The 101,487-nt window shown below is 42.6% G+C and overlaps 2 protein-coding genes across 3 annotated transcripts in view; one reads left to right on the top strand and one right to left on the bottom strand.

The window, feature by feature from the left end:
• Positions 1-5,316: 5,316 nt before the first annotated feature.
• On the bottom strand, positions 5,317-73,566 carry LOC117397874 (tetraspanin-15). Of its 2 annotated transcripts, none has more exons than XM_059013705.1 (8): positions 73,165-73,566; positions 47,270-47,455; positions 42,709-42,783; positions 38,158-38,253; positions 33,574-33,690; positions 19,893-19,943; positions 18,553-18,669; positions 5,317-8,402 (listed from the first exon to the last, which is right to left on the bottom strand). In XM_059013705.1, exons 1-8 carry the CDS (start codon positions 73,249-73,251, stop codon positions 8,070-8,072), a joined length of 1,062 nt encoding a protein of 353 aa, XP_058869688.1. In that variant the 5' UTR covers positions 73,252-73,566; the 3' UTR covers positions 5,317-8,069. The 2 variants fall into 2 exon arrangements, with proteins under 2 accessions (XP_058869688.1, XP_058869689.1); XM_059013706.1 differs by lacking the exon at positions 5,317-8,402 and adding an exon at positions 17,813-17,981 and having other exon boundaries at positions 73,165-73,565.
• A 23,430-nt stretch (positions 73,567-96,996) lies between these two features.
• Positions 96,997-101,487, top strand: part of LOC131720994 (substance-P receptor-like) — a 15,639-nt gene continuing 11,148 nt past the window's right edge. The window contains exon 1 of the mRNA XM_059013704.1: positions 96,997-98,072. Coding sequence (XP_058869687.1) covers positions 97,663-98,072 — 410 coding nt within the window. The 5' untranslated portion in view covers positions 96,997-97,662. The remainder of the gene's footprint in view (positions 98,073-101,487) is intronic.

Genomic DNA, 101,487 nt, shown 5'->3' with positions numbered 1-101,487 from the left:
CCACCAGCTCAGAGCAGGGGGAGGCTGTTCAGAGAGTATAAGAGCCTCCCTTTTCTTTTCTCTTCTCATATAGCAATAAACACAATCAAACAGATACATAAATATTACATCCCTCCCATTCTAGCAGGTCGAAAGATCCACAGACAGCTAGAGTCTCTCTGGCTGTGATAGACAATCCTTAAAACAAACAGCTCTGGACCAAAGTTTAGCATCACCTAGAATTTTAGGATTGAGACATTTAAAAATAAATAAATATGAACATAATTTAGATTTGTTTTATTTAACATCCTGTAATCAAAAGAAACTAAGCTACCAGAAACCTTAGTAGTACAGCAGTATTTCATGCTAGATTTTTTCAATTTTTGTCAGTTTTTCATTAAGTATGTGGGAAACTACAAAGCGGTATGTAATTCAATATGTTAACGTAACGTTATTCAGCAGGTTTCATTCGACTTTATGAAGCAAAATGTGTTCATTCTATAGGGTGATGCAAACCCTCTGGATTTCAGTACATGGCCTGTCTGTTTACTGCGGTCAGTCGCACTAGTGTATTGATATTGCAGTTTAGCCCAAATCTGGTCCTAAAACATGTGAGTCGAGCTGACCTACATTTATATAAAAAATAACAATTGGAGATGTATTAACATACTGTAAAATAATAAACAGGTGCGCTGAAACATACTGCTTGCTGTAGTTCGTAAGCGAGCTATTAAGTCTAATGCCTGCAAAAAAGTTTACTAAATGATTCTAAACATTCATTCACGTAGATTGCTGTCGTGTTGCGTAATTCCTAAAACAATCCGAGTGACTGTCACTTAGTTCTGCCCCCCGGGATTGTTAAACACACACGGGAATGCGCAAAACGGCGAACACAACGCATTATTTATTTTTAGGAATTTAGAAAAGTATTAAGATGACGCTTGCCCTGTTTCCTGCATTGTTTATTAAATTTCCATTACATGCATCCGTGCCGCGGATCAATACACTTTCCAGCCTCTCTCTCTCTCACCCTCGTTACTTCCCCGGGCGAGGAATTTGCGCGTCTCCAATTCTGTCCTCTCATACTGTGAGCCAGCCGAGCCGAAGTAGGGTGACACCAGGTTTCTTGCTGTCAAAAGGATTGACGTTTTGTAAGTTACAAAATCTCTCTCGCATTTACCAGTGCTTTTACTGTGGTTTAACATAGCGTTTAGTTTTCCTTGAGGGAAATCTCATAAGAAAATATATAGCTCTGACCAAAGGTTTTGCATCACCTAGAACTGAGACATAATTAAAAAAAAAAAAAACACTGTATGAAGATAATTAAGATCTTTGCATCAGTTTTGCATCATCCTATAGAACTGACTAATTTTGCTTCATAAAGTCGAATGAAACCTGCTATATATAGGAGGCTGTGTGGTCCAGTGGTTAAAGAAACTGGCTTGTAATCAGGAGGTCCCCGGTTCAAATCCCACCTCAGCCACTGACTCATTGTGTGACCCTGAGCAAGTCACTTCACCTCCTTGTGCTCCGTCTTTCGGGTGAGACGTAGTTGTAAGTGACTCTGCAGGTGATGCATAGTTCACACACCCTAGTCTCTGAAAGTCGCCTTGGATAAAGGCGTCTGCTAAATAAACAAATAATAATAATAATAATATAGCAGGGGTCTCCACCCTGGTCCCGGAGAGCTACTGTGGCTGCTGGTTTTCGTTTCAACCAATCTCTCAGTTACTTAACTGAACCAATTATCAGCTGGATAGGGACTCTCCAGGACCAGGTTTTGCGTCATGAAAGTGGAATGAAACCTGCTGAAAACAGTTACGTTAACATATTGAATTACACACCACGTTGTAGTTTTCCCCACATATACCTGACATAAATTGAAAACATCTGACATGAAATACTACTGTACTACTATTATGGCTTCCGGTATATACTTTAGAGACATCATTTTGTAGTTTGTTTGATTACATGATGTCAAATAAAACATCTAAATTAAGTTCATAATTATTATTATTATTTTTTTTTTAAATAACGACTCAATCATAAAATTGCCGGTGACTCAAAACTTTTGGCCCTAGCTGTATGCATGCCCCGGACAATAAATTAGAAACACCTGCCAGAACATTGTCATTGGGGTGCAGGGTAGGGTCGCCACCTGTCCCTGTTTTCCCTGGATTGTCCCGGTTTTGAGGAAGGCGTCCCGGGAATTTAATATGCCTACCGGGACACTAAACACCAGGACCATAAACAGAGGACAAGTTAGAAACATCAGGGTGCAATATTACTGTAAGAGACGCGCAATATTAATCTGTTGTTAAGACTATAGTATTAAACTGGTAAAGAATTAGAAATTCTTGACAGTATTCAGTACATTATCTCTTGGGTTTTTTTTTTTTTTTTAAAACACCCCACGCATCGTCAAGCGAATTCCTACGTGAAGAATTCTATTAAATTTATTAAGTTCGGATTTGGTCCAGTATTTCTCATATTGGAACCAGGAATGGATCAAACTGTTATGCACTAGGAGTCTAATGTCCATCCCTGGCCATAGGGGTGCCATATATAATAAAAAGTCACTGTGGCTGAAACAGAAAATGATATGCAAAAGTTTAAAGTCTCTTTTATAAATCCTCTATTCATCCAATAGGAAACACTGCTACTATTAATATCCTATTGCTTGTATTCTCCATCGCTCTTCATTTCTGACAAACAGAGACCACAGCATGTATTGCAATAGATATCGTATTGTGACAACCTGCACATCATGATAGGTATCGTGATCCAAACCGCATTGCGACATCTCTAGTAGCTAGCTAGCACGAGAGATTTCTCATTTAATTATTTATCAAAATGTAACAGGTTTGTTTCATCTTTACGATGCAGAGATGGGAATAAGACTCCCGTTCCACAGCAGTTTGATCCGTTCCTGGTTTCGCTAGGAGTTTAAATCAGACACACCTGGGCTTGTTACCGATACACACTGGGGCTAACCAAGCTCTTAATAAAACCTGGAATGGGTGAAACTGCTTTGCAATAGGAGTCTTATTTCCATCCCTGTGGTCTCTGTGAAGCACTCAAACATATTCTCCAAATACTGCCGTCCTTTAAAACACAGGATTAACAAAACTCAATTTCTTGTTTCATATACACAGGGATAAAGTAACGAGACTAACATGCGCTGCCTGGCGTGTGTGTTTTTATTGGTACCTGACCTTAGGTTTAGGGGTTCGGTGTTGGAAGAGGGTTATTCATGGTTTTATTAACAATAATATGATAACCAATCAGAGTGCAGTGTCCTGACAGGCGCATTTGGTGGTACCTTTGTAAGGACAGCTTTTTTGTTTCAATGGTGAACTTCCTTGGTTAAAACTCGAACGGCACGTTTTCAAATATTTGTCAAATGGTGACACCTAGCGGCCGGTGGAGATATTAGTTCAACTCAATTCAATTAAGTTTATTTATAACAACGCATTTTCTACCACAATATCTCAAAGCGCTTTATCGGTGAAAACAAAAGTGCGCCGTATCAAGAAGTGAACATTACAAAATCACAGTAAATAATAATAATAATAATAATAATAATAATAATAATAATAATAATAATAATAATAAATTGAAGCAAACAAGAAATTAATTAAGAACGATAGAAACATACAGTTAAAAGCCAAGAAATAAGTTAATTGTTGTTAATTCTCTAGTGCTATGCATTGCACCGGGACATAGAGGCAGAATGGTATATTGTGTGACAGATTAAATTTATATGAGCATGTACATAGCGTATTTTGTTTTTGATGAAATGGTCCAAACATTAGCTGCCTCGCATTTTCTCCTTGATTTAAAGTGTTATTATTGTAGAATTGAGGACTGAGGGCTGAAATGATGTCTGAGGCGAGACCAAAGCAAACGTGTTGCGTTTCTGTAAATCGTAACACCGGCCAGCCAGTAAAACTAGCGCCTGCAATTTTCAAAGCGCCCACTAGATGTCGCCAAAGGGCCACAAAAAACCCACACAGTAAAACAGCACGATTGCAACAGGAGCATCTCTCACTGTCATGGGAGTAGCCTGTGGGTTAAACTGACAGTGAAGTCCTTGTCATATAAAACTATACCGGCGACACTTACGTGCTCCTAAACGTTGCCACTGGTCGTCATGTCCCATCTCCTGCTACAGTGTTACAAACAAAAAACCAAAAAAGTTTTAAAATACATGACACATGTAGCACACAATTGTGTGCAAACTGGCTGCCCCTCACGTAACAGATTCATCTGTTTTCCCCTGCAGTATAAAAAAGCTGCATCTCCCCGTTACACAGCAGTTTCAGTCACAATGAGCAAGACAGCAAGCAGACATGACAGTGTGCCGGTTGGGGCAGAACAGATTTTGCGTCTATTGACAGTGATATGGCAGGTGTATATATATAATATAGGTACCTCCAGGCTGCCTATGGATTTGCAGTAGCAATTCTTCTTTGTTTGTGATGGGGGGGATTCAAACAAACTGCTTTTTTAGGCAGGCTACCCTGAGTGATGGGTTTATTGTCGATTGCAGAATCGGCAGGGGAGACACGGGGTGTTACACAGCCGCTCCAGACGTGCTGTGATTGAAACACGTCAATGATCATACAGCTGTAATCCACAGTGTTGATTTGAAACACGCCAGCCTCGCGCTCTCATTGCCAGCTGGAACGATTTGGAAGAGCAGTCTTTATATATCTCAAGGGTCCTATCCTGGTTAAACAAGTACACTGAATCGATATGTCTAGTGATTGACGGAGTGGATCTACATTCTTCATGAATGTGTTTTAAGATTTTAAATTCCATGGCATATTTGGGAATAGACTGTTTATATACACAAATTAAACCAAACAAAAACCGAACAGAAGCCTAGCTCACACTGGAGCGCTAGCTAACACACACAGGAACCTTACTGCGTACAGGACAACGAAGCTGTTTACCTGTCAGAGCAATACCACCAGCAAACCCTGCGGTCCAGCGCTGCAAGACACACGACAGCACCCCCACACACCTGGGCACGACTCGCCCTGAACTCCGGACTGATATCTGATATTTTGAACATATTTAAAATGAAAAAAGCAGCCCATTTTGTAGCAAATTCTACCATGCACAACACACACTTTTGCCTTACCATACAGGTCAGCATACTACATACTGTGTATATATATAGCTGAAGTAGCCGACGTTGCCCGGGAAAATTCAATATTTCATGCATGACACATTGGGGAACGGTAGCCTTGTGGTTTCACCTCCCTTATAAAAGTTTCCCCAAAATAAAAGCACAGCACAGTGTAATAAAGCACAGAGAGGTACAGCAAAGCATATTAAAAAACACACCTTTATAAAAAGTTCCTGATGGTAAAAGCACAGCAAAGTGTAATAAAGCACAGTGAAAGCATGGGAAACTATGGTAAATGCATTGTATAACCATGTGGAAAGCATTGTAAAAGTCCACAAATATCCTGGCAAACTTTTCTAAGGGCTGGCTGCAACAGTAAAATAATACCCAACAACAAAACAAAGAGACGCAAAGCCCGATTTCAGTTCAGTTTATTTTTTGTGTGAAATGCAATGAGGGTTTTGAGCAGTGAATGCAGGGAGCCTGCAATACCACACAAGACACCCTGCGGCACAGCACAGCTTTTCAAGTACCGGGAGGGCCTGAGGTCTGCTTTCCGAACATCAAACCCTATTTAATTCACACAAACAGCCTCTTTCAGAAACACACAAGTTAAAACTGTGCAGACCAGAGTGTGGATTCAACAGCTAGTGGAAGCGGTGTGGATTTAGAGCAAAACTAAGGGCTGCATTTTCAAAGACACTTACTCCAAAACAACTTGAGATGCACAAACCGATCATTCCATGATTCGGATCCAGCTCTCCTCAGGGCAGGGTCGCTGGTGTCGATCGGGGCGGATTCCCCGTTCAGAGTGAATTAAGAAACAGCTGCTTGGGTTTGAGATGATCGCTGCTTTTCTTAAGACACTGTGGAGAACAGCGATCCACACAAACCCAAGCAGCTGTTTCTTAATTCACTCTGAACGGGTAAATCAGTCCGATCAACACCAGAGACCCTCACCTGCGGAGAGCTTGAATAATCAGTTCGTGCAGCAGTAAAAAAAAAAAAAAAAAACGCTCCCAATAAAATTAGCAAACCACAAATAAACAACACATTTCATTTAGGGGCTTGTGAGTGGTGCATGGTTTTTTAGTGTTTTTGGGGGGTCGATTTGGGGTGCATAGCTTTGACAATGTTCTTGGCCCAAGCCAAGTAGACATACAGTACACCTTCGCTACAACACCCTTCATTATAACGAACCTTCGGCTATAACGAACCTGGACCCTGGACCAAATAAAAAAAACGAAAAAAGAGAATATAAACACACGCTGTCAACATCCCAGTCCATACGCACTAGATGCCACCTCCGCAGTGAAGTCAACTCTTTTGTCTTCGTAAAAAGCGAGCTGTGAAGCTGAAACGAAAATCATTTTATGTTGCAACAAAGCTGGAAACTATACTGGTCGTTTTGAAAAAAAAAAAAAGAGTAACGCAGGCATATCTCTGTCGTGAATACAGGTTGTTAAAAGACACTCTGTTTTTTTGGCTTGTTCGTCAACCATGCGGCAAAGCAAAATTGATTAGAGAAAAAAAAAATAAAAAAATAAAAACTTTTCATGTCGAGTTGATTAGGAATAAAAGCTCAGTTTGGGATTCCTGTGGAATGAGATTTGGTGCTTTCTGAAACGATTCGTGTCAGACTGATTTTGAATAAACGTTCATCTTCAATTCAGGATTTTTGTGCTGCGTTTTAATTCTTTAGCGAATAGGATAAAGCAAAGGCAGAATACTGCATGCATGAAACAAACAGGTACATGCAATTCTACTTGTATTCACAATCTCATTAACTTACTCCAACAGTTTATCGTTCATTCTGATTGTCCTTTCGCTATAACGAACCCCTCGATATAAACTAACAAAAGGCTTGGACCCTGACCGGTTCGTTACAGCGAGGGTGTACTGTACTTACCAGGAGCAGGTCCTTAGGATTTTGTACCTTAGAATTGAAATAGTTTTGGAAGCAGTATTTCGTTTTGCCCAGTACAGTATTTTACCATTCAAAAATAAGACAAAAAACCTATATTTACACATTTCAAAACCATATTTGAAATTATTCACCTATAAAAATATAAATAACATTATCATTTACAGGTCAGGTAAAAATAAAAAACACAGATTCAAATTAGTGCTGCTAATCATTAAAATGATTACATCAATCGTTTTCTTCTAGTCCTAGCATACAAAAAATATTAACAATACAGTATTATTTTGAAATTAAATATCTTATTTTAACAACATAAACAAATGCATACATAGTGGCTGCAACATCGAAACAAATTCTCCAAAAAGATCCATTCTTACCCCCCTCCCAACCCCAAAAGTACAAACACATGTATTAAAAAAAACATCACTAGAACGTTTGGTTTCACAAACCCTGATTAGCACTAATCTCTTACCTGAAGTTACTGGATCTGCTAAACCAATCGCAACGGAGCAAATCGGAAATTCTAGAATGTTGGTCAATTTAAATGAAAGGTCGCTTTTCAGTCCCTCGTTCGTGAACCCAACCCTAGACAAACAACAAACCTGAATAGCAAGATCCGCTCTGCTAAAAATCTCTCATTCGCACTAATCAGTCCCTTTTTGACAATAAATTAAAAAAAAAATGTCCAAGTATTAAGATACTCACAGTATTTCTGAAGTTGAGGGAACACGAAGCCAATGGCTTGGAACTTGTCTTTCACGAGACTAGGTTTCAGGCCACTGCACGGCACACCAGGCAGGGAGACTTGGGGTTTGATACAGCAACCTCAAACTAGGTCTCCCGGTCTCCTGGTTAGGAACACTAACCCTAATCCTAACCCTGAAAAAGTGGTTTCATGTTCCCTCAGCTTAAGGCTTAAATGTACCTGAACCTGCACTGAAGACTCGAAGCAAGCTTACAGGAACCTCGAGTCCAAGAAACAGCCACTCCCTTACAGCAGTAGAGGCACAGCACTGAGCCCTGGGCTCGCTACACCCTGAAGTCCACTTCATCCAGTCCGAGGTTTTGCTTTGACCCGGTTCTGGAGAGGTCCGGTGAGGTTCGGGGGCCCGGCACGATTTCGATCAGAGGCTCGTCCGGGTTTTCAGGTTCCGGAGACCAGAGATCAAGTTCGGATTCTGGGACGGGCAAGTACCCTCCGTCCCGCGGCAGGCAGAGGCACCACCCTGCCCCAGACAGGTCGAGCTCACTGTACTGGAACCCAGCCTGCCGCAGGGCTTTGAAATCCACCTGGTCTGTCCTGTACAGACTCAGTTCCTTCAGCTTGGTCCAGAACAGACAGGTCAAGATGATACCGAAGAGCTGTGAGGAGAGAGAGGGATCAGTAACTCCACAACACTGCTTTCACACTCGAGCAAAATGAAGCCCGGAGTCAAATCTGATATTCAAATCTGCCACTAGTCAATGCAGCTTTGCTCATTATTATTATTATTATTTATTTGGCATATGCCTTTATCCAAGGTGAGTTACAGGTGTTCCAGGGCAGCACAGGGTTACAATGCAAAATTCATATTTAAATACAGTGTAGTTTACAGTAAGTGCAAATAATAATACTACTAGAATACAATATGAACTAGGATGCAGCCAGTTAGGATCACAGCAAGTTATATCTACAGTGACATGTTAGCAGTGCAATAGTGCAAGGATAGTGCATCAGCTGAGGATCCAGTAACGCGGTGCTGAGGTCAGGCGAGTCCAGAGCAGAGCAGGAGGGGCGGATCAAGAGATCTACAAGCGCAGTCTAATCCCGCAGTTGATGTGGGTTAGTTTTTCTTCAGTGCAGACACACTAAAGCTGGCCTCTGCAGTGCAGTGCAATGCATTGATGTGCAGGAGTGTAAAGTAGACATGTGCATGACACACATGTGCAATGAAAACAAAAACAAAAAAAATATCTAATGCTGTTAAAATCACTAAACTAAAATATGAACCTTCCTGAGTTTTTTCCTCTTTTTTTTTTCTTACATACAGAAATCAACTAAAATAGACTAACATGCATTGTTGGATGTTTGCGATTTCTCTGGGCCAAAAACAGAGGCGATATTTAGATCTGTTTAGATCAAATTGAAAAAAAAGATGACTTTGCCCTAGAGGCAATTACCTGATCTGGGGGCAAACACAGCAACAAGAAGTGGGAGTTCATTCTCAATGGAATAATCAGTATGCCTTCGCCTTTGTGTTTTATTTGGAAACAATTAATGAGGCAAAGTCCTTCAAGATTTCTATCTAATTCTCAAGGACATTTTTCAGCCAGGCAGCAGTGTGGCCGCCCGTGTCACTGTAGCAATCCTGCATGCTGTTCACACAGCACTACAGAGTCCTTCAGAGACGCATTCAAACAATTACAACAGCAATCAGCTAGCAAGGAACTACTCGCAACTCCTTCCTTCCTTCTTTCCTTTTTTCAAATACATTTAGAGTGTCCAATTAAAGATTAGAGAACTGTGGATTAATTAGATCGCTTGTGTTCCTCTCTGAATATCAAATCGCTTTGAAAACCGACACGGTATTCATTACATGGTTTTATAACACTTCTTACAATCCGAGAGATTGATTTCAGCAGTTCAAGTGCATCTGCGCGTCTAGTAGCTGTCGAAACTTTGATTGCAATACTTGAGATCTCTCATATTTATAGTATCAGTGATGTTTCGGCAATGATGTTGTGAATTTCAGCTGAATTAGAAAATGCTTTAGGAGGGAAAAACCACTCAAAAGTGGCGAGTGTCGAAAAAACGATTCTTCCCCAGGTATCGCTTAACCCTAAAGGTGGATCTACACTGGAAGCAAGCGATGTTAGTGTCTACAAAAGCAAATATTTTAGCAGAAACTGTCCTTATCCCTCTCGCTGTTCTCCCACCCAATCCCACACAAGGCCAATTCACAACACCACTCGCACAGCTCAGACTACAGAACAAGCAAGCTAAGCCAATACACACCAAAGAGAGAGCGAAGTGGCCACGCACCCAGGAGAGAGGTCCTGCTGACAGAGGGAAGAGATCAAACACACGCAATCACGCCTGCAGTAATACAACACAATACACCCCCGGCGTTCACAAAACTATTTACAGAATTCCCCTTCTCGCCCATCCTCTCCCACAGTCCATACTGCATCAAAACTGTTGCAGGTGGAGTTTATCCTGGGATGGGTTGGGGCAGGCACTGGGACTGACCCTGGGGCTGTGCCTGGAAACAGGACTGAAGCTGATCCTGGGTGTGGTTTTGTGAGTGGGTTGGGAAACTGACTTTGCTTCCGATTGGTCCATTTCACTCTAGGTCACTCGCGACTGGCGGGGAAAACAGAACAGAATTCTATTCCTGCGGAGTTGCTCGCTTCACCCAGACTGGCCGCTCGCAGCTGGTGTAGACGCATCCATACATTCCAGTCACTTCTCAATTATTCGCTTGCATCGCTCGCTTCCAGTGTCAATCCACCTTTACTTAAAGTGTAGAGGGAAAATGCACTGGTAATCATATGAAAGAAAATACGTTGGTAACCAGAGGTGACTTTGCCATGAGTAGAGTTGCTAATGCAATTCCGCTTGGCCTTTGTCTTAGAATGATTGGAGTGCTAAAGCATGTGTAAGAATGTATTTGAAAGGAGGCCTATGGTAAAGAATGAACCACAGTAGCCTTGTAACAGAGAGTAGTTAGTGGTTGGTTTCACCTGCATGGAGTAACCGCTGAATAACTAATTTCTATTATAATTAGTAAGATAACAGAAACACACTGTAGTCACGTACGCTCTGAACTGATAGAGTATACATAGCTGGTATAGAGGCGACACAGACAGAGAAGCTCCCAATGCCTCCAGATCATCAGTAATAGCTGGTATAGAGGCGACACACACAGAGAAGCTCCCAATGCCTCCAGATCATCAGTAATAGCTGGTATAAAGGCGACACACACAGAGATGCTCCCAATGCCTCCAGATCATCAGTAATAGCTGGTATAAAGGCGACACAGACAGAGAAGCTCCCAATGCCTCCAGATCATCAGTAATAGCTGGTATAGAGGCGACACACACAGAGAAGCTCCCAATGCCTCCAGATCATCAGTAATAGCTGGTATAGAGGCAACACAGACAGAGAAGCTCCCAATGCCTCCAGATCATCAGGACCATCTGTGTATCAGTCTGAGGCTGTCTCTCCAGTTCATGCTAGCGGCACGTATTGTATCTAATCCATAGCGTTCCATGTAGAATGTAATGTGGGCATTTGGAACTAATAAATGGCAAGCATTGTTAAGATTTGAAACAGGGTTTGGTCTCATCCTTATAGCATCACTAAGTAGTTAATTCCAGGTTTACCATCATTTTTAAGGCTTACAAAAGGCATGCTAATTAGTTAAAATGTATTTCTTACCTAATTGCTTCAATTAACATTATTACTGGAGTTTCCTGCTTGTGGATCTTGTGCATTCTACCAATTGCTTACAAATTAATTGATTAAATGCTGGGAAGTAATTATTAACATTAAAAATGTCTGAATAGTTTTATTTACACTAGAACGGAAGGTGGGTCATTAAAATCTGCACGAAAGGACCGGAGATAATGCATCATTTAATTAGGACCGTTTGCTATTTGTGAAATTTCACAGATGGGAGCGTTGCTCAGGGTACAATCCCATTAAACCATTAGCACAAACCATAGCTTCGACATCTAAAACGCAACTAAAATAGCAACAGAACAAAACCAAAAAAAGTTTGTGACGAAATAAAACGCATCCAAAATGAACTTGTCAGGCTGTTACTGAGTTGCTAACACCAGGACACAAAAGAAAGAAATGTGGGTTATTACTCATCATCAATCTGAATGCTGTCAAAAATCGAGGAGATCAAGGGACTCGTTTCAAAAAGCAGTTCTAGGTAGCAGTCTGCTAAATTCAATTCACTTACATAAAAAAAGTAAATTTATTTTCCCCTTGCATTGATGTGCTTCGAATTTCAATTACTAAAATACTGTGTGCGTGCTTGTGTGTGTGTATGTGTGTGTGTATGTATGTGTGTGCGTGTGCGTGTGTGTGCGTGTGTATATGTGTGTGTATGTGTCAGTGTGCGTGTGCATGTGTGTGCATGTGCCTGCGTGTGTGTGTGTGCGTGCGTGTCAGAGTGTGTGTGTGTGTGTGTATGTGTGCGTGCAAGCATGCGTGTGTGTATGTGTGCGTGCGAGCGTGCGTGTGTGTGTGCGCATGTGTGCAAAGGTTCTTTCACTCAAGCTCAGCATCTGCTCTTCAGTTCTAGCTGGCTGTAAAACAGGCTAGATCAGTCAAAAGGTCTTTATAGAAGCAAGAGATAGCGCCATCTAGTGATCAGCCACTTTGGAAACAAGTTTCCTTTAGTTTGCTGGCAATACACCAGCTGTGCACTAGATGGCGCTCATCAATATAAAGGACACTGTGGATTATCTAGTCTAGAGAAGTGTGCACACTTATTAGAACACCCCATTGCTTCGAAGTCTATTGGACTTGACAAAAGTAAGTCTGTGGATACAACAAAGAAAAAGGGAATCAAATTACACCAGAGACTTGAGAAAGTATACAGACACAAAGCCAAAAACATGCCAGGCTGATGCCAAATGGTGGCCAGACTAAATATTAGCAATAAAAACATTTTTAGACATCGCTGAGTTTTTTTATTGTTTTGAATAAGTTTCATGAGTTTGCAAAAAATAATAACTAATTTCTGTAGTAAATGATTGCATTTTTTTTTTGTGTGTGCAAAGCTCAAATGACAAATCTTGAGGTTCAATACACTTCCACTCTACTGAGTATTGCACGAGTCTATGGCAGGTGACTAAAACCAGAGAGCAGCTACTGGACTCAAAGACAAAGCAACTTAACACAGGACCAAAAAGCAATACGATCATTGCAAACGCAGCGAAAAGGCAAAGGAACAGTGGGAAAAAAAAAAATGAACATGTCATTTGGAGCTGCTTGCTTTTTAACTAAACGGCAGCACTGCAAAGAGAGCGTCATCTTTTTGAATGACTTCTCCATTTGGCAAATGACACAAGCGCCCCGCCCCACCCCCCCTGGGTGGAAAACGAGAGGTGATTCATGAAAAACACATGAACAAAAACTGACTTCTGCAGACGTCAATGGCCTGGCTGTGATGGGGCTTTTAGGAGGTATAATTCCCCTGCTAAACTCATTAAGAGTGCAGCACGTCTATTCAAAGAACGTATTCATTTCTAAAAAAATGAGCCCTGTTTATATCAAAGAAATAGTAACAACCAATACAAGGAGCTTGTCAGAGACATCCATCTCCGGCCAAGAAGTCAAAATTAGTAACATAGACAAGTACATAGCAATGACTTCCATCCAGCTGGATGCACATGTGTACTGAGCCAAGTGTAACCGCTGCATTTTTCTTTATTTGAAAATGTATTTTGATGCTGCAGTTATTTGATTATGTTTAAAATGTTCAGTTATAAAGACGTATGGACAGATGACAAAGATTAAGCTTGCGTGAATATCTGGAGCAAGTTTCATTTCTATGTTAAAACTTACAGACGGAGAGACAGACAGACCAACTCCACATGCCCTTCTGGTTCTGTTGACAGATAAAGCACATCCTGACCAAGTTTAATAATATACAGACGAAAAACACTTTACTGTACCCAAACCTACTCCACAATGCATTTACTGCACTTTTACCACAGCATGTGACGCGGTAGACGCTGTAAGAGACTGCAGTACAGCCACCCCCCTCCCAGTTGCAGCGTGATCTCAATAGTTAATGGCTTTGTTTCGAAGTTAGTATCGCCCCCTGCCAGTCTTTGGCACTGCAATGAGAACTGACTTCCAGATGACAGTAACTCTCTGTGTGGAGAATGCCATGCTGCTGAGACAGCCGCCCCTAATCAGGTAATCTTGCTGCGATTGAGTGCCCAGGCTGGCACCACTTGCACTGCGGACCTGTCTACAGAGCTAACGAGGACCCATGGGGCGCGCGGCAGGGAGCAGGAGAGTAGGGGGGCAGCTCCTTATGCAACAGGCAGTGGCATGTGATGCACTGCCGTTACGGACTCTGCCCCCTGTTGGTGAGATGAAAGCTCAAACGCAGACGAGCCCGGCTCTTTTGCACAGCGGTTAAGATGCTCACTTGCAGTGCGTCGGGTCGCCGGGTCGCACCCAGCCTCGGAGATTATTATTATTTTATTATTTATTTCTTAGCAGACGCCCTTATCCAGGGCGACTTACAATTGTTAGAAGATATCACATTATTTTTACATACAATTACCCATTTATACAGTTGGTTTTTTACTGGAGCAATCTAGGTAAAGTACCTTGCTCAAGGGTACAGCAGCAGTGTCCCCCCCTGGGATTGAACCCACGACCCTCCGGTCAAGAGTGCTTCTAAATCTTTCTGTTCTTCACCTGCCTGTCAGTAGAGACCCAGAGTCTGTGTGCGGACACCGGGGGCTATTTTAATGATCTAAGCAGTGGCGGGTCTAAATAATGCCGCTCTTTAACTCTCTGTTAATCCTGCTGGTGCCCCGGGAGTAATTGAGGAGACCTCCCAATACCCCGCTATAATGACACTGAAGGCCCTCAAACACTCAATTCTGTGCTGCAAATAAACGTCAGCCATGCCACGTGTGCAGCAGCAGCAGCAGCAGCAAATGGCTCTTTTATAGGACTCTGCAGGGCAGTGAAGCAGCTACTTAGACAGGGAGTTTCTATTGCAGAGACTGCTGTGCTTAATGGCGTGTGAAAAAACAATATTAATAGTGATAAAAAATAAAAGAAACAGAGACTATGTAATAAACCATGCAGCGAACCAATATTCAGCTTCCATAGGGAGAGACAAAAAAACAGGGAGCTATCAGGTGTGAAAGAAAGAAAGAAAGAAAAACTAACCCTTATAAATGTTTCCTGTAGTAAAAGCACAGCAAAGTGTAATAAAGCACAGTGAAAGCTTGTTAAGCATAGGGAAGCATTGTAAAGAATAGCGAGGTGTGGCAGGAGTGTTGAGTAGTGGTTAGGGCTCTGGACTCTTGACCGGAGGGTCGTGGGTTCAATCCCAGGTGGGGGGGACACTGCTGCTGTACCCTTGAGCAAGGTACTTTACCTAGATTGCTCCAGTAAAAAAACAACTGTATAAATGGGTAACTATGTAAAATAATGTGTAAAAAATAATGTAATTGTATGTAAAAATAATGTGATATCTTGTAACAATTGTAAGTCGCCCTGGGTTAGGGCATCTGCTAAGAAATAAATAATAATAAAATAATAATAATAAACTTGGCAAACCAGGGTAAACCATGTGAAAAGCACAGGGGCAAAACTGCAAAATGAACGCGTTAAACTTTTACAAGGGACACTGCCCACCCCCTGTAGAAGTTTCGGATTGCACTTGGCTATTAAAAAAAAAAAAAAAAAAATCAATTTTGTATAAATATATTGACCTTTTCAGGTTGTGTGCGATTGTTCTGCGATTGCCAGGACCCTCGGTACGGTGTGTGCGTGCACCACGTTTTTTAAAATTCGAATTTGATTCAATTTTTCTTTAAAACTCTTTTTATTATTTTATTGATACAAATGCATTTTTTTATTTTTTTTTTTAATTGTGGTTTTCAGCATGCATCTTTTATTAGACTGTGTTTGATTGAATGGTCTACAATTGTTGGCCGTTTTGTGTGTGTGTGTGATGCTGCTTGGGATCCCAAATGGCTTGCACTGTGATTTTCTCTGCTTTGTATTGTACAGCGCTTTGAGATTGCATGAAAGGCGCTATATAATTAACATTTGATTTGATTTTTTAAAAGTATGGCAGACTGCAGAAGACAGATGGCAAGGAGTTCTATCTGAGTGTGAAAGGGATTGTGGGACACCATCTGCAGCGTTTGATCCAGTGAATTGCCGCCCCCGCTCCTCTCACACTGTGAATGAGAATCAGCTGCCCCACAGTAACAAGGCTATCTACTGAAGAACAGGTGGCTCTTCAATGCAAGTCAATGTCTCCAAACACCAACACACTGATGAGTGGACAGCCAAGGCTGATGAGACTCAGGGAAGCGTGAGGGAAGTGGGGGAGGACGGAGGGGGAGCGGGTTGAAGTCAGGGAAGACAGGAGAAGTGGGGAAGGACTGGGGGGGGGGGGGGAGTGCTGTGCGGTGTGATGACCATTTTAAGATGGTATATTTCTCAAGAGAAACAGCAGAGACCATTAAAATAAAGGATTGCTGTGGCTCCCGAGTGGCGCATCCAGTAAAGGCCTGTAGCCCTGTCTAGCTAACCAAGGCACGCTCTCCTCCAGGACTCACTGGCAATTAGGAGAGTCTGTAACTCAGGGAGGGAGATAAGACTCAATCAGGCAGAGCAGCAAGAGAGCAGCCCTGATCAGAATCGTAACGATCAAAACGGTAATGGAAGCTTATTAAAAACCAATTGTTTTGTACAGGCAGCTCATTGTATAGTGTAGTTGTAGCGAGAATTGGAAAGCATGCTGAACATATTAAATGAGGGGTATACAAGACATCCAGCTATGTAAAGCCATTTAAAAAGTTACATAAAGTTTGGACTTCTGTGTATTTCTTTAAATAGCTACTTCAAAAAATGTTAAAAGCGCCTTTTATACTAGTTTTAACAGCTGTATAATAAAAACACATTACACAGCAGCACGATGATAACTGGGGTATATTTTTTGGAAGGTTATCGTGCCGTCAGAATTTACCATCCCTAATCGGATTTACGATCCTTCTCCACAGCAACTCCCTGCAGGAGACAAAGAACTGAATGTCACACGGACGTCCTCCGATCCCCAAGCCAACCGCCACTTTACACCCAGCTCTGCAGGAGGATGAAGGCCAGCCCTGCAGGTGTCCCCTTTGAGCTCACCCGGCACCTGGCCAGCAGGGGTCACTGTATTGTGGAAAGGTGAATCAGCCCCTGTCGGCTTTACCTCCCCAACCTGCATGATCGCCAGAGCCAACGCTTCTTGTGGAATGCCCAGCAAAGACCGACAGCTTTGCACAGCCAGGACTCGAGACTGCGCCCCCTGACTGCATCACATTTTACATTTTAAAAAGTCGGCACAGTGCGAAACGGAAAATTATACAAAGTGCATCTAAACAAGAATAAATGAATGAATGCACGATAATATTTCATATCCATAACCGCCAGCAGAGCAGCATGGTAATTAGCTCTGGCAGCCTGCGAGATTGAGCGTGGCTACTGGCCAGGGATAACACAAGCTTGGCACAGGCTGATTAAACCTGGCCAGCTGTCTGCGTAATAATACAGGAGATGTAAAAATGAGTCCCGTGTGGAGTTACAGTCTCAGGGCACTTACTGAGGCTGTTTTATTGGTGTGCAAAGTGAATGATAGCGTTGAAAGTCCACAAAAGTTCTCCAGACAACTGGCTGCTCAGTGCTGAACAATGAGGAAGTAGAACAGCCAGCCTCCACAGCGCTGTTGTCTTTCTTACCAATTTTTTAGCTTGTAACGCCCCTCAATAGTAATGCAAATTAAACTTTAGCGCAAAGACCTTGAAAAAGCTGTTTACTGCGAATCATCAGCACCATGTTTATTTTCAGAAAGCAACGCAATAAAGTTCCCAAACCAGAAATAAACAAGTCAGACGTTGAATTATGAGGCTTGCAAGTCCATATTTTTTATTTTATTCACTTTAGAGCCATTCCTGCTGAGATAAATGTGGCAAATTGCTGAATCAGGCCCTGTGGGTCTTATATTGTTAGCGCAGTGATCTTAAATTGCAGCTCTTTCAGTATCTCGTGCAAGTGAACTAGATTGTGTGGGTGTGATGTACTGTCATGTTTATGAAACTCGGTTCAGCGGGCGTCCTCTGATCCCACGACCAAGCCAGCTTCCTCTTCTACCCCCAGGGACTCGAGAGCGGACGCCAGCGAGCTACCGGCTTCTGGAGGACAAAGGCCAGCCCACTTACAGATATTCTGTAAAACTGAACTAGACAGCATACTAGTAATTGACTTTTAGAAGTATGTATCAGCAGGCACTAAAGAAATCCATTCATTAACGAAAAGCTGTCCTTCTCTCGCCTTTACGACAGAACACTGACCAATAGCAATTAACTCCCTGCACTGATGCCTCGGTACGGCAGCAAAAATGCCAGTCTCCCAAAATGTTAATGCAGCAGGGTGGAGTAGTGGTAGAGGATCGTGGGTTCAATCCCAGGTGGGGGACACTGCTGCTGTACCCTTGAGCAAGGTACTTTACCTAGATTGCTCCAGTAAAAAACCAACTGTATAAATGGGTAATTTTATGTAAAAATAATGTGATATCTTAACAATTGTAAGTCGTCCTGAACACGTTAATGAATGGATTTATTTAGTGCCTGTCGATAAATACTTCTTAAAAGCAAGCACGAGTGTCAGGACACCCCTGTGTACCAATGATACATCGCTGCCATTTCTCATTCTACAAGTATTCTGTAGCACACTGTGTATATAGGTCCCGGTAAGTGTATTTACCTGCGGCAGGAACAGGGCACAGCACAGTCCGATGGTGGCGCCGATGTTATCCCCGAACCACAGGTACACCGCGTGGATGCAGCCACGCACGTAGATGACATCACCAAGCTCCAGACGCTGGGGACGGAGGGAGGCAGGGGGTGGGAAGATATCAACCAATCAGTGTAGAGCACATCTTCAGAGCTACACCATTATATACAGTAGAGCAGGGCTGCCCAGCGAGTGGCTCTTGTGCCCTAGAAGGGTCGCTGAGCTCTACAATATGGCTCCTTTGAAGTTAAAAGGTTTTTAATGGGTTTTAAAAATGGGTTTTCAAGGCCAGGTCAGTAGTCATAGGTAGAAGCAAGTAGAGTCAAAATGCAGCATATTTCATCTTTTTTTTTTTTAATGAGCAGCTTTGGCCACCCCTGGACTACATGACCCCCCCCTGCTAATCCGTATGGCTCTTTTAACCATCTCTGTGGTATAACGTGATACTTGTAAACGTAGGCATCACGCAATGAACACAATCTCCTTACAACCCCCACCCTTGTGATATATAGCAGGCTGTGTGGTCCAGTGGTTAAAGAAAGGGGCTTGTAACCAGGAGGTCCCCGGTTCAAATCCCACCTCAGCCACTGACTCATTGTGTGACCCTGAGCAAGTCACTTAACCTCCTTGTGCTCCGTCTTTCGGGTGAGACGTAGTTGTAAGTGACACTGCAGCTGATGCATAGTTCGCACACTCTAGTCTATGTAAGTCGCCTTGGATAAAGGTGTCTGCTAAATAAACAAATAATAATAATAATAATAATAATAATAATAATAATAATAATAATGTTACTTGCAGTTAGGGGGTATTTGCACATTTCAACTTACATGTACTGAATGTTCAGTCCTTCTCTGTTAAATGGGATTGCTTTTTTATTTTTTATTTTTTTTTTACATTGAAAAGTAACCCTCAACAGGTTATAAATAGCATTACTGGTTAAGCCCAAATGATTCATGGACCTGCAATGAAACTGCCATAGAGTTCAATCTGATTGATTGTTATTACAATTCATATCGTTGTTAGATTTGATTGAGTATGGACTGTTTAGGTCTCTCTCTGTATCACTGCTGCTCTATTGAGATGTACCTGTGCCTGCCCTGCCTGCGGGCACAAAGTGAATAAACTAAAAACTAAATAATGCATAGAGACTTCCTTCATTCGGGTCGCAGAATACAATAACAAATAAATACATCAGAAATCAAATTCACAGCCTAGGCGACAGCATTGACTGTCCAGCGTGCAGGAGGAAATATAACAAAGGGTTAACCCCGCCTCCCCCTTCCTGTTTCAAACCCAGCGTGTGAGCTCACCTCTTTATCAAGGGTCTTGTATCCGCACAGTGTGTTCACCACTCCCTCCACCTGCACAGACAGACAAACAGAGAGACCGACAGAGTTCAGATTTAGACAGGCATTAGCCAGGATTCCTGTGGGTCTACCTTACCATTCTGCGCTATCCCTTATAAAAGTTTACCACAGTTATTATTATTATTATTATTAGGAGGCAGTGTGGTTCAGTGGTTAAAGAAAAGGGCTTGTAACCAGAAGGTCCCCAGTTCAAATCCCGGCTCAGCCACTGACTCATTGTGTGACCCTGAGCAAGTCAATTAACCTCCTTGTGCTCCGTCTTTCGGGTGAGACGTAGTTGTAAGTGACTCTGCAGCTGATGCATAGTTCACACACCCGAGTCTCTGTAAGTCGCCTTGGATAAAGGCGTCTGCTAAATAAACAAATAATAAACCACAGTATTTTTGCACGGTAGTTTTGCAGTTTTTCCCCCATGCTTTTCCCTCGTTTTTTACTATGCATTTACCACAGTTTACCATATTTAATAATATGCTTTACCATACCTCTCTATGCTAGAGATCTGCTTTAATAGACTCTGCTGTGCTTTTACTATGGGCAACTGTCATAAGGGTTAGGCTCCCATGGTTTGTTTATGAATATGCTTTAACATATCTTTCTGGGTTTTACAATGCTTACCTATGCTTTACCATGTTTCCACTTCACTTCCACTACGCTTTTTCTATGGCGATAAACCTCAGCAGAAATCCACTGGTCAGGTGTGCTGGACCCCTCACTCACTCTGCACTGCACAGAGAGCTGTGAGGGGAGAGCTCTCCTGGTGGCTGCCTGCCTGCCTGACTGCAGCCAGCCCATTAAACCGATAGATATACCATGGGAAATTATTACAGCGTCAGAACAATAACCCAAAAAAAAATTTTGCATGTCAAACACGTCACTGAACAACAGCCCTTGGAAAATAGCAGGTAGACGGACAGATAGATCGATAGACAGACAGACAGACAGACAGACAGACAGACATAGATAGATAGATATGCATGCAGATAGACAGACAGACAGGTAGACAGTGAAACTTATAGACAGATCGATAGACAGACAGACATAGACAGATATGCAGGCAGACAGACAGACAGACAGGTAGACAGAGACTTAGACAGATAGATAGAGACAGACAGACAGACAGACAGACAGACAGACATAGATAGATATGCAGGCAGATAGAGAGAGACATAGACAGATAGATAGATAGATAGATAGATAGATAGATAGATAGATAGATAGATAGATAGAGACAGACAGACAGAGAGACTTATAGAGAGATAGATATATATAGAGACAGACAGACAGACAGACATAGATAGATATGCAGGCAAATAGACAGACAGACAGGTAGACAGACAGACTTAAAGACAGATAGATAGATAGAGATAGACAGATAGATAGATAGATAGATAGATAGATAGATAGACAGACATGCATAGATAGATACGCAGGCAGATAGCTAGGCAGACAGACAGGTAGACAGACAGACTCAATATGCCAGGCATCTGCCGTGCAGAACAACAGAAAGTTGGCTGGTACAGGATTATACTCTGCACTAGAGCAGGGCACAGCATTGATTGTGTTATTAGAGCTAAGAGATATTGAACTATGCAAGCCAGGAATAATACAATGCTTCAATCTGACAGCATTTGTCTGGCAAGCAATCATCCTCCTGCACAATGCCTGTCATACTCCCCGTCTCCTTTTGATTTCTGCAGGATGAATCTCTCCAACGGAAGAGGTCTTTTCAACCACATCAGGCACGCAGCCCGAAATGTCAGCTGAAGTTAAAAAGTTTACCCCCCCCCCCCCACCCCCCACCAACCTGCCATTGCTGTAGTTCAAGACAACTAATCAAAGAAATGACCGATCAATGGAACAACTTCCAAGAGCCAATCAGATCCCCTCCCCCGGACACCCCGAGCTGCGCCTGCAACGATCAATCAGGATGAAGGAATCCCGCAGGACGGAGTCAACCAACGCTTCAACAAATATTCATATTGCTTCTTTACTGGCGTCAGCAGTCTGAACACCAGGCCCCCATGCCCTTGTGAAGATCGTTGCTTGTTCAATATATGTCAGTATAAGAAAAGGGTTAGGGTTAGGTTTTCGTTAGGTTTAGGGTTAGGGTTAGGGTTAGAGTTAGGTTTTCATTAGGGTTGGGGTAGGGCTCTTTGTGTACCCTTACTGTTTTGCACAGGCCAGCACACTGATCTCCAAACAACGTTATGGTACATTTTATAGGAAGGGAGGAGGGTTTGGTATAGGCTAAGGGCCTCCCCTTGGCTTGAGCCCCTTTGTGAGGTACTGTGTCCGGTGACCTGGGGTTTGGGTTAGGGGAGATCGCTCTACGTGGCTTGTCCATTTAAGGGGTACTGTGTCCGACGACTAGGGGGTGGGGTTAGGATTGGGAGAAGTCACTTCACTTGACTCTTAGAACCTTTGTGGGGTTTAATGTCTAATGATTTAGGGTAAGGGGTAGTCATACTACTTGGCTTGCCTTTTTGGGGTACGGTGTCCGGTGACGTGGGGTGGGGTAGGGGCAGGCAAACCGAGGGACCGCATTGTTTTGTGTTGAGTAATTAAAACATTTTATTCCGTTTACTTAATACCTAACAACTTCAAATTTCTTAAAGGCCATTCGTTTCAGCATTGTACATTTAGGGGTGCATGTACATTTAGGGGTGCATACATTAGCACCTTCAGCTTTATACACATGGAAATTCAGGTCAGAAAAGCTTGTGTTACACTTGCAACAGCTAAAGCATCCATCATTTTTATGTGATTAACAGCTGCTTTCCACCGAGTTCCATCTAGAATGGACTTTTATGATTTTATTTTTTTTCGGTTTTGTTTTTTGCTGGAGGCTGCTGGCTGCTAAGTGAGTCTATTCTGCATCGCTGCATCAAGGGGCGACGTTCTGACAGTAAAAATATTTCTGATTTTGAAAAGTATCTGACGAATGATTCAAAACTGTCAAAAACGTGGACATTTTGTCTCAAAAGACGCTGCGCCCATCTGGGGAACAGACTGCAGATTTTAACTCAGAATAAAACACAATACAACTAAATAAATGCAAAGTACTGCAATTGCATCTAAGCCCACATGAAAAAAAAAGTCAGAAATATGCAATGATACCTCAGAAAGTCATAATTAAGCAATGTGACTTTTCCCAACTATTTTCCTAACTATTCATTCCCTGTACATCTTTTAAACTGCTGGCTGCTGTTTTTATTTCAAGTGCTGAAAACTTCCCGTTTTGAAATCCCCACACTGGAAACCAGAGAATCGTTCATCGGAGACCAAGAAAATAAAAACTGAGCAAAGAAAACTGCCTTCGACAGAAATCCCAGAAAGTCGCGGGATCCATATATTATAAAAAAACAAACAAAAAAAACCCAAATGGGACTGAAATTAATGACTTTAGGTTATGAGCGCATCTCAGAGTTCTGGGGAATTCATCATAAACCATTTAAGCTTTGCTCTCGTGGTTTACGGTGTCACCAGAACCCCTCGATGCAATTATAACCTTATAATTCACTGCAGCCCATCTGTCATTCTTTATTAACTCTTACCAACTGTACTGCATGCAGAATTAGCCTAAGTATACTCCTATACTTACACATTGAGAAAGACTTCTTCACAGAAGTTTCTGTTGGTATTATCTCCTGTATATTTGCAGTCATGTTTACAGTGATGGTTTATAGACTGTGCTTTAGAGCTGGTGAGGGGCAGGCTGACCGTGTGCACAAGGCAAGCTGACACAGCGAAGATCCAGTTTAGCTTTAACACAGAGGCTCTGAGACACCAGCAATTACCCCTGTGGAGCGCTGTACTGTACAGGCTCAGCGAGTTTCCATTAGCGCTCATTTTCACCCTGCCAAGGTGTTGCTGGGTAGCGTCGGCAAAGAGATGAGAAAGCAGAATGCTGCCGTGTACGCGTTCCAGCACTGCTCCATCACAAAAACCTCAACTAACACCCGTGAGCACCCTTTTTATACATCTGTGATTTTGCAGGAAGGAATTTAAACCCCTCCCTGCCAACCAATTTTCCACACACACACACACACACACCCGTGCAACGGCAAGGCTTTCAACCTGCCACGCAAGCACAATAAAGCACAATAAAACAACACTGCCGGGACACTTTATTAGGAAAGGACTACTGCTAGCTCTGATCTACTCTGCACTGCACTCGCCTGACCTCAGCACCACGTTACTGGATCCTCAGCTGATGCGCTATCCTTGCACTATTGCACTGCTAACATGTCACTGTAGATATAACTTGCTGTGATCCTAACTGGCTGCATCCTAGTTCATATTGTATTCTAGTAGTATTATTATTATTTGCATTTACTGTAAACTACACTGTATTTAAATATGAAGCTTGCATTGTAACCCTGTGCTGCCCTGGAACACCTGTGAGTCGCCTTGGATAAAGGCGTCTGCCAAATAAATAAATAAATAAATAAATAAATAAATAAATAAATAAATAAATAATAATCACAGCTTTTACAGGATGAGGTACTGACTCCACAAGGTGCTGGAAGGTGTCTCGAGGGATCCATTCGGTCATTAATATCTCAGTATTACATCTTTTCCTTCTGTCCGTTGCTAACTGTGTGCAGCTAATTTCCCGTTGCTGATGCAGTCTGCTGGCTCTTGCAGCAGCCTAACCGACACGCCTGTCCTTGCTGCTGTGCGCTCACTCTGCCCCCACTACCATGCCTCCTCTTCCGAATGAGAAGCTTGCCTTTCCCCAGGGAAAGGCAAGCTGGGACACTGTAACACAACATGACCGACCTAGCTTTTATCTCTCATGCAGAACAATGCTACATCCAGGTCAGGTAGACAGGCAGGCCCGCTGGGGGGACGGGGGGGGGGGGGACAACTAAGTTGTTTTTTTTGGGGGGGGACGATTTTTTTTATGGAAAAGGTCACCCAAGTGGAATAATTTGACCTGCAATATGACCCCGCCCTAGAAATGCACGTCACATACTGTGAGAAAAGAGGATCCCACGAAGGGGGTTGCTAAGGGGGGGGGATATTACTGGTACGAATTTGTAACAAATACACAACCTTGGACATTTTTCAGAAAATTATAGTTTATGATTGGTCATAGATTTTTTATTTTTATCTCAATCTGGGATCTGAATTTGGGCTGGGGGGGGGGGGGGGTAATTGATCTAAACAGGTGAGCATGGACCCCTAATCCCACCCCCTTGGTGCTGGCCCAGATCCTAATAAAGTGACCAGGTCAACACATTTATAAGAAACTAAAACAGATGTATTTCGATTGAAATAAAAAAAAAAGCCTGAAGCCTGGCTTGGACAGCTGCTGTCAGCCTGCGTTTCATTATGAAAGCGCTGCGTGGATTACAGGTGTTTTCTGTGAAGTGCTCTTCACTAGAAAGGCAGGAGAGAGCAATCCTTGCACAGGAGGGAGTCTGAGATCAATACCAAATCGAGAGTGAGATCTCTCTGTGTCGCCGGCTAGGAGCCCTTCTCAAACTCAGACACTGCTTATACTGCTGGAAACCTTTGTTCAAAAAGATAGCCTTTTTGATCTGGCTGCTTTGAATGAAAGAAAGAAAGAAAGATATTTTTCATTATATATATATATATATATTATATATATATATATATATATATATATATACACTGTATATATACACACACACATAGTATATATACTGTATATACACTGTATATATATATAAAGAAAAAGGTAATGTAGGTGCACAAAAATGTGAATAGTTGATAAATAAAAAAAATAAAAAATCAATGATATCGGTTTGGCATTTCGGACTAAAAGTCCTTCTGCGGCGGGATGGAAAAGAGAGAGAGAGCGCTTTGAAACAGGGATGAACAATCTGTTGTAACCAAAATATTCTTTGATGCCACGATTCATAAAATTCTAAATTGGAAACCAGCATTTGAATTGCATTCAGTTGATGGACATACTGTCGCAGTAGCCCTGAACTTTGAAAAGAAATCAATTTATGTACATTTTAAACTTTGCTTGTGTTTTAATTCTTAACAATTTTATGTAATAAAGCAGTTAAACTAATCTTCATTTATATTATACACAGTATTTCATACTGCTTTGTAGTTTTCCCATATACTTAATGAAAAACTGACAAATGTAGAAATGTGACACTGTCTCAATCCTAAAATTCTAGGTGTTGCAAAACTTTTGGCCAAAGCAGGCAGGGAAATTACAGACATTATTAACATTAGGTAGCTAGATTACGTTTACAATTAGGCAAGCTTAAAATTCAAAAGGTAGAGCGCAGCACACAGCCACGCTAAAGAATCTACAAGTCCAGTTAACATATTTATTGACTGGTGAAATACAATCCAGAGCTGCTGCAGTTATGTCACCGTTTTGTCACAAAAAATTCTTGAGTTACAAGGTCTTGCAGTGTATATATATATATATATATATATATATATATATATATATATATATATACTTGTGACAAGATGACAGAGGTTTGAGACTCAGAGACAGTATAAAGTTCAAAAATAAAGTTTTTAATATACAAAAATTCCAAATAAATCGGCACGAGGGCCAAACAAAAAGGTTTTTAAGGCACAAAATAAACACAAAACGAAACTTACAAAATAAGGTTTCCAGGCTGGGCGTTGCCTTCACTGGATTCAAAAAACCAGAAAACACAGCACACACAGAAAAACCACTTGCTTCCTCTTTCAAGAACTCTCTCCCTTAAATGTGAGGCTGAGGCCTCCTTTTATGCCAGGTGGCTGGGTCCTTAATTGGATGATTAATGGGTTGATTGCTCCCACCTGACGCAATCAATCTGGGCAGGGAGGAGAATTTAACCCCTTCCCTGCTAGTATTTCTAAGGGCAGAGCTCTGCTCTGCCACAATACTGTATATATATATATATATATATATATATATATATATATATATATATATATATATATATAATATTGAGCTCAAAGAGCCAGCTGCCCAACGTTTCGATATGTTGCACATATCTTTCTCAAGGGAGCCTGTGTTTGAATCAAAGTGTTGGAGGTATTTATAGGTTTTTGACGGCATGACAACGACTTGTTATTGATTATATTCAAATCCATGATTTATTGAGTTCTTCTTATTTCTGTCTAATTCAGCTTGTGGATGACTTTGATAATAATGCACACACACAGAGTATTCAGTACATCAAACACTTTAAACTGTGAAGTACCGAAGCTGTGAGATTCGACTCACAGATGAGAACACTCAAGGACTGGAGTGCTGCAGGAGCGCAACAAGAAGCCGGTTCCAGCAAAGCTCTTAGAGATCAAGCGCTAATGCACTCTCCAGTGAAGAGCTCGCCGCTGATCCTCACGCCAACAGAGAGCGAGATGAAAGAGAGGTCGAAGAAACGCTCTGCCCAGAACAAAAAGCAACACCAGTCACAGCACCCTGTCACTGTCTGAAGAGCCTGCGCACTTTGACTTGGAGATTCTGCATTAGCACGGTTCCTGTAGCAGCAGGAACCTCTTTAATCTGTAGCTACTTTGGCTAAGATATTATTATAATTATTATAATTATTATTATTATTATTATTAATTAGTCATTTAGCAGATAAGAAGAACATAAGAAAGTTTACAAACGAGAGGAGGCCATTCAACCCATCTTGCTCGTTTGGTTGTTAGTAGCTTATTAATCCCAGAATCTCATCAAGCAGCTTCTTGCGTTTATCCAGAGACTAGGGGGTGAACTGTGCATCAACAACTGCTGCACAGTCATTTACAATAGGACCTTGGTTTTACGCCTCATCCGAAGGATTGAAAACTGTGGATGTGGCGAACGTTGTTTGTGCTCACTAAACATCTTGCTGTCTGTGTTGAGAGATCGTATTGCATGCAATAGATTTTAACAAGCAAGCTGGCTCACGAGTTTTAACATGTTTTAGTCCTGCTTGAATGACCTGTCGATTTTTTTCTTTTTTTGGCCGTTGGTTTTATAATGTTGTTTCTCGCTGGGACCCCCTTGAAAAACGAGGTGTCTAGGTCACGTTCCCTTCAGACCGTGTCTATGGTAACGTCTGAGCCTTGACAACTACGATTGCAAGTATTTATTTAAAAAGTGTTTTTTGTATAAACCTCCCGATTTAAAAATGTCAGTCTATGATCGCTTTATAATGCATTTTCATTTTATATTTGCATTTCCTTTTATATGTTGCATTTCATTTCATTTCGTATTGGCGAAAAAACACCTGTCCCTAACTGTAGCAGGGCGATTGTATTTAGTGTGTATTTAGTGTGGGTATCATTTTATGGGGAAATGGGTTTATTGTGTGTCGTTTTGGAGTTGATTTGTTTAATTACATTATTGTTTACAGACGGGCGCTCGATTGAGACTTGCTGCCTGCTAGGCTTGGTTGAGGGGAAGGGCAGCAATCAGCAGGTGGGCGGGTCTTGACTGAGTGTCCGTCATTTCAAAAGCATCCGTGGGAGATGGTTCGAGGCGACTGCAACGCCATGCCAGCGTATACTCGGAACGACAGCTACGCAACCCTGAGACTGCAAGCGGTGCTTGTGAAGGCAATGCCCAGCCAAGGCCGTATGAAGCAGCACGAGTCGTTGTCTGAATACCGGCTCATGAGTAGGTTAGTTAGGGGATAGTGATCCCATGTGATGTATAGCGAGGGTTACGTAATGTAGCCGGTTCCTGGAGCGGGACGCCTCGTTTTAAGGCTAGCGCTCGCCCTCTGGGGCACCTTTTATTTGTAGTTTTTGTACTGTGTTTTATTTTGCCTTTTGTACAGCTTGCTGTATGTGTCCTCTGTGCGTTAGCATGGCTGGTAACGTCACATGATCAACTTTCTTTTCTGTGCCGGCGTTTCAACTCCACCCCCAATGTCTCTCTGTGTTGCTTAAACAGCGGCTATCCACGCACGTGACGTAAGACCCGGTTACACTAACCTTAACCCAATCTCTTAGCTATGAGGCGCAGTATGGCAACATTTTACTGTACATTGTGTCTCTAATTGTTGTGTATTTACAGGGCAGTTACTTAGTAAATACAGGTATACTTACACATAACTGCAATGCACTTAAATGTGAAAATCTATTTGCATGATATAACCCTCACCCTAACCCTTAACTCTAACCCCAATCATTTTCTGATACAATTGTGTACTTACATATATCATGCAAAAGTATTTACACATTCAGTACTTTGTAACTATGCATAATAACACTGTAATGATGTGTAAGCATGCATGTATTTGGAGCAGCAGTGTGGAGTAGTGGTTAGGGCTCTGGACTCTTGACCGGAGGGTCGTGGGTTCAATCCCCAGTGGGGGACACTGCTGCTGTACCCCTGAGCAAGGTACTTTACCTAGATTGCTCCAGTAAAAACCCAACTGTATAAATGGGTAATTGTATGTAAAAATAATGTGATATCTTGTAACAATTGTAAGTCGCCCTGGATAAGGGCGTCTGCTAAGAAATAAATAATAATAATAAAATAATAATAATGTATTTACTAAGTAACTGCTCTGTAAATACACAGCAATTAGAGACGATGAAAAGTGTTACCAAAGTACTCCTCATAGCTATACACAAAAGTCTGGAATTGTATTTACATTATGGAGCTGCTGTCTAAGTTGTAGTACCAAGTTTTTTTTATTGCTATTTAGTCCTTCTTTAAAGAGATGCGGTAAGGAATAGGGCGACACAATTCAAAACGTCTGTAACCTGAAAACGTAATTGATCATCTAAAAGAGAACCCGCTTATCCCAGTCCTCTAGATCGTACTTGCATATCACATACAGAACAGCACGTCCCTGCCAAAAGAGAAGATGAGAAATCGAGAGAGCTCAGGAGTAACAAGCTGACACGAGGTTAATGACATTTTGATTGTCCACCAAAAAAGCAACACTCAACTACGACCGCGGCCGCCGTTCTGAGACACTCGAGATCGGAGAGGATGCAAGAGAGCAGGACAAGTGAAGCAACACCACAATCTCCCTTCCTCTTTAGAATAGCTTAGCTGTGGTAATGTCGACCAGGCTTTCCATTTCCCAGAGAACATGTGCTATTAGGAGGCACACAAAAAAAATAGAAGCAATTTCAAAACAGGGGAAAAGAACATCAGAACAAAAAGTTTGTTCTCTAACTTGTTGAGTTCAGAAGTTTCAAGGTCAATGAAGATGAGAAAATGAGAATTTAGAACATTTGAGAAAAGATTTCAAGATGTTTATACTGCCCTGGACTGGAGGGAGCATCCCTTTCTCTTAGGGGGTTGAGGGAGGGAGAGAGAAGTTCAGTCTCCATGCCTCAAGCCTGCCCTGGACTGGAGGAAGCACCCTTTCTCTTAAGGGGTGAGGGAGGGAGCAGTTCAGTCTCCATGCCTCAAGCCTTCCTTGGACTGGAGGGAGCACCCCTTTCTCTTAGGGGATGAGGGAGGGAGCAGTTCAGTCTCCATGCCTCAAGCCTGCCTTGGACTGGAGGGAGCACCCCTTTCTCTTAGGGGGTTGAGGGAGGGAGCAGTTCAGTCTCCATGCCTCAAGCCTGCCTTGGACTGGAGGGAGCACCTTCTCTCTTGGTGAGGGAGGGAGCAGATCTGTCTCCATGCTTTAAGCCTGCCTTGGACTGAAGGGAGTACCCTTTCTCTTAGGGGGACAGAGAGCAAGAGATCGAGCAAGCGAGAGCGAGAGAGAGAGCAGTTCAGTCTCCATGCCTCAAGCCTGCCCTGGAGCAAAAATGATGAGCAAAGGCATGAGGCTAATACCGATGTGTCTAATCAAATACCATCCTTGTACAAGAAATGAACAGACCACACTGGCACCCAACAACCTCCTCTCACATGCGGTTAGCATCAACTAGAGGCAATGTACGCTGGGCTAGGAGGAGCTGAAGTCGATGCACACGCTACTGGAAGCAGGGTTTGTCTTAAATCATGTCCATAAGGAAACAGACTCCACAGGCAGAGGAACCACTAAGCTTAATGCTGCGCTGTCAGAAATCCCATTTCCTCATTTATTCCTCATGAAAACAAAAGAGCAGAGCCAATTAGAGACAGGGTACTGCATTGCACAAAAATACAATAAAACCTCTACATCAAAATAGGGGTTCCTCAGCGTCACGTGGAGTGCAGGGTGAGCCATCCTGAGACAGGACAGAGGGCAGGAGACACTGAAATGCACAGAGAGGGGTGAGGGGTTATGGGACGGGTAGCTAGCCATGTTGTTGATGCTGAATCACTGGGATACTGTAAAAACCTGAAGTTTTGGGATCAACCAGCTATAACAAGCGAGGCGACCCCCGGTGCGGGCATTTCATATGAACCCTTTCAGTCCTGAATTATTTTTGTGAAGCTGAAGAATAAACCACTGGATTGAGCATACATTGTTTTTGTTTAAATATGGTTATACACAAACTCAGACTGGGAGCTAGGAGTCCCGCGAGGTTTCAACGTGATTTCCGACAACGTGTGTTAATATACGCCGATAAGATAAAGGGATTCAGTTCTGAAAGGGTTAACCTAACCCTAACACCACCCCACCCCCCCCACCCCCGAAAAAAAAAAAATTCTAAATCAAAATAAATATGTGGTACTCCAGTCTGTGCCTGGACCTGAAAAAGGGTGCTGATTCATTCTTAACACATGCATGCAATCTTTTGATTATATTTCGAAAATCTAATTTCCTTTGCGTTCGGCAAGCGCACCCATCGCAGTGCAAATTCAAAGATGCACTACCGATAAGACTAGATCAGAAGTACTGCCAAAGCAATTACAAAATACTACTAATAAAATATATATATATATATCATCATACCAAATCAATACAGAAAATACATCTATATAAAAAGATACAAAAATAATACAATATTATTTGAAAATACATGTAAGATGTAAGGAGTTTCTGTAAGTGCAATGTTTTTTTTTTTCCCTCTCTCACACTTATCTCTGAGAGACACAATGCTCCCATCCTAATTCTGTGAAACACCTGTCCCAGGAATAATATCTCCTTGCCAGCACTCCCAGCTGAATAATCATGGCTTTCATAGGAGGCTGTGTGGTCCAGTGGTTAAAGAAAAGGGCTTGTAACCAGGAGGTCCCCGGTTCAAATCCCACCTCAGCCACTGACTCATTGTGTGACCCTGAGCAAGTCACTTCACCTCCTTGTGCTCCGTCTTTCGGGTGAGACGTAGTTGTAAGTGACTCTGCAGCTGATGCATAGTTCACACACCCTAGTCTCTGTAAGTCGCCTTGGATAAAGGCGTCTGCTAAATAAACACATAATAATAATGAGATTTGGTTGTCACATTACCATGGCTTAAAAACAATATTCTTTCAACCTCATCGCTGTTTTGCCGTTGGTCCTTTTAAATTCAGGAGACAGTCCTTCGAATTCAGAAACACGGCCACTGAGTTTGCAGCAGTCACCCCCCCACCCCCCCCAACCAAACGACATAATGACTTAATGACATAATGACATAATTGACTTCCAGGAATTGAAATCGAACAAAATAAAGCGTGGAGTGGTTCCAAAAAGGAAACACGATGACTACCAGTAAAAACTCGACTTGAAAAAAAGACACGGACGACAATTACCCAAATAAAAAGACAGAATTGCAGGAAATGAGGAAAATAAATGAATATCGAACCGTAATCTTTATCCAGGACACACAGCAAAAACAGCCCTAACGCTCCCTTTCACACACCGCCCGGCCACTTTATTAGGACCTGTGCCCAATATCGGATAGAGCCACTTTTTGCCCCAATCACAGCCTTGACACAACGTGGCACAGACTCCACAAGGTGTCGGAAGGTGTCTCCTTGGATCTGAATCCATTCAGTCATTATTATTTCATTCAGTTGGTGGGCATAGGATTGTGCTGAGGGTCGTTCAAGTTCATCCCGCACATGCTCAGTTGGACGATGCCCGAAGTCTCTGCCATGCTCCTCAAACCACCCGCACACAACTCTGTGTGCGGTGGAGGGGCGGGTTACTGTCTTGAAAAGGTCAGGGTAGCATTGCAAAGGCATTATAATCGATGTGTAGATAAAACAATTATCAAGTAAAAAGGGGAGCAGTGTGGAGTAGTGGTTAGGGCTCTGGACTCTTGACCGGAGGGTCGTGGGTTCAGTCCCTGGTGGGGACACTGCTGCTGTACCCTTGAGCAAGGTACTTTACCTAGATTGCTCCAGTAAAAATCCAACTGTATAAATGGGTAATTGTACGTAAAAATAATGTGATATCTTGTAACAATTGTAAGTCGTCCTGGATAAGGGCGTCAGCTAAGAAATAAATAATAATAATAATAATAATAATAATAATAATAATGTCAGCAAAGCCATTACGGGGTAAGAAACTGAATTTGAAAGAACTGATTACACCTGGGGTTCCTGAACTTTATTACCTGGGGCACCTGTTCATTAGGCACTGCGGCACACTATTAGCATTTCTTAAGAAAAAGAACACTTTAAAAACAACATTTAACCTGTAACACTAAATCAAGTTAATCTAAATGGTCTTCATTAGCATTTTATTGTAGCTTTTCATTATTATATGCATATAAAAATACATAGAATGTCGTTGCTCCCGCAGCCTACTCAGGACTGGTCGCGGGACACAGTTTGGGAACCTCTGGGTTAAAGTGCTTTTCGTGTTACCTTTCTCCTGGGGCAGCAGGTGTAGGGGACTCCACAGGCCCGCGGGCCCGTCCCGTTGCAGGAGTGGTACTGATTCACCGCCCAATCGCGGTACTCATCCCCTCCACAGCACGAGAACTGAAACCGGGGACAAGGAAACCAGCAAGCAGGTTAGTTAGGAGCAGTGGATCCCTTATAACACCATTTGAAAAAATATAATTTACCCATAGACCCTCTGACTGCACCCTTATAAAGGCTTCCCCCATAGTAAAAGCATAGCAAAGTGTAATAGAGTACAGTGCAAGCATAGGTAAGCATGGTAAAGCACAGAGAGTTATGGCATATAAGGGATATAAAAACTATATGAACACAATTTTGATCTTTTGTTTAACCTAATTGTTAGCATTTTTAATTGTTGAAATTAATGTTTTAATTGTTGCTTGGTTTGTAAAGCGCTTTGGGATGGCTGGCCATGAAAGGCGCTATATCATGTAATCAAAGAAACTACAAATTGCATTAGTCTACCAGAAGCCATAATAGTAGTACAGTATTTCATGTTAGATTTCAAAATGTCACATTTTTCAATTTTTGTCATTTTTTGTTAAGCATATTGCAAACTACAAAGCGATGTGTAATTCAGTATGTTAGCGTAACATCATTCAGCAGGTTTCATTCATCTTCATGAAGCTGAATTAGTTAATTCTATAGGGGGACGCAAAACCTTTGGCCAGAGCTGTATATAGCATGTTATACATCATTGACATTTTTGTAGTAATGTGTACTATAATGTACAAAACAGTAGTATTGTAATATATTATACAGTGCATTCAAGTGTAATATTGTGTAGCAAAGAATAGTATTTTAACTAGCCTGAAGAAAAAGAGAGACAGAAGGGAACATTAACAGCATGAGATGAATCGGCCGTACTTTTGATATAAATCTGAAAAGGGCTCCTCTAGATAAAGATCACTCTTTTAAATCTGTCACCCAGGGCTGCCAAGATCAATTTCTAATGAGGCGATGCAAAGATGAAGTCCGCAGTATAATATTATCATTAGTATATGATCCATTCCAGGTTTTACTATGAGTTTAATAAAGACACACCCAAGCTTGTTACCTACACACTGTGGCTAATCAAGCTCGTAGTAAAACCTGGAATGGGTGAAACTGCTCTGCATCAGGAGGCTTATTCCCATCCCTGTGGCACACAAGCTCACTCATTTTTCCGGATGCCTTATCATCGAATCCAGTAAAGAAAAACATTTAGAAGCTAATACCAAAATCCAAATCTTTTACCAGTAGTTGAGCAGGGAATCAAATCCAATGAACTTTCGGGTCTCAAGAGGATAGCCTCTGCTGGGAGAGTTGGAGACCCTGGGGGAGCTGGGCAATACACACTGCATCTCTGCATCTCTGCAAAGCAGTGATGTCATGCCAAGGTCTGCTCATGGATTTTTCTAGCTGGCATTGCCACAGGTTAACGGACTGAGATTATACGGGGATCGTCTCTGGCTTTTCTCTAAAGGTTAACAAAACAGATGCAGTAGCTCCCACCAGGCAACGGGAGTCTTATTTCCATCCCTGTGATACAAAGTGAACTAGAATAACGTTAACTCTGGTATTTCACCCCTATACCCAGCTGCCCTCAGAGCAGGGGAATACAGAACCGCTGATTAGGAAGCAGGGCAGTGTTTTATTTATTGATTCAAATTCCAAAACCCAACAGCGAATCTCTAAACGCGATGAATGCATTCTAGGATGATCAGATTATTAGATATACAGATTAATGCACAAGAACAGATTGATTTTTAATCTCTTAACTACTGATGTTAGACCCAGGGGGAAAAGCTTTCATCTCGTTTACATCGACGCATCCGAAGAATTGAGGCTTAAAATATCACTGGTCTTCAGCCGTGTGAGCATTTAATATACTGTGCTTTCAATAGGGATCAACTGTGTGTGTGTGTGTGTGTGTGTGTGTGTGTGTGTGTGTCAGTGTCTGCGTGTGTCAGTGTCTGCGTGTGTGTGTGTCAGTGTCTGTGTTTGTATCACAGTGTGTGTCTGTGTGTCACGGTGTGTGTGTGTGTCAGTGTCTGTGTGTGTGTCACAGTGTGTGTGTGTGTGGTTATTGCCTGTACACAGCTTACGACAAAAAAAAAAAATATTAATTGCATAAAATAAACCACTTTTGGTATAAATTAAATTCGCTCTACGGAATGTATAGTTTTGGTATCTATCATGATGAGCTGCCTCGCATTCGCTTCACATCAACGCAAAATCTTCCACTGCCCATCTGAAAAACAAAACAAAACACACACACACACACACACACAGCTAAAGTGATGTTTGTGAGCCTTTTAATCTATGGGACACATAGGGGCTATGAAAGAAAGAAAGAAAGAAAGAAAGAAAGAAAGAAAGAAAGAAAGACCAAATTAGTTTTTGTTCCAACCCTGTTCTAAATTGTTTAACTGAGCCAAGTAAACCTCCACACAGACCCTGAAGTCGTTCATTATCTCATTGTACCTGCTGTGGTTTCTTTCTGCCCCTTCTCAAGTTAACCAGCTCAAAGCTCAGGTGGCATGGCTGGCTAGTGACTCTGTATACATACGATCGACACACGCTGCTGACCTGCCAGTGTGGTAGGTCCTGTAAAAACCAAGGAGTTCGGTTTCAATTAGGATAAGGAGGGGTGGCATGATTAAAGTCTTTAAAATCTTAAAAATCTTAATAAAAGGAGCTGCCAAAGTTACCCTGACACTAACCAGGACCAAGGGACACAGTTAAGTGGAGATAGACTTAGGACAGAGAGAAGGGGACACTTCTTGACACAGAGAGAGGCATCCTGTTGTTGCGGCTGAATCGCTGAGATATTTTTAAGACCCAGCTTGACAAAGTTTTGAGATCAATCAGCTGCTAGGAACAGGACGAGCGCTTATGGGCTGAATGATGTCCTCTCGTTGGTGAATTTTCTTGTGTTTTTTTATTCTTTATATTATAACTGTACAGTATGTTTGCAGGAATATTTGTAAAAAGTAAGGGCTGTTTTAAGGAACGTTGTAAGGATCAAAGTTACTATTACAATGTACCATGCTGTTGTACAGTAAACCTACAGCTATGGCCAAAGGCATTGCATCCCTATAGAAAGAACTCATTTTGCTTCATAAAGTCGAAACCTGCTGAGTAATGTTACGCTAACATATTGAATTACACACCGTTTTGTGGTTGTCCATATACTTAATGAAAAACTGACACAAATTGAAAAAAAATTGAAATCTAATGCAAAATACTGTATTGTTACTATTATGGCTTCAGGTAGACTTTTGAGATATAATTTCTTCGGATTACATGATGTTAAATAAAAAATCAAATTATGTTCATCTTTTTTTTTTTTTTAAATAAGTCTCAATCCTAAAGGTGATGCAAAACGTTTGACAAGTCTTGAATTTGCACTCGTAGCACTGAAAAGAAACTTAGTAACACGTGTTTTTTGGTTTTACCAAAGGGGCATTGCTGCAACACCTTGGTCCCACCATTGAGACCAAGTGTTTATTTGTTTTATGATACTTTCCTCTGAAAGTCTATTTATTGAAATACAGTAGAGGATACATTTAATCTCTCTGATCTATCAGAAATTGAAAAACGGCTACATTTCTTTTAAAAATAGCACTCAAAGGAATTAGAAAAGCCGGATGATTTAATGCCCGGCAGAGGGCATTTCCAAAAATACCGAGACTAGGGCTGACTCATACAATAATAGATCATCTCCTGTCACTCTTTGTGAGCGATGACTATTGTGTTAAACCCCAACTTCTCCCTCCAAGAAACTGCCTGGTGGGAGCTACTGTATCTGTTTTGTTAACCTTTAGAGAAAAGCCAGAGACGATCCCATTATAATCTCAGTCCGTTAACCTGTGGCAATGCCAGCTAGAAAAATCCATGAGCAGACCTTGGCATGACATCATTGCTTTGCAGAGATGCAGTGTATTACCCAGCTCCCCCGGGGTCTCCAACTCTCCCAGCAGAGGCTATCCTCTTGAGACCCGAAAGTTCATTGGATTTGATTCACTGCTCAACTATTGGTAAATGATTTGGGTTTTGGCATTTGCTTCTAAATGTTTTTCTTTACTGGATTCGATGATAAGGCGTCTGGAAAAACGAGTGAGCTTGTGTGCCACAGGGATGGGAATAAGCCTCCTGATGCAGAGCAGTTTCACCCATTCCAGGTTTTACTACAAGCTTGATTAGCCCCAATGTGTAGGTAACAAGCTTGGGTGTGTCTTTAAGCTCCTAGTAAAACCAGGATAACCAGCGTTATTATTGCAGGGATTGAAATAAGACTCCTATTGCATAGCAGTTTCACCCCTTCCAGGTTTTACTATGAGCTTGATTTGAGACAGTGTCTAGGTAACAAGCTCAGTGTGTTATTAGACTCATGATAAAACCAGGAATGGATCAAACTGCGATGCAATGGGAGTCTTATTCCCATCCCTGTGCCACTATCCATTCTATTGAGGGTACCACGATGTAAGGTAGTCATTTCTTAGGAAGTGGACAGAGTAGTCAGGTCCTTCGACAAGGGAGTCGGAAAGTTTAGTCACCAACCTTTTCCTGTACAAAGTCCAAGATGTTCTTGAAGTCCAGGTCGTCGTAGTAATGCTTAATCCCTTCGCGAATACTGCTCTGAAACACGGAGCTAGTCTGAAAAGAGAACATTTACTGTGTTCAACTTTCAATAGAGATCAACCTGCATTTAATTAATATACTGAGCTAAACCTTTGCTTGTGCTCCATTGTTATGTCTGTAAAAACTGTTTTTTTCAAATATATATAAATATTTTTATAGTCTGGACTTTCATTTGAGCTTGTCGTGGCTGCTTCACAGATGAAACGCGACCCCTCGCTCTTTGAAATTCAAACAAGGCAGAAAAAAAAAAACCTCTCTCACCAAAACACAGCAAGACAGGGGCAAAGCAATTCACTTCCGATACTGTTCAAATAAAAAAACACCATCGACACTGTATGACTACAGTTTCATATCCTGGTTTTTGTGAGGTTTTCTTTTTTGTAGAGTTCTGTACCAGATCATTACTTACCAGGTTTTATTTTTTAATTTTTAATTTTTTTTAAAACCACGGGAGCTGCTTCTGAAAAGACTCCTAGCAGCTGGTTTTCTGAAGGAGGTGGTTTTAGAAACAACCACTAGAGGCACGCATTATGGCAATAATAAAGAAAATGGCTTCGGTTGCTCCTAGGAGTGTGCTGGTACAATTGTAAAGGTGAGGGAAGGACAGCTTTTCTTGTTTTGAAACCAACACATTAATGAATGGGTTTATTTAACACCTGCCGACTTCTTAAAAGGCGATTACCAGCCTGTGCTTGATTATTATTATTATTTGTTTATTTAGCAGACACCTTTATCCAAGGAGACTTACAGAGACTAGGGTGTGTGAACTATGCATCAGCTGCAGAGTCACTTACAACTACGTCTCACCCGAAAGACGGAGCACAAGGAGGTTAAGTGACTTGCTCAGGGTCACACAATGAGTCAGTGGCTGAGGTGGGATTTGAACCGGGACTGGGGACCTCCTGGTTACAAGCCCTTTTCTTTAACCACTGGACCACACAGCCTCCTATAGCCTCGACGCTAAAATAATTTCCACTCTCTTTTTCAGAGTGTGGTGTCCTATGAGACTTCAGATGTGATGCTCAGTTCACCCCCTCACCTCTGTAAGTCGCTTTGGATAAAAGCGTCTGCTAAAATGACTAAAAAATAAAATGGAGATGGAAGACAATGCTGCAAACAAGCTGGTCTGAAGTGCCATGGGAAGCAGGGACTGCTCGAATGAGATTCCAGACAGCAATCCAGAGATGTGAAGAGCCTGCTAAACACAGGCACAACAAAGCCACCCCACTCGGAAGCTGGGAGCATTTCTGCTTTAGTCTGGACGTTAGGGAGTTACCTAAAAATAAAAATCGGTAAAAACAGCGGTTTTTTAGGAGCTCTGATCACAAAAACTTTCAAGGGATCGTTTTTGTTTTAAGGGATCGTTTTTGAAGGGTGAAACAGCGGGTTGGAAAAAAATCGAGAATAAGCTTCTAACCCTCTCTTGAAAAAAAAACAGTAGAAAGAAGAGTTTGCGTGAATTGAAAACTTGATTCAGGTAAAATCAACAAAAAGGACCTTAAAAAGTTTTGTCCAGACTTGTCAAGTAGAATCTGTGCTGTCTTGGCTGCCCATGCATCATTATATCCTATCCACACTACCTACATTCTTCACCATCAATGCTTTATTACACTTTGCTCTGCTTCTGCTATGGTAAACTTTTAAAAGGGCTGTGATGCGATGCAAGAGCCCATTGACAGCGCTATGGCAGGTGGCTCATTTCTAATGCCGTATCCCTAGCCATGCAGGTCCAGACATAGCGCCTGCAAACTGCATACTGATACATACAAATCACACGAGCGGAAAAGCCAGAGGCACAGCTGGGCTTCATATTTCCTGTATCTCAGTCCACAGACCACAATGAGCAAAGCAGCCTAAAGCCGCAGCACAGTCCAACCCCTTATGGAAGTTTACTGCACTAAATCTGCACAGTAATGTTATTGCTTTCTCATGATTATACTACATGTCTTGCCGATGCTTTCACTATGCTTTATTACATATCGACATGCTTTTACTAGGGTCATCTTTAAACAGGGACAGAACCCAACCTGTCTGGTGTCATACAGGTGGGACCTCCAAGTGACTAGTACAGTATTAGATTAAGAAGTGTGTAGACTAGTGCTCATTATTATTAAGGTGCTGGTAATGACAGCGCTGGAGAGCTGAGAGTGGAGTGTGTAGACTAGGGCTCATTATTATTAAGGTGCTGGTAATGACAGCGCTGGAGAGCTGAGAGTGGAGTGTGTAGACTAGCGCTCATTATTATTAAGGTGCTGGTAATGACAGCGCTGGAGAGCTGAGAGTGGAGTGTGTAGACTAGCGCTCATTATTATTAAGGTGCTGGTAATGACAGCGCTGGAGAGCTGAGAGTGGAGTGTGTAGACTAGCGCTCATTATTATTAAGGTGCTGGTAATGACAGCGCTGGAGAGCTGAGAGTGGAGTGTGTAGACTAGCGCTCATTATTATTAAGGTGCAGGGTAATGACAGTGCTGGAAAGTTTAATATGGATAACAGGCTCTAGCGCGCATTACGAGGGGAACTCAACAAACAGGTCAGGCGCTTTTAACCATCGCAGTCATAATGTCAAGTCTGGTGCTTAATGCTTTTGGAGTTACTCTGCTAACGACATGTGGGAGATGAAGTGCTGAAGGCAGCCAGGCTTGTTATTGAAACCGGCACAGGACTCTTAACCCTTGCTTGTCACCCCACTTAGCATCAATTACCTGCTTACATTTTCCAAGTGCATTACACATGCAGATATTTTAGACGTTGGGGCTCTTCAACTAATAGCCACAGACCCCAGCAGTCCAGAATTAGTACTGTCTGGGATCTTGAAACAAGTCTTTTACGGGAATTTCTAGTTCAGAAATAGGAACAGCTGGTTTCACAGACTGAAAGCAATCCAAGACTAGTGCTCGGGCAATGCAGGGATGGGAATAAAACTCCTATTCCAGATCAGTTTCACCCATTCCAGGTTTTATTATGTGCTTGATTAGCCCCAGTGCATGGGCAACAAGCTCATGTGTGTTTTATTAAACTCACAGTAAAACCCGAAATGGATCAAACTAGTATACTCTGTATGTACTTGATAACACTGCACAGTGTTCTCTGTATGTACTTGATAACACTGCGCAGTGTTCTCTGTATGTACTTGATAACATTTGCAGTGTTCTCTGTATGTACTTGATAACACTGCGCAGTGTTCTCTGTATGTACTTGATAACATTTGCAGTGTTCTCTGTATGTACTTGATAACACTGCGCAGTGTTCTCTGTATGTACTTGATAACACTGCGCAGTGTTCTCTGTATGTACTTGATAACATTTGCAGTGTTCTCTGTATGTACTTGATAACACTGCGCAGTGTTCTCTGTATGTACTTGATAACACTGCGCAGTGTTCTCTGTATGTGCTTGATAACACTGCGCAGTGTTCTCTGTATGTGCTTGATAACACTGCGCAGTGTTCTCTGTATGTGCTTGATAACACTGCGCAGTGTTCTCTGTATGTACTTGATAACACTGCGCAGTGTTCTCTGTATGTGCTTGATAACACTGCGCAGTGTTCTCTGTATGTACTTGATAACACTGCGCAGTGTTCTCTGTATGTACTTGATAACACTGCGCAGTGTTCTCTGTATGTACTTGATAACACTGCGCAGTGTTTTCTGTATGTACTTGATAACACTGCGCAGTGTTCTCTGTATGTACTTGATAACACTGCGCAGTGTTCTCTGTATGTACTTGATAACACTGCGCAGTGTTCTCTGTATGTACTTGTATGTCAGAACGCTTCAGTCGGTACAGCTACTTAACTTTCTAATCGCATGCTTTTATTTTTGCGATATTAAGTGGGGTGGAAATCAGTTATCAGTCTGATAAACGTGATAATTACGCAAGTGATATTATTATTATAAATAACCATCATCATCATCATCATCATCTTGTACTGATTGACTCCCATAATATTCCAGTATTTCAATGTGTTGATAATAAGCAGAGGGTGACATTGAGAAAGTTTGACTGTATCTTTTAACATGTGTATTATATATTTCCATCCCTGCAACGATTGTCAGACAAAACAATAAAACCTGGCAGAACTCCTAAAACCCAAGCAGTTTATTGATATTTTTTATACATTCTTCCTCTATTTTACTCCCTGTTTTTTCTACCAAATCAAAGGTCAAGCCCATGGCCTCCATTCACTGACCTAATAAGCAGCTGACATTACCGGGGGGACTGAACCCTGGAGGCGAGGTCCAGCCTGGGAAGTCTCCATCTAGACCTCCTGACCAGTAGGGGTCGCTATCCAGAAACATGATAACAAACTATCCCAGCCACCGGTCTTCTCGAACCCTGCTGGAGCGTAAAACCCTACGCAATGCGAGTTCCCAGCCCCCAGCAGACGTGATATGAACCAGGCCTGCAAACAGCAGTGCAAGGGGAGCCAGCCATCCAAGGCAGACACTTTTTATACTTCCTGTCGACTTACGTTGTTCTCAAAGAGCAGAGCGATGATCACAGCGATGGTCTGCAACGCCAGCAACACACTCAGGACACAGAAAAACTGCAAAGAAATAAACAGTAACGAGGCATCAACTCAATACAACAACAATTAATAATAATAATAATAATAATAATAATAATATTAAAAGGACAACAAATTACCCTTACCCCAAACCCTCAAGGTTCATCCAGAATCTGCCAAGTGTTTAATCTGTAGTATTCTGTATTTAATCATATCCTGATGTAACTATCACTGTCACTGTTATCTGCTGTATTATTGAATTGTATTTTGTCACACTTGTACTTGCTTGAACCAAAGTCATTGTATTTATCTTGCTCTTAATTGTATTATTACTTGTACTGTGATCCTTGAAATGTATTTGCTTACGATTGTAAGTCGCCCTGGATAAGGGCGTCTGCTAAGAAATAAATAATAATAATAATAATAATAATAATAATAATAATAATAATAATAATAATAATAATAATTTACCCTAACCATAAGCAAACAGGGAATGTCTTCTCTGGGCTTGACGCTCTTTCTGTGTTTAAAGTACCTAAAACTAAAGGCCTCCAGAAGTGAAATGCATAAACAGCTGGTGAATAAACTTTCTTTCTTTCATCTCGAACACTGGCTCTACTAAGACATTCTCAATTACGATTCAGTAGCTGTTCCCAAACTTGTGCGATTGCAGACAATACGTCCCTTTCCACCTTTGCATGAAGATAATGTGTGCATAATTCATATTTTTTTATGATCACCAGTAGACATTTATTCAGGATCCATCCTCAAGAGTTTCAAAAGGGATGTTCAGTCACTATGTGCTGAGGATTGATGAAGCGATTCGTTTTTTATTACACTTGCCTTCATTTACTTTGAAAGTTATATAGCCGTGTTATCTCTTACAGCAGTGTGGAGTAGTGGTTAGGGCTCTGGACTCTTGACCGGAGGGTCGTGGGTTCAATCCCAGGTGGGGGACACTGCTGCTGTACCCTTGAGCAAGGTACTGTACCTAGATTGCTCCAGTAAAAACCCAACTGTATAAATGGGTAATTGTATGTAAAAATAATGTGATATCTTGTAACAATTGTAAGTCGCCCTGGATAAGGGCGTCGACTAAGAAATAAATAATAATAATAATAATAATAATAATAATAATAATAATATCCCCCCAAAAAACAAAAAAAATCAACAGTAAAAATGAACCTATAAATTTGGAATATGGAAATAAAAAGATATTTTAAAAAACTAATAAATAAATAAATAAATAAATAAATAAATAAATAAATGAAGCTAAATAAAATTAGAACAACATTTCGTTTTGAGGAACATTGACAAAGACTTCTCAGCAAAACTAAACTTTAGAATTTGATGCATCCCTTAGTCTCTGTTGTGTTGATTGAGGTAATACAATGTCTAAGGCTAAGGGTTCAAACAAGGTATTTCTTAGGAGTGTATCTTAGGGGGTTGATTTGATCACCCTATATATACCCGGACAAGCCACAGCTGGATTTTAGAGCATCTTACAGCACTGGGGAATCCAGAGGTGCCAACCGCTTAATTAAGGGGTACTGAAATCCAGGGTGATGCATCAGTGCTGTAAAATGCTCTAAAATCCGGCTATTCAAATCAATTCTTTAACCAGGTAAAAAAAATTAATCAGTTGAGAAGAAGTAGTTCTCATTTAAAATGGTGACCGGGCCAAGATGACGCGTGCAGCAGTGTGGAAAATTGTCAAAACAGGCAAGTGATTGTCTAACTTAATTGATGACTTTAATAGGCCACACGTGCAATTCATATAAAATAGTCAGAGAGAGGGAACACAGAGCTCCACATGATAAAACGCAGGAGACTTTTTAGAAGTTGTTTAAGACGCCTGATTGAAGTGGTCTAACATTTTCACACACGACTGCCTTTTGTTTCTATAGCATCAATTACTGAGTGGAAATTAAAATTCTCACACCCAGAAGTTTTCATGCATATCAAATGATATAAATCTTGAGGCGTTCTAATGAACTTGAAACACGACTGTAATTAACATCCATCATTAAAATTAAAAACGATATTGATATCAGAATTTTTTTTTTTTTTTTTAAATACACACATTAAGACAACACCAAAATAAGTCAAATAAAGCAATGCAATCCAGACCATTCAATGCAGATTTAACTATTCAAAGTGCCAGCTGGTAGTGTAGCAAGATTAAACAGAAACCAGATTTTAAATCCCTCTGTAAAAACATTCCAGCTATCTGCTGCTGCAAATTCAAAACAAGTGTCTGTCGTAAAGCTAGGCCTTATCAGGGTACAAGTCCATTAAATCGACCCCTTAGAACATTGTGTATGAGCTTGTGAGCTCAGAAAGATAAAACAGTATTGAGTGAAGGTTTGCGCAGTGACAAACAATTTGCCAGGAGAGCTTCAGGCTGCTCTTTCTCTGAGATTCCCAAGCCTGGCTCCCCTGGGATTGACGGCGGAACTGACAAAACGTCAGAGATGTGCGGAGTTAGCAGTCAGGTGACCGGGTGAGTGACACATGCTCCAAGTGGCTCCATTCGAACAGCCCCCTGACTGACAGACCGCCACCCGTCTTAATCACAAGCAGCCTGTGACTCTGCTTCAATTTCCTGGCTCCCTGCTCCCACTCTGAAGCCTTTAACAAGGTTTTTTTATTTATTTATTTATTTTTTATTTCGAAAGATCAGCGAGTTGGAAGGAAGGACGGACGCAACTTCTTATTTGTTTACTTTCACTTGTTCTTACTTTTCTCATTTCAAACTTTCACCTTGTGAACTCATCCAGAGGTCAGGAGAATCATACAGAATAAATACTTTTACATGGGAGGTAAGGAGGGAGGCAGTGTGGCTCTACTGGTTAGAGCTGGGACTGGGAGGGAGGGAGGCAGTGTGGCTCTACTGGTTAGAGCTGGGACTGGGAGGGAGGGAGGCAGTGTGGCTCTACTGGTTAGAGCTTTTACTGGTTAGAGCTGTGACTGGGAGGGAGGGAGGCAGTGTGGCTCTAGTGGTTAGAGCTGGGACTGGGAGGGAGGGAGGCAGTGTGGCTCTACTGGTTAGAGCTGTGACTGGGAGGGAGGGAGGCAGTATGGCTCTAGTGGTTAGAGCTGTGTCTGGGAGGGAGGGAGGCAGTGTGGCTCTAGTGGTTAGAGCTGAGGGACTGGGAGGGAGGGAAGCAGTGTGGCTCTAGTGGTTAGAGCTGGGACTGGGAGGGAGGGAGGCAGTGTGGCTCTACTGGTTAGAGCTTTTACTGGTTAGAGCTGTGACTGGGAGGGAGGGAGGCAGTGTGGCTCTAGTGGTTAGAGCTGGGACTGGGAGGGAGGGAGGCAGTATGGCTCTAGTGGTTAGAGCTGTGACTGGGAAGGAGGAAGGCAGTGTGGCTCTAGTGGTTAGAGCTGAGGGACTGGGAGGGAGGGAAGCAGTGTGGCTCTAGTGGTTAGAGCTGAGGGACTGGGAGGGAGGGAGGCAGTGTGGCTTTGCTGGTTAGAGCTGAGGGACTGGGAGGGAGGGAAGCAGTGTGGCTCTAGTGGTTAGAGCTGAGGGACTGGGAGGGAGGGAGGCAGTGTGGCTCTGCTGGTTAGAGCTGAGAGACTGGGAGGGAGGGAGGCAGTGTGGCTCTACTGGTTAGAGCTGGGACTGGGAGGGAGGGAGGCAGTGTGGCTCTGCTGGTTAGAGCAGTGACTGGGAGGGAGGGAGGCAGTGTGGCTCTGCTGGTTAGAGCTGTGACTGGGAGGGAGGGAGGCAGTGTGGCTCTGCTGGTTAGAGCTGTGACTGGGAGGGAGGGAGGCAGTGTGGCTCTAGTGGTTAGAGATGAGAGACTGGGAGGGATGAAGGCAGTGTGGCTCTAGTGGTTAGAGCTGAGAGACTGTGAGGGATGAAGGCAGTGTGGCTCTAGTGGTTAGACCCGAGGGACTGGGAGGTAAAGAGGGAAGCAGTGTGGCTCTAGTGGTTAGACCTGAGGGACTGGGAGGGAGGGAAGCAGTGTGGCTCTAGTGGTTAGAGCTGAAGGACTGGGGGGAAAGAAGGGAAGCCCAGTTCTACTCCTAATGTGCAACAAGTATCTCTGTCTGCACCCCATCTGTACTTGCAATATCCCATGCCAATAGAAATGCAAGGAGCATGCTAGGATCAAGGATGATCTGGAAGACCACAAACGCAAGAACTATGAAAGAATGATACAAGATTAAGGAAAGATTTAATTTACACCCCAGAAAGCATTCACGCTGTGCAGCAGTGTTTCAGTATATACACCCCAGTTGTACTTGTGCTCCATCTGCACCCCAGCTCTACTCATATCATACAGCAACGCCCCTATAATTTAATCTCTATATCAACCCCAGTCTCACTTCCACACCATGTGCAATCCCAACCTACACCCCCAGCCTCCCTCCAGTAATCTACAGCTATGGCCAAAAGTTTTGCATCACCCTATAGAATTAACTAATTTTGCTTCACATAGTCAAATCTACACCCTGGTATCTACACCCCAGATGTGACAGCGCTGTGCTCAGGCTGCACCCCGGCTCCACTCACGATGTGCAGCAGCGTCCTGTTGTCCCGCAGAGAGCCCAGCATGCCCACCAGAGACACGCTGAACATGGCCAGACCGAGCAGGATGAGCAGCACAGCGGGGGCCAGGAACAGCCCCTCCATGGTCTTGTTCTTCTGCCTCTCCACCTCCGCGTAGATCCCCACACACAGGACCAGCAGCCCCAGCAACTGCAGGGGAAGCACAGGGAGGGGCGGGTTAGCACACTGGTTTTCAACCGGTACGTGACAGGGTTGCAACTGGTACGCGCCGGCAGTCGTTCTCTAGGACGATACGATTCCTCAACCACAACGCTCCCTCAATCATAATGTGTCAATCTCTTTGCACCACTGAATCACAGAGGAAGGAGAAATTATGATGGGGGGTATTTGTTGCGAGCTTTCAAAGCTACTGATGGGGAATCAAAGCAGCCACTCTGGTGGTCCCTGCTGGAAGCACCGGTACTGGAAAAGGTTGAAAACCACTGGGTTAGAGCAGACAGCAACTCCCGTGCTGGTATCGCTACAGGGCTAGGCAATACCAGAGCGATGGGACAATATTCAGGGATAGCAGTTTCACCCATTCCAAGTTTTACTATGAGCTTAATTAGAGACACAGTGTCTAGGTAACAAGCTCAGTGTGTTATTAGACTCATGGTAAAACCAGGAATGGATCAGACTGCGATACAATGGGAGTCTTATTTCCATCCCTGTGAGGATAACCAGCATTATTATTGCAGGGATTGAAATAAGACTCCTACTGCACAGCAGTTTCACCCCTTCCAGGTTTTACTACTAGCTTACTAAGCCACAGCGTGTCAGGTAACAAGCTCGGGTGTGTCTTATTAGACTCATGGTAAAACCAGGAACGGATCAGACTGCGATGCAATGGGAGTCTTATTTCCATCCCTGTGATGATATTGCACAATTACAAGTGTAGATGGCCCCTGGTCTGGTGCAAGCAGAGTAGCAAGGATAAACCAGTCACTACACATTGACAAACCGTTAACAAATAAGAAAGCACATTCGTTAACACATTAGTAAGCGAGTTACTGAGAAAGCAAGTTGCACAAAAAGCCTTGTTCACAACACATCTAGTGCCGAGGAAAAGCATGCAAATGGGATCAAATAAAGAAACACAAGTGACTAGCCTTCTCGCCATTTGTGCAAAATGTTGGTATTGAATATGGCTTTAGTCCAGTTTTGCTAGCTAACAAAACACCACACACTGTTCCTTCAATAGAGGTTTTTTTTGTTATTGCATATGCATGGCAAGAGATCGCCTCCTGCAATGGTCTCACAGGGTGATAAAAACACAGCAGAATGATTTCCTGGGTCCTCTGTTTGGCAGATAACACTGAAACAGCCTGGCAGCGATACAAATGAACACTTCCTCTCGCAGGCTAATTACAATTTTGCAGCCAGAAGTGGTTTTGAGATTTTGCGATACTTGGGAGCTGCGCCTCTTCCCTCGTCGCCCCAGAAATGAAATTGAAATGAACTTCGACAGCGAGCTTCTCCAAACCTGCTCGCTTTCATTAACTTTTTTTTTTCTTGTTTTAAATGTTTACACTTTAGGACGCTGAAAGGCAGTCTAAAGGGCAGAACAGCTCTGAGAAGGCAAGATGAGACTTCTAAGATAAAACTACAAGAATCTAACCCGAGTAGACAAGCACTTGGATAGTGCCGCCTTCTGTGTATGAGAACACCTTTTTTTTTTGTTTTTTTAACCTCTTTTCATTGCCTTCAGAAACACATCAGAAACCAATCCTAAATCCAAGAGACACGCATTCAATACACAGAGGAAATTAACAATATGTAATTAACTCTGTCTCGCTGCCTCAAAATAAAACAGGCAAGCCCTTAGTCTACCAGCAAACGTTTCTGAGGCATTCATTTATTTATTGGTCTACTTTGAAGTACTGCAGGTTTATTTAATTACTGTGTCAAGGCATGGAAACATGTACCCCGGAGTCATACAGTCATCAAACGAGAAGACAGCACCACAAACTTTACATTTCACAGGCACGGCTGCGCCAAGCTCAATGCAAATCTTGTTAATCAGTGTGCTCGCTGATTTTCATGGGGTTTTTTTTGTTTTGTTATCACAGTAGGGGTCTGTCTGTATTGATTGTATTTTGCACACGATCACGTTCACTTTGTTGTTCTTCTGTTTCACCCATTAATGAAGCTTGCCCTCCAACACAATAGATACCTGCTGTACACAAAGGAAATGCCAACTGCATTTCCCTGGGCTCTCACCAGGTGGCAGTAGCAAGCACCAGCTTTTGTTTCTTTCATTCATAGCTTACACCGAAATAACAAAAGGAACTAGTAAAACACAAACAATGGACACACAAAATAAATGACAAGCGTTTCCACTTTTTCTCAACGCCTTCTAGTCGAAACGTTTGTTATTGAATTTATTATTGTTCAGTGTTTCTAAATGTAGCACTAGCCTTCTATTGAGTGGTTTAACAGTTATGGAGACTGGACTTTCTCAATGTCTTCATATCCTTTTTCTAGGATGTGTGAATGCGGTACAATTGCACACTACCAATCCTGAACACACTTCTTAAATACTTTAATAAGTATTTAAAATCGAGAGGTATTAAATAAATCCATTCATTGACGTGTTGATTTCAAAACAAGAAAAGTCCTTCCCTCACCTTTACAACGGAGAACCGACCAACGGAAATTAACTTCTGCACTGTTTCAAAAGCCGCTTGGAAGCGAATTTTCCTCTCATCCGCGGTGCTGACCCGTTTACTGCAGTACCGAGGCTGTAAACTGACTTTTCATTGCCTAATTAATACCACGCAGTTTATCACTGTAGCTGCTGGTATTTTGTACTTCAATAAGATCTGTAGGAATGACGACTAACAGGAAGAACAAAGAGCGTTGTTCTGGGCTGATCTGAAATTCATTACTTTTCGCGGGTTCATTTTGTTGCTTTCTTTTCCTTGTCTGGGGCGCTGACTTTTTTTTCCTGCCGTTTACACTTCAAAATCGGCTTTTAAAACACCGCAATGCGGAAGCCAATTGCCAATTTACTGGTATTCCGTTGTAAAGGTGAGGGAAGGCCAGCTTTTCTCATTTTGAAATCAACACATTAATGAATGGGTTTATTTAACACCTGCCGACTTCTTAAAAGGCGATTACCAGCCTGTGCTTGATTATTATTACACAGTGTAACAAATTTTTTTTTTTTTTTTGGTTCCTGGGTAGTAAGTGTTATTTCCTCATTGCTTATGCCTCAAAAGTATAGAAAATGGCTATTATTCCCCACAAACTTTGCTTTTGTGACCAGGACAGTGATATTTTGAAATTTACCTATTTTCCAAAACATTCCAGATAGATTCAGTGCTGAGTAAACTTGGAGTAACTTCTAGAACTTTCTAGAACTTTCCAGTAATATAAATAGTAGTATAAATACAGGGGCCTTAAGCCCACCAGTTCAGTTTAGTTCCAGCTGCCTAAGTGGATACATATCTGCATTTTTCTGAGATGGCATCAAGAGGCTGCAATGGTGGCATTCCTGATGGGTCGCCAAGGCGGCCTTTGGGACAACAGGGACACCAAGGCGCACTACCACAGGCGGGACTGGCCACAGTGGACCGAGTTCTCTGTGGGGAGGAACAACGTCAAGTGGGAGCCACTGGTGGACCCTCGGAAGGTGCTGATGCCACCACTGCACATCAAATTGGGCCTTATCTGTCAGAGCTCTAGATTATGAGTCGGCAGCCTTCAAGTACCTTCAAGACTTCTTCCCTAAGCTGTCTGAGGCAAAGGTCAAAGCCGGTGGCTTCGTCGGACCACAGATAAAGAAGATCCTGGAGTGCAATGAATTCCCCAAGAAGCTCACTAGTAAGGAGAAAGCGGCTTGGAACAGCTTTGTCGCAGTGGTTCGGGGCTTCCTGGGCAATCACAAAGCCGAAAACTATGTGGAGTTGGTTGAGACTCTGGTGAAGAACTACGGCACAATGGGCTGTAGGATGTCCCTCAAGGTCCATATCCTTGATGCTCATCTTGATAAATTCAAGGAGAACATGGGAGCGTACTCGGAGGAGCAAGGCGAGCGATTCCACCAGGATATACTGGACTTTGAACGCCGCTACCAAGGACAGTATAACGAGAACATGATGGGAGACTACATTTGGGGGCTGATTCGTGAAAGTGATTTACAGTATAATCGTAAATCTCGAAAAACTACTCACTTCTAAATCTTTTGTAGTCATTTTTGTATTACTTTAGTATAAATAGATGTTAATTTGGATTCATATGTTGTTTTTTTCTGACTTTATGTGAATGAAAAGACACAAATTCGCCCGTTTTCTCATTGGAAATAGGTAAATTTCAAAATATCACTGTCTGGTCACAAAAGCAAAGTTTGTGGGGAATAACAGCCATTTTCTATACTTTTGAGGCATAAGCAATTAGGAAATAACACTTACTACCCAGGAACAAAAATTGTGTTACATAGTGTTATTATTTGTTTATTTAGCAGATGCCTTTATCCAAGGCGACTTACAGAGACTAGGGTGTGTGAACTATGCAGCAGCTGCAGAGTCACTAACAACTACGTCTCACCCGAAAGACGGAGCACAAGGAGGTTAAGTGACTTGCTCAGGGTCACACAATGAGTCAGTGGCTGAGGTGGGATTTGAACCGGGAACCGGGGACCGGGGACCTCCTGGTTACAAGCCCTTTTCTTTAACCACTGGACCACACAGCCTTGATGCTAAAATAATTTCCGAGAGATCAGCAGCACCCCTATCACTGCAGCTTCCAGGCTTTGTACCAGCACACAGTGCACTGCAGACACTGAGCTCATTCATCAGCTCACAGCATGTTGCTATTAATCAGCTTATCATATCCAAATGAGATTCTCAAACAGATTCTAGTGCTTGCAGAAGACAGCCCTTTGCTCCCCACTGAGAGGATTACAAATCCAAGATACGGCACCAAAAGCAATTTCCCTTTCCCTTGCATTAACATTTAAGAGGTGTCAAAGGTCGAAGCAAGACGTTCTTTTATTAATGAACCCTGTTCGACAGAGATTCATAGCGAATTGTAAACGTGTTGTGACGTCCCCGTGGCAATTTTATTATTTTATTTTTTTCTCTCTGAATATTTATTAACTGTGCCTGTGCTGAGATGTGTGCACGGTTAGCAGAAAATTATACCAGGGGCAATTTAAATAGTATTAAAAGAGTAAATAGCAGGGTTCTGAATAATACAGCGTTACCCGTCCCCACGTGTTGCTACAACTGTTTAAATAATGTACCTGTCATTGTTGTTTTCATTGTTCACATCCTGACAACTTTTTACACTTTAGAACTTTAAAAAGTCTGTTTCAAAGCTCTTTTCAAAATGTCTGCTCTAGTGCACTGGGGTTTGAGATCTGTCCTCTAAATCACTGCAGGAAGAGCGATTAAAAAAATAAAATTAAAAAAACAACATAACAACAAATGCTCTGGCTTTTCTGTTCCGTACCACATCACGGATCGTTATCGCTGTGTTACCTGTTTGATAATGTGGGCAATAATCCTGACACTATCAGTGCACTAGAGCGGACATTTTGAATAGAGCTTTGTAACAGACTGGATTAACACAGCGTTAAAGGGAGGCTGATAAGTCATTAGAACAGATTGTGGGTGTGGTGCCTAAATATTGTACAGCTATGGCCAAACGTTTTGCATCACCTAGAGTCAGTGGCTGAGTTGGGATTGAACCAGGTAAAAAGCCCCTTTCGTTAACCACTGGACCAGCAAGCCTCCATAAGACCCCACAAGTCCTTCTCTGCTCTGGCATGAATGTTGAGGTCAAAATGTAATTCAAAATCATTTTAGACCCTGTGCTAACATTGCAGAATTAATGCAGAGTCCACCTACAGCAGACTATCTTATTAAAAGTCAGTATGCACTAATCCTATCACAGTGTTCAGCTGAGAGAGGAGTCACATCCAGGATAGAATATTTCTGCATAATTGAGCTCCAACTAATACAAAATATACATGCCCGCACAGAGGTTAATAATGGGGTTGAGGAATAAGTTTCTTTTTAAACCTTCTGGGAAACAATCCTGACTCAAATACTTACTCGGTAACAGGTGCATCATTTTGATCATCAGATTGGGTTCCGTCCTCTGCATGCTAATTTTGTTCCGTTTTTCAAGGACATCAAGTCCTTAAAATTGCAACACCGTACCGTAGAAACCAATTCGATTATTACTTCTGTAATTTGACCGATATGTCAGTCAGCGCAAAGGCACCGGGCAATCTTAAAAGAAGCAGCCATGGATTGGTTGGGCATGGAATTCTCTAAGAGAAAGGGAGCTCCCTCCAGTCCAGGCCAGGGCAGGCTTGAGGCATGGAGACTGAACTGCTCCCTCCCTCCTTCACCCCCTAAGAGTCCAGTTTAGGCATGTGTCTGCTAAAGTTAATCACTTCACTTGTGCTTCACTTAAAACACACTGGTTGTAGTTCTGCGCCATTTCACTCAATAATAAAGAATAAACTGTCAATATTAAAAACTCGACTCATGTAAAGTGAAGCACAGAAAAAGTGCATGGTTCTTTTTTTTTTTAAAAATTTAGTGGTCGCCAATTATTTTTACTGTTTGCCCCCAATTTAGTAATGTCCAATTAGTTTTAGGCTCAGCTCACCACTACCACCCCTGCGCTGACTCAGGAGGGGTGAAAATGAACACATGCTGTCCTCCGAAGTGTGTGCCGTCAGCAGACCGCTTTTTTTCACATTGCGGACTCACCATGCAGCTACCTAACAGTTACAGCGTCGGAGGACAACGCAGCTCTCGGGCAGCCTGCAGACGCCCGGTCAGACCACAAGGGTCGCTGGTGCACTGTGAGCCGAGGACACCCTGGCCGAGCACCGCCCCCTGGGAGCTCCAGTCCTTGGTCGGCAAAGGAATAGCCTGGACTGGAACCGGCAACATCCAGACTATAGGGCACATCCTGCACTCCACACGGAGAGCCTTTACTGGATGCGCCACTCGGGAGTCCCATGGTTGTTTTTTTGCAGTTATCAATGGTAGTTATGCCTGGGGTTTAGACTTTACTCTGCATACTGTCCTTCTGTTCATTGTAGACAGCAGGCAATGTTTTATATAGGACCTAAGCTAGACATTACACTTCGCTTCACAGCAAATCCCTTCCCAATTACTTTACCTTAATCCTTCAGTATGCTGTTCCGTAATATATATATATAATCACACGCTCTGGTGAGTAGGTGATTGAGTTTTAATTACAAGCCCTATACAAGATACTCATCTGCACAGTGATTATAGACAATAATACACCCAGTGTTTGGCAATCATGAGAGGTGGGGCACAAATCACACTGATTGGATGAAAAACTGCGCCTTCAGCAATTTGTGCAAAGTAACCAGTAGCAAAGCAGTGTGGAGTAGTGGTTAGGGCTCTGGACTCTTGACCGGAGGGTCGTGGGTTCAATCCCCGGTCAGGGACACTGCTGCTGTACCCTTGAGCAAGGTGCTTTACCTAGGTTGCTCCAGTAAAAAGGCAACTGTATAAATGGGTAATTGTATGTAAAAATAATGCGATATCTTGTAACAATTGTAAGTCGCCCTGGATAAGGGCGTCAGCTAAGAAATAAATTGACTCTTAATTTGGCGGACGCAAAAACAAAACCCAATTGGTTCCCAGTGTTTTCGGGAAAGTCATTACGGCTGGATTGAACGCGGTTTGGGGTTTTGTGTCGTTGCTGAGCGGAATGATGAATGGGTGGTTTTCAAGTCCCTGGTTTCATCCTGCAGCTGCCTCCTCTTAGCCGATTGGGAGATTGCAGATTTTGTAGCAATCTGCAATGCGCTACATAAACACATTGCTGCAAGTCACTGAAGTGCATTCAATAATGCTAATCAAATTCAACAGCGCCTTTCTAAGAAATGAAAAGGAGGTAAACAGGAGAACATCTTCTGTCTCTACACCCATTGCAACGAGTTAGACTGGCATCAAGATCAACAGGGTGTGCGATTTTGTTAGAACAGCCCATTGCTTCTGTAGTTTTGATTTGTTGTGAATATGGAATCAAATCACTGTTACTGAAAATCTTGGAAGATAGGCAAAGTGATTGTGGAATTGATGACTTACATGCAATTCATTCAAAATAGTAAGAGAAAAGGAACACAGAGCCACAAATGGTAATATCCATTAGGGCGTTTTAGTTGTTTAAGATGCCTGATTAAAGCACAAAGCGGTCTATCATTTTCACATGCAAGTGCCTACTGTTTCTATATCACCGATTACTGAGAGGAAATTGAAATTCTCACACCCAGAGGTTTTCATGCAGGTGGGTATATAAAGGATATCAATGACAAATCTTGATGCGTTCTCATGTCTAATAGAAACACTAAAATAACCATAAATATATTCAAATGACAAACATTTTGACGAGAAGTCTTTTTCAATATCTTCAAAATGTCTGAAGGCATTGAAAAAGACTTCTAGTAAAATTGTCTGTCATTGAATTTATTAAGTTTCTTTTAGTGTTTCTATTGAAAGCATTGAAAAAGACTTCTATTCAAAATATCTGATATTGAATTTATTAAGTTTCTTTTAGTGTTTCTATTGAAGGCATTGAAAAAGACTTCTATTCAAAATATCTGATATTGAATTTATTAAGTTTCTTTTAGTGTTTCTATTGCAGGCATTGAAAAATAATTCTAGTCTGTCATTGAATGTGTAACTTTTACTCTAGTGTGTCTATAATCCAGTATGAAGAAGACACAGCGATGGTTCTGGATACCGGACGCTCTGGGGATGAAGGGGTTAATGCAGGGAGCCGCAGCCCAGCGGGAGTGTGTTACAGTCTCCGCACCAGCTAGCCCCGACCCTGCCCGCGCCGATACACCTTGGAGTGATCTCTTCTGCGGCTGATGCATTTCGGGGACTCTTTGATCATTTTATTTTTGTTCAGATGCTTATTATCTCAGTGGTGACGGGTTGCAGGCCCTCTCTGCGGGGTTTGATAGAATTTCCAGCTAGCGATTGGAACAGAAACAAACGGAACTGAAGAACACAGCTTGTCTCATTTAGCTCTCATTCCGATTCCATCTGTACATGCAGCTTGTCAAGAAACGGGGGGAGGTGTATCAAGTTATTTGCTTTTCTTTTCTGTTTATACACACACACACACACACACACACAGAGCAGGGGATATTGTGATATTCCCATTGTAATACCTTAAGTAGGGTAGGGTGAGCAAACAAGGAGTCAGGGAGTTCTGCTCCTAAGGAGAGTTCTTTTTTTTTTTTTTTTTTTTATAAATTTAGTCGTTGCCAATTATTTTCATTATTTTCTCCCAATTTAGAATGGCCAATTATTTTTTAAGCTCAGCTCACCGCTACCACCCCTGCGCCGACTCGAGAGGGCGAAGACGAACACACGCTGTCCTGCGACGTGTGTGCCGTCAGCCGCCCGCTTTTTTTCACTCTGCGGACTCACCGTGCAGCCGCCTCAGAGCTACAGCGTCGGAGGACAACGCAGCTCTCGGGCAGCTTACAGGCAAGCCCGCAGGCGCTCAGCCAGAATACAGGGGTCGCTGGTGAGCCGAGGACACCCTGGCCGACCTAACCCTCCCTCCCCCGGGCAACGCTCGGCCAATTGAGCGCCGCCCCCTGGGACCTCCCATCCTCGGTCGGCTGTGGAATAGCCTGGACTCGAACGAGCCCCCAAAAATCACTTCCTATGGAGAGTTCTGCTCCTATGGAGAGTTCTGCTGTGCTGCTCGTTAACTTTGCAGTTTTGTAATCATCATATAACTGAATACTAATCACTGAAGCACAATCTCTCTACATTTCACCCAGTGCTCCCGCTATGATGCATGGTTTTGTAACCTCCAAAATATATTGTCAAAAATGATTGCAAGACAGGGGTAATAATATTTTCTTTACAGACCAATGCATCACATTTTAAACAAGACTTTAATAATTGTGTTTTATATGCAAACAAAACCCATGCCTATAAAAGTGACACGTATGCATATATCTGCAGCAGGGACTGTGCCCGTGCCCGTACTGCCCCTGACAGTCTGCCCACAGTGAGAGGTGTGTTTGTGGGAGGCTTGCTTGTACACTTAAACCCTCTGATCTTTCCATTTAAAACCACCATCTAGCTTAGAATTTTTTTATGATTATTATTGGTAAAGTGTTGATATTTTTTGTGTGTATAATGTATATACATATATATTTCTCTCAGGGGGGTGAGGGAGGGAGGGAGCAGTTCAGTCTCCATGCCTCAAGCCTGCCCTGCCCTGGACTGGACTTGAGGGAACTTCCTTTCTCTTAGGAGAGGGAGGGAGGGAGGGAGCAGTTCAGTCTCCATGCCTCAAGCCTGCCCTGGACTGGACTGGAGGGAGCACCCTTTCTCTTAGGGGATGAGGGAAGGAGGGAAGGAGCAATTCAGTCTCCGTGCCTCCAGCCTGCCCTGCACTGGACTGGACTGGAGGGAGCACCCTTTCTCTCAGGGGGGTGAGGGAGGGAGGGAGGGAGCAGTTCAGTCTCCATGCCTCAAGCCTGCCCTGGACTGGACTGGACTGGAGGGAGCCCCCTTTCTCTTAGGAGGGTGAGGGAGGGAGCAGTCAAGTCTCCATACAATCCTTGGGGGCCAGTATGACAATCCTGCTGGTCTCAGCCCAATACAAGTGTACGAATCACAAAAACGTATTTCCTGTTCATTATTTCTCTTTACGTTTATTTGGAGCAGGGGTTTCATTTCCTACACAGACACTGCCCTGTCTTTACACTGGACAACCCGACACGATTTCCTGCTGCACTACAATCATTAAAATAGCCCCCGGTGTCAGCACACAGACTCTGGGTCTCTACTGACAGGCAGGTGAAGAACAGAAGGATTTAGAAGCATCAAAACCACGCAGGTTGAGCAGCTCAGTGGGTCTCTTTGCATGGGCAGCAGTGTGGAGTAGTGGTTAGGGCTCTGGACTCTTGACCGGAGGGTCGTGGGTTCAATCCCAGGTGGGGGACACTGCTGCTGTACCCTTGAGCAAGGTACTTTACCTAGATTGCTCCACTAAAAACCCAACTCTATAAATGCGTAATTGTATGTAAAAATAATGTGATATCTTGTAACAATTGTAAGTCGTCCTGGATAAGGGCGTCTGCTAAGAAATAAATAAATAAAAAAAATAAAAAATAATAATAATAATAATAATAATAATAATGGCATCTGCTAAGAAATAAATAATAATAATAAAGCACTTTACGCAGCTGCAACCCACCCTGCGACTAGCTGCCCTCTGTCAAAAGCAGGAGCGACAGAAACGTACATGGTCTGATCATCTGTCTGATGCATTTATTCACTCGATTTGTCAACGCGGTTACAGGCAAGAGCACACCATCAGCACCTTTATCAGAGCGGAGGCCAGGACCCGGGGATTATAAGGCTCCCGCGCTGCCCTAGGAAGGAGCAGCTCAGCACAGCGCAGTAATGTATTCTGCTCCGGAGACGGCAGGAGTCAGGGTATGACAGGGAAGGACTTATCTGTCTGGAATGCTTCATGGGAGCGGACACATCTTACCAAACAGCAGTGGCAGTCATGTCACCTTGTGAGACACAGCTTCTGTTAAACCCCTCTGACGGCTCCCTGTATATGCTGCTCAATATATACATATACATATGCATATACACACAAACATATATATATATGCACACAGCTATGGCCAAAAGTTTTGCATCACCCTATAGAATGAACTAATTTTGCTTCACGAAGTTGAATGAAACCTGCTGAATAATGTTACGTTAACATACTGAATTACGCACCGCTTTGTAGTTTTCCCACATAACACAAAACTGACAAATTGAAAAATGTGACATTTCAGAATATAACATGAAATACTACTATTATAGCTTCCAGTAGACTTTTGCGATATCCTTTTGTAGTTTCTTTGATTACAATCCTAAAATTCTAGGTGATGCAAAACTTTTGGCCATAGCTGTTATATAGCAGTGTATACAGCATGCCTACAGACACACACACACACAGCCTGGCCTTGTTAGAATGACCTGAATCTAATGTTCAGTTGGGCCACCATCCCCCCTAATCCCTGCTTTGACCTGGTCATTTTTCAAGCCACTGCATGCTGCTAGTCATTTTTATCAATACCATTTTATTAATCTGAAATCGAATTTGAAAGCAACAGAAACACAATGGAAGACGGTGTATTTTTAGGAAGGAACAGATCTGGACACACCAATAATCAGAAGAGATTTGGGTCCCAACCGCCTCGGATTAGCAAGAGTACCGCAGGAGGGGTCCAATCCCGGTCCTGGATGGCTGTTTCCACTCCAGGTTTTAACAGGTAAAATGAGACGATGAACTGGAGGTGTAATTGGTTCAGTTGAACAATTCAGAACAGGGTTGGAACAAAGACCAGGAGTGGAAGGGCCCTGACCTGCAGTTTCTTACACATTCAATACTTATTTTAAACCACTATAATAGGTTTAGTTAAAAATAGTCTTGATCATTAATACCATTCTTGCCAGTACTTTACTACGCTACATCAAAGTAGGCTGGATTACTATCTCAAGGCCATTTGATTGCTTATGATCTTTTCCCTTCTCTGGACCGTATAGCAGGGGTCTCCATCCCTGGTCCTGGAGAGTTACTGGGGCTTTTCGTTTCAACCATTTGTCAGTTACTTAAACTGAACCAAGTATTGGCTTCATTAGTCCAGATTAAGATGTGTTCCAGATCTTTAGCCATTGATGATGTAAAGACACCTATAAACCCTGCTGGATAGGGGCTCTCCAGGACCAGGGTGGGAGACCCCTGCTGTACAGCTATGGCCAAATGTTTTGCATAACCTAGAATTTTAGGATTGAGACCATTTTTTTTTTTTTTTTAAACTATATGAACATAATTTAGATATTTTATTGAACGCCATGCAATCAAATAAACTACAAAATAATATCGCAAAAAGTCTTCTGGAAGCAATAACAGTAGTACAGTATTTCATGTTAGATTTCAAAATGTTTTGTTTTTGTCCGTTTTTCGTTAAGTATATGGAAAACTACAAAGCGGCGTGTAATTCAGTATGTTAACGTAACATTATTCAGCAGGTTTAATTAGACTTTGAGAAGCAAAATGAGTTCATTCTATAGGGTGATGCAAAACCTTTGGCCACAGCTGTAGAGTTTTGCATGCAAGGAAGAATAAGACTGACTCTAGAAACTGAATTATCCTTTTGGAGAGAGAGAGAGAGAGAGAGAGAGAGAGAGAGAGAGAGAGAGAGAGAGAGAGAGAGAGAGAGAGAGAGGAGAGGAGGGACACACAGAGCCATACAGCAAGGGAAGAGAGAGAGAAGAGAGAGTGCAAGAGAGAGAGAGAGAGAGAGAGGAGAGAAGAGAGAGAGAGAGAGGAGAGAAGAGAAAGAGGGAGTGAAAAGGGAGAAAACTAATTTCTCTGAACCCTTTAATGAAAACAGCATGGATCACATCTGCGGACTGTGTTGCGGAGAATTGATTTCCGATGAATATCAATAGGTCTGACATACACCAACTAGGAGGTGAAACAGACAGATAGAAAATCAAAAGCGGTCTCTGCACAGGGATTCACCCCCCCTCCACTTTACTTTAAATACACGCTGAGTGATGAATACATAATGCAATATAAAAAAGATATACAGTCTACTATCCACGACCCCAATATGTTTCACAGCTCGCTCGGGGTCCTTCGAAATTACAGCCTGGTTTCATATCTCAGAAGTCATCAAACTCTCAATTGCCCCAAAAGACCGGGTCCGGTAATAGCTTGATTTAAAATGACTGGATTTGAAAACGGCTCTTCCACCCATTCTACTGCGCTGCCTGAGCTGCCCAAACTGCAATGCCCTGCAGCTCAACAGAGCCCCCCGGAGGTCAGGATTGCAATCTGCAGCACAGGGGTGATTAAAGGAGCAGTAATCACTTTGCAATCGCTGTCTGTTTTTGAAGAAGGTACTGGAAAGAGGGAGGCTGGATTGGGGTCATGGTTTTCAATCCCAGTTAATTTTTTTAAATCAATTCTCAATTCCGATTCCCTTTTAAATCAATTCCAAACACGTCAGTGATCAAAACTACAAATCAGCAGAATTCTGTTCAGATGAGCTTCTCACATTTATCAATTCAACTGAAAGCGCTTGAACAATCACAACCATTATGATGTCTCTAAAATTTAAATCCCAATTTCATTCCCTTTGAAGGAACGGAAATTGGAAAATGATTTTAAAAAGGAATTGAAAAACAGGAATTGACCTCAACTCTGATGATAGGTAAGAGTTGGTTCTGATTTCAGGGTCTTTAACCACAAATCTGATTTCTACGCCCCACCCCATACAAGGGAATAAAATTAGATTTTTTAATTTTTTATTTTACTAAATAGCGCTGTAACAAAAAATAAAAAACCTTACTAACCGGACATTTGTTAAGCCCGATATCTGTTATTAGCTGTTGTCTAAATTGCTATATCAGGTTTTTCACTCTATCTTATCCATATGATTCTGCATGACACACGCACCCACAGTGTTTAGAATCCTAGCCTTGTATTTAATGTATTATGACTGTATTTAATGTACTTGCATTGTTTTTTACTGTTTGTATTTAAGGCACTATGCCCTGTATTTCACTGTATTTAATGTATCATGCATTGTGTTTTACTGTTTGTATTTAATGTACTATGCCCTGTATTTCACTGTATTTAATGTATCATGCATTGTTCCTCACTATCTTGTAAAGTGCTTTGTGATGGTGGACCACTATGAAAGGTGGTCCGCTATATGAAATAAATATTGATTGATTGATTGATTGATTGATTGATGGATGTAATGTCATCCTCCTGAATAACGCTACCAGTGCATGCATATACACATGTCTGCATCAAACTGCCAGCAACAGCATCGACAGATGGTTAAAGAACATAAAATAAATACATTTCAAAGATATAATGTGATGAATAATGTGATGTTAACATATTGAATTATTATTATTTGTTTATTTAGCAGATGCCTTTATCCAAGGCGACTTACAAAGACTAGGGTGTGTGAACTATGCATCAGCTGCAGAGTCACTTACAACAATGTCTCACCCGAAAGACGGAGCACAAGGAGGTTAAGTAACTTGCTCAGGGTCACACAATGAGTCAGTGGCTGAGGTGGGATTTGAACCGGGGACCTCCTGGTTACAAGCACATTTCTTTAACCACTGGACCACACAGCCTCCTATATTACACACCACTTTGTAGTTTTCCATACAACGAAAAGCACGACAAAAATCGAATAACGTGAAATCTAACATGAACTACTACTGTACTACTTATCATGACTTCCGGCAGACTTTTGCGTTATTTAATCGTTTATTTGATTACATGACGTTAAATAAAATACCTAAATTATGTTCATATAGTTTATTTTGTTTTTATTAAATGTCTCAATCCTAAAATTCTAGGTGAACATTTTTGCCCGCAGCTGTACAGCGGCGCTTCATTTATTCTGGTGTACCTAAAAACGCAAAACGTGATTGGGCTCTTCCTTACCCATAAGCCCTTGATGGAGCATCACGATCTATATAAAGACTGGGAAGGTTCTGCACAGCTCTAAAAATGATTGCTGAGCTCCACTGATTTTGCATTAAGATACAGAAAGCAGGCAGGACAGCCTTTTAAGCCAGTATTAGTTTTTCCCCCTCCCTTGCTTGTAAAGTTGCTGGCTCCCAGCCTAGCAGTGATAAACCTGCATTTACCATTTGGGAGTCGACATTTTTCACTTGCACCGTGATCGAACGCTACTGAAACAAATGCAAAATACTGACGTTAGATTACCACAAGGTACTATGAAATAACTCATTAGTTAGAAAGTGATTGTACAAGTGATTGTGCCACTTAGCAATAACATACTGAGCAGTTAAAAGCAGCACTTAATGTAATATTGCCCAGTAGGCCCGTCCTATGAAACTGTTGGTTACACTGATGCACAGAAGTTTGATCTCTAGTGTGGAGCTGCACAGTTGCGTGTACAGTAGCTCTTTCATATACAAGGTCATGCACAAGATAAGTCTGCTCTGCCTTGTTGTTTTGAGTGGAGTTATCGTTCCTATTCTGCAAAAGTGGCCAACGATTTTACTAATGAACAAATAACTAACACTCAGTAATACCTCAATACAAACACACCAAGCAAAAGCACCAAGAAATGAACCACAGAAATAAAAAAAAAAGAAAACGCAACTTATGAATTTCAGATCAGCACTTTATTAAGCCTGTTAGTTGTCTTTCCTAGCGCTTCAGTGAAGTACGAAATACCAAACAGCTAGAGTGTGATAAACTGTGTGATATTAACTAGGGGTGTGCAAAAACTCATTACTCCAGTTAATCGCCATTGATTGGTACTCGGCTGGAAAGGTGAGCGAAGGACGGCTTTTCTTGTTTTGAAATCAACACGTCAACGACTGATTGAACAACCTGCCGATACATCAATACTTTTTAAATAGTACGAGTAACACTGCGTAACAAAATGGCAAATCAACAGCATTTGTTTTGCAAGGGACAGGTAACAATAATCCAGCTGGTGTAAGGGGTTATACGACTGTGGAAGGAGGGTCGGTGCTGTGTGATGGTTGAGACGCTGCGAAACACTGAGAAAGCACTCTGGCAGGGACTCTAATGGGCAAGCTGTTGCTTCCTCATGTGGCTTGTTAAGAAGATACAAATCTGTCTTCAGCTCAGGACTATCAGCAGCCTTAACTATTTATCTTGGCTTGAAAGATAAGTGACATTAAAATGGACATGAAGCTCTTTGCAGTGTACATTTAGAGGAGGGTTTAGTTGATCAAAAACAAAAAGGTCAGGGGGGGGGGGGGGGGGCAAGCGGATTCAAAAGAGGTATCGGAGATTGTGATCTTCTCAGATCAGAGATGGATAAACTGAGCAGCGAGTCACCGTGGCTTACCTTGCTTTACTATGCTTTGCCTTGTTATATACAAACGTAAGGTTTTATAACGTTAGGCAATATTAAAAGAAAACAGACACGCAGCAAGACCACGATTGCATACAGAAAACACCTTTCCTTTTATACAAGTCTGCAAGATTTAAATAAATAAATAAAAATAAATATTATTATTATTATTATTATTATTATTATTATTATTATTATTATTATTAATAATAACAATAATAATTAATAATAGTGCAAGCGAAACTTAAACACAACCTTTCTGAGGAATTCATCTCACCTCAAAGTGCGTTTCAGGTACAAATAAAACTAATTAATAAATAAATAAATAAATAAATAAATAAATAAAAAGCAAAAAAGGACTATTCCCCACAAAGCCAGTCTTGTTAAATGCAGGAAATGCAATTAAGAAGCAGCCAGCCTGTGATCGGTGGACATGACAGGCAAACAGACATACTGAGAGACTGAACGGCAATCTTTAATGCAGAAGGACCAGGCAAACTCTACTGAATTACAAGAACAAAAAAAAAAAAAAAAGATGCAACTTGAGACTCTAAGCTGCTGTCGCTATGCTGTGCATTAAGTACCAAACACATTTTTCTTTCAAAAATCATTACACAAGCTTTATTTGTGTTCAGCAATGTGATACATTCTAAATCAATATGCTACCTATTCTAAAGTTTTCAATCTTTTAGAAGTGTAGAAAATGACTGCATATTTACAACGTATATCCCCAGCGTCCTGTTTTGAGGACAGTCCAGTTTGACGTGTCCATACAGAGCAGTGAAATTTCACTGCTGCTATGAAGCTCAACACATAGAAAATGGAGCTTTATCACCACTGAGGGTAGGAAAAGAACAAGACATTTATCATGTAAGCATCTGAAGGGCTATGTTCACAGAACTAACAGTTACATTTATTAATATTCTTTACCATCCCTCTCTGTGCTTTACAATGCTTCCCTATGCTTTACCAGACCTCTCTGTGCTTTACAATGCTTCCCTATGCTTTACCAGACCTCTCTGTGCTTTACAATGCTTCCCTATGCTTTCCCAGACCTCTCCATGCTTTACAATGCTTCCCTATACTTTACCACACCTCTCTGTGCTTTACAATGCTTCCCTATGCTTTACCAGACCTCTCTGTGCTTAACAATGCTTCCCTATGCTTTACCAGACCTCTCTGTGCTTTACAATGCTTCCCTATGCTTTACCAGACCTCTCTGTGCTTCACAATGCTTCCCTATGCTTTACCAGACCTCTCTGTGCTTTACAATGCTTCCCTATACTTTACCACACCTCTCTGTGCTTTACAATGCTTCCCTATGCTTTACCACACCTCTCTGTGCTTTACAATGCTTCCCTATGCTTTACCACACCTATCTGTGCTTTATAAGGCTTCCCTATGCTTTACCATGCCTCTATGTGCTTTGCAATGCTTCCCTATGCTTTACCACACCTCTCTGTGCTTTACAATGCTTCCCTATGCTTTACCAGACCTCTCTGTGCTTTATAATGCTTCCCTATGCTTTACCATACCTCTCTGTGCTTTACCAGACCTCTCTGTGCTTTACCAGACCTCTCTGTGCTTTACAATGCTTCCCTATGCTTTACCAGACCTCTCTGTGCTTTACAATGCTTCCCTATGCTTTACCAGACCTCTCTGTGCTTTACAATGCTTCCCTATGCTTTACCATGCTTTCACTGTGCTTTATTACACTTCGCTATGCTTTTACCAAGGGAAACTTTTATAAGGGTTCACAGGGAAAAACACAAGCAGGTCAAGAGGAAATCATACGGGGATTGGATTCTATGAAACTAACCAGCTTCTCAATCAAGTATAGCAGACAGAGTCGCTAGTGTAACGCATGATGTGAAAAATCCTTTAGCAGTGAACATGTCTCTACAGGAATCCAGGTGAAAATAACTTCAACCCTGTCCCATCTTCACCCATCTCTTTTCTCTTCTGCATAATCCCCTTATTGATTTCCAAACGTCAGCCGACAGTCTGGGGACTTAACCACTACAAGAATCAGAGCTGTGGAAAATGCCATTTACAACACCCGGGAGCGCTCGTGGGTACAATGTTCAAAATAAATCAATTTAAAAGCTAACAAAGAGTTCAATCTGAACCAGGTTCATCTTGGTATAAAAAAAAAGGAAGAGATGGCTGTAGCACATCAATATCAGGGTCTACTATATTCTAAGGAAATTGCAGATGGCTGGATCACATCAATACCAGGGCCTGCTATATATTCTAAAGACATTTCAGATGGCTGTATCATTTTGAGAGATAAAAAAAGAAAGATTATTCATTCTCCCAGCGTGCCTGCTTTACTTTCTGTAAATCACGGCAGTGCGCCAATATGTGGTTTGAAACTACCCTGTCATTAGCCGAGATGATTTAATTCAGCCAGCTGTAATAATGGTAGTGCAAAGAAAACGAGAGCTCTTTACCTTTCATGATAACAGGAAGAGGCGCTAATACTGGGGGGGGGGGGGGGGGGGGGCCTCATCATCCGAGCACATTGACTCCCTGCCAGCTTTCGCAAAACACTTTGAAAAACAAAAAATCATTAAATTCACTTCTCACGGTTTTCTTTCACCCCAATTTGCATTTTCTTTCAATTTTTTGTATTTTTATAAATAAATTTAAAAAGCAGGTATATAAAAACCTAAATAGGCACTGATTTCTCCCCGGTTGCACAGTCGCTCTGAAAGCCTGAATGTATGTAATCAGCTCATAATCAGGGACCAGTCTGGGTATGCATTTCTGTGTCTTTCTCCCCTTCTCTTAAGCCGAGGGAACGCGAAGGCTTGGAACTTGGTTTCAGGAGACTAGGTTTCAGGCCACTGCACGGTATACCAGGGGAGACTTGGGGTTTGATACAGCAACCTCAAAACTAGGCCTCCCGGTCTCCTGGAACCAGATTTCAAGCCGCTGTTTCTGAAAAAAGTGGTTGTGTTCCCTCAGCTTTGTTACACCAATAAAGCTCCCATTCTCTCCCAGTCTCTCCCCTACTCTCTCCAAACCTCCAGTGTTAAACATCACAGCTATCTGTCCTCAAGATCCCTGGGCTTCACCTGTGCAGTAACCCACGTACGAGAGAGGAAGAAACAAACTCCATCCTCACTCCAAAAACTAGAAGAACCAGCAGCGTGACATTTGTATAATGAAAAACCCTTTCAATACCCATCTCCTCTGCGGACACAAAGAACCTCCCATTTATACACACCAAGTTCTTGCTAAAGTCAAGTTCACGGTGAAACTGGAAGTCAAGGAGATTTAGAGATTCTGCCGCCCCCCTCCACACTGTAGCAAAGAGAAGATATAGGATGGTTCTAAATAATCAATATGTGAGGGACGACATGAACACAGGAGGGAGGAGGTCTCTTATTTTTATTTATTATTATTATTTATTTCTTAGCAGACGCCCTTATCCAGGGCAACTTACAATTGTTACAAGATATCACATTATTTTAACATACAATTATCCATTTCTACAGTTGGGTTTTTATTGGAGCAATCTAGGTAAAGTACCTTGCTCAAGGGTACAGCAGCAGTGTCCCCCACCTGGGATTGAACCCACGACCCTCCGGTCAAGCGTCCAGAGCCCTAACCACTACTCCACACTGCTGCCCTATTACACCATGATATCTCTTCTTAATAATTTATTACTGTTTTTTTTTTTGTATTTATGCATTTATGGATATCCAGCATATTTTATCAATTTTAACTTTGGCACAGTCTCTGAGCAAGACTGAACAAGCACTGCACTAAGTGGTGTCTATCTGTGAATCACCCCCCCACCGAAACTGTTTTGAGTTGAAACGGAAAATCTCTCCGACAACCTCTGCCGTTAAGGTAACGATAGGTATTCCAAGATCAGGGTCCGTGAAACCTGACGATAGTTATTTTTAAAACCAGAAAATAATTTTAAAGTTCCAGTCCGGATTCCAGACTTTGATCAATATCGTAGAGTGGCAGGGAATGGAAGTTTGGCAGGGACGGGGTTAAATCCGCCCCTGCCAACATTCAGGTGGAATGTGGCCATTCCTGAATTAGGGAACCAAGCGCTAATTGGGGAATGGCCACGTGTATATAGGAGGAGGCTGTGTGGTCCAGTGGTTAAAGAAAAGAGCTTGTAACCAGGAGGTCCCCGGTTCAAATCCCACCTCAGCCACTGACTCACTGTGTGACCCTGAGAAAGTCACTCCTTGTGCTTCGTCTTTCGGGTGAGATGTAGTTGTAAGTGACTCTGCAGCTGATGCATAGTTCACACACCCTAGTCTCTGTAAGTCGCCTTGGATAAAGGCGTCTGCTAAATAAACAAATAATAATAATAATAATAATAAAAGGGAGGAAAAAACCCTTTGTTGGGGTGGTGCTGAGGAGGATATACGAGTGAAGGCTAATGCCGAGTCTCCCATCCTGACAGTAACATCTCGGGCCACAGTGCTATCCTGCTACAAGAGCATATGTAACAAGCCGTCTGAATACTTATTTTGACAGACTGCAGGCATACTGGCAAAAAGGTGAAAAAAATAGAACCACACTGCTGGTTTCCTAGCCCCGAGTCCCAGGCCGGCTAAATAATTGATAAGAAGATTGATCAGCCACCTGAAGACCTTGATCCTGATGAATCTGCCGCCCTGCGGCTCTCTTGCCCGGAATGAAGACTCTGCCCCCAGGCGTGCTGTTAAATCACTGCCTGTCAGTGCCAGCGCAGACACAGGCTTTCAAATGTCAGCTCCGAGGCAGCAGGGACTTCTGCAAAGAGCAGATCTGCGTCTAATCATATATACCAGACAAAGCTGGCCCTTCCACTCCGAAGTCTTTGTTCCAACCCTGTTCTGAATTGTTTAACTGAACCAATTAAATCTCCATCTAGACCAGACCCTGGTCCTCGGGGACCCCGTGTCTTCTGGTTTTCATTCCAACTGAGCTCCCAATTACTTAACTAAACCCTTAATTGAACTAATAATTAGCTTAAATTAGGCATTTAATGGTTTTCTGCTCTTAAACAGTTGCAGATTTCATCTTAACTATAAAGTAACTTAAGAACATAAGAACATAAAGTTTACAAAAGAGAGGAGGCCATTCAGAAAATAATTCTCGTTTGGTTGTTAGTAGCTCATTGATCCCAGAATCTCATCAAGCAGCTTATTGAAGGACCCCATGGTGTCAGCTTCAACAACATTACAACTTAAAATCTGCAACTATTTCAGAGCAATGAGAACAATTTAAAAATGTCTAATTAAGCTGCTTGTTAGTTCAATTAAGGGTTTAGTTAAGTAACTGAGAGCTCAGTTCGAATGAAAACCAAGAGACACAGGGGGTCCCCAAGGACCGGGGTTGAGAACCACTCTGAAGTAGTTGATTGTATAATTTTACCTATTAAACAAACCTGGAGAGGAATGGCCCTCCAGGACTGGGATTAGACACCCCTGATCTATACTATCCGTCAGTGGACCCACAGCTTTTGGTTTTAGTCGAATAATTTTTTTTTTTTAAGTTCACGGGATGTGCGGTATATCTTCAAAATGAACGCTTCAGCATTTGTTAAGAAACGTCACCCTTGAATACAGCTTCTTTTTTTTATAAAAAGACATATTCCTCATCCCCTTTACCCCCTATCCCTCCGTCACTCACTTTCTTGTCACCTCCTCTCCTCCTCTCACTCCTGGATTTCTTTTCCACTGTTCCCATCCCCACCACCACCGCCACCGCGGTGATGTAATTCTTTGCTGCGTTTTAAGACAAGTCATCTTTTGGTTTGTGTCGCACTCAGTTACCAGATTTCTAACAGATTTAACATATTGGACAAAGGCGGCTGCCGTCCTCGAAATCTTTACTACTTCCAATAAACGCCACCCTTGAATTATTATTATTATGACTATTATTTGTTTATTTAGCAGACGCCTTTATCCAAGGCGACTTACAGAGACTAGGGTGTGTGAACTATGCATCAGCTGCAGAGTCACTTACAATTACGTCTCACCCGAAAGACGGAGCACAAGGAGGTTAAGTGACTTGCTCAGGGTCACACAATGAGTCAGTGGCCGAGGTGGGATTTGAACCGGGGACCTCCTGGTTACAAGCCCTTTTCTTTAGCCACTGGACCACACAGCCTCCGTCATTTCAGACAAGTTAAAATAAACGCTGCAGCATTGATATGAAGGTATACAGCACATCCCTCGAACTGAAAAAAAAAAAAAAAAAAAAAATCACCAAATCAAATCATAATTACTGAAACAAGGCCAAACATTTAAATTTTATTAATTTTATAAATTATAACCCACCCATCATTTTCACTACTACCCAAATATTTTTTTCCCTCATGCAAAGGGTTTCCCACAAGCCAGACATCACAGGCAATATCAGATATAATGGGCATGTGGTACCGTATGCAAATGATCAAGCGCTAGTGTCTGCTTCAGATCTAGAAGACCGTGCATTCATGAAGCAGGAAAGACGTTATGAAGACTGACCGCTACCGTTAGCTACTGTACAGCAGCTGCCCCCTGCAGCAGCAGGATTAGTGCAGTGAATTGCCACTCAGGCCATTAAATTAACTCAGCTCAATCAGCTGCATCCACTCTTGCTTCCTAAACGACTGCACAGCTCCCCGAGAGAGAGAGCCCGCCATCAGCCAAGCTGAAAACCAGCTCCGCTCTGCACTGCGCTTCTCTCCTTATCCAGAACTTCAAAACACGCTGCAACAAATGTGAGGATGTAGTGCTGTTGTGCCTAGTGTTTATTACTGTTTACCAGGAGGTCCCCGGTTCGAATCCCACCTCAGCCACTGACTCACTGTGTGACCCTGAGCAAGTCACTTGACCTCCTTGTGCTCCGTCTTTCGGGTGAGACGTAGTTGTAAGTGACTCTGCAGCTGATGCATAGTTCACACACCCTAGTCTCTGTAAGTCACCTTGGATAAAGGCGTCTGCTAAATAAACATAATAATACTGTGACCAGAGACCCCTAAAGTCTCTGGGAGCAGGGTAGGGGGTTAACCCAATTCCATTTTAAAATAAATTTCCAATTTCAATTCCCTTTGAACCAATTTCATTCCCAGTCCCTTTTAAGACATGGGCTTTATTAAGCAAACATGTATAGGACTTGTCAACAGCACCTGTAATTGCACAATTCAATATAAATACACTGTTGTCGTTGATAAGTTGTATAGTACAGGTGTTTGTGTCGAAGGAACTGGAATTGATATTTTAGAGCTGTAATAATTGTTCAACTGCATTCACTTGAAGTCAGTGCAATTGACAGAGAAACAGCGACTTCTAAAGTCATTTGTTGCCACCGTGAGAAGCTCATTTTGAACAGTAGAAAGCGAATTGCAATTTTGATCGATGATGTGTTGGAATTGATTCAAAGGGGAACCTGGAACTGGGAACTGATTTTAAAAAGGAATTGAAAAATAGGAACTCACACCTAACCCTGAGGATGACATCACAAGGGTCTGGAATCAGCAGACCGGTCAACTCTCCCGTACTCACCGGGAGTCTCCCGGACATCTCCCGGGACAGATTTTCTCCCTTTTCTACTGTTAAACCCCCTTATGTCAGCAAACTTTTAATGTCTACAAAATTCATGGCCGGTGCGTGGTTACTGTAATCCCAGTCTGTACCGAGCAGGGTTTAGGACCCAGGGGAGTCCTGTGGCAGGCATGCATTCAGCGCGGGAGGCGAGATCACATAACTTAGCCACGCACCTGTTTGCCCCGCCCCCGCCCCCGCCCCGCCCCGCCCCGCCCAGCCCAGCCCCGCCCCCGCCCCGCCCAGCCCAGCCCAGCCCCGCCCCCGCCCCGCCCAGCCCAGCCCCGCCCCCGCCCAGCCCAGCCCAGCCCAGCCCCGCCCCCGCCCCGCCCAGCCCAGCCCAGCCCAGCCCAGCCCCCGCCCCCTTCTCAATTTTGTATTTTCAAAAGTGGACAGGTATGAGATTTCACTTTTCTAATGCTCCTGTATTTTGAAAACTCAGTGTTGACAGGTATGCAGGTATGGCAAAAGTAAAAAAAAAAAATTATGTTCTCAGTTTATATATATATATATATATATATATATATATATATATATATATATAAAGTGTAGCTTTATGACCATGAATTACCTGTCAAGGTGCTGATATTCACACTTGGTTGGTTATTTACGGAATAAAATGTTTGCGTTGACAGAATAAATATTAGCAGATAGACAGAGATACAGACATCGCAGTAATTTTAAGTGCCTGGTTGAACAAATATACCTTTCATTCCCAGACAAGCGAGAGCCTTTTGTGTTTGCATTAAAACAAAATGTATTAGCTTTTAAATATGCGTGTGTTTAGCTGTGCTGTAAACTACTGTAAATATTTGCACATTGTAATTTGAAAAAAAAAATCAATTTTGTTCAATCAGGGTGACTGAACACCAGTATTATACCAACGGTACTATCTGCATAGGCTGGCACTAAATTTCCGTCGGCGACAAAAAATAACATGCACATGGTCATGGGCCTCCCCTTTATGAATAACCAAACAAAGCTACCGACAGATAGAATCAGACAAAACAAAACAAAAACAAAAAATCTGGGGGAATTTTCTAACAGAAATATTTAAAATCCCACCATAGCAGAAACACAACGACATGGATTAAACGAATGAATTAAGGAACACAGAACTACACTGTTGTGATGCTAAAATGCAGCTACACACAGTACTGAAATGATTATTTATCAGCGCTGAAACTGCAGAATAAAACGACATTAATAAAATGCCCAGAAAATTTGGAATGCAAACGTTTTTTTTTTTTTTTAACGACACCAAAGTTGCGTCGAGACGAATCCATTGTATTATTTTTCATAACTTCCGGTATTTCTCGCTATGCAAACAATTAATTGAAATATTACAAAAAACAAAAACAAAACCTACTTACCGAAAACAGCATGGAGTACACATTCAAGGTGAATTTTAACAAGTAATAATACTGAATGCTATTGCTCCATTCTGAAAAGGACGGCATGTTTGTTTCTCTGTTTGTATTGCAATACAGTTTGTACGGCTAGTTTTCCAGGCCAGCGGTGATGCGTTTTGTTGTCCGCCGACCGTTTCCAATAATAAAAATAAATAAATAAACACACATAAAATTTGAACAGGTTGAAAAGTTTTTTCATCAAACTTCCGCGTCGCTCTCTCTCTCTCTCTCTCTCCCCTTTTGGCGTCATTTAAAGAGACAGTCCCTCGGAAAAATAAAATCAGACACTTTCAAAGACCTTTTTTTTTTCTTATGTTGGCCGTACGGGCTTGTGGTTGCACGGTCTTGTTTGGGAAAATAGGTCAAATGCTGCTTTCTTTGTGAATTCTACACGCGGTGGCATGTCTTTGTATTCCGAACCACTAATACCTTAATAACAGCTGTGCTGCATATGATCATTGCATTGCAACTCTCAAGCAAACCAGTTGTATCTTTTTGATTAGACAAGTCCTAGTTGTATGTATGTATTTGTTGGTATTAAATACGAAGTGGCTGATATGTTCGATTGTACATTTTGGCAGATGTTACTACCTGTAGGATTGTTACTGGCACTAAGGCAGCTGATTCCGCTGCTGCCAGCATCTGCACAAAACAAAATCTTAATATAGCCACCCATTTCACGTTCTCTAAAAGTCAACACAATAGAAGTATTTCTCTTTCTTCAGCCCTGATGGTGTTAAACTATAGGCAGCAGTCTTTTGGGGGCTTGTTACTGGCAGTAGAATATGTACTGGTAATAGGAAACCCCAAACAGACTGCTGCCAGGAGATTCTCGACTGGTTCTAACCAATCGGATAATTTTGACCCAAAGTAAATATTTGCCATTGTGGATATTAACATCAAGCCAGCCTGCCCAGTTGCAGTGCCATTGGCATTCCTAGGCAATTCCTGCATAACCGTGCCAGCCTTTTAAAAATGAACTAAAAGAGAGGCTTGGTGGTCTGCTGGTTAAAGAAAGGGTCTTGATACCAGGAGGTCCCGGGTTCAAATTCCAGCTCAGCCACTGACTCACTGTGTGTGTGTGACCCTGAGCGAGTCACTGAACCTCCTTGTGCTCCGTCCTTTGGATGAGACGTAAAACAAATGAGGTCCTATTGGAAGTGACTCTGCAGCAGCAGTTGTGGTGCATAGTTCACTCCCTAGTCTCTGTAAGTCTGCTAAAAGGGTAATTAATATTATTTATTTATTTATTTATTAGTAGACATCCTTATCCAGGGCAACTTACAATTGTTACAAGATCACAATCACATTATTTTTACATACAATTGCATTATTTTTACATACAATTACCCATTTATACAGTTGGGATTTTACTGGAGCAATCTAGGTAAAGTACCTTGCTCAAGGGTACAGCAGCAGTGTCCCCCACCTGGGATTGAACCCACGACCCTCCGGTAAAGGGTCCAGAGCCCAAACCACTACTCCACACTGCTGCCCTAAGTAATAGTAATAATAATAATAATAATAATAATAATAATAATAATAATAATAATAATAATAATAATAATAATAATAATAATAATAATAATGTGTGCCTCGCTCTGGTTGCACAGACTCTGGTGATTATAAAGCACTGTAACTATGCTTTTAGCATGGTGTGGTTGTAAATTATACTGTGTTCAGAGGGAGGAAGGGAAGCAGCGATGTCAGCAGAAATGGCCCAGACGCAACAGCCAGGAAGACAAACAGTGTCTCTGATAGCTGGCTGGCTGGCTGACTGACTGCTGACCTGACTGATGATCTCCATCCAGAACGCAATCCATTATCTGCAGCCTGTTTGCCCAACAGACATAAAGAGGGAACATTATCTCCAGGTGGATTGATTCCTTGATGCTTGGTTACAGAGCCAACACTGTGCAAAAGCAACGAGGGCCGTTCGAAGAGAAAATGACAGAAGAGAAAGGGAGCTCCCTCCAGTCCAGTCCAGTCCAGGGCAGGCTTGAGGCATGGAGACTGAACTGCTCCCTCCCTCCCTCACCCCCCTAAGAGAAAGGGTGTTCCCTCCAGTCCAGTCCAGTCCAGGGCAGGCTTGAGGCATGGAGACTGAACTGCTCCCTCCTTCCCTCATCCCCTAAGAGAAAGGGTGCTCCCTCCAGTCCAGTCCAGGGCAGGCTTGAGGCATGGAGACTGAACTGCTCCCTCCCTCCCTCACCCCCTAAGAGAAAGGGTGCTCCCTCCAGTCCAGTCCAGGGCAGGCTTGAGGCATGAAGACTGAACTGCTCTCTCCCTCACCCCCTTAAGAGAAAGGGGGCTCCCTCCAGTCCAGTCCAGGGCAGGCTTGAGGAATGGAGACTGAACTGCTCCCTCCCTCCCTCTAATAGCCACAGTGTCTCAATTGAGACACTTTGGCTATTAGAATCACTGTTTAGGATTTTCATGTGTCCGTCATTGAAAACGTTAAGTGGAAAATTACACCTTTTATTACCTGTGTCTATTTAAAACCAGGGAGGAAGAAATCCCTAGTTATTACTGCAAAGCCTGTGTGATGTATCAGACAGAAACAAAAAAAACAGAAGAAAAAAAAACTAAATGCAAATTCAAACTTGAAAGGCAATCTTATGGTTTGTATCTTTTCACCGTCGCACCTGCACTCAGTCACAAAGTCAACTGTTAAAATGAATCCCGGCCTCTGTATGTATTTAAGGAAATCGTTTGTTTGACTAAAGATCTCAGAGCTGATTGCTCAGGGACATAGCTTAAGAATGAGAGAGGGAGGCTCTTCTACTTACTGAACAGCCTCCCTCTGCTCTGCGCTGGTGGAGCAGAGCAAGAGAAAGGGAGGCTCTTATACTCTCTGAACAGCCTCCCTCTGCTCTGTGCTGGTGGAGCAGAGAAAGAACGGGAGGCTCTTATACTCTGTGAACAGCCTCCCTCTTCTCTGTGCTGGTGGAGCATAGAAAGAGAAAGCTCTTATACTCTCTGAACAGCCTCCCTCTGCTCTGCGCTGGTGGAGCAGAGAAAGAACGGGAGGCTCTTGTACTTTCTGAACAGCCTCCCTCTGCTCTGTGCTGGTGGAGCATAGAAAGAGAAAGCTCTTATACTCTCTGAACAGCCTCCCTCTGCTCTGTGCTGGTGGAGCTGAGAAAGAGAAAGGGAGGCTCTTATACTCTCTGAACAGCCTCCCTCTGCTCTGTGCTGGTGGAGCATAGAAAGAGAAAGCTCTTATACTCTCTGAACAGCCTCCCTCTGCTCTGTGCTGGTGGAGCAGAGAAACAGAAAGGGAGGCTCTTATACTCTCTGAACAGCCTCCCCCTGCTCTGTGCTGGTGGAGCAGAGAAAGAGAAATAGAAAGGGAGGCTCTTATACTCTCTGAACAGCCTCCCTCTGCTCTGTGCTGGTGGAGCAGAGAAAGAGATGCTCTTATACTCTCTGAACAGCCTCCTTCTGCTCTGTGCTGGTGGAGCAGAGAAAGAGAAAGGGAGGCTCTTGTACTCTCTGAACAGCCTCCCTCTGCTCTGTGCTGGTGGAGCAGAGAAAGAGAAAGGGAGGCTCTTGTACTCTCTGAACAGCCTCCCTCTGCTCTGTGCTGGTGGAGCAGAGAAACAGAAAGGGAGGCTCTTATACTCTTTGAACAGCCTCCCTCTGCTCTGTGCTGGTGGAGCAGAGAAGGAGATGCTCTTATACTCTCTGAACAGCCTCCCTCTGCTCTGTGCTGGTGGAGGAGAGAAAGAGAAAGCTCTTATACTCTCTGAACAGCCTCCCTCTGCTCTGTGCTGGTGGAGCAGAGAAAGAGATGCTCTTATACTCTCTGAACAGCCTCCCTCTGCTCTGTGCTGGTGGAGCAGAGAAACAGAAAGGGAGGCTCTTATACTCTCTGAACAGCCTCCCTCTGCTCTGTGCTGGTGGAGCAGAGAAAGAGATGCTCTTATACTCTCTGAACAGCCTCCCTCTGCTCTGTGCTGGTGGAGCCGAGAAAGAGAAAGGGAGGCTCTTATACTCTCTGAACAGCCTCCCTCTGCTCTGTGCGGGTGGAGCAGAGAAAGGGAGGCTGTTATACTCTCTGAACAGCCTCCCTCTCCTCTGTGTTGGTGGAGAAGAGAAAAGGAGGCTCTTATACTCTTTGAACAGCCTCCCTCTGCTCTGTGCTGGTGGAGCAGAGAAACAGAAAGGGAGGCTCTTATACTCTCTGAACAGCCTCCCTCCGCTCTGTGCTGGTGGAGCAGAGAAAGAGAAAGAGAAAGCTCTTATACTCTCTGAACAGCCTCCCTCTGCTCTGTGCTGGTGGAGCAGAGAAAGAGAAAGAGAAAGCTCTTATACTCTCTGAACAGCCTCCCTCTGCTCTGTGCTGGTGGAGCAGAGAAAGAGAAAGAGAAAGCTCTTATACTCTCTGAACAGCCTCCCTCTGCTCTGTGCTGGTGGAGCAGAGGAAGAGAAAGAGAAAGCTCTTATACTCTCTGAACAGCCTCCCTCTGCTCTGTGCTGGTGGAGCAGAGAAAGAGAAAGGGGGGCTCTTATACTCTCTGAACAGCCTCCCTCTGCTCTGTGCTGGTGGAGCAGAGAAAGAGAAAGGGAGGCTCTTGTACTCTCTGAACAGCCTCCCTCTGCTCTGTGCTGGTGGAGCAGAGAAAGAGAAAGGGAGGCTCTTGTACTCTCTGAACAGCCTCCTTCTGCTCTGTGCTGGTGGAGAAGAGAAAGAGAAAGGGAGGCTCTTATACTCTCTGAACAGCCTCCCTCTGCTCTGTGCTGGTGGAGCAGAGAAAGAGATGCTCTTATACTCTCTGAACAGCCTCCTTCTGCTCTGTGCTGGTGGAGCAGAGAAAGAGAAAGGGAGGCTCTTATACTCTCTGAACATCCTCCCTCTGTTCTGTGCTGGTGGAGCCGAGAAAGAGAAAGGGAGGCTCTTATACTCTCTGAACAGCCTCCCTCCGCTCTGTGCTGGTGGAGCAGAGAAAGAGAAAGCTCTTATACTCTCTGAACAGCCTCCCTCTGCTCTGTGCTGGTGGAGCAGAGGAAGAGAAAGAGAAAGCTCTAATACTCGCAGCTAAAACCAAATATATTTGTTTCCTGGCATTGCTCTACCAGGTGTGGCCGGGACTAATCAGCGATGATATCATGGTGCAGTGAACGTCTGAGAGTACAGCTTTAAACACAGAAATGAAAACCCTGCGCACCACTGTCTGGCCCATTACCCTACCTTCTGAATTTATGCCAACCGCACTTTGAACCCTGGCGCTGAACACTTATTATTATTATTCATGGACAGGATGAAAGCCAAGTTTGTAACTCGCCTTAATTGGAGTCTCTATTGGTTAAGCCCGACAGTCCTTTCACAGTCAGAAATCGTTTTTTTTTGTGCTAATTAGCCTTGAATACCCTTTAATAGAAATGTTTACACAGGTTTGATAAGTGGAATTGGCAATTAGCTCGGTCTATAGCCTCATCATGATAAAGCTAATTACTTAACGACTCGTTTCAATGCTCATAAATGAATTGTAATATCTATTGCAGAGACATGCTTCCCAAAGTAATATGTTGTAATTTTAAAGAAGAAATATCTATGTAATATATTAAGGCACGCATTTATACATACATTGCTGTCGGTATATATGTCCATATGTGTTTTGCTATGATTTGCATTGGGTCTGTATTTAATGACCATGTCGGTCATGTGTAAAACAACACCGAATAACTTTATTGCTAATGGTTAAGCTTTTTTTCCAGCACACTGACTCTTCAGAGTGGAAATGATCGCAATAGGAGGCTGAGTGGTTAAAGAAAAGGGCTTGTAACCAGGAGGTCCCCGGTTCAAATATGATCCCAGTTTGAAGAATGAATTAATTTAAATGCAACTCGTTATTATAATTCGCACGCGCGACAGCAGTGGTCCTCCCCCGTCTCGTGTTGAAATCCTTTGTTTGGTTCTATATTTTCGGTGTTTTACGACATGCCGATGTTAGATTACAGTACTGCAGAATCGAAAGCTGCTGTTGCGTCATGCCTGGTAACGAACACTTCTTGATCTGCAGGTAAATGTGTTGCGTGGCCGGAGATTCACGGTTTGGTTCTCGCCAGTGGAAAACCACCCGTCCCGCGAGGGTCTGACACGTCAATTTTGCCGCATTATCAAAAAACAATAAGGCTGGCTGCAACGTGTTGCCTAAGGTAAACAGGTGGTGTAACATTTTTTTATCCAAACACACTGTGACCTTTCTAAAAACAAGTACTTGATGTGTGTGTCTGTGATTGCAGGCTGCGGGCAAAAAAAAAGATGTTCAAGCCTATTTTTAGCGGGGCTGACATTTGGTTTCGCTCTGGTTTCTGACAATGCGAGCGTGTACCACTGTAGAAAGAACTGGCGAAGAAGCTCCTTCAACCCGAGGCTGTGTGGTCCAGTGGTTAAAGAAATGAGCTTGTAACCAGGAGGTCCTTGGTTCAAATCCCATCTCAGCCACTGATTCGTTGTGTGACCCTGAGCAAGTCACTTCACCTCCTTGTGCTCCGTCTTTCGGGTGAGACGTAGTTGTAAGTGACTCTGCAGCTGATGCATAGTTCACACACCCTAGTCTCTGTAAAGTCGTCTGCTAAATAAACAAATAATAATTTCAAAAGCGTATTTTTCTGCACTGAAGTAAAACATCAGTTTGTACGAGACAGGCGGATGTTAGACCCCAGATGCTCGGTGCATACGAGTCTGTAAGCTTGCATTCGTGCAATGCGGTGCGCAGGACCGTATGATGTCCTGTGTCCCTTAAAAAATGGAATATGCATAGTATAGCCATTGGGAAAAGTGCAAAATAACATTGCAGATTTACTGTGTTAAATTTATAATGATGCGACCCCTGCCAGCCATTCAATCCTGGGATCTCCTCTCTCTCAGCTTCGTTTCACTGTTCTCTGATCCAGGGGCCATCTCTTAAACAATCAGATACCCCCCATTCTAGTATAATACATAAGAACATAAGAAAGTTTACAAACGATAGGAGGCTATTCGGCCCATCTTGCTCGTTTGGTTGTTAGTAGCTTATTGATCCCAGAATCTCATCAAGCAGCTTCTTGAAGGATCCCAGAGTGTCAGCTTCAACAACATTACTGGGGAGTTGGTTCCAGACCCTCACAATTCTCTGTGTAAAAAAGTGCCTCGTATTTTCTATTCTGAATGCCCCTTTATCTAATCTCCATTTGTGACCCCTGGTCCTTGTTTCTTTTTTCAGGTCAAAAAAGTCCCCCGGTCGACATTGTCTATACCTTTTAGGATTTTGAATGCTTGAATCAGATTACCACGTAGTCTTCTTTGTTCAAGACTGAATAGATTCAGTATAATATAGAGTCCTGCTAGTGTGGAGTAGTGGTTAGGACTCTGGACTCTTGACCAGAGGGTCGTGGGTTCAATCCCAGGTGGAGGACACTGCTGCTGTACCCTTGAGCAAGGTACTTTACCTAGATTGCTTCAGTAAAAACCCAACTGTATAAATGGGCAATTGTATGTAAAAATAATGTGATATCTTGTAACAATTGTAAGTTGCCCTGATTAAGGGCATCTGCTAATAAATAATAATAATATTGAGCAAACGATGGAGGATAACTCTCAGGCAGCTCAGAATGGCGGGGGCAGTAAGTTGGCAGCTCCAGTGTAAATGATGGAATGTAATACCAAGTGGGTTAGCTTCCTTCTCTGCGTTCCCGCTTCCAAGCTGTCATTATCGGAGGATCTTTCTCCTCTGAGCCGGTCTCTCGGGAGCACATCAAGGTTCAGCTCTGAAAGAATCCATCTCTTGATAAGGTTATTGTGTTCCTATCGTTGCTCATTCATTCTCTGATGATACAATCTTGTACTATGCCTCAGAGACCAACCGGCAATGAAAGGAGCCTGTGATTAGATTTGACCAATGTCGAAAATGATTGTATGAAATTATTATTTTTTTTTTAATCCAAAGACTGAAAGGACAGACAATTTAATCTGTTCTCCAACTGTGTTTTATGATGTGTCTGTGCAGCTTCCTGGATCGAAACATTTAACCTCTAAACTTCCAAACATTTCTGATACAGAAACTAATACAGGCGTTCAATACCATCTCCTGATCCGCCCCTCCTGCTCTGCACTGGACTCGCCTGACCTCAGCACCATGTTACTGGATCCTCAGCTGATGCACTATCCTTGCACTATTGCACTGCTAATATGTCATTGTAGATATTTTCAGCTCTTAAACAGTTACAGATTTCAAGTTACTTATAAAACGTTTTAGCTAACTTGAAATCTGCAAACTGTTTAACAGCTGAAAACAAGTAAAAAGGTCTAATTAAGCAAACGATCAGTTCAATGAAGGGTTTAGTTAAATAATTAAGAGCTCAGTTGGAATGAAAACCCGCAGACGCAGGGGGTCCCAGGACCGGGCTTGAGAACCACTGATTTATGTGAGAGCCAGTGGAACTCACTGCTGGCTCTTTCAATCTATTCCAGTCCAGGGCTTTACTCCAACCATGTCTTTAAATTGTTTAATTGAACCTAGTTGCTGACGACTTGGAAAAAGATCCTGGTTTTTAGTACCATTGTTAGACGCAACACACATATGTGGGTGGGGCCGGAGGCGGGGCCAGTTGCGCGGGGGCGTGGCAGGGGGCGGGGTCAGTGTCGGGCCGGGTATAACAAACATGCCTAGATATCGGAATGCTTCCGTTTGAACAGATAGCTGCCAATTAAAACACAGAACTGTACTGCTGAACCTCGTCTTCTTTAATACTAGCATCACATGGGTATCCATGTATTATAAAAAAAAATAACAGATGGGCTTCTTCAGTGAGTCACAGGAAAACAATTCCATCTCGGGTTTCTGTGACAGTTTATAAACTCCACCTTCGCTCTCGTAGTTTATGACGTCACAGAAACCCTAGTTGGAATTATTTTCCTGTAACTCACTGAAGCCCATCTATTATTCTCTCTCTCTCTCTCTCTCTCTCTCTCTCTCTCTCTCTCTCTCTCTCTCTCTCTCTCTCTCTAATTTGTTTCTGTTTAGAAGTCCTCTGGAGTTGTTAATCTATTGGTGTTGTTGCCTTCATGCCCCGCGATGCACAGAGATGACAACCGATTGGACCCTGCAGGGATCTCTTTAATTATTCAGCCGGTTATTTTTACACGGCTAAACTTAGAAATATCCCGTCATAACAGTGTCAGTCAGGTGCAGCAGGGTCAACGTGGGCAGCCAGAACACGGCAATGATTCAGACAGACAGAGTCTTGCAAGTTAAATATATTGCTTCAGAAGTGTCTGCTCATTCTTTAATAATTAAAGGCAGCCTCTAATACCTTCAGGGATGCTGAATTATTTCACAGCTTGGTAACATACAGAGATTCTTGACAATGGCCCTTGGATTTCTGAGGCAGTTCCTTGTCTGAACTTTCTAAATGTTTCTCATAGTAAAAGCACTGCAAAGTGTAATAAAGCACAGTGAAAGCATGTGGATCACCATGCAAGATGCAGTAACAACAGGAAAATCCATAATACTTTAAATAAAGAGAAATGCATAATACATGATATACAGGGAAAAAACTAAAAAATGCATAATACATTAAATACAGTGGAAAGTGCATAATACATGAAATAGCAGCAACACAGCAGCTAATAGCAGATATCAGGTTTAAAGAGCATGGAAAGCAAGAGAGAACAGGTGGGTCTTGATAGTTGATTTAAAGCGAGCGACGGTGGGAGCATCACGCACCAAAGCTGGGAGAGAGTTCCAGAGAGTCGGAGCCATGAAGCTAAACGAGCGTTCTCCAAGTGTGGGGCGCTTTTGCTTGGGGATAACAAGCAGGCCAGAGTCGGAGGACCTCAGCTTGCGGGCAGGGACATAGCGGGTCAGCAGGTTGAGGAGGTACTCTAGACATGTGTGATAAAGGGCATTGAGCCCCCTGCACCTGATTTTGTTACAGAAATAAAGATAAATAAAGGTTTCTGACCAAACCAAAAATCACCCGACTCCACACACAACTTCAATACTTGAAATAAGATTTGAAACTTGTTTTTCAACTTTTGAGCGGACAGTCCCATTAGCCCCACCCCCAGATGCTCCAGTTTAACATTTTGCATCAGTACCACTTCAGTATTCTCCATATCAACATGGCTGAGGCACAGAGGCAGCAAACTGAGGAATGTTATAAATGCCAACGTTTGCAGTAGAGCAAAACACAGTGCAAGCTGCGCCATGAGAATCTGAGTAAGAAGTCTTTCAATTAGAAAAGGCACCTGGAAAGACATCACTCAAATGTTTACAAAATAAAATACTTCAGGAGCAAGAACAAAAGAAAAATCGCAACCTCAGCTACTCTGGGAGTTTGAAAATGTTATCAGAAAAACAACGAGGTGTTGACAAAGCTATACTAGAGTGGACTGTTCTTGATCTGCAACCATTCTGTGCTGTAGAAACACCTTCATTTAGGTGAGAAATTGCAAACCATCTCACTTTATTATATTAAAGATCTTTTTTTAAATGTAGTAAATATGCCCAGTTTGGAGAAATACATATTGTTATATAGAAATAAATATTAATTATTGTATTATAATTTAATGAATATTTAATGATTATTGAAATACTCAATCTACAGTATTGTTACATTAGTGTATTAATTGTGAACAAGTCTCTAAAGCTTATTTATTTAATAACTGAAACATAAAAACTTTCATGTTTTTATTACATTTTAAAAGTCTTTAAAGGTCTGAAATCTGATTCTAAACATTGTACATTACTAAAAGTAAACCAACTGAAAAATACAACACAACACTGTGTTTGTCTCTATAAAGAGGAAACAAGTTATATATTTACCAATAAAAGTTATTTCTGTAATAATCAGTACTTTTGATATATAAGTAGTTTTAAAGGATTACTGAAAAAACTTTCAGCCCTATTAACTAGTTGTTAACAGAAAATGATCCATAAATATTAATTGGAAAAACTGGGCAGTAGTGTGGAGTAGTGGTTAGGGCTCTGGACTCTTGACTGGAGGGTCGTGGGTTCAATCCCAGGTGGGGGACACTGCTGCTGTAACCTTGAGCAAGGTACTTTACCTAGATTGCTCCAGTAAAAACCCAACTGTATAAATGGGTAATTGGATGTAAAAATAATGTGATATCTTGTAACAATTGTAAGTCGCCCTGGATAAGGGCGTCTGCTAAGAAAAAAAATAAAAGCTAATTTAATTTGTCATTTTCATCTGTAGTTGAAATTAAGATTTTTTTTAAAGTTTATTATCTCTTTTTTGTTTATTTTAGAAGGATAGAACTACACTGTTATTGAATATTTTATCATCACATTTAACTTTTTTTCATAAAATTTACAAAGCTTTTCAATCGTAATTACAGTATTGTTAAGCATAGTTATATTGCATAAAACAATTCTAAGCATCACCTTCATATTTAATATATTACTTGTTAGAATCACACATACTCTTTATTTATATATATACTCTGAGCACACTCTTAAATTCAGGGGAGACGTTTAAGGAGGACAGAGATGTTTTAAACTCCTGTAAGTGGTTTTGTTCGTGCACTGGGTGTGCTATATGTCCAGACAACTTTTTAATTATTATTACTATTTGTTTATTTAGCAGATGCCTTTATCCAAGGTGACTTACAGACTAGGGTGTGAACTATGCATCAGCTGCAGAGTCACTTACAACTACATCTCACCCGAAAGACAGTGGTTAAAGAAAAGGACTTGTAACCAGGAGGTCCCCGGTTCAAATCCCACCTCAGCCACTGACTCATTGTGTGACCCTGAGCAAGTCACTTAACCTCCTTGTGCTCCGTCTTTCGGATGAGACGTAGTTGTAAGTGACTCTGCAGCTGATGCATAGTTCACACACCCTAGTCTCTGTAAGTCGCCTTGGATAAAAAGCGTCTGCTTAAAAAAATAAATAAATAAACAGAACAATGAGTTGAAGGTGTAGGCAGCAAAGATTATTGGAAATATTGCAAAGATTCATTGTCTTGGCACAGCTGTCACATCATTTCTTTTGTGTGCAACATCAGTGCAAAGTGAAAGACTGTTCTCCAAAGCAGGGGACCTGATCGCAGATCAGAGAACAAGACTGAATTCTGCAAGTGTTGAAAAAATCATTCTGATAAACCGTAACCTATCCTTGAGTAAGGACTGAGGAAGGGGAAACTGGAAAAAGTCACTCAGTGTCAGACAAAGGGAGTAACTGCTAGAAGGCACCATAATTGAACACGAGTTTACAAAAATAATAGGTCAAACTAAATGGAAAAAATGTTTATGATTAAAATGTTGTGTTAGTATTTACAATTAATAATCTCATATAAATAGGTTCTTTTCTCTAGTATTTAATATTTTCCTTACCCCTAACTTTTAACAGGAAAAAAATGTTTTTTGTTTCTCTTTATTTATTATAGGATTTTCTACTTTGTTATGTTTGAACGGTCCCTTTCAGCTCTGGAGCCAGCCTGGAGCTGGAGCAGGGGGGTCTCTTTCAGCTCTGGAGCTGGAGCAGGGGGTCTCTTTCAGCTCTGGAGCTGGAGCAGGGGGGTCTCTTTCAGCTCTGGAGCTGGAGCAGGGGGGGTCTCTTTCAGCTCTGGAGCTGGAGAAGGGGGGTCTCTTTCAGCTCTGGAGCTGGAGCAAGGGGTCTCTTTCAGCTCTGGAGATGGAGCAGGGGGGTCTCTTTCAGCTCTGGAGCTGGAGCAGGGGGTCTCTTTCAGCTCTGGAGCTGGAGCAGGGGGTCTCTTTCAGCTCTGGAGCTGGAGCAGGGGGGGTCTCTTTCAGCTCTGGAGCTGGAGCAGGGGGTCTCTTTCAGCTCTGGAGCTGGAGCAGGGGGTCTCTTTCAGCTCTGGAGCTGGAGCAGGGGGTCTCTTTCAGCTCTGGAGCTGGAGAAGGGGGGTCTCTTTCAGCTCTGGAGCTGGAGCAAGGGGTCTCTTTCAGCTCTGGAGCTGGAGCAAGGGGTCTCTTTCAGCTCTGGAGCTGAAGCAAGGGGTCTCTTTCAGCTCTGGCGCAGGGGGTCTCTTTCAGCTCTGGAGCAGGGGGGTCTCTTTCAGCTCTGGAGCTGGAGCAAGGGGTCTCTTTCAGCTCTGGAGATGGAGCAGGGGGGTCTCTTTCAGCTCTGGAGCTGGAGCAGGGGGTCTCTTTCAGCTCTGGAGGTGGAGCAGGGGGTCTCTTTCAGCTCTGGAGCTGGAGCAGGGGGGGTCTCTTTCAGCTCTGGAGCTGGAGCAGGGGGTCTCTTTCAGCTCTGGAGCTGGAGCAGGGGGTCTCTTTCAGCTCTGGAGCTGGAGCAGGGGGTCTCTTTCAGCTCTGGAGCTGGAGAAGGGGGGTCTCTTTCAGCTCTGGAGCTGGAGCAAGGGGTCTCTTTCAGCTCTGGAGCTGGAGCAAGGGGTCTCTTTCAGCTCTGGAGCTGGAGCAAGGGGTCTCTTTCAGCTCTGGCGCAGGGGGTCTCTTTCAGCTCTGGAGCAGGGGGGTCTCTTTCAGCTCTGGAGCTGGAGCAGGGGGTCTCTTTCAGCTCTGGAGCTGGAGCAGGGGGTCTCTTTCAGCTCTGGAGCTGGAGCAGGGGGGTCTCTTTCAGCTCTGGAGCTGGAGCAGGGGGTCTCTTTCAGCTCTGGAGCTGGAGCAGGGGGTCTCTTTCAGTTCTGGAGCTGGAGCAGGGGGGTCTCTTTCAGCTCTGGAGCTGGAGCACAGGGCTCTCTTTCAGCTCTGGAGTAAACCCGGAACACGGCCAACCTTACTATACATTACCCAGAGCGCTGTCTCTTCTACAATATCTTGACTGTTTAATCTGCAGTCTCTGTGGAGCAGTTTAACCTGTCAGGCTGCAGTAGCCCTTGACAGTTTAATGAACTGCAGGTGCCATACGAACGCCCCCTTGGTATTTCTGTATCTCCTTAGACTTCAAAGGTACCCTTATTAAAGTTCCACTGTATTTCTGCAAAGTATTTTTTGCAGTTTTCCCCTCTGCTTTTCCCCTGGTTATACTTTGCATTTAGTTTACTCTGTAAACTTTTATAAAAGGGCAGCAGTGTGGAGTAGTGGTTAGGGCTCTGGACTCTTGACCGGAGGGTCGTGGGTTCAATCCCAGGTGGGGGACACTGCTGCTATACCCTTGAGCAAGGTACTTTACCTAGATTGCTCCAGTCAAAACCCAACTGTATAAATGGGTAATCGTATGTAAAAATAATGTGATATCTTGTAACAATTGTAAGTCGCCCTTTGCTTTATAGGGGGAAAAATGGCATCAGGCTCATATGAGGTCATCATGCATTTGCTTGCTAGTCTTCCACATGTACCCAGAGATAGATAAAGAATAGAAAAGAGTGTTATTTTATCTGTCCCCCATGAGGCTGTTGTGCATGAAAGAGTTAAGGAGAGTCTAAACATTTTCCTAGGTTTGAAAAATGAGAATGAACTTCTAACAAAACCCCCTCTAAACAAAAATAATAATAATACAATGTTGATGTAAAGGTTAATAAACTGCAAACCTGATTTAATTAAACAAAATGGGCTTTAAAAAAAATAAATGAGTCCTACCAAAAAAAAAAAAAGGTACCTGATGGAGCTTTTGAAAAAGTCAAAGTCAAACCAGACACTCTTCCCCTCTTTATTAATTGGTGAAAGGCTAATTGCTCCACTCTCTCCGAACTCCTATTTGTGCTTAACCCGCTTGCTGTGCCTGCCGCCTGCAATCGGAAAGCGTGGTAATACTCCTCAGCTTAATAATGGGTCTCTCTGAACGGCAGTGTACTCAGTAGAGCCTCTGATCGGAGAGCAACACCACTCAGACACTCCGTCCCTATTCCGTTCCATTAGCGCCCGCGCGTTAATGGCTGCATATATGGCGACATACTTGTAATTAGTCATTTAGCAGACGCTTTTATCCAAAGCGGCATACAGAGACCAGGGGGTGAGCTATGCATCAACAACTGCTGCTGCAGAGTCTCTTACCTCGGTCTCAGACACGCACCCCACCCACCTTACATGCATACACATACAAACCTGCCTGTGCATTTGTACAAGTCTATTTCATTGGTATTGTCAGTGGCGGGTCTTAATAGCACCACCATTGCAAAAACGTGCTCCCTGAAGTTTGATCTGTTGTTACCGAAGAAATACAGCGAAGCGAATGACTTTCAGGGTGGTGGCAGTCGCAGAAGAAGCATGAATGCGCTGGTGACTTTATAAAACATGCTAAATGACACTGAGCGCAGACACAGTAATGAACGGTGACTAAGAACGCATTGCATGACACAATAAAAGATTTGATTAGATTTTATTAATGCATTAGCAGTAGTAGTAGTCCTAGTAGTCTTAGGGCAGCAGTGTGGAGTAGTGGTTAGGGCTCTGGACTCTTGACCGGAGGGTCGTGGGTTCAATCCCAGGTGTGGGGACACTGCTGCTGTACCCTTGAGCAAGGTACTTTACCTAGATTGCTCCAGTAAAAAACCCAACTGTATAAATGGGTAATTGTATGTAAAAATAATGTGTAAAAAACAATGTAATTGTATGTAAAAATAATGTGATATTTTGTAACAATTGTAAGTCGCCCTGGATAAGGGCGTCTGCTAAGAAATAAATAACAGTTGAATGACCGTCACTTGACGGCTGTAGATAAACGTCAATTTAGCATCATCAATGAGGATGCTAACAAGGACGGCCATCTAACTGATTTGAAAGAAAAAACGGTTGAAAAAGGACTGTCAATTAGTATTAGTAGTAATTACTATTGTTATTATTATTATTCATTATTATTGATCTAATTGCCGTTGATGGGTTTCTAATTATCAATTCTACTGGCAGTTAAGGGTCTTACAATCCATCGTGTATCAATGAACCGCGATACTTTCTTTACATGATATATCGTATTGTAATGGAAGTCTGTGTCGTTTTCATTGTGATACAAAAGCACAACATCATAACTCCCTGTAGATAAGCAAACAGTTTAGAAAAAGAAGGGAAATAGTTATATTAAGATTTTTTATCTATTTATCTATTTTTATTTAGAGTGCCCAATTATTTACCCTTGATTTTCTCTCGAATTCAGAATGTACAATTATTTCTCCAGCGGGCCTCCTCCGATCCCACAACCGAGCCAGCTTCCTCTTCTACCCCCAGGAACTCGAGAGCGGATGCCAGCGAGCTACCGCCCTCTGGAGCACACAGGCCAGCCCTGCAGGTGTCCGCTCTGAGCTCGCTGGACGCCTGGACGGTCGGGTCTGCTGTAGCACTATGCAGAGAAACAGTCCCTGTCGGTTTTGGCTCCCTAACCAGGGGGAGCATCATAGCCAATGCGACGCACCCTCCGGAGTCATCAGCGAAGACCAGCGACTTCACACAGCCAGGACACGAACCTGCGCTCCCTGACTGCATGACTCACCCTGCACACCACGCGGCCGTGCCTTTACCAGGGGAGACCCTCAGGGATCCTATACTTTGCTCTCTGCTGCCAGTAAAATTGACTTTGAATCTATACTGTATATATAACATAATTTACATTATAAGGAATTGTGTCCCCTTTGTTGGAGAGCTTGCTAACAGGGAATTGAGTATTCATGAGAGGCACAGTTTATTGACCTCATCAGAGATGGAGGCTCATTCCATTACTGAATATCCCCAGGTGTGACTCATGCTCCCTCTTTGATTAACTTGCACTGTAAATAAGACATGCAAGGCAATTATTATTACATCGTCAGGAACAGAGATTGCTTTTTGCGAAATCACTCAGTGTAACAAAAAAAAGAGTCTTATACTCTCTGAACAGCCTCCCTCTGCTCTGTGCTGGTGGAGCAGAGAAAGAGAAAGAGAAAGGGAGGCTCTTATATACTCTGAACAGCCTCCCTCTGCTCTGTGCTGGTGGAGCAGAGAAAGAGAAAGAGAAAGGGAGGCTCTTATACTCCCTGAACAGCCTCCCTCTGCTCTGTGCTGATGGAGCAGAGAAAGAGAAAGAGAAAGGGAGGCTCTTATACTCTCTGAACAGCCTCCCTCTGCTCTGTGCTGGTGAAGCAGAGAAAGAGAAAGAGAAAGGGAGGCTCTTATACTCTCTGAACAGCCTCCCTCTGCTCTGTGCTGGTGGAGCAGAGAAAAAGAAAGAGAGGCTCTTACACTCTCTGAACAGCCTCCCTCTGCTCTGTGCTGGTGGAGCAGAAAAAGACAAAGGAAGGCTGTTATACTCTCTGATCAGCCTCCCTCTGCTCTGTGCTGGTGGAGAACAGAAAAAGAAAGAGAAAGAGAAAGAGTAAGGAAGGCTGTTATGTTCTCTGAACAGCCTCCCTCTGCTATGTTTAAATTCCTTGAGACCAACAAATGATCAAACATCACAAAAGTATCTCGATGGGGAAATAAAATGAGTAGTCAAAAGCGTGTTGACTTATGATCGCTTGGGAATACCAAACTATGCGAGTTACAATCCAGCCGTTCAGTCAGTCCATGTGCCCGGGTCTGTGCTCTATTCATACTGCCCTGTGCCCTATCCATACCATCCAGCGCCTTATTTTGTGCTCTATCTATCAGTATGTCAATCGAGACCAGTAAACCCAGTATGTTGACAAGGCTAGCATTCGGAAGGTGATTACAGCTTACAGAGAAAGAAAAATCCAGGGTACAAGTTTTGTTAATGATTTAGATTGGATGAAACAAAGATATTGTTTTGCAGTGTAAGTGGAAATGTCAGGGCGACATTTAGTTTGTCGGGGGGGAGTGATGTAGAGCCTGGAACAGGGGTATATCATGGCAAAAGTGCAGAATTTTTAAAAAAAAGACATAGATCCCCTTATATTTTGGTAATTGGCAGACGATCCCTTGCTTGTGTGTGGAAATGTGCACTTTGAGGGCGGTCCCTTACCACGCTCTCTCTCAAATCTGTGTTATTCAGCAGCGATCTGCTTGTATCCACAGGTAATTCTGTATTACACATTTGCATCCAGACTTTTAGTGATATAGATGTGTAAATGTTACATCGGTTTGTTTTATGAATGAAATGTGGGTTTTGGTCAGAAAAAAAATACGTTACGTTAAAAAATACGTTGATACGTTAAGAATGTATTACTACCTGGCACTATAATGCTTGTCAGTGTAAAATAACATTTTATAAATGCAACGTTGGTGTTTTTAATGGCAGACCATGCACACACTGCACAGTTCTACAGCAATCCTGTTGCTCAGCGATCTCATGTGTCGTGCGTGTAACACTTCTAGCCCTACAATAGGCATTGTGTCATTGCAACGTCTAGTCTGAAGTTAGCGAAACTTAAATAAACTGTCAAGAAGATAAATAAACGCGCCGTGGTATCTGACGCAGCAGCACGGCGTTCACAATCCGAACAGCTGTCGCTAACTTTCTCAAGAACGCGGCACTCACAGAGACTGACAGACCGACACACACACACACACACACGTCAGCTTTTTACCTTCTTGTAGTCTATTTAATTCATCTTAACAGTGGCGGAGCTTAATACCGCCGACGTTCAAATCAATAAAAAGAAAACTGGCTATAGGCGTGATTTCCCTGGTTCCCTAGTGGCGGTATTAAGACCCGGCGCTCATAAGATTAGTCAAACGCTCTGAATGTTCTACTCATACTGGACTGAATGTAATATTGAATATGTAGCCTCTACATGTCTACAGTATAATGTTACTAATCCTAGCCTTGAAGTGTCGTTTACATAACAATGTCCTAGCGCTTGATTTACATCAATCATACGCCAGCTGAGAGCGCAGAAAATGCCTCGCAGGGAGAGGAGGAGGAGGAGGAGGAGGAGGAGGAGGAGAGAGAGAGAGAGAGAGAGAGAGAGAGAGAGAGAGAGAGAGAGAGAGAGAGAGAGAGAGAGAGAGAGATTGCCTCTGGTTGCTACTGGAGTCAGTTAAAGTTCATTTCAGCTTTTCAAATTCTTACATTCGTATTGTTTATTTTTCGTTTAGTTAAATGCAGGGTTTAAATTCTCATGGAATATTTAAATTCTCATGGAATATTTAAATTCTCATGGAATATTTAAATTCTCATCGAATATTTAAATTCTCATGGAATATTTCCTGGAGCAAAAATCGTGTTGTGTAAATTCTATTGTCATTTGTGGTCAAGCGTGTACAGGACTTGTGGGGATGTTTTTTAAAAAAAAAAGTGAAGTTTACTGTTTAGAAGTATTTCAAGAAAAACTTGTTAGTGTTTTTTTATCTTTCGATTTTAGTGTTACTAACCTAGTTTGCTATTTACAATATTTATTTATTGTAGATATATATATGATATGCTTATGATTATCTGTACAATATTTTATTATTTTAAAATAAAATACAGACTGCAAATCTCATGGCAATGTGTTTATGTATGAATTCATTTATGTATTTGAACAAAGAAGACTACGCGGTGATCTGATTCAAGCATTCAAAATCCTAAAAAGGTTTAAACAATGTCGACCTGAAAAAAAAAACAAGGACCAGGGGTCACAAATGGAGATTAGATAAAGGGGCATTCAGAACAGAAAATAGGAGGCACTTTTTTACACAGAGAATCATGAGGGTCTGGAACCAACTCCCCAGTAATGTTGTTGAAGCTGACACCCTGGGATCCTTCAAGAAGCTGCTTGATGAGATTCTGGGATCAATAAGCTACTAACAACCAAACGAGCAAGATGGGCCGAATGGGGCCTCCTCTCGTTTGTAAACTTTCTTATGTTCTTATGTTCTTATTTAGTTGTTCTTCCCCATCGCCACTGCGTTTGCCAGTATCTACTCAATGACAGCCATAGCCCTGGACAGGTATTAATCAAAACACTTGCATGAGCTAATGTTATTTTCAAAATGTTGTTTTTGTTTAGTGAACATTTAAAAAGAAAAAGCACTTGCGATATACAACACTCACACACACACCCTTACTGATTGATATGTTGTTACCGAGGATGGAAGGTGTCCACTTGAAGACCCCAGAGATGTACCCTACTTAGCTCAATCCAGACGGTTGTCATGCTGATGCGCTGGGGAGACCGCTCTGTGGTTGATCCCCGGAGCCAGCATCGCAGCCGTTGTGTGTGCTGATGTGCTAGGGAGGCAATAAGCTGATCCCTGGAGCCAGCATTACACTTCAGCCAATAACACCAGACAGAAGGATATCTACATCATCATATGGAAGGAAGCGCAAATGGATGGAGACACAGATGGATCACATTAGTTTACTGTAAAGCTACGTCTTAGTTGGTGCTTATCTTGACGAGAGCCTAGTTCAAATCAGCATGAAATTTTAACATCTACTCTCGTAATGGAAATCATGCAATTTACATTGTACCCTATATTAAATGTGGTATGTAATATATGTGTGTCTGTGTGTGTGTGTGTGTGTGTGTGTGTGTGTGTGTGTGCATGCAAATGTATTAGTACAGCTTAAGATTTGTCATTTATATTATTATTATTATTATTATTATTATTATTATTATTATTATTATTATTATTATTTGTTTATTTAGCAGACGCCTTTATCCAAGGCGACTTACAGAGACTCAGGTGTGTGAACTATGCATCAGCTGCAGAGTCACTTACAACTACATCTCACCCGAAAGACGGAGCACAAGGAGGTTAAGTGACTTGCTCAGGATCACACAATGAGTCAGGGGCTGAGGTGGGATTTGAACCTATCCTTAATATACCCACCTGCATAAAAAAAACGAACTGAGAATTTCAATTTCTGTTCAGTAATGCATTTAACTGTGTTCCATTTCTCTTACTATTTGAAATGAATTACTTGTGTGGCCTATTAAAGACATCAGTTGAATTATACAATCACTAATTTGCCCATTTTGATCATTTTCCCATGGTAAGCTATGGTAAATGCATAACATAGCCATGCATGGGAAAACTGCTAAATGACTGGAGATTTACCGTGGTTTACCGTTCATCTTTTATGATGGTTAAATTTAATTAATCGAAGTTCATGCAGAATCCTCCAAAAAGTCAGTGCAGTCTTAGTGTTTTTTACAGTTTCCCTGAGAAAGGCAACATCAGCATTTTAAAACAGCACGACAAGATTCCTGCTGTTTGGCTCAAGCAGCTAAAGCACAATATTTGCTGCATTATCCAAATGCGTTCTTGTTGTAGTCCTGTAATCCATTTATTCTTGTTGTTTAGAAATAATGCCGGCTTTGCGGTTTATCACAGCAGTTTATCACAGCAGCTTTCCTCCCTTCTCCTAGGAAATAGCAAAAAGATCTGTTACCTAACTAGTTTTATTTTACAGCAACCTGACTCAAAGTATTTGCGTGATATTTTAACTGCTTATCGAAAAATAATGACTGCACCAGCGCTGTTCCTTGAGTGGGGTTATGGGGGTACAGTACAACGCTGAACCCCGCAGTACAAAAATAACTTGTGGGATTAATGGATTTTTAGGTAGGATGTCTGTGCATGTTTGTGAGGGGCGGTTTTGTCTTTGCCAAGCCCCCTCTCTCTGTCTAAGGCTATCCGCACATGAACCCAAATGAAAAAAATACCTCAGCAAGCTCCAGAGGCTGACAGTGCCAGAACGCTGACCCCCAGGAGTTTTCTCCTGATTTTCTCCCTAATTTAGAATGGAGATTTTTCCCCCCTCACCGCAGCTGTTCCCCGCACAGCTCAGTTGAACTGAAGGTTCAGCGGGCGTCCTCCGACCCCACGACCAAGCCAGCTTCCTCTTCTACCCCCAGGAACTCGAGAGCGGATGTCAGCGAGCTACAGCCCTCTGGACGACACAGGCCAACCCTACAGGTGTCTGCTCTGAGCTCGCTGGATGCCTGGCCGGTCGGGTCCGCTGCAGCGCGATGAGGAGAACCAGTCCCTGCTGGTTTTGCCTCCCTAACCCTCCTGAATCCCCAGTGAAGACCAGCGACTCCACACAGCCAGGACCCAGAACCTGCGCTCCCTTACTGATTCACCCTGCACACCACGCGGCCGTGCCTTTACCAGAGGACACCCTAGATTTTGCTTTCTGTTGCCAGTAAAATTGACATAACTTTGAATCTGTACTGTATAACATCATTTACATTATAAGGAATTGTGCCCCCTTCGTTGGAGAGTCTGCTAACAGGGAAGTGAGTCTTCATGGAAGCACAGCTTATCAGAAAGGGAGGCTCTTATACTCTCTGAACAGCCTCCCTCTGCTCTGCTGGTGGAGCAGAGAAAGAGAAAGAGAAAGGAAGGCTGTTAAACTCTCTGAACAGCCTCCCTCTGCTCTGTGCTGGTGGAGCAGAGAAAGAGAAAGGGAGGCTCTTATACTCTCTGAACAGCCTCCCTCTGCTGTTATACTCTCTGAACAGCCTCCCTCTGCTCTGTGCTGGTGGAGCAATACACTAATGTCACAACCTGTATCATGATATGCAGGTGCCCATGCGATATGTATCCTGATAATCTGCCTGTACGACGCAGAATAAAACCGAATGATCATTTCATGATGGACATAAAATAAGATACAGGGAACATATTTATACCAACTATATAAAAACACACACACACACACTCACGGTATTGTAGCACAGTGCAAAAGATACATACCTAAATGCATTTTAGAAACAGCGTTGAGCTGTCGTCGCTAGAGGGCGATAGAGTGAGCGAGAGAGAGAAGTGTGGGCGTTCGGTGTTTAATTTTTTTTAAGTGTTTTAAGTTCATTTTAGTTGGAGACACTCATGCACAAATACTCATGAAGGGTCAGAATAAATAGGTTTTCTGTCTCCCTCGTGTTTTTAAATAGCCTTGCACTTTCTTGCGCAGCAAGACCCGTGTCAGCCGCTGAAGCGCACCTAATTGTACTTGTAGGATACACGGGGGTCCCAGGAAGGGAACGCTGAGCAGTGAATAAAACATGACATCATTATTAAGCAGACTCCAAGGAGCGCGCAAGCACGCGAGGGGCCTTCCGTGAGGAGGCTGCTGGGGAGCCTCGCTCTTAACAGCAAACTGAAGACTGCAGTTAAACCCGGGTTCAAATCCTGATTCTTCCAGTCATTTACTGATATTATTATTATTATTATTATTATTATTATTATTATTATTATTATTATTATTATTATTATTATTATACGCACGAACTCACACACACACACGCACACACACACACTCACACACACACACACACACACACACACACACCCGCACGAACTCACACACACACACTCACACGCACACGCATTCACACACACACACACACGCACTCACACACACACACTCACACACACACACACTCTCACACTGACACACACACTCACACACTGGCACACACACACTCACACACGCACTGACAAACACGCACACGCACACACGCACACACACGCACGCACACACACACGCACTCACACACACACTCGCACACGCACACGCACACACACACGTCAGCTTTTTACCTTCTTATGGTCTATGGTTTCGTGGTAGCGGTATTAAGACCCGACGCTCTTAAGACCCGCTTTGAATGTTCTACTACTCGACTGATAAATGAATATTGAATATGTAACCTCTACATGATATGATAGTTTCTAATGCTGCTGACTGACTATTTATTGACTAGTCTGACACTAATCCCGCAATAGCCTTGGGGTGTCGTTTACATAAGAATGTCCTCGCGCTTGATTTAGATCAATCAGACGCGGTTCTGACCATCAGAGGACGCAAAAAAAAATGCCTTGCAGAGAGAGAGAGAGAGAGAGAGAGAGAGAGAGAGAGAGAGAGAGAGAGAGAGAGAGAGAGAGAGAGAGAGAGAGAGAGAGAGAGAGAGAGAGAGAGAGAGAGAGAGAGAGAGAGAGAGAGAGAGAGAGAGAGAGAGAGAGAGAGAGAGAGAGAGAGAGAGAGAGAGCTGTAGTGAGCCTTTAGATTCAGTAGACGTGTGCAGTGCAAGGCTAGTTCGGGAGGCACCGCAGTAGATGAATGCAATACCAGAACACAGGTTGAAATCGTGCGACAGATTGCTGCTGGAGTTTTATAAAATGATCTAAATTTGATGAAGGCACCGGAGTAATCTGTAGCTCGACGCGTCTGGCAGGACTTGCAAAGTTTATTTCGCCCCCTTTCAGCTTATTCACATTCTCATTGTTTATTTTGCGTTTAGTTAAATGTGTCAGATAAGAGGATGGAGATTGGTTTTAGTGGTTAGCTTACTCATATTCTCATGTATCCTGTGGTCTATGCAGCCCGTACACTTCAATGCTTCAATGCTAAGAATGATCGGACGGCAAGCTTGCTGTGAGTCGGCTGTGCTTCAGGTGCAGTGCCTGTCCTAACTGAAGAATACAAAGGGAAGGGGGTTTGAAGAAGCTGGCCGCAGACTGGCAAGACTTGGGAGGTGTATCTGAAAAAGACGACTCAGCCAAGAATTGAGTAGTTTATCTCAGTCTCATATACTGGCACAGTTTTAATTGTGTTCGTTAACTTTACATATCCAGCTGTAACTTCTTATTTTTTTAAAGAACCGGATTGTATTATTATTGATTTGTGTATGTATTTATTTTAGTGGTAGCTCTGTAAAGCGACGCGATGGACGATCTTTATGCCGCAGAAGATTACAACGGCACGCACTTTAACGTTTCCTCCAACGCAAACGGCACCGGCGATGACCACTCCAACCAGTTCGTCCAGCCGGTTTGGAGGATAGCGCTGTGGGCCGTCGCCTATGCGACCATCGTGATGATCTCGGTCGTGGGGAATGTAGTCGTGGTCTGGATCATTGTCGCCCACAAGAGAATGCGGACGGTCACCAATTACTTTTTGGTCAACCTAGCTTTTGCCGAAGCCTCGATGTCGGCGTTCAACACGGTGATAAACTTCACCTACGCCGTGCACAACGAGTGGTACTACGGCTTGGTCTACTGCCGGTTCCATAACTTCTTCCCCATCGCCGCCGTGTTTGCCAGTATCTACTCAATGACAGCCATAGCCCTGGACAGGTGAGACGTGCGCTTATTTATGTATCCTTTTAAAACACTTGCATGAGCAAATCTTACATACCTGCGATATACAGCACACACTTGTGTCTATAATCCTCCCCCCCACACACACACACAGGTAGTACGGTAGATTGTGAGAGGTGCATCTCCCAGTTACAAGACAGTTTCAGTTAAGACAGGCAAGACAGCTGATCTACGATTTATTTTTTCCGCAACGGTTGACAGGTGATTCCATATGCAAGGCTGCGTCATTATAGTCTGATTCAGACGCGATCAGAAAGGCAGGCAGCAGATCCGACAGCAGGCTCGTGGTTTGCAGGTGCATCATGGAATGATAAAGGAATGGTCAGCTATCAATCCATAGAAACTGAAACAGTTAGAATTATAGGTAGCGCATTAGCCTGCTGTATTGTTTAGAAGCGTTATAAATGCCGTGCGTTCTGTCTGTCTGTCTGTCTGTCTGTCTGTCTGTCTGTCTGTCCGCGTATGACAACCAAACTGATTAGCCAAATATCAACGCATACTTTTTATTTGTTAACGTTACAAGTCATTAAAAAACTAAACTATTTCCATATCAAAAGAACGAACCTCTTAAAATTCATTGGAACATTTGCGAGCATTCTCGTTTAAACGCGTTTGGAAAGGAGAAGGCGGCGCACGGATTAATAATAATAATAATAATAATAATAATAATAATAATAATAATAATAATAATAATAATAATAATAATAGGACTGTAGATTAATCGGTCGCAGCTGCGGCGCTAGCAGTTCTGCGGTGCTCGGTTGATAGCGATGTGATGGTTTTAACTTTGCCTGAGTGAATACCTTGATTTTGCTGCCTGTTTGCCGGTAGCCAGGAGCGGTTTTTACGCTTCCAGATTGGACTGAAACGAACGGCTGTACGGATGGGGGCTCGTGTGCTTCCCGGCTGTTCCGCGCTTTCGAGCAGACTGATAGACCCACCTGTGAAAAAACCGAATCTTACATATACACACACACACACACACACACACACATATACATATATATATATATATGGGTAGTTTGACTGTTTGTCTGTTCAGGGATGCTTAGGTTTTTACTGAGCACAGAGAGAGCAGGATGTGTATTTACAGTTGAATGTGTAAAAGTGTCTAAGGACTATATGGCATGCAGAAGTAATGCATTCAGACCTCAGCAGGTCTCTGTACTGTAGAATTCGTGCAGTTCATTGCTGTCATTATGGGTCTGTAGTTAAAGGTCTGAATGCTTGTCTCTAGCAGACAGACCCCACCGCACACACGCACACATGTCTGTTACAGTGTTTATGAGCACTGCATTGACTCCCGTACCCAGTACTACATTTCATATTGTAAACTCCACAAGGGCATGGATCAATTTAAAGGAAAAAATCAGCAGCATCGAATATGATTTAATTAATGTCCCATAGCATAAGCATAGCACAGTGTAATAAAAACAGCAAAAACATGGTAAAGCACAGAGAGGTCTGGTAAAGCATAGGGAAGCATTGTAAAGCACAGAGAGGTCTGGTAAAGCATAGGGAAGCATTGTAAAGCACAGAGAGGTCTGGTAAAGCATAGGGAAGCATTGTAAAGCACAGAGAGGTCTGGTAAAGCATAGGGAAGCATTGTAAAGCACAGAGAGGTCTGGTAAAGCATAGGGAAACATTGTAAAGCACAGAGAGGGATGGTAAAACATAGGGAAGCATTGTAAAGCACAGAGAGGTCTGGTAAAGCATAGGGAAGCATTGTAAAGCACAGAGAGGTATGGTAAAGCATGGGGAAGCATTGTAAAGCACAGAGAGGTCTGGTAAAGCATAATGAAGCATTGTAAAGCTCAGAGAGGTCTGGTAAAGCATAGGGAAGCATTGTAAAGCACAGAGAGGTCTGGTAAAGCATAGGGAAGCATTGTAAAGCACAGAGAGGTCTGGTAAAGCATAGGGAAGCATTGTAAAGCACAGAGAGGTCTGGTAAAGCATAGGGAAGCATTGTAAAGCACAGAGAGGGAAGCATTGTGAAGCACAGAGAGGTATGGTAAAGCATAGGGAAGCATTGTAAAGCACAGAGAGGTCTGGTAAAGCACAGGGAAGCATTGTAAAGCACAGAGAGGTCTGGTAAAGCATAGGGAAACATTGTAAAGCACAGATAGGTCTGGTAAAGCATAGGGAAGCATTGTAAAGCACAGAGAGGTCTGGTAAAGCATAGGGAAGCATTGTAAAGCACAGAGAGGGAAGCATTGTGAAGCACAGAGAGGTATGGTAAAGCACAGGGAAGCATTGTAAAGCACAGAGAGGTCTGGTAAAGCACAGGGAAGCATTGCAAAGCACAGAGAAGGAACATAAAGAATAAAAAAACAGCAAAGCAATGTAAACTACAGTAAATGCATAGCATAGCCATGCATGGGAAAACTGCTAATGAATCTACCGTGGTTTACCATTCATCTTTTATAAGGGTTATTCTCATTCATCAGCATTCATGCAGAATCCTCCAAAAATTCAGTGCAGTCTCCACTTTGTTTTTTACAGTTTATTCCGCACCATTTGTCAGTCCCTGAGAAAGGCAACATCAATATTTAATCATTTTAAAACAGCACGACAAGATTGATGCTGTTTGTCTCAAGCAGCCAAAACCCAATATTTGCTGCATTATCCAAATGCGTTCTTGTTGAATTCCTGTAATCCGTTTATTCTTGTTGTTTAGAAATAATGTCAGGAATGCCGGCTTTGCGGTTTATCACAGCAGCTTTCCTCCCTGCTTCTATAATATCTTTAACAGGTTCTCAAGTAGGAAATAGCAAAAAGATCTGTTACCTAACTAGTTTTATTTTACAGCAACCTGACTCAAAGTATTCGCGTTTTATTTTAACTGCTTATCGAAAAATAATGACTGCACCAGCGCTGTTCCTTGAGTGGGGTTATGGGGGTACAGTACAACGCTGAACCCCGCAGTACAAAAATAACTTGTGGGATTAATGGATTTTTATGTAGAGTGTCTGCATGTTTGTGAGGGGCGGTTTTGTCTGTGCCAAGCCCCCTTTCTCTCTGTCTTTCCGCACACAGTCTCTGAACTCAAATGAAAAAATACCCTGGCAAGTTCCAGAGGCTGACAATGCCAGAACTCTGACCCCCAGGGGTCGATAATTTGGGAAATAGTTTTCCCCGTCGTTTCCAGTCACAGCGACAGGTGTCTGTGGTGTGGTGCATCAATCACTGTCTTTGTCATGTGCGTGTGTGTGTCTGCAGACCACGTTTAGAATTGTACAGCCCAGTTTATTCCTTTATCTAGAACTTTAAAACCGCTCAGTCCGAATTATTATTGTTATTTGTTTATTTAGCAGACGCCTTTATCCAAGGCGACTTACAGAGACTAGGGTGTGTGAACTATGCATCAGCTGCAGAGTCACTTACAACTACG

The sequence above is a fragment of the Acipenser ruthenus genome, chromosome 46, assembly GCF_902713425.1.
Source record: "Acipenser ruthenus chromosome 46, fAciRut3.2 maternal haplotype, whole genome shotgun sequence".
Taxonomy (NCBI): domain Eukaryota; kingdom Metazoa; phylum Chordata; class Actinopteri; order Acipenseriformes; family Acipenseridae; genus Acipenser; species Acipenser ruthenus.
Note: the sequence above shows the minus strand (reverse complement) of the source record. Positions and strands in the feature narration are given on the sequence as shown.

Coding starts and splice junctions, on each gene's coding strand:
- LOC117397874 (XM_059013705.1), bottom strand. CDS start 73,251: ATGCCGTCCTTTTCAGAATGGAGCAATAGCATTCAGTATTATTACTTG. Junction 19,944..33,573: donor CCTGCTGCCCCAGGAGAAAG/GTAACACGAAAA, acceptor CTGTCTGTGCAG/GTGGAGGGAGTGGTGAACAC. Junction 8,403..18,552: donor GTGCCCTGTTCCTGCCGCAG/GTAAATACACTT, acceptor CTCTCCTCACAG/CTCTTCGGTATCATCTTGAC.